Source organism: Archocentrus centrarchus, chromosome 20, assembly GCF_007364275.1.
Source record: "Archocentrus centrarchus isolate MPI-CPG fArcCen1 chromosome 20, fArcCen1, whole genome shotgun sequence".
In the NCBI taxonomy this organism is placed as follows: domain Eukaryota; kingdom Metazoa; phylum Chordata; class Actinopteri; order Cichliformes; family Cichlidae; genus Archocentrus; species Archocentrus centrarchus.
Genome location: NC_044365.1, coordinates 17,870,929 through 18,015,107, shown reverse-complemented (window position 1 = coordinate 18,015,107; position 144,179 = coordinate 17,870,929). Strand labels below are relative to the sequence as shown.

The 144,179-nt window shown below is 39.4% G+C and overlaps 1 protein-coding gene across 2 annotated transcripts; it reads right to left on the bottom strand.

The window, feature by feature from the left end:
• Nucleotides 1-31,057: 31,057 nt before the first annotated feature.
• Nucleotides 31,058-135,530, bottom strand: LOC115799516 (cadherin-12-like). Of its 2 annotated transcripts, XM_030756730.1 has the most exons (12): nucleotides 135,033-135,530; nucleotides 103,404-103,812; nucleotides 87,234-87,528; nucleotides 82,992-83,111; nucleotides 80,179-80,346; nucleotides 77,494-77,681; nucleotides 58,626-58,879; nucleotides 51,401-51,537; nucleotides 47,921-48,042; nucleotides 38,983-39,100; nucleotides 36,456-36,707; nucleotides 31,058-32,388 (listed from the first exon to the last, which is right to left on the bottom strand). In XM_030756730.1, the coding sequence occupies exons 2-12, from the start codon at nucleotides 103,647-103,649 to the stop codon at nucleotides 31,877-31,879; spliced, it is 2,412 nt and encodes an 803-aa protein (XP_030612590.1). In that variant the 5' UTR covers nucleotides 103,650-103,812; nucleotides 135,033-135,530; the 3' UTR covers nucleotides 31,058-31,876. The 2 variants fall into 2 exon arrangements, with proteins under 2 accessions (XP_030612590.1, XP_030612591.1); XM_030756731.1 differs by lacking the exons at nucleotides 87,234-87,528; nucleotides 103,404-103,812; nucleotides 135,033-135,530 and adding an exon at nucleotides 86,842-86,846.
• Between the last annotated feature and the right edge of the window lie 8,649 nt (nucleotides 135,531-144,179).

Below are 144,179 nucleotides of genomic sequence, written 5' to 3'. Positions count from 1 at the left end.
CTAACAAGACAAACACTCCAAGGAATTAAATTTAAATAACTAAAGTCTACAAGAACAAAACTAGAACTAAGAACAGGGAACACTCAGCCCAAAAGTAATAGTCACAAAACTAAGATTCTAGAAAATAAACCAAAACAAGAAGCGGAAAATACAAAAACTCAAAGAACAGAATGAAATATAACACAAAGGACATGAGGAAGGCAAAAATAAAAAAGTAAAACTGCAAGCAAACAAATATAACAACAGTATTTCAAAAGCAAAAGAAATAAAACTCAAGCATGAATCAAACACAGGACAAAGTCCAACATTTCTAATAAACTCAAAAAAAATAAATAAATAAAAGAACAGTCAGAGACTCAGGAAATGACAAAGCCATGTTGCTTTCTTTTGCAATATTTATTTAGTGTACATATGGCAATATATACAATGGTTTACTCTGTTTAAATCCAGCTTGCCTTCCTGACTTTGATAGGAAAAGTAATAATAATTCGAAAGAGCCCTGCTCCCCTGCATTACAAGATTTTATAAAGACTGTTTATTTGTGGTTGTTTTTGAGTGCAGACAAATATGGGCCTTTCACATAGTTCATATAAAATAGTTATTTTTAGGATTTTTTTAGACTGTACAAAAAAAGCTAATGCTGAAAGTTTCACAGCAGATGTGGAAGTACAAACACTTTCTTACATACATACATACATTTACTTACTTAGCTCATTATGTAATCAGTTATATAGAGATCTGTTCAAACAGTATGAATAAAAACCCAACATGTTTGTTTAGTTGGAAGGCTTTTGGTTTTCACAGCTAATTATTGCAGCCTCACTCCCGGGTGTAGTTGGTCATGATAAAAAAAAAAAATATGAATAATAAATTAAGCAACATCGTACTGAGCTGAGTAACGTAAATGATCCTGAGATCTTTTCTACTTTCAGAAATAATCCCAACGTGAAAGGCAGCAGTTGAGCTACAGTAGTTAATCATCAATCAGCCCAAATGAAACTTGTAGGAGCACAATTAAGCACTGCCTTTGATAATTTAGCATTTGTGCTTTTTTATTTTGATGCAAGAATTACAGGAAGCGGCCACTGTGTCACCTCAGTAACAATTTATTTATTTATTTATTATTTTTGTATTCTATTGTTTGTGCACACTTGTGATATTTTATCTTTTTGTCTTTTTCATCCATCCTGTGTCCAGCAGAGAGAAAGGAGCTCTGATGCATCTGCCTGCATTCCCTGCCTTACAAACTGAACAAAGGTTTAGAAAGCTGCATTTAGCAGCTCACAAGAAGTTAGTAAATATCAATCAGGAACAAACTGATTTGTGTCTCTTTAATAATACATTAGTTAAAATAACTATAGCTTATGGGTTTTAAGGTGGTAGCAAAAAATGTTTTCACACAGTGATACATTTTAATTCAAGGCAAAGATTCTACTTTATTTTAGAAACATGATAAACTTGAGGGGTCTGGGCTGTTTCATCAAAACATGAAACCACCACAACATTTTGCTCATTTTTCTTACCACTCAAGTGTTGCATAAGCAGGACCCACTCAGGTCACCATGCTCCAGCCTCTGCAGCCGTCACACAGAGAGGCTGCTGCCCTTGGCTCACACCTCCATCAATAATTACTTGGCTTTAAAGCTTACTTTTGGAAAGCTGTGGTCTGTTGTTAATTTCCTTCTGCATGAGAAGCATGTCAGTGGGTACCCCATGGTGTAATTCACTGCAATAAGGTGATTTTCAGACTAAGACTAATATGGGGTTGGGCTGGGTGAAGGTTTAGGAGAGGACAGTGATGACACATCAGAAAATGGCTTTACAGTAAAGGCTATGTCAGCTCTATTTGCTTTCAATTAGCTTCCAAAACTTTTATTTGTATCGCTCACCAAGTTTGGATGTTAGGCACTCTGACTTGGAATGGAACTGCAATTTAAATAGCCACCAACAGGGAAGGATAAGAGCCTAGCTTTCAGAGATTGTCGGTTGAGTGAAGGGATCCCTTCTTGACGTCTATACTTTATTGAGGCTGAGCCTTGTAGTGTGGTAAGTGAATCTACTTTAGCACACTCACAACCAACAAAAAGAGAGTACTGAGAGTATCTCCACAGCGGATCATTGTTTTTGAGAAGAATACTGCTCCCTTGCCTGTCTTGTCACTGAAATAGGGCAGCATCAGCCTGAGATGCTTTGAACACTCTGACATGATTTCAGGAGGCATCTTAAGGGAACAGAAATATAAGAAATTATCTCTCAAAGGTGTCGGAACAAAGGCAAAAAGTTGAGGACTGTTGAAAGTTTATTGCTCTGGAGCCAGTGTATAACTATTTTCAGCTGCACAACAGCTCAAGCTTGTCAGTGGCTAACTGAGATATACAAACTTGCCCACAAGCATAAACACAATATGATCATCATTACAGACAGAAACTGCATCTCATCTCCACAGAGAAATATATTGATGGGTAACTATGGAAGTTATTGAATAACATTTTCTCAGATTCTTGCATCCCAGATATACAGTATTTTCTAAAGTAAAGCTTTGTAGACACATGTTGATTCTATTTTTTTCTTCTTCTTCTTTAACCAAAAATAAGAATCTCCACTTCTGAACAGGGTCCATTTTTGCATCATGCAACCTCACCTCCTCCTCTCTTCATTGGCATCATTCATAAATGCTACATATCTCAGGGCATAAAATGGACCAAAATTAATTTAATAGATGCAGCGGATGAAATGTAAAATGCATCTATTTTTTTTTACTAACCAAGAAAGTGCTGTTGTTTAGTTTCTGACTCTTATTTTTAATTTGTCATCTAATTTCTGCCTACAAATAATTTTCTGTATTTTGGAGTGTCTAATCAATAATAGAGTATGAATCATTTTTAATGATGTATTGATTTAAAAAAAATGCTGATCAATTCAGAGGTTTTGTCCAAATTTGTCCAAAGAGTGAGAGAGACACTGGGGAGCTTGTTTCACATGTCCAGCATTAAGTTAAAGTAACACTGGTTATGCCAGTGGAGCAGTACAGAACCACAGTTAATATTGTTCACTTCCACCAATGAATGGACATGTATGAGCATGTATGTATGCATGTATGACAGATATGATGGAAGATGCAGCTTGCCACCCGGCAAAGCAGGCAAGACAGTGGTGATCGGACCTGATAACGGTCAGATATAATACAATCATCCATCCATTCTCGTCCACAGCTCCACACAGAAAAGCCCCGGGTGGCCAGTAGGTTAGAACTTGAATTTAAAATCTTTCTTCGTACATACAAGGCGTTAAATAATCAGGCCACACCATATCTCAAAGACCTCATTGCACCGTCTCACCCCTGAACCAACCCTTAATTATGCTGCAATAGACCAAGGCTGCTGGGGGGGTTCCCACAAACCACTTTTTCACTCTGTGTGTTTATACCCCACTCTGCATTTAATCATGAGTTATTATTAATCTGTGGCTCTCTTCCACAGTTTGTCTTTTGTCCTGTCTCGCTCCCCTCAGCCCCAACCAGTCATGGCAGATGACTGCCCCTCCCTGAACCTGGTTCTGCTGGAGGTTTCTTCCTTTAAAAGGGAGCTTTTCCTTCCCACTGTTGCCAAATGCTTGCTCATAGGGGGTTGTTTTCACTTTTGGGTTTTCTCTGTAATTATTAGATGGTTTTTACTTTACAATATAAAGTGCCTTGAGATAACTGTTTGTTGAGATTTTGTCGCTATATAAATAAATAAATTGAATTGACCTTCTTGCTGTGAAGCGATGCTATTATCAATGCCTGAATGATGATGGTGCCCATGCCCAGTTTTGCATAAGGCCAAAATATAGCTGCGAACATGTCACTCCCAACTGATCACATAATGAAGCTGTTTTCAAATATGAGGAACAATTACAATACTTTTCAAACAGAACATGAGAGTTCAAGCCCTATCAGGGCCTCTGTCTTTTGCACTTTCATTAATGACTTTGCCTTTCTCTTGCTGTTCTGCCAGGTTTAGTTACTAAAATCTGTGCTTGGGTTTAGGAAACCAAAGCTAGGGGGTTGGGGAAAAATCATGGGTTGGGGAAAAATAAACCCTTTCCCTACAATAAACACACTTTAAATGGCAAACCTTTCCAAACTGCAAACAGACTTCACTGACATTTCCATTGGGAACATCAGTTCAGATTCATCATGTCTATTTCAGACATTGTGGTTTCCCATTGAACTGTTTCTGACTACTGTACGTACTGAAAAATCACACTAAAGAGTTATTCAGTGCATTACAACAACAACCCATTACAAGTGTGATGGGTCCTGACCAAGATGCCAGTGTGTGACAACTAAGTCATAAGAACAGGTTGTAGTAACTAGGTTCTTTCTTTGAAGAATTAAAAGCAAAAGGCAACTGCCACTCATCCACCCACAGTATCTGTGGCAACTATTACTGAAATCTGCATGTTTCATTGTGCCATATGCACCAGATTGACCTTTTTTATTCAAATATAGCAAGCACAGCAGAGCAAGGAGCAGAGCTCTGTAGTCTTGGGAATTTTCTTTTTTTTTTTTTTTACAAAAAGACTTTTCTGACTCACAGTTTTGGCCATCAGACATTTCTGACTCACAAAACTCCAACTGCAATATGACTAATATGAACTTGTTATAAATGTAGAGCAAACAGGTCTTAATGTGTTTCTTGGTACAGTAAAAGCTTCATTCTCAGTGGAATTTAAACCATGATTATAATCTGGGATGAGTTTCACTTCATTAGGCAAATAACCATCTGCTTATGAACACAGTGTATTCTAAGGATGGAGAACAAATCCTGTGAATGCTTTGTGGGGAATGCAAAGCAAACCATAGTGAATATAGCAGTTAAACTACCACTGGAAAAAAAAAGAGGTGTATAAAGTTGGAGACTGGCAGTCATGGATGACCACACTGATCTCCATATCTTCCAAACACAGCCTTGTTCTCTGGGGTCACCTTGTCTGACTGCTCTGCAAGGGGCTTCATGCATAATCCACCATTTACTCCCATGCTCTAAAAACACAGGGCTTATAGACACACAGAGCTCAAGTTATGCCAGCAAAGCTTATGTTCCTGTGTTGATCCACAACTAAAACACCCAGGTGGCAAGTTGAACACACGAGGAAAAGAAACAGATAAAGCTGGACTTACTTGTGTTCTTACAATAACATGATTTGCATGAAGCCATGGAGAAGAGAAAACTGAACAATGTGGATTATAATTTATTTACTTGCTGTTTTATAAAGTGGTTTTAGCATTAACCTACAGAAATCCTACCATCCTACCATGTTGTGCAAGTAAACCAGGGGCTTGAACAATTAGCTAGCCCCTAAGATTTTATCATTTAGTCAAAACAATGGATCAAAGTTCACATACTGCAGACTGGGAGGCCAATTACCACTGTAGTGGACAGGACAATCTAAGAGACAATTGGGAGACTTTTGAAAAACAGTAAGTTCCCTTATTCTTCACCAGTCCAGAATGGGGGGGGGACTTATTTCATAATCATAACTGTAAAGTTGAGAGTGAATGACAGCCACATAACAATCCCTTAGTGACCGTCATGATATTGAACCTGTTCTAGAATTTTCTCCAGGGCAAAGCAGCCCGATCCTGGTAGAGGCACCCCCATGGTGTTACAGACGACGCTAACGTTTATTAGCCACTTCCAGATACTTTAGAGAATATTAGGTAACTTATTTAAAAAAAAAAAAAAAAAAACCCATACCTACGTAATGGTTTGCAATACTGTAAGTTAAATCTAGTAATGGAGTAAAATTTAATGGTCTAATTTAAGTATTTTTTTCTTCATCCCTTTGTATTTCCAGTAAGGAGTTTGTAGTCATCTTCTATATGTCATCAAGTCAACACAGAGTTCTACAGAAATAAATACATATATGTTGGGCTAATGGTAAATAATGTTGAAACAAAATTATGGTTTAACTGAAGAAAGAAAAAGTAACAAAACTAAGTGAATGTAATTATTCTGTAATGAGTCTGAATGAAAGAAATGTAATGAAGAAGAAACTCAAACAGCCGGACTTCTTGGGTTAGAGTAAGATGGCGTGCGCTGTTGGGTTTTCTCTGTAATTAGATGGCTTTTACTTTACAACATAAAGCACCTTGAGATGAGTTTTTTGTGATTCAGTGCTATATAAATAACTTGAATTGAAATTGAATTGAACTTAGGACCTTCTTGCTGTAGAGCAGTGTTATCAATGCCTGAATGATGACAGTGCTCATGCCCACTTTTACATAAGGGTAAAATACAGCTGCCAACACGTCACTCCCAACTGATCACATAATAAAGATGCTTTGAAATATGAGGGACCATTACAATACCTTCCAACCAGAACATGAGAGTTCAAGCCCTATCAGGGCCTCTGTCTTTTGGACTTTCATGTTACTTTCATTTATGACTTTAGAGTAACATGGCATGCTTATGTGTTTTTGCTAATAGTTAATCAAGCATAATTTTAAATAAATATAATTGTAATCAAGTAAAAGTCTAATCAATATAATGAATGAGAAAGTATAATGTTAAGAATATGAGCTGTACTTGAACTGTGGTACTGTATGTATGACATAGAAAATGCAGATGACAAAGTCATGCCTTGTGTGTAAAAGTTTATGTGGGGAATCTCAGAGGAATATGAGGGGAGATGTGTGTTATACAAGAAATACCAAATGATGCTATAGGGAGGACAGTGCAGGTGTGTGCGAATGCATGTGGATGAGAGTCTGTGAATGGGAGAGTCCATCAATTTGGTGGGAAACTATTACATAGAATTACCATTATTACTACTTTCCCTATTTGGATTTTACCTAACTTGAGTTGCCAGTTATTCCATCCATGGCCAGAAGCCAATTATGTCATGGGCCCTGGTGTAACCTCTTCATTCTCAATTCATCTCAAGATCAGTATCAGAAATCAGCATTAGCATAGACAAATTAGGTTAACATAAATTTAAGTTGATTTTAATATGTGATTTTTATTATTTGGTTGCGTTGCCTCTGCAAAATTGCTTAAATAACTTATCCTGCATCTAAAAAATTAAACTGTGGACATTGCCTTTTTGACTCTGTGAAACAGTAAAGGAAATCTTGTGGAAAAGGATTATATCTTATGATATATATCGTAACACTCGGGCAGTAATCCCCAAACTGGGAGAGTAGCTCTAGCAGATTCCAGGAACAACATCCGAGACCTCTGTCCAGAAGAGCACAGTCCTGGGAAGATACTGCACAGGACCCTCAAGGTCCCAGGCCTCTGGTAGAGGACCAAAGTTTGGAAGACAAAGACTGCCCACAGAGTGAATTGGGGATTTTTTTTTTTTTCACAAAGTTTCCAGAAACCCATTTGTGAGGTCAGACACTATTGGATTGAGGTCAGGACTCTGTGCAGGCAAGTCAAGTTCTTCCACACCAAACTGGCTCAGCCATGTCTTTATGGACCTGCTTTGTGCACTGGTGTGCAGTCATGTTGGAACAGGAAGGGGCCATCCCCAAATTGTTCGCACAAAATTGGGAGCATGAAATTGTCCCAAATGTCTTGGTATGCTGAAGCATTAAGAGTTCCTTTCACTGGAACTAAGGGGCCGAGCCCAACTCCTGAAAAACACCCCCACACCACAACACCCCCTCCACCAAACTTTACACTTGGCACAATGCAGTCAGACAGGTACCGTTCTCCTGGCAACCGCCAAACCCAGACTCGTCCATCACATTGCCAAACAGAAAAGCATGATTTATCATTTCAGAGAACACATTTCCTCATCTCTAGAGTCCAGTGGAGGCACGCTTTACACTACTGCATCCAACGCTTTGTACTGTGATGTGATATTGAGCTAATCTGAAGGCCACATTGCTGTAGCAATTTTTTTTTTTTTCTTGCAGTTTTTTTTTTTTTTTTTTTTTTTTTTAAGTGGTCTTGAGCAATAGTGCTTCAGGTCTTTCAAAGTTTATCTCTGGATATTGGCTGCTTTTTCACTTATTTTCACTCCAGTCCTTGTACCTGACCATTTTGAGAGGATTTTTTTTGACTTACTTAAAAATGACTTATGAATCATTCAAGTTGTTTTTTTTTTTTTTTTTTTAAGGTTACCTAACTCAAGGGATGGACCGGTGTTATGTCTACACATAACACCATTTCAAATTGTATCTTTAGGCAGTTTTTTTTACTACCAGACTGTCCCAAAAACACGCAAAGTATAGAACAGTAAAATAGGATTTTGAGCCAACAAGGTGATTCTTAAAGTCCTCTTAGCCAGAACCTAATAGCTCTCGGTGGTGTCCTTTAAAACTTTGAAGAAACTGGAGAAGTGATGGACAAAAACACTATCTGCAGCAGATGAACAGAATTTGAAGATCAAGTCCTTGGGAAATAAGGGGGGAAAAAGCAAAGACCTGACACAGGATTTGAGAGATGCATCTGGTCTGTCATTTGATCCAACTACTGTTCACCAAAACCTTATTATAAATGAAGTAAGTTCTTTAGGAAGGACAACAACAAGAAGAGAACGACACAAGAACTGGACTAAAAATCAGTTGAAACAGATCTTATGGAGTGATGAAACACAGAAACACAGTGGAGGCTCTGCCATGGTTTGGAGCTGCATTTCAGCCAGTCGTGTTGGGTATTTGGTCAAAGCTAATTCAATTATGAACATAGGAAAGTACTGTCAGATTTTGATCCACCATGCAATACCATCTGGATTTATCTGATTGGCAACAGCTTCATTTTTCAGCATGCCAATGATCCTAAACACACTACCAATGGAGGAAAAGAATACCTGAATAGAAAAACACAGTGTAACACTATCAGTCCTGGAGTGGCCTCCACAGAGCCTCGACCTCATCATTATTGCAGCAGTGTGAGATCATCTTGACAGAACAGAATAAAAGCCAGAAAACATTCAAAGAAGAGTTTTGGGATGTTCTTCAAGAATTCCTGGAGAGCCATTCCTGAAGACTACTTACTACTACCTTTGCCTTATGTACTGTATTTCTATGTATTTGCACAGTTCAATAAATTCTGTCACCTTTTTTCCAGTTTTCCTTTAATCCGAATGTCAGTCGTTTGTTCCTATATGACCCATATGAGTGTTTCCAAAATGAAGCACCCCTGAGGGTGGCAGGCGACAATGGAACCTGCTATTGTGACATGGCTTAGAAACTACAGATCACTTTTTAAAATAACATCCTGCATATCATGGCAGTGTGTAAAATGTGTGTAAAATGGCTCAACTCATGAAATAAGTTTTGCACAGTTCAAAATAAGAATGATAAGGAGCATAAGAAGGACGCTGAAAATGATAACAGTTAAACAATGAGACAAATTCGAAACACGTATGACCAGTGCAGGGCTACACCAGCAGGTCCTCAACACTAAACCGTCATATCAGACAGTTGTTCCTAAGGTCTTTTATCACCTATCCGAGAGTTCTTGAAATGACATCTCTGCATGTATCCACTTTAAGTGATGGAGAAACTCGGTATTTGCAAGTAGGAGGACTGGGCAAACACTCTTGACTGTTGGCTAGGTTAGTAGAGTTCAAGCCTTGTCTGACACCAATATTAAGTTTCACTTTGACTCCGTTTTTACTCACATTTCCAAATAAGGCTTGGCCAGGATAACAAAACTGCTCGGTTAGGCACCAGAAAAGATCAGTGTGGGTTTAAATGGCACCCTTTTGACACGCACTTGCACAGGCAATGTTTTGATTTTTTTTTTTTTTTTTTGATGAGGATAGGCTCTTAAATATGCAATAACAGGGTGGGTCACACAATCACAAAAGATGGAAACAGAAACAAAACCGCAAACTCAGCAGTCGCAAACCTGGCACCATGGCACTGTCCCCATATTCATCTGCTTTTGCCCACAGTCAGTTGTCTAAAGTCGGTCAGTCTCCTGGTGAAATGAAAGATTCCAAGATCATACAGATAAGACATGCTTGTACTGAAACCCCGAAACACTAGGCGCTGTTTAAAATATTTTCCTGTCAGTGTTTGTAGACTTAAAATTGGCCACAGACCTAAGAGTCAAAAGTCATGATGTTTATCCATTCGTTCCTATTGATCAATTCCTCAAACAGCCTTCTGATATTCCAAGATGCCTTGGATGTTTTAGTGATAGAACGGATAGACCATGGGCATATTAATAATATAAAATATACTTAATAATAGAACTTGCATCTAAAGGGTGGCCAACAAGTTCACCACAACATATATGAAGTAAAAATGAGGGACTTCCAACGTTTTGATATGTTTTTTCTGGCAGAGTTCTTAGCAACTGTTCATCAACTCTGATTGAATTTCATCCTCAATAAATGCACGCAGACCACAGAGAATTGAATTATTTGATATCGCTGTGACATAATTGTGTCTGTCTAACTTCTGAAAACCCAGTTTTATCATCATTTATTTGGTTTAAAAAGTTTAAAAAGCTGCAAAAACATCAAAATGATTATTTTTAGAAGCGCTGTATGCTGTTATGGTTAGAAGTTTCCATACCCTGACCAAGAAAAGTGTTTTCAAAGCTCAGTCTCAGACTGATTCATCCATGTTCCAGCCATCAGTATAAGAGAATATGCACACCATTATCTTATTTACTGTGTTTTTACTTAGTATGACACTGTAGTGACATTCTGTCAGTCTTGCTCCCTTTGCACTGATAAGATCAACTTGCACTCAGCCTTTTCTTCTTTGCTGGGTTGTGCTCTGTCTTTACAGAGCACTGTTTTTTTCTATATATGAGATTGTAAAGGTTAGGAGATTTGGGGTGCCTGTGTGTTTTAAAGAATTATAAAATCCAGAATTAAATGAGACTAAGAGACTAATTGTAGCCCAATGTTCATCTCAGCTCACAATTCTTGCCACGACCACCTTTTCACTAAAGTCCTTCATAATTTAGAAAAATGTATGAAGGAAAATATGAGCAGATTAATGCTACAATACAGTCCTAAAAATCTGTAAAATATCTTCACTCAGTACCAATTCACAGTATCTTTACTTCTCTTCGTTCCCATAATTTATTGGCTAGTTCTCCTTCACTGATTTATTGAAGTTTTAACCTTGTTTGTTACCACTTTAAACTGTAGATTCCACTTCACCATTAAGAGAACTGCTTTATTTATGCTGCCTGTGGGGATGGATGATATTCCAGCCATAACTAAACTCCCCTTTTCCTCTTTGAAGTCGATATTCAGGGTCGACCAACTGTGCACAACAAATTTATGCATGGTTCATATTCATTTTTGCTTTGAAAGGCTCCCTGTTGTTCTTCTTCACATTAAAAAAAGGTGTTCTCTGCATATTTCCTCACTTTTTATTCCTTTCATTTACTGTAGAGGGATAAGGAAAGTAGTTCAATTTGTTGGTAATATTAACACATTTAAATTTAAACTTTTTTGTAATATTATAACTTTTATGTCCTCTGACAAACAGCTAGTGTTCCAAATGAAACTTGGATAAGTATTCGTTCCTACTAAGAAACAGGAACATGCCTTTTTTCCCTTTTTGAGGCGTAAATATTTTCAGGAAGTTTTTTTTTTTGGGGGAGGCTTGGAGAGCAATCTGTAACTTGAAGTAATAGTTTTCTGTAGGACTTCATCTCTCACACTGTTTTGGGGGAATTTTGTCCCACTCTTCTTTATAACATTGTTGCAGTTTTTGAGGTTTGTGGGCATTTGTTTATGCACAGGGTTTTTTTTTTTAAGGTCCTGCCACAGCCTTTCAATCAGGTTGAGGTCTGGACTTTGACTGGGCCATTGCAACACCTTGACTCTTTTCTTTTTCACCCATTCAGTTGTAGATTTCCTGCTGTGTTTTAATGTTGTGTTGCATGACCCAGTTTCTGCAAAGCTTTTGCTGTTGGACAGAAGGCCTCACATCTGACGCTACAATATTTGCATACACAGAGGAGTTCATGGTCGAATCAATGACTGCAAAGTGCCTGGGTCCTGTGGCTGCAAACTAAGCCTAAATCATCACCCCTCCACCAGTGTGCTGTTAGATGACATGACATATTTGTACTGATATGCTATATTTATTTTTTGACAAACATGGCACTGTGCATTATAGCCCAAAAATCTCCATTTTTACCTCATCTGTCCAAAAGACATTGTTTCAGAAAGGCCAGCGAGTCTCTTTCCAGAGAGTAAAGCCTTTTTTACACAATTGTACTGTTAACTTTAACATTTAACATGCTGACTGAGGCCTGTAGAGTCTAAGATGTTTCACTTGAGTTTTTTTGTAGTTTCTCTGAGCTTTACACGGTTTGGGAATGTAAACAAGCTGGTGTGGCCATTGGTGGTGGGAAGGTATCTCCCAAATGTGTTGTAATGTCCACTCCTGGGAACAATGTGGCATTGTGTTAACACACACCTGCATGTTCTAGACTAGCAGGTTCCTTTTATAGAAGTGGTTTTATAGAGGCTTTTATAGAGATGGTTAGTGTTTCACAGCATTACAGAGTCCCAGGAGAACTTCTTTCTTTTCTTTTTTTCACATGACTATATGCTTGAAATGTTCAGATTTGTACTGTCAGATCTGAACCTTGATGTAAATGTACAGTCAGCCAAACTATGATGAGTATTGTTTTCATAATGGCTACACTGCTCCAGTAATTTTGAATCATTTCATATCACAGAGGATGAATAATACAGTGTCCAGCACATCTCAGGAGGGCTCAGTGCTTGGCAGTTAATAGCAGTAAAACAGACAACTGAGCATATGCTACACTTTATACAATAAATACTCAGAAGGTAAAGACTACTGTTACAACTTAAATAATGCATAAATCTAGTTTTGTTTTTATTTATATGCAAGCCCTCTTTGGGCATGTGGTTGCAACCACAACTTCTGAGTAAATCACCCACTTAATGCAGCCTCATTTGGCACATGTACCCTGATATGAACCACATCCCTTTCAAACAGTAAGTATCACTGAGATTATAACTGTGTAACAAAATACTACCAACCATGATACTTTAAGATTTCATGCAGAATATCTCTTAAAGGTAGTTTACCTTGTACTTGACTTACAAGACTTAAATGATCTCTGGAATAACAACAGATCTTGCATAAACATTGGCTTTTTCATTCATATAGAGTAAGGCAGTTTGCACAGGATGCACTGGTGTGCTAACTTTGATTGCAGTCTTTGTAAAGCACCAAAAATGAGTTTCATCCGTTTTCCTAGACTGGTAATGAGAGTTTCATCATGCAGAACAGAATTACACTGCAAACATCTGCACTTACACCTGAATGAGGTGGCCAGTTTCGAGGTTACTCGATTCTTCCATTCTGTCTTTGCCAGGTTGGAGCTTACTCTAGTCTTCCATTCCCTCTCTTTCCCCCTGGCAGTTAGTTGGTAGTAGTAGTGTGCATCTCATCAGTGAACAAACCTGACATGGGTAATGAGTTTCTTCATTCCCCCTTGGCAAGTATCTATTTCAGCAATGAAGGTGCTTTTGGCAAAGTCAAACTCATGTCTCTTTGTGCTCTCTGTATCATTGTCTCCAAACAATTCAGCCAAACTAATTTTCAATTATCCCAACTTAAATAGAAATATAGAATACCCATACTAATAAATACCCATATAAAACCTGATAAATGTTTTTGCTTTATACTAAACATGGGAATTTGAGTGTTTTATGTGGACTTGTTTTTATTTTATTAGGACCAATCAGCATTAGAACACTAACACACAGGATATACAGTTTCCTCCTGCAAAGAAATACCTGTAATTGCTAACAAAATCGTATAAACTAGATGATGGACTATGATTATGTAAGATGCATACAGCTGCTATAGAGATTGAATGAATTAATAAAGAGAAGTAGCCTGGAAGACATCCACTCACAAGACTGAAAAGTCTGCATGGTGGTATTTTGTTGCAGTGAGTACAGAACGAAGCAATAAGAAACCTAAAGCTCAAATCTAACTACACCATGCCGCCCATCTCAAATGATCAAGGTCAAATAGGTATTACACCCAGAGAGATTTAAGGTAGAATCATATAAATCAAAATCTGCAACACTTTCGCCTCGAGACTACCGTATCTTAGTAGCAGACATACTTGAATGAGAATAAATGTTTAAGTTATCTTTCAGATCTATGTACAGATTTTCAAGTTACCTCACATGAATGAAAACATACCAGAGGATTCAAGGCAATGAAATCTGGCACAGTTTTAAAAGTTCATGGTCAGTTCAATTCAATTTTATTTATATAATGCCAAATCACAACAAACAGCATGAGATGAGATGATTTGAGCTTTGCGACACGGTGCGTTACTCTGCTGGAAACAGCCATCTGAAGATGGGTGCACTGTGGTCACAAAAGGGATGGACATGGTCAGCATCAATACTCAGGTAGGCTGCAGTGTTTAAATGATGCTCAACTCATACTAACGAGCCCAGTGTGTTACACCACCAATCTGAACCTCTGATCCATGTTTTCATCTTGTTTATGCCAAATATTCCAAATGGAGACTCATTTTTCCAATATGCTGTTGTCCAATTTTGAAGAGCTTGTATGAGTTTACTCTTTTTGACTTGTTGTCCATATTTATATTTTATGATAATATTGCATAGGTTTTTCTATCATATAATATGCAATTATGTGCACTTGCTTTATATGTAATATGCTTTGTGTCTGAAGAAGGGCAGCTGTGCCTGAAATGTCACGTTATGGTATTAAAAGTCAATCAGGAGCACCCAGTTCTTCACATTTTTGGATTATGCGTGTCTTTATCTCCATTTAGACCTGTATGAATTGTAGCCTCAGTTCCTGTTCTTAGTTGAATGGAGCGGCAGCCTGTGTGGTCTGAAGTGCTTCAAGGTCCTACCTGTTGTGTGTTTAGAGATGCTCTTCTGTATATCTCAGTCTAACAAGTGGTTAGATCAGGGTGTGTTGCCTTCCTATTAGCTTGAAGTATTTTGGCCATTCACCTCTGACCTCTGGTATCAGCGTGGTATTTTTCCCAGAGTACTGTACTGTACAGAGTACCTGAAAGTTGTTACTCTCAACATGTTTGGCACCAACAGCCATGTCACATTCAAAGTTACATAAATTAATATTCTTCCCCATTCTGATGCTCACTTTGAATATCAGCAGGTCATCTTGACCATGTCTGCATGCCTAAATGCACTGAGTTACTGCCATGTGATTGGCTGATTAGATATGTGTTACTGAGATGTTGAATGTGTACCTGACGAAGTGGCTGGTGAGTGTATGTGTGTAAATTCTTGCATTTTGTTGCCAATAAATGAACTAAACTAAATGATCTTTTTGAGTAAAATGTAAAACATTAAATTGTGAAAGTGAAAAAAAAGAAAAAAAAAAAGACATGCATTCACTCCACATACAGGCTGAATGATGAAAACATAATTACTATTATCAAGTTGTCTGAAAAACATTGACAGTGAATGTCATTTTTCCCAGCAGCCACTGCATAAAAGCAAACATGGCATGTCTTTGTGTGGTGGCTGGGAAAGGCAGCTATTAGCAAAATAATGAAACAAGGTAAATTAACATCACTTAGTTTCTTTTCATAGTTTTTATCATCATATATTTCAATAATTGTCAGAAAATTTCTCTCACAAGCAGGATTCAAAAGATTCAAAGTTTCTTACAGCACATACAGAGAGAGAGAGCACAAACACAGGCAGAGAAATATAATGGAAATAATCAAAATGAGTACAAACATATTCACAATTCATAGACACAGCAAACATCTAAAGATGCACAGAATTGTGAAATTTTTTAACTAAATTTCTTAAGTTACTTAAGGCCTTAGTCACGGAAATTACACAGAAGTTAAATTTATTTACTGGGTACATCCCTGTAAAATACATGTACTTACATGTAATAACAGGGTGCTCACGACCTTAGTCTTGGGTGGATGTGAAGTGTTAGCAGTTTTACATATAAATTACTAATTTTTCATACATTGTACTTACTAAGTGAAACTCTTGGTTTACATTTATATCTGACAAAAGTGGCAAACGTCAGAAGAAATATTGATCAAGGTACCACATGTATTTTCCTGTTGTCCTACTATCTCTCAAAAAGATACCTTCCCAATGCCCAGCTTGTTTACATTCCCAAACTACGTTTGCTTGAAGCTCTATACCAAACAGCACCTCATCCTAGCGTTGAACAGATGTAGCCAAGGTGTAATTTCACAGGGGTTATCAGTGTGACAGACATAATAATTTGGTTGTGCAGTGACCCCACTGGGTGTGGTGTGAAATCAGTAGATCAATGAAAGTATGCAAAGCAATGGTCATCACTGAGTTGAGCTCAATCTTCTTTCACTCTGCTACAGCAAATGTATCACACTTTTAAATATATGTTTTAACATTGACTCAGTCTGTCTCCATCATGTTTTATTTAGCAGCTGCGAGCCTGCTGTACCTACAGTACGTGTGAGGTGCATCGTAAATAAACTGTTATTTCACACTTCTTTTTGGGGGGAATTAAATCTGTCAGAGTTTATTTGTTGATTTAAATCCACATCAGATGGGAACTGTCAGACAAGATACGGTATATTTAACATGAAGAAAACTGTCAAAAGTGGGGGGAAATGTCTTATAAGAAGCTGGATAGCATGTTAAGATCTCGGCACAAACTAATGATGCAATTATGGCAAGGTAGTAGTTTTGGAATACAAACAGAATAAGTGTTACTAGATGATAATTTTGGTAAATGTACAAAAACTTCTCTCCTAAACAATGCACGAATCAGGAACAATCCAAATCATGGAAGACTGAAGAGAGGCCATTGAAAATAAGTGTCTCATGGCCACATGGCTTCAGGTACACAGTAACATAAGTGCACAGCAAACGGTAGTTTATTTTCTTTGGCAGAGTGGTAGTCAGAGATTATGAAAAAAAAATAGTTTCAGTAGAGGTACACTAAGTCTTCAAGCAATTTGTGAAGAGAGATTCTTCTGACTCTAGAGATTGATTATTTGTTCCATCACCAGGAAATAACAGGGAAAAAAATCATTTGGATTTAGATTCCCTGTCTTGCTAAGATGGCATTAGTAGTACTTGTTCATCTGTAGATTGTAATGAACCAGAAGTAATGTTTTTAGAAATGCAAATAACATTTTTACACCATCGGAAATATGTGTAATTTCAATGAGGTCTAGTGTTATTTTATTATTGGAGATTTGATGATTATTTTTAAATGTGAGCTCGATCTCCATAACCCCAAAAACAGGGTTCTAGCTAGTGGTTGATCTGGCTGAGGTCCTGTCGCACTGGGCTGAGAATTTCAACTGTTCGCTATTGCTGCAGTTGGCTAGTGGGCATGGCCATTAGCATTAGCATGTGGTCGTTCAGTAGATCCCTGAGGTATTCTGCCATTTTTAAACGCAGCTGTTGCAATTCACTTCTATTAAAAAAAAACTGGTACATCTGTCTGTTTCAAAACTGAAAGATAAATCTAAAAAATAAATATATATCTTCTCTGACATAGGTCAGTTTTTGATTAGTGATTAATTATGATCATGGTCAAAGAACACCAGTGCTGACTGAATTAGAAACAGGAAGTGAGCAGCGATGTCTGTTATTTATTTGGACAGCTCATTCTTATTCCAATCTCAGTATTCCCAGACAGTTTTAATAAAATAACAGACTTAGTGGATTGCACAGTTTTGACAGAGGTATGTGCTCTTGGAGTGCTTTCTAGTATTAATCAGTAATCTGTTTAATTTCACAGATCTCTGGTCAAATCTTTTCAAGGAGTCTGAGTCTTCCACACATTTACTATATCAGCAGTGCATAGAAGGAAGGCTTCAGGCAGGATGCTCTGCAAAATTCAATACATTTGGAGCTCTCACTGTCAGCAGACCCAGATCCAAACTGAATGTCATGGTAAAAAGGTGAAATACAGATTATTTGTACTTAAATACCGCAAGCACCTCTGTGGTTGAGGAAGACTTCAGAAGTGCATTTTAAATCATCTTGGCCCAGTTCCTTGGAAGCTCCATGAGCTGGAACTGTAGAGAAGAGACATGTCTACAAAGTTGGAATAAACAGCTTCGAGCATGCAAAATGCACACATCCCTACCATAATCCTGCACTTTATCAAGCCATGTCAGGTTTTTGCACAGGGAACCAACTTCAGTCCCTCCCTCTTGCAAAAGACACAAATAAAAATGTATTCATTTTCATCAACGTGATGCAAAAATTTAAGAAAAGGCTGACAGCAGACACAAATCTGTGAGCAATGTTCTTTTATTTGATACACATTACACGGTGACAGCTTTGTAGTAGTTGGCTTGGTAATAACATGCACATTTGGATCTCACCAGCCTAACCTGCTTTGTATTGGCTTTAAAAATAGCACACACTCCGGTCCCTCGGGGCAGATACCATGTAGAGAATGGTCTGTGTCTGTTGGTGTTAGTAACGCACACAAGCAGCCGACTAAATGAAAATGAGTTCGAGCAATGTGTACTCTACGTTCTAAATCTGAACAGAGCGCAGAGCATATGGCCCTTAAGTCATTCAGTGGTGAAATGAGAAGGTGCTTCTCTTTAGTTAATGAAGTAGCAAAGACAATGGGGATTGAAATACTGCTATTTAGGGATTCCTGGTTGTAACAATTGCATTCCTTGCCTCAATTATGTGAGAAAGTATTAAAACACTGTACTGACACAATAACCTTCCCTTTTAAATCGAAGTCTATTTAATTTTGAATTTCAGCTTGCTTTTGGATTTTTTTTTTTAAATAATGTCAAATGACACTCTTAAGTCCTTCCTGCTTGACCAAAGAAGGCCAAGGAAGACAGACGTTTGCAAGATGAGGTAAAAGGCATGTGTTACAGGCATAAGTGCTGACCTTTTTTAGATAGTGCTGTTCCATACTGACCTGCAGTAGACAGACACAGCCCTTTTTTTCCATTTAAACACTGTGTCATTGCCTTCATAGAGTGACTAAGGGCTAGGGTAAGATACAAGCTGGTGTGCTGAGTCATCATGGCATTTAATGTTTAATGCATTTGTTTCCATCCTTGTTGTTTATCACCAAGAGCAGTAATATCCAGGCCCTTCAGATATCCAGAGTAGTTGGCGAAGACTGAGGTGAAGATTAAAAATAGAAACAGAACAAACTTATACGTGTTGATTGTCAGATTACAGAAAAATCACTGAAAATAGCTTTACATATATTTGATTGATGTGAGAGTTGTGCGAGTGCGTTTCCATTTTATTCAGTTTGATTCTCCTTTAATTGATTTTATTTCCCTTGCCATTGTTCTAATATATTTTGGTGTCTCTGCAAAGCACTTCCATTTGCCTCTGTGCTTATTTTATTGTATTGGATGTGTGTTTATCTTAGTTTCAGTCTATTCATTTTCATTTCACACTAAGTAAGCAGCAGTGGGTTTACAGGGATGAAGCACAGTTTAGTACAAGTAATGCTATACTGCTCCATAAATACATCCCATCTAGCCATATTTAACTGCCCAGGTTAGAAACTGGATTATCAGAAGTTTTTAAGATTAAACTAGCCACATGACTAATTCTGAGTTTTTAGTATTCTTGACTTTGATGCGGTTATACTGCCTTTCTCGCAGAGTAGAAAATGTAACACAGAGAGGAAAAGGAGATTTAGTTTGACTTATTATGAATCACTCCACAAGTGGAGAACACTGACAAGCTGGCAAATAAAGACACTCCATACAACAAAAGAATTCAGATTATTTCACACATGGTTTTGAAATTTGTGGATGGGTTCAAAAAGTTACTTTGTGGCTTAGGTTTGTAATACCATCAAAGGAAAAAATAGTGTGTTTTTTTATATCCACTGGCTGACTCTTTCACCCAGTTCTTTTCAACCCTGTGTCTAGTGTAATAGCATAGATTGGAAGCCTCAAACACATCCCTAAGTTATTTCCAAGTAAATAATCTGTACATATGCCTAGATTTTATAGTGTCATTGGCCATTGATGTCATTTGTCTGTTATGATTCAAAGTAAAAAATAAGGGTAGTAAATGGGGTTTGATACCTATGTAGTGCAACACAATTAAACACTAACTGTGCCCGTTAGATAAGATCAAACCCTTCTGAGTGCAATTCTCTGGTGTCAAGTCAACAATAAGAAAGCATTCTGAACTTTTAAGGGATTAATTATCTTGCATGATTTTCAGTCAGTCAGTCAGTCAGAATACTTTATTGATCCCAAAGGGAAATTACTACTGTTACAGCTGCAACCGTTTCATTTAAACGAGTAACCCTAAAACACAATAACATACACTAAAGGCATAAAAGTATAAAGACTAAAGAGATATTTTGACTATATACACATCTAAATCTATACACATATGAGAATTGTGAGTGCAAAAATTTTTAAATAGGTGTCATTATATATATATGCACAGTCCTTTTTTGTACAATGTATAAGTGTATGTACAATGTACAATGTATATAGTGTATGTACAATGTATATGGAAATTTAAACAATTTTATGTACAATTGAATACTGATAAGTGAATGACACTGATGAACCACAATGTCACCTATTAAGGGAGGAGTTGTAGAGTCTGATGGCCACAGGTAGAAATGACCTCCTGTGGCGCTCTGTGGTGCATTTTGGTGGGATGAGTCTTGCACTGAATGTGCTCCTGTGTCCCATCACTGTGTTGTAGAGTGGGTGGGAGCCATTGTTCATAATGGCCTGCAGCTTAGACAGCATCCTCCTCTCCGACACTGCCATAAGCGAATCCAGCTCCACTCCCACCACATCACTGGCTTTGTGGATCAGTTTATTGAGTCTGTTGGCGTCTGCCGCCCTCAGTCTGCTGCCCCAGCATGCAACAGCATAGAGGATGGCACTCGCCACCACAGACTCATAGAAGATCCTGAGCATAGTCCGGCAGATGTTGAAGGACCTCAGGCGTCTCAGAAAATAGAGGCGACTTTGGCCCTTCCTGTATAGGGCATCAGTGTTCTTAGCCCAGTCCAGTTTGTTGTCAATGTGTACTCCCAGGTATTTGTAGTCCTCAACGGTGTCCACACTGACCCCTCCGATGGACATAGGGGCCACCGGTGCCTTGTCTTTCCTCAAGTCCACCACCAGTTCCTTTGTCTTTGTCACGTTGAGCTCTAGATGGTTCCGCTTGCACCATGTGACAAAGTCCTTCACTGTCCTCCTGTACTCATCCTCATCACCCCTGCTGATACATCCAACTATTGCAGAGTCATCAGAAAACTTTTGAAGATGGCAGGTCTCTGAGCAGTAGCTGAAGTCTGTGGTGTAGAGGGTGAAGAGGAAGGGAGAGAGGACAGTCCCTTGTGGGGCTCCAGTGTTGCTAACTACTCTGTCAGACACACAGTGCTGCAGCCGTACATACTGTGGTCTGCCAGTCAGGTAGTCAACAATCCAGGACACAAGGGGGACATCTACCTGCATCGCTGTCAACTTATCACCCAGAAGAGCAGGCTGAATGGTGTTGAATGCACTTGAGAAGTCAAAGAACATGACCCTCACAGTGCTGGCCGGCTTATCCAGGTGAGCGTTTTTCTATTTACCTTTGCTCAATTTGCAGTGCTTAGATGTACCCAATAAACTTGTAACTCTAGGTTAAACTGCCTATTTAAAATGTTTCTGTTTCATCATTAATCAATGTCTTAGTAATTGCATAACATTAAGTAAACATGTTCTTAGAGTACAATAATGACTGTTGTGTTTACCTATAGTCCTCTGTCTCAAGGTTAGCTGCAGCTGTCACTGCATAATTAATAGGGTTAACAAAAGTAAGTGGCCAAAGACATGCAGCTTTGCAGGCTAAGATCAGCAAGTTCCTGTAAAGCAAATCTGTCAGCTTAGAGAGAACTCAGCTACAGTGCTGACAGCTTTTTTGCCATATGCATATGGAAATGCACTCTCCAAAAACATCCTAGATGCAGAATAATACACAGTGACTGGTATTAATTAAAGCGCCCGCATCTATAATCCCTGAGGGGTTCTTTGGTAACTGAGGCACATTTCCACAGCAAACTGAAAAGTAATAACTGAGTACTCTTGGTGATGTGTGTTCATTTATTTCAGGCTAAGCAAATTGTTTAGTGCCTACAACAATAGGGGAGTTGATTTAAATGGTGTCTTGACAACTCGTTGTTGTTGAATCATGACAGCTACGCTTGCACAGGCTTGTATGACTAAGAAACTGAATGCTGCACAAACACCTTGGTTCAGAGCCAAACAATGGTCCAAATGCTTGGATGTCCTGTAAAATGTGATTTTTTTTTACATTCCAAAGTCACAGAGTTGTCATTCATTTATTGATAAGTGACTTATAAGGAAAAGGACATTATAATTTTATGGAGTCACTCGACTCATAGTGGAGTACTGGCAGTAAAAAAAAAAAAAAAGGAGATGAGCATGAACAATGGGACTGGACAGTGTTCTTCACTGGGGCACAGAAGGCTGAACCCAATCCAACATAAACAGTATCAATGCCATCACTTCTTTTTGCTTTGGCTGGCGGTAGTGGTTGCTTTCCCCTGAGCTATAGCATAGATTGCACCAGTTCTCTCATGTTTATGCTGGGGATGGCCTCCCCCTCATTCCCACACCCACCACTACCCAGTGTTACTGCTGATGTCTCTGTTTCGTCTGTGTACACAGCCTGTGCCACAAGACAGAGTGAGTCAGAAGCAGGGTTGGAAATGGTGTGTTTTGGGAACAGCCAGACACAGGGGAATGGGGTGTTTATTGATCACAATTGCTCACTGTATCAGCTCAAATACTGCTGTCACCAGACTGGCCCTTTGCATGGGGTTGTAGCTAAGATTCCTTTTCTTTATCAGTTTTTTTTGTTTTTGTATTTTTGTTCCCAGTTATCAATTCTCTTCCACTTATACCATTCAGGGCTGTAGTGGGGTTGGAGGCTCTCCCAGCTGTCACTGGACAAGTGGCAGGATACATCCTGGACAGGTCACCAGTCTGTCACAACACATAGAAACAGAAGAATTCACACCTATGGCCAATTTAGAATAATCAGCTAACCTAACAGCATGTCTGTTGAGTGCAGTTGGTGGCAGGAGCCCATGGATTGGAACCCAGGACTTTTTTCCTGTGATGCAACTGTGCTAACCGATGCACCACCATACTGCACCATGCCACAGTACATTCAATTCAATTTAATTTTATTTATACTGTATAGCACCAATGAGCAATCATTTGGCAACAGTGGGAAGGAAAAACTCTGCTGCGTCATCCGCTGCGACCGGTTGGGGCTGAGGGGAGAGAGACAGGACAAAAGACATTCTGTGGAAGAGAGACAGAGATTAATAATAACTAATGATTAAATGCAGAGTGGGGTAAAAATAGAGAGAAAAGAGGTGACTGAAAAGAAGCACTCAGTACATCATGGGAACCCCCAGCAGCCTAGGCCTATTGGAACATATCTAAGAGATGGTTCAGGGTCGCCTTATCCAGCCCTAACTATAAGCGTTATCAAAAATGAAAGTGTTAAGCCTAATCTTAAAAATAGATAGGGTCTCTGTGTCCTGCATCCAAGTTGGGAGCTGGTTCCACAGAAGAGGGGCCTGAAAGCTGAAGGCTCTGCCTCCCATTCTACTCTGAAGTATCCTAGGAACCACAAGTAAGGCAGCAGTCTGAGAGCGAAGTGCTCTGTTGGGGTGATATGGTACTATGAAGTCTTTAAGAAAAGATGGTGCCTGGCTATTCAAGACCTTGTATGTGAGAAGAAGAATTTAAAATTCTATTCTTTCTAGTTCCTGATAGTAATCTAGCTGCAGCATTTTGGATCAGCTGAAGGCTTTTCAGGCAGCTTTTACAGTAGGACAGCCTGGTAATAATGAATTGCAATAATCCAGCCTAGAAATAATAAATGCATGAAATGGCTTTTCAGCATCACTCTGAGAAAGGATGTTTCTAATTTTGGAAATATTGCAGAAATGCAAAACAGCAGTCTTACATATTTGTTTAATATCCTGCTCAAAAATGACTCCAAGATTTCTCACAGTGTTACTGGAGGTCAATGCAATGCCATCCAGAGTAAGGATCTGGTTTGACACCATGTTTCTAAGATTTGTGGGGCCGAGTACAATAACTTCCGTTTTATCTGAATTTAGAAGCAGGACATTAGAGGTCATCCAGGCCTTTATGTCTTTAAGACATTCCTGCAGTTTAAGTAACAGATGTGTGTCATCTGGCTTCATGGATACATAAAGCTGGGTATCATCTGCATAACAGTGAAAATGTATGCAATGCCTTCTCATAATACTGCCTACGTATTATTAGAAAGCATTGCAGTATTATGTATAGTGGAAATAAAATTGGTCCAAGCACAGAACCTTGTGGAACTCCATAATTATCTTCAGTGTGTGAAGAAGACTCCCCATTTACATGAACAAATTGGAGTCTTTTAGATAAATATGATTCAAACCACTGCAGCATAGTACCTTTATTACCTATAGCATGCTCTAATTCCTGTAATAAAATATTATAGGTCAATAGTATCAAAAGCTGCACTGAGGTCCAACAGGACAAGCACAGAGATGTGTCCACTGTCAGAGGGCATAAGAAGATCATTTGTAATGTAATGATTAATGTGTATCATGAATTCTGAAACCTGACTGAAATAAACTTTCCTCTGCAGATGATCAGTTAGCTGTTTTACAACTACTCTTTCAAGAATTTTTGAGATAAAAGGAAGGTTGGAGATTGGCCTATAATTAATTAAGACAGCTGGATCAAGTGATGGCTTTTTAGGTAATGGTTTAATTACTGCCATCTTAAAAGCCTGTGGTAGATAGCAACTAATAAAGAGAGCTTCAACCCTATGCAAGCGGTCAGGGTGCAGTTCATAATGCTTCAATCTTAAATATGATCAATCTAAGATTTCTTTTCATTTTTTATATTCCCAGTTAGTTTCTATAAAAATGACTCATAATTACAATTCTTCCCTTTCATTATCAGTTGATACAGTACAACAAAAGTACACAGCCTTGAGTCTCTGAGGCTGTACTTAATTATTATGCATATATGCTCAAACTAAAGCACTATAAGCTATAATTGTTCACCATGCAAAATTTATATAGTTTAGCCTATAGTGCTGCAAACATTTCCAATTAGCACTAAGCACAAAGTGCTGCTGACGGTGATGGGGACAGCATTACTTTTACAGGCGCATTAGAAAAAATTATTTATAATCATCCCACAGACATATCATTACTTACAGCTACTTTAAGTACAACTGATATTTATTTAGATGCTCTTGCTGATTGATCTTTGAGCTGACTTCAATAGTTACTTCCTCTAAACCATCAACATGTCTATTAGACCCCATTCCTACAAGACCGCTCAAAGACTTCCTACTATTAATTAATGCTTTGATCTCAAATATGATACATTTATCTTGTAAAACAACTAACTGATCATCTATGGAGGAATTTGAAGAACTGCAGTCAGTTTTCAGATTTCATCACGGTACTGTCATGTCCTGGGCCGTTTGCCCAGCGTTTTGTGTTTATAGTTTATTTCCTGAGTGTGTCCTCCCAGTGTGTTGTCTTGTTCCCAGTGTTGTGACTCGTCTGCGTGTTCCTTGGTTTATCACTTCCTGTTTTATTTTGTCAGTATGATTTCCCTGTGCTTCGTGTCTAGTTTTGCTTCCCCCCGTGTGATTAGTTTCATTTGCCTCACCTGTTGTTCCCTGCTGTTTCCTCTTGCCCTGATTACCCATTGTGTATTTTAGCCCTCAGTTTTCATTTGTTCTCTGTCGCGTCGTTGATGTTTTGTGCCCGCATGTTCCAGTGTTCCTTGTGTGTTCCCTTCGTCACCCCTCCGTTGGATTTTGGTGTTCATTCTCCTCCGAGCCTTAATAAACCTCCTTTAAGTTATGTTTACCTCTGGAGTCCTTCGTTTTTGCCCTTCCTCACCCGTTTCCTCCCCGGCCATGACAGGTACAGTAAATTAAGCACTAGTGAAGGTTCTGAATGATTGTATGACCTCTGACAGTGGACTCATCTTTATACTTATTCTGTTAGACCTCAGTGCAGCATACTATACAGTTGAACAGAATATTTTACTATAGAGATTAGTACATGCTGTAGGTATTAAAAGTCTATCTAATAGACTCCAGTTTGTTCATGTAAATGGGAAATCTTCATACACTAAAGTTGATTTATGGAGTTCCACAGGGTTCCATTCTAGGACTAATTGTATTACATATTACATATGTAATACATAATTACATGCTTCCTTTAGACAGTATTATTATAAGGCATATGTAACCTTTTACACAAGGCTAGGGGCCTATGTAGAAAGAGTTATAGACCAGCATCTAGGTTCACGAGCGGTTTTGTGAGCCCATGGATGATCTCTAATTTCCTGCTTCTAAATTCAGATAAAAATTAGGTTACTAGAAACATGGTGTCTAACCAGATGCATATTCTGGATGGCATTAAATTGGCCACAATTAACACTGTGAGGAATCAGTCTTTTTTGACCAGGGTATGTCTTTCATTGTGACAGTGGGAATGAAAAACTCCCTTTTAACAGGAAGAAACCTTTGGCAGAACCAGGTTCAGAAGGGTTGATCATCTGCCACAACAAGCTGGAGATGAGGGGAGGGAGACAGGTCAAAAGATAAACTGAGGAAGAGAGCCAGAGATTAATAAATGATAATTAAATACAGAGCAGTGTATAAACACATAGTAAGTGAAATGAGGTGAGTGAATAAGAAAACCTATTGCAGCATAACTAAGGGATGGTTCAGGGTCACCTGATCCAGCCCTTAATAATAAGCTTTTATCAAAAAGGAAAATTTTAAGCCTAATGCTAAAAGTAGAGAGGGTGTCTGTCTTCCAAAGGGTGTACAAGGCTAAGAGTCAGACTTTCACATGAATTAAAACTGTCTGGGTCTTGGGTTGATTAATAAACTGGAGTAGAGTGCTTACAGGATTCTTACAGTTAGTATGAATCGGGGGTGTTGATTCATTTAAACTAACATATTCATCCTGCTGTAACCAGGTTTCTTTAAGGCAGAATAAATCAATATGTTGATCAGTCATTAAATCATTAACTAACAGGGACTTAAAGTAGAGAGACCTAATGTTTAATAATCCACATTTAACTGTTTACTTGTTGGTGCGGTTGATGATGCTATATTGTTCTTTGTGAATTCTTATTCTTCAATGTGCTAAAAGATGAGAATTATTAACCCTCATACTACAGTCTGCAGTTTCTGTCTACACATAATTTACAGAATATTTTTGCACCACACTTGCAATGTTATAAATACTAATAATACAGATTTTATTGGTTCAAGAAGTAATTTTATGGTGCTACAAGAGATAGCACAAAATTAGCATGCCACATCATAGGCATAGTTAGAGTAAAATTCAGTAGTACATCTAAGCTCAGTTCTATAGCTGCCAGATGTCAAAAAGTACAAAGCAGAATTATTGTTGCCAACACTGTCAGTTACAGACAACTATCAGTATAAAGGACAGATAGGGTGCAGAAGTTAACTTATATCACTGCTGTTGCAATTGCTGCTGTCTGCAAGGATCATAGATTACCTAATGTCCATTTAAACACATTGCTACACATTTACTGAAGCTCTACCTTGGTGTACCTGTTGGATGTGACAAAGAGAGGCAGAAAATGGAATCACTTCTCATCCATTGGTAAAAGATCTACCTTGTAAGTCACCCCTTTGGCTTACATCCAGACCTTCCATTATGTTGTCACCAGACCATGGCAAGAAAGGACCAAGCCACTTTGTTCAGTTACTGAAGGAACAGACCATTCTAATACCCTACAGAAGCCTCTGTGTGACTTGTAATGCTTGCACTTGATTGGCTTTGCTCAGCATGGGAATGGTTGGCCAAATCCAGAAACAATGACTCTTAAATGTCTTTATTTATTTCAATCAAATGAACAGAATGGTGTCATCAGGTGCAGGAAGGTTGCGTTGTTTTGCTGATGAGTCCTAGAAAAGAGACACATAGTCATGGCTAAAAAAAAAAAAAAAAAAAAGTCTTTCAATTCCAAAGGTTTTACATATCAGGACATAACAAAAATGATCCGGTCCTTACCAGGTCTTAAAATTAGTTAAATACAACATCAGATGACCATCAACCCATGACTTATTACACTCTTATTATTTAACAGAAACTAAGCTCATAGACTGAAGCTGTGTGGGGTGAAAAACTAGTACTCTCCTTGAGTCAGTAACTAATAGAATCACCTTTAGTAGCAATAAATTTGTTTTCTGTATGACTTTATCACAGTCTCACACTGTTGTAGAGGAGTTTTGGCCCACTTTTCCTTACAACACTGCTTCAGTTCATTGAGGTTTGTAGGCATTTGGTCATGCACAACTCCCTTAAGATTTCATTTCAGTTAAGGTCTGAACTTTGACTGGGTCATTGCAACACCTTGATTCTTTTCTTTCTCAGCCATTCTACTGTAGATTTTGCTGCTGTGCTTGGGATCATTGTGCTGTTGCATGACCCAATTTCAGCCAAGCATTGGCTGTTACATATATGACATCAAATTTGTTTCTAATATACTTTGGTATAAACAAGAGTTCATGGTTGACTCAATGACTTCGAGGTGCCGAGGTCCTTTGGCTGTAAAACAAGCCCAAATCATCACTTCTTCTATGATGACAGTATGTGATGTTGTGCTGATATTCTGTGTTTGGCTTTTTACAAACATGGTGCTGTGCATTATGACAAAATATCTCCACTTTGGTCTTGTCTGTCCAAAGGACACAGTTACAGAAGTCTTATGGTATAATTTTGCAAACCTAAGCTGTGCTGCCATTCCCTTTTTAGAGAGGTTTTCTGCTGTAAACCTCTCAAAACAAGCCATATTTGTTCAGTTTATTTTCTAACTGTACTGCCATGAACTTGAATATTTACCATTCTGAGAGCTGTAGAGTCTGACATCATTACTCTTGTCAGTTTCTCTGAGCATTGCACGGTCTGACCTTGGGGTGAATTTGGTGGAACGTCCACTCTTGGGGGAGACTGGCAACTGTCTTAAATGTTTTCCATTTTCCACTTGTGAATAATCTTTCTCACTGTAGAATGATGGATTTTAAATTGTTTGGAAACAGCTTCATGACCCTTCTCAGACTGATGGGCAGCAGCAATTCCTTGCACACCTGAACGCTCCAAAATAGCAAATTGCCAAAACTTCTACTTTTATAGAGGCACTTACACTTGCTGATGATCAATTAAACAAGTGCATTTGATTAGCAGCACCTGGCTAATTCATGTTAAAGCAGTAAAGGTGTACTTAGTTTTTCCACACACTTCTGCATTTTGGCTTTATTTTTGTTACAGTAATCCCTCACTTATCGTAGGTGTTACATTCCAGGACGACCTGCGATACGTGAAAATCTGTGAAGTAGGGACACCATATTTATTTTAATACTTATACATTATTTTAGTAGTTATACACTATTTTAAGTTTTTATAAACCCTCCCCACACACTTATACACCAAATATATTACTGTACAACATGTACTACGCATGTGAGGAACAAGTACATGAACTGATAAATAAACTCTTAGAACTGAAAGAGGGTGTACTTTCTTTCCACAATGCCTACAGTATGTGTATGTTATTTAAACACCTAATAAGGTATTTTACAAGAAAAAATTGATCCAATTATATCTGAAACCCATGCAGATAGAGCATGGGAAAAGATCAATTTTGATACCAAAAATTATGAAGCTACAGCCAATCAACTACTCAATGCATGAATTGTTTTACCATTATGATCTATTAAAAAAAAAGCTGTTATCTTAAAAGTGAATTACACACAGAAACATTTGTATTTTTCCATTAATTTTAAATATATTTGAAAATTTCAGGAAATAGAGACAAAAGTATGGCAAATGGAAAGCTGTCATCAATTGTGTGCTTAACCATTAATCAAGCACTTGTCAACAAAAATGACAAAGTAATTTTCAAATAATTTCCCAATGAAACCAAAGTTTTTCCCAAAGAAAAAGTCAAATGAATGCCACAAGGAGGGCAGTACAAATGACAATATCAGGAGATTGAAATTTTTCAAGCTAGTAGTGCTTCATAATTATAATTAATTAAGAAACAAAACTAAAGAACAGCATAAAGAGATGTGCACATGGATTGTCACATGCAAATTACTCAATGAAACAAATACTTCTCTGTAGATAAATTTCATTTTGAAAATGTCATAAGAGCTGAGAAAGCAGCTTTATATCAAACATAGAATTATTTAATTTTGTTGAAATGGATGAACATTTTCATTCGTTCTCCTGGCATGATGCAATCCGGGCTTGATAATAGGGCATTCTGGGTGTTAATAAACTACTTTCTGATCAAGAAAACATTATGAAACTAAGTCAGTTTTAAGTTGAAACATAAAATTGTGCATCCATGTACCTTAAATTGGTGTCCATATATGTGTTCAATTCATTCTTAACACAGTGACAATATAAAAATACAGGTACTTAACACTGTTGCCACCTATTTATTTGTTATCATTGTATTTTGAAACTTCTGTTGTAGCTCCTTGTAAAGCGCCATCACAGTAATCCGGAGCCAGAACTGACCCTAATTAAACAAGAAGGCAAGGAGCTAATTTATCAGCTAATGCTAGCAAGCTTGGTTCGGTTAAACCTATATATTGTATAGGTGCAATACACACACACACACACACACAGACCCAGGTATCTGTGCTAATACCTGCTAATTAGTGCTACATAAGAGACAGATATACTGGAGCAAAACTGTAACAAAGACTTCTTGGATGGTCTGTTAGTATTATTACACAGTGAGCCATGCCATTCAAATATTTTCATTAAAATTATTTTAATGCACCCAAAAGTCATTTCCTGCATTTTTAAAACATTTTTTATTTAAAATACTGTTTTAAAATTCAACAATTTTCACTCAATGTACTGATCAACTGCTATGGTCCATTCATACTACTCATAGTTCATCATAAATCAGACAGTATAATTTTAACGAGTGATAAATAGTAATAAATAGATGGAGAGGATTCTGTCCAAGTGTGGTTTATTTAACAAAACAGTGCTTACATGACTCAACTGCAGTATTTAGCCCTAATTTTTCTTTCTTTTTTTTTTCCTTTTTTTTTTTTACAACTCTAGTACAAGTCTATTCACAGGACCCACTTAACAGAAACATACATTTTCATGTGGGCCTTGATTAATTACAAAATCCTCAAGTGTCTCCAAAAATAAAAATACAGATTGATGACTGAGAGATAAATAGATAAATACACAAAAAATCTAATCAAATTCAATCAGCCAATAAATAAATAGAACAATAAATAATATTCAAAACATCTTTGGCCAAACTTGGGCCACCTCATTGTCCCCACAGAGTTACCACAGGCCTTGCTAGATGCCTCTGCCAGTCAGAACACAGTGCTGACTGAATTTATGGATGGGGCTCAAAAGAACATAACTGGAGATGTGGCATGAAATAGCAAGTGAAAGAACAATTATATTGAGGCACTTTAAAGGATGTTCTAGGAAATCGCAACATTTCCGTGTGTATGCGTGTTCCCCAAGAGGAAATGAAACGTAAAAGAAACATTCGCCCGAAAGGAAATTAAATGGCTGCTTTGCTCATCTACTTATGTTATCATACGTTCTTTCATTTTTTTTTTTTTTTTTTTTAACCATTTTGGAACTGAGCATAGTAAAGCACCAATGAAATAGAAAACAGTGAGCTGAAAAAAAGAAAAAAAAAGAAAAGCAAACAGATGGGAAGAAAGTAATGATAAAATATTTGAGCCAACCAAAATAATGTTACATATTCGCTTTTTGAGTCTGTGAATAACATCAATGTGTGTTCTCTGTGGTTGCTGAGTTCGACTGAGTTTCTGACTGTTCCCCAAAAATCCCTGCCAGTGTCTTAAAGCGGGGCCCCCAGTCACTGAGGTAATCATAGTCTTCCTCGAGGTCTATTGGGACGGACTCAATGGAGCTTAGTGACTCGGCTACAGAGCCATCTCCTTCATAAGCATATGTAGCTAAAGAGTCGTAGGGTGGGGCCGAGTTGTCCGTGTCATGCTCTTTCAGACGCTGGTTGATGAAGTCTCGGATGTCTGCGCTGTCCTGGGAGACAGGTGGCTTGGGACCTCTTTTCATCTCAGGCTTGACATCCCTGCGAAACAGGTTCTCTTTGACAACCTTGGGATTGCGAAGTGTCCCCATGTCAAATGCGTGCGTGTCCTCTTCTCCCCCTCCTTCATCATCGTAGTGAATCACATTATCCCGGATGTCCTCCTTGGATGACATGAGGGTTTCCTTCTTCTTCTGCCGTCGTAATCCCACATAGAGGACCACAATAACTGAGGGAACAAATCAAGACATTTGCGCATTAGATTTCCTTTGAAAATTCAGATTATTCAACCCTTATTTGTGAGAAAAATAGATCCTATACAATTTACTGGACTGGATGGATAGAAGGGTATATACATATACACTATACATATACTGTACACAGTGTGGTTCAAAGTTGTTTTTTTTTTTTTGTATTTTGGTTTTAAAAAAACAAAGAGAACAGAAACAGAAAACTAATGAATCATCGTGCTAACATATGAAACAGAGATGGTGAGCATACTAGCAAAGAACACCCGTGTAGTCATTAGCTCCTCAAAGTGCATCTAGTATGACTCTAGACTCTTAACTCCCATTCAAATATAAGCTATACTGTATTTTATGCTACCCATGAACAAAAACAGGTACTAACATAGAGCACAGGAACAACAGCTGTAAGAATGGAGGGGGAAAAAAAATCCAGTCTCCCTGTTATCATCATCATCATCATTGTCATTTGTTGTCTAGACATCTGACCTACAAATCAATGCCTTCTTTTGCTTTGGTGTCTCTAAGAATAAGATGTCCTAACTGCAATACATACTTAAAAAAAGCTGCAAACATTGTTGGGAGTGAAAATGTACCACTGACAATATACCCAAAGCAACATTTTATTGTTTTTGCACACAAACCATCAGAGATCGCTCAAGGTGCTGCATATTTTAGACACTATAGTACAGCAATGTTATTTTCAGCACAGTAAATTTTCTACTCTCTCTTCACTCCTGTCAGTGCAATCTGTCTCTCTGTGTCTGTCTCCCCCTGTGTCCCCTTCTCAGCCTATTCATTGAAAACTGCAGTAAAATATGTTTTTTCCTATGGGTTTTTAATATACAGTTGAATCTAGAAGCAAGAGCAATGGGCAGGAAAAAGTGAAATCATTCAAATGAAAGATTCCAATAAATACATTCAGAATGAAAAAAGCCCTGACTAGGTCTCCTCTTTTCAACCTCTCTGTATCTTACTTCCTTTCTCCCTTCCCTTCACTCTCAAGTGATTTTTATCTACCTTTGAGTGGTGTGACAGCTCCCCCTAGTGGCACATTTGTAGACTTTAACAACAGACGGTTATTATGGTGCACACTGTTTGAACACATCTTGGGTGCAGCCAATCCACATCAGTTTGGGGAAAAATAGCAATGCAGATGAACGACTGCTTTGTTGAATTTTGCCTCATCATTTTTCCCTCACAGGACAAGTGGGTCATCCTTACAAATGCTACATAGAAACTAAGTGGCTCTATGGAAATGTTCTCAGTGGGAGTGCTGATTTTCTCTGCCTCTTTCCTTCTCAGGGACAGCATGACAGTTTGGCATCAGCCTTAGCCTTGGGGGTGGGTCGACTTGAAGCTTTGAAGACATTCATCTCAAATGAAGTGAGCACACCGACACAGCTCTACAGCACAGTGACGCAATCGGCTGTGTGCTTTTATGTTCAATCACATATAAAACAATGGCACTGAGGCTGATGTTTCACATGAATACATTCATGAGGGTAATGAAAAGGGATTAATGATTAGGCCTAGCTGGAATTTAACAGTGGATTCTTTGTGCATCATAAATTAGGAGGAAATTGAGAAAAGTAAATACAGCTAAATTCAAAGGTCATGGCTACCCTTGACTTCCAGTATAAAATGAGGTCTTCTTTAACAATCGACCATCCCGCATTTATAAGTCAGAAAATTATGCCATAAACCTACATTTACTTCCTCCCAGCTATGCAAATGAGTTCAGGAATTAATAGCAGAGAATTAAGAAGGAGTTTTACAACCATGACCTTGTGGGAAATGTAAAAGCTGTAGCTTCTGAAACAGCCACAGGGCAGCAAGATTGGATTTAGTTTATAGAGCCAAGTGACCCTCCCTCCAGTCTTTAACATCTCACTGAATGACAATATTCTTATGGGTATGATAATTAACTGCAGACACTCCTGGAGAGATGCCAGCCAAACTCTGATGGTCAACTCAGCCCGTTTGGGGACCCAGGTATTGCCAGACATTTGTGTGTGAATCTATTCTCACAGGAAAATGCTGGCTGGTATCACAAGCCAAGAATCAATTTAGTTCTTTGGCTAACTTCAGATCACAATTTGTGGTTAGATCTGTTAGATGACATTAAAGACTGGTGACATCGACAGTTTGAAAACAGCAGCTGCAGACAGAGGTTCATGGAAAAGAATTTCTAAATGAGCCATTGACACCAAGGGGTGCAGAACCCATGGAAATTAAGAAGAGGTCACAATTTGGCTACCAAAAACTCTGGAATTCCAAAATTTCTCCTCAACTTTAGAAACTGCAGTAAAAGAATAGCTGTAGAATGGAAATGTCAGTGGTTTGATATTTCATAAAATGTCAGTCCCTGCCCCCCTCACTCCACTCACCCCACTCACCCCCTTCTCCTCCCAATCCTCCTCAGAAGTTAGAAAAGATCAATATTCCTCCTGAAGTCTTTTTGTCCCTGTCAGATTGCCAGGTAAACACTGAAGTCTCCAGACTGTCACTGAAAGGGTCCAGCACCTTAACTCCAGTAAAACTGGACAGTGCATTTTTTTATACTTTCATACAACTTAAAGATCAAGTATGTAAAATCTCACCACTGACTGTCAGTGGATCACAGTCAGCGGAGTTCTGTTTTCTTACCCCTCCCAATTCAAGTGTGTAATCCTTGCTACGGTGGCCTCTGTAGGACAAATAACTCTGGCCACCATTCATCTGTGATGGGTGTAGGCTGTCATTATTCCAGGTGTCAACGCCTGTTTACGCTGATGTTGGGAAACTTGGTGAAAGGAGTCCGATACAAACCAATGAGTCAGTGGAGCTCACTTCTGTCCAATGATAGCGATACTGAGGTGAGTTTTTGTGGATATCCGGAAGAGTATCCTGTCAGTAAGCACTGTTCCTTTTGCCAATGTTGGCTGCTATTAGCCTCTGTTAGCTGCTGTTAGTCGGCATTAGTGAAACTTTCTTTGAATTGGATCTAACATTGTTGGACTTTGACTGTAAATGAGCTCTTATACGATGTGAGAATGTAATCAAACTGTTTATTAGAGGGAACATGTGATTTTTACAACTCTCCAGCCTAACATTAGCTGGCATAATGTCAGCTGTTGTTGTTGTTGTTTAGCCAGCTTGTTGTCAGCTGTCCAGAGATGGGAGGGTCACACGTTTAATCTGCTGGCAATAAGTAATTGTGACAATATCAGGAATAAATAAGCATGTTTATGCACATTTTTGTGTGTTAGAGTGTGACTTCAGTTCAACCGAAGAGACTTGAGATGAAGAGGGAGAGGGCACTTTATCCAAATGCTGGTCATGTTATCTCTTTCCTTCACATCTACAAGTTCTCTTCTCCTCTGCCTTTGGCGTACTACGTACATGGTCAGTCTCTAGCTACATACATAAAACAAGGCTGCTGGGGGGCTTCAGTCATGAGGTAGTAATCTCTGGCTCTCTTTCACAGTGTGTCTTTTGTCTTGTGTCCCTCCCCTCACCCCCAACTGGTTGTGGCAGATGACTGCCCCTCCCTAAGCCTGGTTCTGCAGGAGGTTTCTTCCTGCTAAAAGGGAGTTTTTTCCTTCCCACTGTCTTCAAGTTCTAGCTCATAGGGGGGTGTTTGATTGTTATGGTTGTCTCTGTATTATTGTTTATTCTTTACCTTACAAATATAAAGTGCCTTGAGGCAACTGGCACAATATAAATAAAATTGAATGGAACTGAAAGGAGTCTGAAAATAAGTGAGAAAGCAGTCAAACTTTGAAAGGCCTTCAGAAAGCCTGGAGAACTCTTACTCAAGAACGCATTAAAAAAAATGATAAAGTCTGACTTCTTGGAAGCACAATATAAAGAAATGAGGGGTGACTCAAGACTTCTGCGCAGTATTGCATACTTTGTATACAGAGCAACATTAGTAGTCCCTGAATCCTCCTGAAATCACAACGTATTTTATACAATTAAAAAGACTACTGAGTATAACTGCCATAAATATAGTCATATCACACACAGTTTGGAGGTTTTAAGTTTGAGAATGAATTCAGAATCTCACCGAGCAGGATGATGATACACAGAAGTATAGCAATCAGCGCTCCTGTGCTAAGACCCACAGGAAGAAAAATGGCCTCTGCACTGCAAGTTAGCAGTGACCCATCCGATTCACAGCCACACACACGGATGGTCAGCGTGCTTGTGCTGCTTCTGGGAGGGTAGCCATTATCTTCAATCACCACAGGGAGGAAGTAGATCTCCTGTAGACGCCGTCGGAAGCCGCTCCGCTTTGTCATGATTCCGGCTGTGTTATCTAGAAGGAAGACGAGAAAAGTTCATCAAATGCACAAAGATATTCAGTCATCGATTCTTTGAAAATATGTCTTGAATTTAGTCTTGGATTAAAGAGATATTTTATATATATATATATTTTTTTTTTTTAATGGAAAGGTCTGAAGTGATGCTGCATCTACTTATTCCTTGATCTGTGCAGGTTAGAAAGTTCTGACCAAAGTAAAAGAAAATATTCCTCCAAGTATAACCTCACATCAATCACACAATCCTCTGAGCTGAATTACAACTCTCGACATCCAAGTAGGAGAGACTAAATTTTTCCATGTCTGATAGCTCTTTATGTTTGATATCAGATCCTCTCAATTTGTTTCTCCGAGTGAGACGAGAAACTGCAGCATATCAAAGACCTGTCTTATCAAAGCTCTCACTATTTTACAAAACTTGTTTTAAAGTTGTTAGAGCCGGGCCACACCCAAAACATTGTCCCATGAAACACTGCACAGGGTTTTCTTTCTAACTGCACTCAGAAGTGTTTGTATCTTTTGTTTTACAGGTAGCAGCTAATTATATATATTATAAATAATGGAGGGTCCAGGCTGATTTGCTGACCTCTGTGAACACAAATGGGATTTGTGTGATACCAGGAATGACAAATGTAAACTTTTACTTGCGCAGTGAAGGTTCAAAATGTTTTAAATTGTGATAAAAAAAAAAACAAAAACATTCTGCTATTTTTGCACATAATATTATTATCAATTACTTTGTTAAAGTAATTGCCTCTATAGGCTGTTTATATAGTACCCGTTGCATTAAGACAAGTCTCATCATTTGAGACTTCTAATGATACAATTGTTGCTATTTTTATGAATGAATATACTTTTTATTGGACAAACATCGTGTTGACGTTAGTGGATAGGGAGGAAAAAAATTCTCTTTCAGAAAATGAAGAATTTTTAAAATTGATTAAAATATATAACATCTGACATTCCAGAATAAATATTTATCTATCAGGTGACTTGGTTTTGGAATGATTGATTCAGTTATTTCTGAGAAGATGTGAAAAATAGAAAACTAAGCATTTTTTTTTAAATTGTTAGTGGAGAAAACTAGTGGAGCATAGACTTATAATTAGAGAATAAAATTATGAAAAGTAACCAGTGGAAGCCAGACTGTTTTTGAGATAACTGCAAAAATTGTAAACATCGTGTTGACGGTGCCACCTCTGTGCACAGCACCTGACGATAGTGTGGGGACTGTATCATGAAGTCTCATGTTTTCAGGTCTTTTGGTTCTGACTTAAAAAAAAAAATAGCATGGATAAATAAATAAGAGGATGAAGAAAATAATCTGAATAATTACAGTAGTTAATGTGTCTGCTGCTTTGCTGTTTGCACTCCTAAAGACACACAAAGGGAACAACTTGGGATGACAGCTAAAGGTGTAAGAAATTCGAGTTGAATAGAGGTCGACAACGTATACAAGGGAGAGGGAACATGTCAGGTTAAACCTGCCTGCTTCTGTCTGCTACAGCTAGACTGTCTGACCCTGTCAAGCCAGGTTTGTTCCAGTGACGAAGCCTAGCACTTTTTCTTGACAGCTGGTCAGGCGTTTCAGCACACCTTGCATGTTGTGCACAACCGCGATTTTTGTTTGTGTGCTCTCTCCCTCTCTCTCTGAACCTGTCCGCAGAGCCTGTGGTGTTTGTATTTCCTGTCCCTACCTATCAGATCTCACTTTGTATCTGGAGAGTGTGCTTCTGAGGCTTCTGGCAGTCAGGAAACCGCAAGACACTGTGTCCAAAAGGTAAAAGTGGATCAGAGGTTCGGACCAGGGCTTGTCAGCAATGGTGAATGCATTCGTTTCCCTGGCCTCATCCTGCCATGTCCCACTTTTCACTTTTCATTACCCATCTTTCTGGTTAGACTTCAAAGGCTTTGACCAGTGCACACTGCAGAGCTTCATATGTGGCCTCATCATAATACAACGTCTGACTGTATGTGTTTAGGTTATTTTTAGCACTGAGGCATGTCACTCAAACCTTTCGAATGAAAACGTGATCCGGAGTCTTTTTTCCTGTGCTTTTGGGTTTATTTGCAGGCAGTGGCTGAAGGATAATATGTGAACGTACAACCCAAAATTATTTTTATACACCACTATCCCACTATATTATATTAGTATTATAATCACTTTCACTGTGTCTTTAGAATGCAGAGTTTGGTTTCAGTATTTCATAAGATGAAGCTACATAAACTGTTGTTAAAGCATGCCAGGTATGTCAAACAGAGAACGCATACTTCCAAAGTCCCGGATGGTGAAATTCTTGTTTTTTAGATCTTCCTTTGGCGATCTGAAGGAGAACTGTTGTCCAGCGCTCGGCAGGTCCTGGTCTTTTGCAGTGAAGGATTGTATCACCTGCGGAAAATAAAAAGAATGCCACAGTTTATTTATGAACTTTAAAGTCATTTGGCATTTATGTGTATTAAACTTTGGGTTTTAGTTCGAGGTATTCTTATTGCTTGTCTTGCCTTTTGAATAGTAGAAGACCGGCAAGCCATACATGCAGAAAATTGTCTGAATTTGCACAGTTTGAAGATGAAAATTATTCATCATCGACCAACGTCTAGTTGTTTTAAACTGCCCGTGAGTCAGACCTGTCAGTACTGAAACGAGCCACTGAATTGTTCTCCTGGTCCGTTTTTGAGCACTTGATTGAAAACGTGTTGAAATTGCTAGATCACCTCAACACATAGTGTGATGGATTAACTTCATTCAAAATTGCTGGAGCTTGTTAAGTGGTCATGGAGAGAGGCCAGCTATTTTATTGCATTTCTTTTAGAATAAATCTGCTATGAGCATAGAAAAATGCAGGGACAAGACACAGTTGGAGCAATCAAAACACGAACAGTTATGTGCTACTGTACCTCAGCAAACTGCATCCCTCACCGTACATGTAAAACAGAGGTTCCTAGAAGAACATCACCACAACCACGATCCCCTCTGTACTTCCCTGTTAGACATAGGCTACTGATTCAGCCACCTCTGTGCCAGGCTGCTGCCTGCTTTCTTTTGTTCCCCAAAAATGTCACATTTGTCTCTAACTGGCTATGCTGCCAACTCAGCTGTGCAATCAGGCTGCTCTTCTTCACTCACTTGGTTTAACCTGCAAGAGACCCAATACCTTGGTCGCGGACCCCCCGCCCCCCCCCGCAGGAGCCACAAATTAGCCCTCCTGCCCTGTTATATCACTCTGACTGTGTTGTGTCTCAGTTTTTCCCTTCTCTGTATTTAGATGAAATTCCCTCCAGGGGAGTAAACCTGACACTAGCTGTGATGAGTGCTCTGTTGTGCAGATGCCCAATTTGCACTACTGAACTCCTGCAACCAAGTTAGCTTTGTAAGGACATCAAGCTGCAAACAGACACATCTTGTTTTAATAAATATAAGCAATTTTGTCTAATGTCCATCAAAAGACCACAAAATCGTGTTTATCAGGGTGTCCCACAGGAAGATCACTTAGGTTATATCTTAATACAATTTCACCTACAAATTTGAGAAATGGCCTTTTGTTGAATACTATACTTTGCTCTCCAATGTTTTTTTCCCTCCATAATTCTAATAACTGTCTAAGGTCATATCTCCCCTTAAAATTACAGGACCTGTGGACAATCAATATTTTTAAAACTCTGTTTTTAGGTTGTTAGTAGGCATTTCCCAGTATAAAAGGAACATTGATTGCTGTAGGTGTACTGTGATTAGTGCCTGTAGCTCAGGAGGTAGAGCAGGTCACCTACTGTCAGCGGTTTGATTCCGGTTCGATTCCTGGCTGCATGCCAAAGTATCATTGGGCAAGATACTGAACCCCCAAATTGCTCTCTGATGCAAGCATCGGAGTATGAATGTGTGTGAATGTTAGACAGTAAGCACTTAGCTTAGTTATTCATGGAAGTGCTTGTATGAACGGGTAAATGTAAACGTGAGTAGAAAAGCGTTATATAAGAACTAGTCCATTTACCATTGGTCCAAACATAAGGGCATGTTGTGTCATGAGCTGCAGGATGCGGACGCCAAGACAAATTAAACAGCCAAAGGCAAGCCTTTTATTTTTGCTGATTTAGAGTCCACAGAGAAAATGGACTAGTTCTTATATAGCGCTTTTCTACTCAGTATGAGCACTCAAAGCGCTTATACAACACGTTTTACATTCACCCATGCACTCCCATTCATACAAGCACTTCCATGTTTTACTAAGCTAAGTGCTTTTAATTAGCTAACATTCACACACATTCATACTCCGACGGGACGGTCGGAGAGCAACTTGGGGTTAAGTATCTTGCCCAAGGATACATTGGCATGTAGCCCGGAGTAGCCAGGAATCGAACCACTGACCTTCCGATCAGTAGGTGACCTGCTCTACCTACTGAGCTACAGCCACCCCAATGCAAATGGAATCCAAAGCTGGTAGAGAACAAAGAGATTAAACAGCCACTGCAACAAAGAGGACTATTTATGCACATGGGGTGATCAGGGAAGTGGAATCAGCTGGAGAAATCTAGACACAGGTGTAGACAATCAAGACAATGAGCAGGAGAGGAAGTAAAAGACTTAATATAAAGTTTAACCCTTGTGAAACCAGGAAACGAAGCCAGAAAAATGTTAACTGCCTAAGTTAACAGACTCATTATTATCACAACTCTATAAATGGAGTGCTACTTATATACTGCCTTTCAATTTGAGCAAAACTCTTTCTACTACAAGTCTTATTCACCCAATCACACACACATGCATACACTACTTTTGTCTAACACATGCACACACACACATTCTTGCTGCCCAATGGATGCATCGGGGGCAACTCTGGTTTCAGAATCTCCCTCAAGTATACTTCAACACTTGGACTGGAGGAGTCGGGGATTAATCCACCAAGTACCTGATTGGTAGATGACTCTACCACCTTAGCCACAGCTTTGTGGGGGAATCTGATGGATTATGATAGAATATTTCATTAAATTACTGTTTAAACAGTTTTTGTCTACAGCCCAGGTGTAAAAGCCTAGGTGTAAAACTTTAGACCTTCCTACTCTTTGTTTAGAGGTCTGAGGGATCTTCCAGCAAAGGTACCTTACCTGTTTATCTATAATCTGGAACATAACTTACCCCAGAGCAGGTTAGGTTAAAGAAATATATACATACGTAAAATTAAAACAAAATCTAAATAATAAACAAGACCAAGTAACGCGCTACTTAGTAACGCGTTACTCTAAACTGACTACTTTTTCTTGGTAACGAGTAATCTAACGCGTTACTATTTGCAGTCCAGTAATCAGATTAAAATTACGTATCCAAGTCACTGTGCATTACTTTTTTGCATTTTCCTCAGTACAAAGATATATTTTTGCTTTCTTCTTGCATCTCGGGTAGTGACGTCTGGCAGATGCAACAGTTAAATCCCGTTTTCAGCATGAGGACAATAACAGCACAGCGACACAAACGTAAACAATGGAGGGAGGAGAGAGATGCGCGTTTTCCAGCTGAAATACAGACACTATAGTGAGTCTGTGTCAGCTAAAGATGACAACATCAAGGTTAGCTGTGCACTTTGTGCTGGCGACTAAGTGCTATCTAGCTTCAAAAACACTACGTCAGACATGAAGTAACATCTGGAGTCACGGCGCAGTCAAACTTACAGAGCGAGTCGCAACAGTGGCGAAGCAGAGCTGCGGCTAATGCAGGAGCCCCCCAGCACCCAAGTGGGGGAGAGCTGAAGAAGTTGAAAAGCCCTCTACTATAGTATGTAGTAGAGGCTGGTATTGTGCCAAAAAGTGATCGTCTGCCAAACAGCAATTTTCGGTATTTGCCAAAAAAAATAAATAAAAAAAAATAATTGCCTGTATTTAAACGGCTGTAAATGACTTGTTGACCTATAATCTGTGAAGTATATATCAAACACATCTCTCATGAATGATATCAGGTGATTCATGACCACTCAAACTGAGTGGTAGATGCTCCACTCAGTTTTTGGCAAAGTGATTTCTATATATTCGTTTTTTTTTTTTTCCAAGGTAAAAACTGTCTGACATTAAAAATATCTTTTTAAACAGAAATGTGGCTCAGAGGCTGCAGAAATCACAACAAATATAACATCACAGTTATATAAAGATATTTGAAGTGGCCAAGCCACTCATAAATCATGTTGACTGCACTCAGTTTAGCAATATAAGCAAAGACATTACACATAAAAGCACATAGAAACATCTGAATCACTTTATGACAGACGATCACTTTTGGCACAAGACCGGCAGCTGTTGAAAGTAACTAATAAAGTAACTAGTAATCTAACTTAGTTACTTCTAAAATTAAGTAATCAGTAAAGTAACTAAGTTACTTTTTAAAGGAGTAATCAGTAATCAGTAGTCGGACTACTTTTTCAAGGTAACTATACCATCACTGATCATGACACACTGACTGCAACTGGAAAAAAGAGGGAGGCCTTAATTTTAGCAAAACTTTAGCCATGTAAAGAGAAGCTCATAATGTTACCTTTAAAAAAAATGACCAAAAGATTGAAAAATGAACCAACAATTAAAACTTTTTCTGAGCTTATATCCATCATTATAAGAAAATTAAAAACTCTTCACAAGCAGCTCCACATAACTTGCTGCTGAGCATCCAACACACAGCAAAGCAATGCAAAAGACATGGAGAGAAAATAAAGAAGTTGAAACAGGATTGCAAGGAAATGTAAAATGTAAAAAGGTGACACTGCATTACCAGCCATTGGCCAGGCATTACATCATTTCAGATTTCACTATTAGAGGTGCAAATGCAAATAGGAGGGAAATAAAAAGGCTTCTAAGGCATGTCGTTCCCAGGAGACTTCTCTAGTGGGTACTTATCCCCAATGACGCCATATCCTTCCTCCTCCACAAGACCCTTTCACACATAGACACTGGTAAGGGGAACTATGTGAGAGTGCTGTTTGTAGATTACAGCTCAGCATTCAACACCATAGTTCCCTCCAGGCTGGTCTCTAAGCTGCTGGACCTGGGCCTGGGCCCATCCCTGTGCAGGTGGGTTCACAGCTTCCTGACCAGCAGACCACAGGTGGTACGAGTGGGTCACCTCACCTCATCCTCCCTCACCCTCAACACTGGATCCCCCCAAGGCTGTGTGCTCAGCCCTCTGCTGTACTCACTGTACACCCATGACTGCGAGGCCACGTCAGAGTCCAACGTCATCATCAAGTTTGCTGACGACACTGCTGTTGTGGGACTAATCTCTCACAATGAGGAGACAGCCTACAGGAGAGAGGTCTCCCGCCTGGAGAACTGGTGCCAGGAGAACCACCTCCTGCTCAACGTCAGCAAAACAAAGGAACTGATCGTGGACTTCAGCAGGAAGCAGCAGAGGGACTACCATCCACTTGTCATCAGTGGTGCTGAGGTGGAAAGAGTGGACACTTTCAAATACCTGGGAGTGACCATCTCACAGGACCTGTCCTGGACTCATCACATAAACATCACTGTGAAGAAGGCCAGACAGCGTCTCTACCTCCTCAGGCGGCTGAGAGACTTCAAGCTCCCACTCAAGGTGCTCAGGAACTTTTACACCTGCACCATCGAGAGCATCATGCGTGGGAGCATCACCACCTGGATGGGAAACTGCACCAAGCAGGACTTCATGGCCCTAAAAAGGGTGGTTCGTTCAGCTGAACGGACCATCAGAACCACCCTCCCCAACCTGCAGGACATTTACACCAAGCAGTGCAGGCTGAGGGCCATGAAGATCCTAAAACAGCCCAGCCACCCTGGACACTCTCTCTTCTCCCTGCTCCCATCAGGCCGGCGTTACCGCTGCCTGAGGATTAAGACTGAAAGGTTGAGGAAGAGTTTTTACCCACAAGCCATTTGTCTGCTCAACTCTGAGCCCTAACTGGACCATTATTGCACAATGTAAATATTATAATTTATATTGTATATAGAGTATAGTGTATAGTGTGAATTACTTTTTTTTATTTTTATTCTTCTTATTTATATGTGTGTGTATATATGGTTGCAGGTACACAATACATTTCACTGTGCATTGTACTGTGTATAACTGTGCATGTGACAAATAAACACTATCTTAAATCTTAAATCTTAAATCTTAAAGTAAATGATAAAAGAGGTTACAGACTTTTAGCAACAATTGAATTTTATAATGAATACAACCCCAGTATGAAATATTGCAAGTATACCTCCACCAGCTTCAGCTACATGGAATCTCACTCAAAATGTGTACTGTGTACTACAGTAAATCCGGGGACATGTCATACAATGGTAATTGACAGTTAGCTTCAGTGCTAAAACCTCGGTACCTGTTATCACAAATTCAAAAATATTTATTATATTTTCCATAACCAGAAAATTAATTAGAATCTGTAATGTGCAAATCCTCCTTATCTTGCACTCAAAAAATGCTTCCTACATCCTCTCGATCACAAGTGGAGCTGTTGCTGCAGTAACTGCTTATTACTGGGCACTATTATGGCTTCGAGTGCATTCTGCTTTTGCATTGAGCCACACTGCGACTTGAGCCAGATAAGAGTGCCAGCTAAATGCTGTAAATGTAAATGTAATTGTTCCAGCGAATCAATGTGATTCATTAGGCCCCTATTTTAATATAGCATTATAAAGAACAAAGCAAATATAACAGAAGGAACACACTGTAGCATCAGCTGCCCTAATATGTAACTCCACAGCAGGAAGTCATTTGTTTTATGTTCTCTTTATGGTTGCTTTTCTCATTTCACACTTGACCAGTTGACTCTGAGTACAGTAAATTATGGAATATGGAAACGACCTACTGTCTAACTTTGCCACAACACTGATCTTTTTTATGTGCTGAAGGTTTTAGGCCACTCTCCTCCTGCTCTTCCCACACACTGACAATGAAAACAATCAGCTGCTTTTCCTGCTTGGTTTCATCCTAGTTACCAATCATTCTGAATCAGAGGTTATGTGGCAGCACGAGACACTCTGAAACAAGCTGTTTTTGCATGTTTTTAGTAGTGTGTGTCGATAATCATAAAGGAGAACATATGACAGATTTTACAAGAGCAGCTCTGCAGTTCTTTTTTTTTTTTTTTTTTTTTTTTAAATCATCCAGCTGTGCAAAACACCTGGAGGGAACATGCTGAGGAAGAAAGTGCATGTTCCAGACTTGAGGAAAAAGACGCTTGAGAGGAAAAGAAGTGTCCAATTCACGGTTGCTGGAGCATTTCCAAGCTGTCATAGGGCAGGAGGCAGGGTATGCCCTGGGCAGGTCATCAGTTTATCACAGGGCTAAGACAGAGAGACAGACAACCTTTTACACCTACAGTTAATTTAGAGTCACCAACTAACCTAAAATGTGAATCTTTGGATCGTGAGAGGAAGCAACTTATGCAAACTGCACTGAAAGACTGGATTCTAACCCAGTGAGACAACAGTGCTAATCACAACATCACAATACCACCCATGGAGATATAATGTTGTGTTTCCAATAGGACACTCATTGCATGACCATGGTCTTGATTTTCCTTTAATTTGTTTACCTTCTGACATGTATAACGGGGTCTTAAAAAAATACCCCCAGCAAAAATAAAGAGCTGATTGTCTTGGTTAATGTGAGGCAGAATGAAACCGTTCAGAGCAGCCATGTAAGTGAATATACTGATCTGCTGATCCTTAAAGCTACGGGTGCAACCTGGGGAAAGGGAAACCAGGCAAATGCTTGAGGCGCCAGATAGCCACTCATATTTTTATAAACTCCCCATAAAAGGTCTATAAAATCCAGTGCTGCTGGCATCAAACCCACACACCTCAATATTCAGAATGTGAATGAAAATACTCAGATGTGTGTCTTTGATCATGTTTGATCACTCAGAATTGACCCAATATATTATTAGTCTGAATTCACTGCATTTTTATGGTGGGGCTGCCTTGTTACTCAGTGGGTTTCTTTGCTTAGGATTGGTTTAGAATCCCAAGTGTTTCTGCAAAAACTTAAAGAAATGTCTGATATCATATGCTCTTTATATATAAGAAGTTAAATTATCCACTTCATGTTCATTTTAAAAATGTACTTTATCTAAAACACACATAAACACGCACTGTGTATCTGCACCACTGTGCTCACATTATGCAGTGAAGTGTAATTAGCACACACGTCCACAACTGCCGTCCACTTAAATGTGATGTGACACAAACATGCTCACAGGTACACGTCTTTAACTCAGATTTAAGGTGAACAGTGAGAAGCTTTTTCCACGAGCAGATAAATGACAAAGCACCCTCCCAGTATCAAACACTGTGCATCATTCTGCACAGTGAAGCCATGAGCAAAACACACTTTTGAGTAGAGGTTAACTCCAAATAGGAAACCATTAAGGTTCAGTTTTGGAGAAAAAAGTCTTTTGTGTCTTGCAAGCAGGAAACATGACAAATTCACATGCCGAGGAAGATAGTGATGTCGTCAAATGAAGGGCACGGGCGTTTTGATTGCAACAGACCTGACGACCGGCAAAACATCGTTAATGTGATGAGGCGTCTACAGTGATTTGATAGACTGCCAAAGAAGCTGTTCGCTCACAACGCTAACTGCATATAGATGCTAGTTAATGGGCTAATTTACAGGCACAGGTGGTTTACAATGCACGCAGGCAAATTTTCCACAGCATCTCAAATATGTTATCGGAAATGTGCTCTAGGTTGCTGAAATACAAAGCACTGCTTTGCTTTATGAATGCTTCTCCTGCTGAATCCAACTCTGTGATTCAGTCAGTTCAAGATTTTGATTCATCCTCTGTGCAGAATTGTTCTCTTCAAAATCCCTTGAAATAAAAAAAAAAAAAAGATTTTATTTGAGTGACCTTGAGTAAGATGCAATAGCTGGTTAGGTATCAGTGTGAGAGCTAAATGTGTAGCATTCCCAAAAAGCAGAAACTTACCCTAAAAATTCAGCAATTGTTTCTGCCAGAGTGGAAACAGTGACACTTTGTCAGCATGAATATACACAAAAACATCCTTCATATTCAATTTGACACCTTCAGATAATTTTCAGTAAATGCAGTGAAGTGATACTCCCTCTGTGGGAGAACACATATTCTAATCAGCAGCTGCTGTCTCACTAAAAACTAACCAAGTTAACGAGCTCTGCTTAATTCCTCGAGCACCCGACAGACAAAGGCAGGGATGTGACCAGCTGTGAACATACCTGTCCCACTTTAGCATTTTCACACACAAAGGTCTCATAAGGACTGGCGAGCTCAGGGGGGAACTCGTTTATATCCAGCACTTGGACAGTGACGGCCACCCGACTGGTCAGAACTGGACTATCTGCAGAGAAAAGCAAAAATGGATTAGATGAGTACAGAAACAGAGATATTTGGGGAGTTTTGTTCACAGCACTGACATCATGTGGATACATTTAGTACTACCATCTTATGACAAGCCAAAGCTTGAAGGTTTACCACTGTTGAAGTAGGATGGTCAAGTGGTTAAAGAGGCTGAGTCTCCGTGCTTAGCCACAGTAAGTGGTCAAATTCTGGGAAGCCTCTTATGTGTGTGGAACATGGTGATGCATAAATGATGCTGTTTTACGATGCTTTTGACTGATGATGAGAAGGCAAATTAAATAAATGCAATGAGCTAAATTAATCCCATGTGCTGCTCTAAATAAAACACACCTCACATTATGGTATGCAGCTCTTTTGAGGGGGATATTTTTTTTTTTACAAGCATTTTTTTAAAGGTTCTGTTACAGGATTGAGCCATATGATGTGCATCCCATTTTAGTTATAGTGTGAAAGCCCCCTTGAGTGGGAACAGCTTGAATCCAGGGTTGTTTGTTACAATGTTTCCTCACAGAAGGGATACAACGGGGAAATGTTCTCTTTGTGTGGAAGCCCAGGTAAGGTAAACTTTATGGATTTGATGTGGGAATAGGCTTTGGTGCACACTGGGAGGCTTAGCGTGTGCTCGTTTGTGTGAGTGCCAGTCCATAGGTTGGTAGGTTTGTGTGTCGGTGGGTGGTTGAGAAAAATGCAAGGGCGGGGGGGGAGATCTGTACAGTCATCTCAAGGGGATTGGAGAAGCAGCCACGGCTCAGTTAGCAACCTGTCTCTGACCTTGATCAAAAAAGCAATCTTCCCAACAAGGTAAAAATGACACTGATCTTGGGATTTGCTGCTTTGCACTGACAACTACTAACACTGACACTCAGTTCGCAAGAAAAACCACTAAGCTTGTCTATCATCGAGGTCTGTCATAAAAAAAATTGGGACAACTTCAGATACTTCCAGATCAGCAAATTCTATATTTCCCTCTAAAGTTCAAGTGGTTTTGGATAGTTAAGTTTACACATTTCCTCTCATCTCATCTCAAAAACTAATTTCCATAACTGTTGTTATTATTATGAGTGATATCTCATTGAGCCCACTAGATGGAGCAATGGTACAGTGGTTTAAATCTGACTTCCATCAGCATTTTAGCCCAAACACATGCTCTATTTATTGACTGACTCCTGCATAACTGTAGAATGCTTGAGTGATTTGCCCCAAAGTTGCCCACCTTATACGGCTTTTCAAATGCACATTCCTTTTTTTATTTCTCATTTTAATTAAAAAACAACTTAATCTTTGCAAGCAATCAACCACAGATCTATAACATGCATGGCAGAACACTAATAAAAAAAATCCTTGTGGATATCAATCTCTTAAAAGTGCAACTGTAGCTAACATAAGTAAGCAAACTTCCAAGAAAAAAACTCTAACTGGGAGGCTAAATTCATTTGCCGTAATAAAAAAAAAGATAGTGAGTGTGCTTCCTAATTGCCCCGTGCCATGGTTATTATAGCATTTAATAGATCTTCTCCTTGCCTTAAAATTACTAATAAGTTTAAATGCCAAAACACAACCAGTTAATCTAGCCCTGGCTCTTATTTAGCATGCCTTCTGCTCAGCTCAGCGTCTCAGGAGAGCAGCACACGCTGCTCTCATTTTGCTGCATGGCTGCAGCGTCTGAAGATGACCAGACTGATCGGCAAGGTCTGCGAACTGAAGGCTCTCCAGCTCAGGTGTTGTGACCAGGTGTTTATCACCAGCGAAAGAAGGTATAAATGCCATCCAAGCAACTCTGTCGATACTGTTGGATGTTTACCACCAAGTAATTGTAACGGGAATAAAAGGTGTGGGTGGCTAAATGTTAAAAAGCATTAGCAGCAAGGACAAGCATTAGATACCGAGGCAGGTCGAATGCAGAGTTCTACAGTCATTTACTGTTTATTGAAAACTACTGCGCGATGTTAAATGGGGCTTAATCGAGACTGTAGGTACATCAGAACATGTGCATGACTTCTCTTCAACAACCGTATTATTTCTATGAGCATTTTTTTTTAGTATTTATTGTTGTTATTCATGGTTTAAGACCTGAATCACAGACAGCCGACATCCCAGTGGTGACAATAGAATCCAACACAGTGGAGTCATAACAGCCATCCAATACCCAGAACACAAAGTGCTGCCAAATCTAACTCAAGGTCAAATACAGATTTGAACTCAAGCTGGGACACAAACTCTGGGGTGCTGGTTTTATCTCTGTTCTTGCTGCACCAGTCCAACTATTATTTTTAAACACTGGCTCTGGAAGTTTTTTCTTTTTTTTTTTTTGTTTTGTTATTGTCAGTGAGTAACATTGACTGTAGATGAACACTGGTCCTATGAGAGGGGAGGGCAGAGGTCTGGATCAGAGCCTGACTTGTAGAGAGGTGATAAGAAAGGAGTGAAGCACAGGTGGGTACGGATAAAATGAGCACAGCAACTCCCGGATTCCTGCATCTAGCATTACACATGGAACATGCAACTGCCTCGCAAAACTTCCATCTCCCTCCTCCTCCTCCTCCTCCTCCTCATCTATGCTGTTTCCTCTCCGTCTACCTCATCCTGCAATTTCTTGGCACTTATGCACAAAAGCCACACAAAGAAAGGCGCACACACATTGAAAACAAAATTAGCATGTCACTTCCATGACCTTGAGGGGAAGTGACTAATATCAGTTTCCAAGGCGACAATGACTCAAGTTTTAACAGCCCATATTTCACAGTCTGTCCTAATGAATATACAGCATGTGTAATTTTGATTGAGCACCAGCCTGCCTCTGGGATAATGACTTTGACGGTTCTTAGCAGATTTGATGACTTGATGACGATGGATTTGCTTATTTATCCGGAAATTTGCTCCACTTCCTTCATAAAAACATAATTAGCTTGATGACATGTCTTAAAGCCACAGCTCCACATTAGCTCCATCTTTTTCTGAGCCTGGCTCACAACATGCTGCGATGCCACTGCGTCGGCAGGCTGTAAAACTGTGGAAGGTTCACACTTTATTGCGGTGTAAGTAAAAGTTGACTCTGGCAAGAAAAGCTTTCTTCCGATTGCCAGTGTCATCAAACGTGCTAAAAAAGGCAGTTAAAAATGAAAACGGAGTTAAGGCAAGTATGCTAGAGGAGACAATGTCCTGAAGACACATCCCTCCGGGAGAGCTTTCATAGTTTATAGATACCTATAAACCTTTCCAGCAATATGGGATTGAGTATTGACTTGAGTCAAAGTGCATTAAATCCTTCACACAGATTAAGGTGGGGGGCGGACAATGACACCTGCATGTATCATACCTGATCTCATTGGCATACTTACTGAGTTTGGTTGCTACGATTGAGATATTGTGTTGGGCGATGCTTTCTCTGTCAAGAAGTTCGTTTGTGGAAATCGTTCCCTCCACTGGATCGATGTCAAAGTAGCTGTCCAAGTCCGTCTTCCAGTCAATGGAATACCTGAAAGAAAATGTTAGTTTAAAGCTGTCCATTTTCAGCATAAACCAGAGAATTAAACCACAGTGATTTTCCTTCTGGCCTCATGTATATGAGTTAGGTGTAATGTAATGTTGGCATAGCCTTCATTACTCATTTTGAATGGTCATTTCCAGGAAATGTGCTGAGGATTGCATATACATTCCAATCTAGTAATGGGGCACACGTTCTGTGGCCATGCTGAGCTAACGGTTTTCTTGGGAACATAAATGAATTTTCAGCACAGTTGAAATCTCTCACGCCCAATGAGCAACAAAGGTCTAAAGTGTTGGTTCGGTGTCTGAGAACAGAAGGAGTGATGTCCTCTCTGAGAAATGTATCTTTGGTGTTACTGTGTTGCTCTGAATGTAAACTATGAAACCCAAAAGAGATCTGAGAGCAGACCGCATGCCAGTGACAGCGCCATTCATCACTCCATGCTATTTGATCTTAAAAGGCTATTTTTCATTAATAATTTTGTGATCGTTAGTGGCGTTCCAGCAGGAGTAAATTGGTTGTCTTTTTTCATTCTCAGTCACAATTAGGTCAGTTGAGGAATTGGGAATCCGGTGCCTTGCGCATAGGCACTTCCACAGGGCTGATGCTTAATTTTTCATGGGACTGAGTCCAGATTCACCACATAAAGAAAAGCCTCCCTTTGCCACCATTCTGTTATTATTATTATTTTTTCCTTCCCATGACAAACTATTTGATCTTAAAAGGCTATTTCTCATGAATATTTATTATGCTTGTTTTCTGCACTCCAGAGCCTCAAACTGGACTTGACTCAGTCATCAAGAGAAACAGGCCCGGCTTACATTAACACCCTCAAGTCTTTTACTGTAATCAGGAGGATAACAAAACCACTTGAGTAATATTTTTTATGAGCTCAGGTTCCATTAAATTTTCAGCTTAGCTTTGGGTCAGTCCACATCTTCTCTTTAACTCTGTGTTGCGTGCAGCCTTGAAGTGAACATGACTGTGTCAAAATAGTTTAGTGTGAGTTCCTTTGATAAATATTACAGCCAAACTCCTGTCAAAAGTTCAAAAGATCAATAGATGCAATTTTACCTCAGGGCAAAACATTTTTTTTTTTTTTTTTGGGGGGGGGGGGGGGGGGGTATTATTGTAGCCAACCTGTTGGTGAAGCATATGTTTTGCTTTCACTGTGGCCCGTGTGGTTGCCATTAGAAGATATCACAGGTTCAATGAGAACCAGCATCAGAATTCGATTCAACATCACAACAAACTTATCAGCTCACTCAGTCTCTCAAAGTGCATTACAAAGATGAAAAAGCATACATTTTGTATTCATGTGAGACCGAGAGATTAGGGCAATTACAACTAAAGCTATTTTTTTCAGGCTTTGTGTTATCTTTATAGAATAGTGCTCATCAACAGGAATAAGAAATCACAGATGTAAAGACTCTATTTAAGATCAACTGACAGCGCTGACAGCTGTAGATATGAAAATTAATTACGGTGTTATCGCCTGCTTTGAATCGTGATGATGTTAATTCCCTTCAGTTCACATTGCCCACAATGCACAAGGTGATTTTAAGAGAAAAAAGAAGGCATGTGTCAGTTTATTTTCTACAGTCATTGGTTTTTAGAGTTTATGGTTTTGCTGCAGTAGCATTTTAAAGTCCATGACCAATGTGGCTCTTCAAAGTCTTGTGATCTGTGTTATTGCCATTTTTAGGCCTTTCCATCTTTAAGTTTTGAAAACTAACTCGAGCTGCATAGAATCAGCCAACAATGCAGTATTCATGATGTCCTTTTGTTTCTGCGGCTAGATGGCTCTACACTATACTGATAAATACCAGAATTGGTTGAGTCTAAAGTCTAAAAGCATAATTCCCTATGCATGATGGGTCACTGGGTCCATTGTTTTGAAGTGAAGAAAGCACAGCTCTCTAAAGACACACAAATGAACAATGTCAGCTGTGGTACTGATGCATATTTAAAGTGCTGGAGACAAAGTGGAGATCCACAGAATAGAGGGTATTAGTTTTTTTTTTTTTTTTTGTACAAATCTTTGCTTCTTCTCTTCTTTTGTTTTCTCTAGAATAAAATATTCATAATATATATATATATATATATATATATATATATATATATATATATATATATATAAAAACTGTCTATGCAACATGTATTTTTTTTTTTTTTGGCCATTTTTGCGTAACACTGGTAATTCATCTTTGAAATCCATTACTATAAAGCAATCCACCTGAATAAAAGTAGCTAATATGTTTTAAAAAGTGAAAAAGGTCCTCATACATTTTTTAAGAATGCACTCTTTTGTCTTTGCAAAGGACAGTCTATTGTTATCCACCACTGAGGTTTTATGGTAGAAAATGGGGCAGCATGTGTGAGTGTGCATTCTGTGTGTGGGTGTTGGTGTGTGCGGGCGTGTGTACGTCCGTGTCTGTGCAGTAGCAGGCGCATATCAAGCAGAGAGTTTGAGAAAGAAAAGGAATGTCTTGCCTTGATTGTAAATCAGAAGTTGAGTGAGGCATGTCAGATCTATAAAAGTGAGCAGTGATATTATAATGTCTCACCTGATAATTACCAAGGAGAGAGCAGCAGTGTCTTATAAAGGACCCTTCAGGTTTCATAAACTAGGTGGTTGATTTCAGAGTTCAACGAAAAACTATTAAAGAGGAAATTAAAACCTGCATAATTAATTTTGATAATATAAATTATAACAGCAAAGGGAAAAGGATTTCCATGAATTTTCAGTCCCCTTGGAACACTTTCTTGGATCTATTTCTACTGAACGATATTTCATAAAAAAAAATACTTTATGGGCCAAACAGAAGCTCTTTTTTTTCTTATCTAAGCCAATTCAAACCACTTACAGTTACTGTGTGACAGATAAAGATTGCGGGACAAAATAAAAGTTGGAGCAGTTTCTTTTGTGCAGGTTGATCCATCTAATAATTGCTATGACAGCTGGACAATGGACCTCTTCCAATCCGCAATCACTGTTCTGACAGTTCCAGCCTATCACTGTACAAAACCAAATAATTAACATTACACAGAAAAGTGAAAGTTACTGTGGATAAGTAAATGGTAAATGGACTAGTTCTTATATAGTGCTTTTCTACTTGAACTGAGCACTCAAAGTAGAAAGCCAACATCCACACCAGGAAGCACCTGGTAGCTCAGTGCAATAACATCAATAGAAGACAACTATTATTGAAGCTGGAGATTCAGAGGCTACACCACAGTGGGAACAATAGTAAGCAGTGTGGATATAATGAGCTAACCTTGGTAGAAGAGGGGAGTTTAACTGAACTAGATGATGCCCAACCACCTGCATCTACTGAACTGAGGATGAAGATTGTGGCCAAACTCAAGGCAGCCACCTGACTGAGAGCACAGCTCCCCTTGGCTCACTGAGTTGCTCGCAGATGTGAGCACTGCTCTACACACCATCCCCACAACTATTATCAATGAAACCAGTGAGCTCATGTATGCCATTGCCACAGTCATCCTAGAAGCACTTGGATATACGATCAAGGATGCAAGTAGAGGAACATCACACAGGCAGACATGTCAGATGCTGGTGCATCTGACATGAACCCTGCCTACAGGCTGAAGAAGCTAACAGTACTCCATGATCACCCAGCAGCACAAATAAGGGGGCTACTAACAGCAGGTACTCATCCAGACTGGCTAACATAGGGCAGAACAATCCTGATCATGAAGGATTCCGACAGGGGTACGACATCATCAAACTACCGGTCGATTACCTGCCACACCACAACATGGAAGCTCCTCTCAGTCATTGTAGCAACCAAGCTGAGTATGCACATGAGTTAATATATGAGCACACTTCAGAAAGGCATTGGAAATAACTCCAGAGGACCAAAGCAATACCTCCTGGTTGATGGAGCTTTACACTAGGACTCTGAGACTAGGCAGACTAGAGCACTGCCTGACTACAAAGAAGCCTACAACTCAGTGCCTCATATATGGATACTGGAGTGCTTGGCACTGTACAAGGCTAATAGCCCATTAATAACATTAATCAGGAACTCATCGGGACTGTGAAAGACAACACTAGAGGCCAACTCCAAGGCCATCACACAAGTTACCATCAAGTGGAGAATATCCCAAGGTGATGCACTGTCTCCATTGCTGTGCTGTATAGGCCTAACCCCCCTAAGCCAGCTCATCACTAAGAGTGGATGTGGATATAAATTCAGGAGTGGAGTGACCTTCAGCCACCTCCTGCACATGGATGATATCAAGCCGCATGCCAGGAGTGAGGCATCAACTCACTGATCCACCTCATAGTAAGTGTCAGAGCCACAATCCAGGATGAAACACAGAGCATCTGCATCCCACAGGCAGCTGAAGACAGGTGCTGATGAAAAACTATCATGGATGACCAAGGCCCTGTTTGTGATGTACCATCAACAGACAGAGAAAGAGGCTGACATCAGGAAATCCTACCAGTGGCTAGAAAAGGCTAGCTTAAAGGACAGCACAAAGCCACTGATAATGGCAGCAAAAGAGCAGGCCCTAAGCACCAGATCCATAGAGCTCAGAGTCTACCACAGCCAAGAGGACCCAAGTTGCAGACTGTGCAAAGGTACCCCAGAGACTATCGAGCACATAGAAGCAAGATGTGCGATGCAAGCTGGGACCATGTACACTAAGAGGCACAGACAAGTGGCTGGGATAGTGTACAGGAACATCTGTGCTGCATATAGACTACAAGTCACAAAGTGCCAATGGGAGACACCACCAATTATGGTTGAGAACAACATGGCTAAGGTCCTGTGGGACTTCAAGATCCAGGTGTGAAAGGTAAAGTTCAAAGTGGTCCCACTAGAAATGGGAGCGTTAGGAGCTGTAACCCTGACACAGCAGATTCCAGGCACAACATCAGAGGTCTCTGTCCAGACGAGCGCAGTCATAGGAACAGCTAAGATACTGTGCAGAAACCTCAAACTCTCAGGCCTCTGGTAGAGGGTCCAAACATGAAGAACACATCCATACCAACCCCCAGGGGGTCAGAAGGAGATCTGTTTTAAATATTATTTATTTATTTATTTATTAATTCTCAAATTGTCTGCCTTTACTATCATGGTTAAATATATTCCTGCTGCTTTATTCCTATAGAATATCTGTAAACTAAACCAAACATAAGTATTAATAAACTTCAGATATCTCTAATGTCTATGAATTTGAAAGTTAGTAATTTCAGTTTAATTTGATAAGTCATTCCAAACTTATTCTTATTTTGAAAGTACATGTCATGTTTCAGTATGCACAGTGAGAACACTAGCAAAGTTTGAATATTGTTTTTATATTGTATAATGTCACCAGCAAATGCTGACCAGCTAACAGATGATGCTAGCAGGATTTTACATGACAGTGTCAAATGTTCTACATAGATTGATTAGGCTTCAGACTGATGAGTAAACCTGGCAAAACTCCCAAGATTACAGCTATGATGACACTGATGAATGGAGACTGGAGACACTGATGAATGGAGATCTAAAACCTTCAATCACCAGCTGCAGAATCACAGTACTTACTTACCCTCCTTAACACTCTTATTCTCAAGAGAATAGCAAGAGCAATTTGGCTCAATAGCTTGAGCTCTTGAAGATGGATGGGCATTCATATCCTGCCATACTTTACTCAAGTATTTAGTCCAAATTACAGTCTGAATAATGTAAACCAATGTGTTTCTTTTAATGGCAAGAATTTCTGGATTTTGGGAAACACTGTAATGTAGCTGTTGTGTTAAGCTTCTACAAAACAGCATAAGAATGACACTATTAAACAACCAAATTTAGTATAAAATTAGTTAATTTTAAACTTTGTTATTAATAAAATTGATTAATGGATCATAACCAGTCCAACTTGTAACCTATTTGGGGAATAAATGATTAGACTGATTAATTATTATGAGGGGGAAAAAATAGGTGTAGTTTGACTCTGGACATCCCTGAAGAAAAAAAAAAAAGGCTCTCACCCTATGGCATCAGGGATAGGCTCCAGCCCCCCTGTGACCTTCAACTGGATAAACAGAAAAAAAAAAAAGATGGATGGATGAATCTTTAGGCACTTTGATACTAGCCTGTCACAAAAACACTTCTACTTCTACAGAAAATTCCAAAATTAAAAAAAGTGTGACCAGACTGGTGTGTGAGGAAACTGGAGAAGTGGTAGGGTGGCTGTCAAGACTCCATTATTAAAGAAGGGAAACAGGGAGAGGAGGCTGAGGTATGACAAATTACACAAGAACTTGACAATCAGTGGTAACAGGTCTTACGGAGTCATGAAAATCCAAATTTCGTTCAAACTGCCATTAGAATATGCCTGTTGGAGTCAGGAGAGAGGTACAACAGCCATCTGTAAAGCACAGTGGAGGCTCTGTTATGGTTTGAGGCTGCATTTCAGCCGGTGATGTTGGAGATCTTGTCCAAATTGATGGAATTATGAATACAGAAAAGTACTGTCAGGTTTTCATCCACCATCTGGAAAGCATCTGACTGGCAATGGCTTCGTTTATTTTAGGAAGATATATGTAATAATCCAAACATGTTGCCAATGCAGTAAAAGCATACCTGAGTAGAAAAACATGGCTGCCATAGGGCAAGAGGTGGGGTACACCCTGGACAGGTCATCAACCTGTTCCAGGGCCAATACATAGAGATACCGCCATTCATACTCACATTTATAGCCAATTTATTGGCTGACTGTGGGAGGAAACCTTAGTAACCAGAATGAGAACACACACACACACACACACACACACACACACACACACACACACACACAAAGGTCCTAGCCAGATTCAAACCCAGGACCTTCTTGCTCTAAGGCACCAGCACTAACCACCATGTCACTGTGCTGCCCATTTCCACTGTGTATGAAATATCTGTGACAGTTTAACTTGAGAGAAAACTGAGACTGGATTTCCCTTTGATAAATCAGATCACTTTCCCCACCACTGAGATATAATTGATATAACTGAATTGTGATTAAACACCATGTGCTGAACTGTATGTTTAAAAAAAATCTACTGAAGAGATTAACTTTACCTGACTGGACTGCTGCTGGCATCCAAATCCTGTGCAGTCACTGCTCCGATGATGGTCCCCACAGGTGTGTCCTCATACACATCCATCACATAGGAGGGCTTATTGAAGACCGGAGGCTCATCCACATCCAAAACGTTAATCTTCACTGTTGCTGTGTCTTTGAAGGCCCCAGAGCTCTGAAATCTAGGATCCATGTGCGCGTTGGAAGCATCTACCTTAAAGGTATATGCCTTCTTGGTTTCATAGTCCAGAGGCTGGAAAAAAGGAAGAAAAAAAAGTTATTTTTACCTCCAGCTTGTTTACAAATCATAATTGTGTCATGTGTTAGCACTTCTGTTCTAATGCACTTTTGGAGTTGTATTCATCGTGTATGTGCTAAGAGCTCTTGAGGAAAATGCTGCAACTCAATATAAGCATTGGTGTTGACAGCAGTTTCCTCTCAGTTCATTTTTGTTATATTATCATTTTCAAGCATGAGTAACTGCTATCAAATGTCAACATCAGCCTTCACATATTCAATAAAAATCAGCACTGGTGTGATTTCCTGTGTTTATGCAGTCGGGCAAAACACATTCAAATAGTTTTGTTCACACCTGCCTGCAAAGGAAAGCTGAAAAAAGTAAACGGGTGTGAAAGAAGCAACAGTGACATGACGTGAACGATAATAATTGTGTGTGTGCTTGTTGTTTACATGACAGGTCAATTGGCAGTTAATAGAGTGGCACCAGTTTCATGAGAAACATATTGCAGGTCCTGCCCAGGTCAATGCCCCCCCCCCCCTCAGTGTGAGAAAGTCAAGCTGCACTTATTTAGTTCAGCAGGACTTCACCCCACATACAAGAGTTCTCAAACAACAGCTTTAGAGTTCATATGTTCTTCCTCCTTGAGCTCCTGACATATCAGCTCAGGGTCAATTAGTCAAAAGCGAGGGGTGGAATCAGCATCCTCGGCATGTCTGCGAATGAGGTGTACACATCCGACAGCAATGACACCCGTGTTCGTGCTTCTGCCTGTCTCCTGCCCTCTCATGTGTGACCAACCCTACTTGGCAAGCTTGCAGTCGGTCACGCTCTACTGGCCGGGAGTCACATGAGAGACATTCCTTTCTGTGTATTTCAAATTGACTAACATGTAACCACTATGCTATGCTATCTCCCTGCCTCAGGACTTTGGCTCCTCTGGCCTGCTGTTTCAGAAGACACCAAGTGAAAACAGCTGGTAATAGCGCTACAAAATGTGCTTATGTGAAGAGACAGAGGCTGTGAAAGAGTAGGTACACTGGAGGATGCCTAAAATGAAGGATTTTTTTTTTTTTTTTTGCCATGCAGAATAAATATGACTAAATCATCTGTCCAAATTAAATGCACATGAATTAGCGATGTAATTAGAGTCCAACCACTAGAAATAATCAGAGGCTGTGCAGTCATGATTTCACAGTGATAACAGATGCTTCTCAAGCCCTCTGTCTCTCCTCCGTCTCCACGGCTTCACAGTCTTGCAGTTACAGCAGGTGTCCGTAAAAAGAAAAAAAAAAGAGAGAGAGAGAGAGCGCTATGTGAAGGCAAGCCAATCTGAAAGCAATCATTGACCATCAACCACCATGATTGGTTTGATTACAGTGCACCAGATGCAACTGGCAAGGCACAGCTATAAGATTCTTTAACAGGAAATACACTCTGTCCCTTTCAATCACTCTCAAGAGGTGACAACACCGAGGGAAGACCGAGCTCCCTGAAGCAACAGTCTGGTGTAAAAACTGAATTAATTGCAGGTGTCAGTCAAATACTGATCGCCGCAATCAAATGAAAAGAGTTTCCCTGAAGTTACACTGACACCTGCAAAGTAGTTCTAAAATGTACAACAGTCAGTATTTACTGAGCTTCCTGCTGCGAATTCCTGGAAACCAGCATCAAAAGGAATTCACTCTGCTTTGTTTCTGAAAAAAGTAAGTTTCAGAGCCTAAAATAAGTGCATCAATAATATATTTAAAAAGCTCTCATTACCTGGATTTATTTGATTCAAACCCAGCATAAACAAAGCAAAAAGAATAACATACTAATAATAGGCCCTCCAGCATAGTACATCATATTGTGTCTGGACCAGCCATGCGCAGTTCAGCTGTAATATTTGCACAGGTGGAGGGGGAGGAGGGAAGGCGATGGTGGGGAGGTGGACAGCAGGAGGTGTACACCCGGCCTCATTAGCCAGAATCTCACTGGGGATACGGAGAAGCTCTCTCTCCATCTCAACATGCTGCATCACCACAATTAGGATACAGGCCCAAAATCTCACCCTTTATAACTGTCTAATTTTCATGTAATCCTCAGCTATCTGAGGACAGTCTTGTGGGATGCGATGGGGGAAAGGCTTCTTTCACACACCGACTTTGCCACAGTTTTGACACAAATCTCCTAGCAAGCACAGCTGGTGTCTTAGAGCTCCAGCTGACAAATGACTTTGCATAAATAAAGCCCGAAAACAGTTGAGCATGAGCAATGCTATTTAATTGCATGTGGATTGAGGAATTTTAAATGTGACTGTTTTAATAAGGCACTCTTAAGCTGCAGCAATACTCAAACTTGTGTTCAGCTTTGTTGGACTCGCTCTCAAAAAGTTACCTTGCTATAACTCAAAATTGCTGGCCGGCTTATTCATCATCACAAGCCAACACATCTGCATATTTTGTCAAATCTGAGTTATGATTCATACACTCTTGTTCCTTTTTTTTTTTTTTCCTCAACTTCTCTGCTTCTGAAGTTACTTTTACTCTGCATTTGTATATTTGCAAGTGTTACTATACTGTTTAACGTGTTACTATGAGGTGTTATCAGATCTGTGCAAATCAGAGACCTCATATTCACAACAGCTTTGTTTGTGACAATAATTCTTACTTATCCAGATGCCCCGGGTACTTTGCAGACAAATTGGCATGATGCATATCTTTGAAAGAGGGTTTGTTTTCTTAATTTGGAGACACTCACCTCTTTAGTTGATATAGCAAATATGGCAACTAGAGGGTGTGCTAAACGACATACAAAATATGCCTGCACTGAATCATTTTGTGGGACATTTATCACTTTCCTAACGTTTTGCTCATTATAAAACCTAATTTAGTTCTTCTGACATGTTTATTCAGTGTGTAATGATTTTTCAGAGTGGAGGACCAAAATAAAATACACAGGAGACGAGGAAAATAATCAAAAAAATCCAAATCTTTTAATACCTTCCTTATCATATTATTTTAAGCTTATCAAACACAGCCAATAATATTTGATCACACAAAGAGCCCTCCAGAATATTTTCTTTTACAGTATCAAAATAAAGAACAGAGCTTTCAAATTCTACACTAGCACTTGAAAGCAAAAACACAGATTGTCAGAATAGCTAAGACAAAAAAAAAAAAAAAAAACAATCAGCAAAAGCTAATTTAGCCAAACTCATACAGCGATCATACGCCAATACAAAGAACGAGCTGGCCCCAACAGAGCTGGATAAAACAGGAAATGACTTGAACAATAAACAGAACAAACACCATGGTGCAATTTAGCACACACCAGTGTTTTATTTCATCAGGATTGAAAGATTTTAATGGCGGGGCAAAGTGCAGTTCATTTCCTCAAGAAATAGAAGCAGGAGCTTAAACAATGAATGGACAGACCATCAAGCAAATTCCACAGATTGATTTACACATTCTGGTTTGAGTGCAAACAGTAATGCTCAGAGCTTCACGGCCTTTTGAATGTGTGTGAGACACATGATGGTCCAAGTATGTCTGGGATAGCTGTGGTTAAATTGGAATAAAATGGGACCAGGAGGGGGTAATGAGAAACTCTGAGTTAATGAGAAGACGTGCTAATGTGTCAACGCTTGACTTGGGGAGAATCAAATCAGATCTGCAGGCCATGGGGGAAATTTCCCAAGAAGGAAAAACGGCCATTCATTCCCTGCCTGTGTGTATCATTTTAGGTTCTTTTTTTTTTTTTTTCTCCTTCGAAGATGACCTACTTATGAAGCCAGCCCTGTATTACTAAGTATTACCCGTATCCACACATGCATATTGTCCAAAAAACAAGTTGCATACTGTTCAATTACATGTTTAAAGCCTCTCATTATTGGTTCAGTTGTTATGCACCTTTTTATGGGCGACTGCAGACACAACAAGGAAGTGTATCAACGGTGGAATTTGTAAGGAGGACAGACCAAGTTCCTCTCATGTCAGTGCTGCTGCTCTTCAACATCACAACAGAACACACTTGAAATTCTAGACATGGCGCAGTGCCCTTTGATATGTAAATGTGCACCTTCATTGCACTGGCAGTGATACTGAATGAAGGAACTTTTTTTTTCCGCCCCTTTCTTTCCAATTGAACCTGTTATGTTCCAAGGGAATTTGTTAATTCACAGCAGGGGACTAATCACAGCATCATAGTCTCACAGGTACAGTATTATCCTTCACATGCATTAAAAAGTCCTTACATCAACAGATTCCCCATGTGTGAATGCAGAACAATGGATGAGCTCACTGATGAGTTATACTGAGATATTATAAGGGCAAGTCCAAAAAAAAAAAAAAAAACAAAGTAATCTGCATCTCACTTGGCACTTATTTCTGCTTCTCATCCCTCCTTTGCAGATTTCTCTCTTAGCAGTGTGAAGTGTTAGTTGCAGCTATTTTTTTATTGGGGGGGGTTGTTTTTTTAGCATGGTGGTTATTTTGGGGATGTGAGAGGCAGGATGATATACATATTTAATAAGCTCACAGTTTGTTTGTGTGTTCAGTTCAGAGTTCAATACCCTTCTCCAGCTTCAGCTATGCTCACCCACTAACGGGGGTGGGGGTGTTGAATCTAGTCTTTCCAACTGAAGAATCATTATCACACTACGGCGAGCCATTAGCAGGCTGATTTCATTTGTTTGTGCTGAATGCCTGTATTACCTGAAGAGGGCTGAAGATTAAATAGGTGAAAAAAGTCAGCAGTGTTGGTTAATCTGTGATATGCAGAGTGGCTTTAAATCCGTTTAACCACAGTATTATATATTTACAATACCGCTTATGACTCACTAACCCCTCCAACCCCCACGAGAGCAAATTAAAGTTAAGCCAAACATGCCCAGAATATTACACATTTCTAATTCTAGCAGTTGTGTGAGCCAACATGTTTCTCTGAATAGCAACATCACGTGCTGTCTGGATGCTTATTTCTTATGAGATCAATACTTTCTCATCCTACATGACAGCCAGTCCAATAAGCTAAACACAGTATTTGCTGTATGCGTTGTCACTTCAGCTTCCACTGAGATTCTGGTATAAGCAGTTGTGAGTCATGGTTTGATGCTGGTTTGGTGTGGCTGTCTAGAATGAATGACACCTTCATAAAGTCACTGCAGTCAGTGACTGACAGTTCAGCGAAATTCGGCCATGCAGAAGAATACTTAAGCCCTCAAGCCACAAATGTGCTATCAGCAGTCAACTGACCACAGAGCACAAAAGAGCTTATCATCAGTGGAGAAAAGCTTACATGCCCCAGAGAGCCATTTCATGTCCCCGTGAATACCAGGGGGTCCTAACACTGCGGAGAGGAGATGCTCACTTTATTGTGCTGCCATCAGTCACATCGGTTTGTGTCCTTGGCTGCCTCAAAGTATCTCCATCCCCCCAGTGCTCACAACAGTGGAGTGCCATGTGAGAGCCTTGCCAGCAGCACTGTCCACACTGCAGTTGAGTAGAGTGACTGTGAAAGACTAGCGCTGCCACTCTTAATAGGACAGGGTTAGCCATGAGATGAGCCCCGAGACACTAGTTTAATCTATAACACCCACGCCTCCCCAGGCCACCGGAGAGAGAAGGCACTTCATCGACTTCTAGCACCACCTCAGCCACCTCTTTGTCACTCTCTCTCCTCTTTTTCCTCTTGTCGTACTCGCTCACTCACACACGGCACATGCAAACACAGGCATGCACACACATTGCTCCCTGCTTGGTGTCTCAGTAAGGTGTTATTCATGTCTTGGACACCTGAATCTCACGCTGTTCTGACATATTGTTTCCTGCTTCCCTCCATCTCCAGACTCCTTTCACACCAGGCCTAAAATAACTCATTTCACCACCCACTGGAACATTCGGCACTTTAATCAATAGATTAGTTTCAACTCCTGTCTTTGAGCAGGACTCTGTAGTATCGTGCCACTCTATGGTCTCTTGGAGACAACTATTTTTTTAGTTTTAAACAGTCAGATGCTGTGATTACCCCATGCAAATATAGAGATTATACACATTGTATTTTTCAAACTGTTTTACAGCATGAGAACATGCCATTTCAAGATCTATGAATGTGCCCTTGTGTAAGCAGTAAATTACCTTACAGAGACTGCTTTGTTCTTTAGCATTCAGCTAATATACTTCACCATTTCCAGTCCTTCAAGCTAGCAGTTTTTTTCATTGCATTTGTCATTTGACCTTTTTTTAAACTAGTATCTCAGCAAGATTGAAAGTCGCTAACAGCATTCATCCCCTGAAATGATTACTGTTCAAACACCACAGTAATGACATGTCTGATAGAGAAATTAGACTGCAGTCACTTTATGGCTTTAGTAAAATTAAGTCCTTAATTGATGGCAGGAAGGCTGGAAAAAAAGCTCCTTGGGAAGTCTAAATATGGACATTTTGAGCTAAGGCAGTCCAGGCAATCAGATGAATTTGTTTTTCTCACTATTGGTGGCAAACTCTTTTCTTAAATGCCATGCAACACTATAACATTAATCACTTGAACATGCTGTTCTTTGGGAGTAGAAAAAAAAAAGTCACTTTATGCAAGCTAGATGACTCATTTGCTCACTTTGAGTGCTGCTTTAATAGTACAAAATCTTGCAAGAAATTTTTTGCATTTACCTTTAAATACATTAAATCATCAAGCTTGCCTTGTGTGTTAAGCATAGAGTTTATACACAAGAGTGACATAGCCTTGGGTCTGAAATGTGAAGCCAATGTGCACAAGCGCTTTAAATCTGGACAGCAGGGGGCAACAATTCTGGAAGTCTATGTGAAAATGGTCCTTCTGCTAGCTTGAAGCATTATCTCAGTGATAACTCAGGTCAGGTTTTTTTTTTAACATGATGCTTGCTTTATAAATGATGTTTCTATATAGTGTCTATGTAGTACTTAAGATTATGGTTATTTTTCTGCTGCATGCAATGTACCAGGTCACAAAACCTACAAAACCAAGCACCAGTAGGCGAACATTTTTTATGTACGCCGCTTACACTCACCAGACAATTATTAGTCCCAGATTTAACCCATTTTTGCCTTTAATTCTTAATTCTTTGTGGCATAAATTTAACAAGGTGTTGGAAATATTCGTCAGAGATTTTACTCTTTATTGACATGAAAGGATCATGCAGCTGCGGCTGCACATTTGTCAGTTCCACAAAGGTGCTCTGAGATCTGGTGAGTGTGAAGGCCAGTGAATTTACTGTCATGTTCAAGAAACCAGTCTGAGAGGATTTGAGCTTAGTAACATCCTGCTGGAAGCACCTATCAGAAGATGTAGACTGCAGTCATAAAGGGATGAACGTAGTCAGTAACAATATTCAGGTAGGCTGTGGTGTTTAAAGGATGCTGAATTGATACTAAGGGGTCTAAAGTGTGCAAAAAAAAAATTCTACCTACAACATTATATGCACACACACATCCACACACTCATATATACCAGCCTGAATGACTGATACAAGGCAATTTTCAATCTCCATGTTGTTTACGCCAAATTCTGACCCTTCCATCAGAATGACTCTGCAACATTTTTCTAGTCTTCTGTATTGTCCAATTTTGGTGAGTCATGACAATTGTAGCCTCAGTTTCCTGTTCTTAATTGATTGGAGTCGCACCTGGTGTGGTCTTCTGCTGCTGCAATGCATCTCTTTCACAGTTCAGAGATGCTCTTCTGAATACTTTGGTTAGAACAAGGCATTTTTACCTAGAAAACTATTTTCTCTCTTTCAGACCCGTCTCTGTAAATCCTGGAGATGGTCTGTGGGAAAATCTCAGTTGATCATCAGTTTCTGAAATACTCAAATCACCCTGTCTGATACCATACCACAGTCAACATCATTTAAATCCCCTTTCTGCCTCATTCCGATGCTCAGCTTGAACTTCAGCAGGTCATCTTGACCATGTCAACACGCCTAAATGCACTGAATTGCGGCCACCTAATTGTCTGATTAAATATTTGCATTAACAGTCAGTTGAATACATGCAACTGCTAGGTTTTAAGGCATTTTTCTGTCTCTGTCCTTGGTCCTGAAATACTCAGTATCAGTGAACAAATGTGTCATTGCTCACTGTGCCAGAAATGAGACCTTATAACCATGTCATCTCTTTTATATAAAGCACTAAACTGACATTACTGACAAGTGTACTACTGTTATTTCTGCATCCATATATCTGACACAGTGGATCATAGGATTGTAGAATATGCCAAGGTGCCATGGATGCTATACTTTCTTTTTTTTTTATTTGAAAATTGGCATTCTTAAGTTGAAAACTTACAAATAGCAGGCAGGATAAAATTATCTGGGAGCAGGTTAGACATAGCTTACTTTCTCTGTATTTACTAGACAACAGCTCTAATAACACTGGTCAACAACAAATTTGTTGTCTGCGTTTTTTCAGCTGATTTAGGACAAATCTGATGCGCTGAATCCAAAAATCACATTGGTTTTGCTCAATCAGGTCAAGTTTTTGAGCTATGGCCACATGTCGTTTTTTACGTTTTTGTTCACATGTACGCATGTGTGGAGCATTTTAGAAGAAGTTGGTGGGGTAAAATGCGATGTCGAATAATTGTTTTGATTGGAAATGATTATTTTAATGACAAGAAGTATTCAGGTCCGATAGTTCTGGGTGATTATGTCGAAAAGGGATCAGTTTGAAGTCATAAAACCTTGAAGTCTTCCAAAAATTGGTGCGGCAAAGCATAAAGTTGGTGGATCAAAACTAAAGTTAATGGGGCAGCTGCCCCACGAAGTGTATAGGAAAGTTTGCCTCTGTACCCATCGCTCACTCGACTACACTGAAGGAGAAGTTTGAAGCGGTGAAGTATGTGCTGGAGAAAATTGGTTATGATCAGCATAAGTGGTTTATTTGTGTTGACCTGAAGATGGTGAACTTTTTGTTGGGACAACAGTCTGGCTTCACCAAGTACCCATGTTTTCTGTGCATGTGGGATAGTAGGGACCGTGCTCAGCATTACACAAAGAAGGACTGGCCTGTGCGGGAGGAATTGGTGCCTTGCAAAGAAAGGAACGTCATCAACGACCCTCTGGTGGACAGAGACAGAATACTCTTCCCACCGCTGCACATCAAGCTCGTCTTAATGAAGAAGTTCACCAAGGCTCTGGACAAGGATGGTGACTGTTTCACTTACTTGTGCCAGGCTTTTCCAGGATTGACCATGGAGAAGTTGAAAGCTGGCATCTTTGATGGTCCTCAGATCCGTGAGCTCATCAGAGATCCAGAGTTCGAAAACTCAATGAACGAAGTGGAACTGGAAGCGTGGAAGGCATTTGTTCTGGTAGTGAAGAACTTTCTTGGCAACAATAACTATGCCAGAAACTATGCAGAACTTGTCAACAACATGCTGACTGCTTTCAGAAACCTAGACTGCAACATGAGCGTCAAGATGCACTACCTATTTTCACATATGGACCGGTTTCCTGAGAACCTGGGTTCAATGAGTGACGAGCAGGGAAAGAGATTCCATCAGGACATGAAAGAGATGGAGACCAGGTATCAGGGTCACTGGGACGCAGTCATGATGGCTGACTACTGTTGGACTCTGAAGAGAGACCTCCCTGCCGCTGGGCATTCCAGGAGTTTGAAGAAACGGAGGTTCAAGCCCTGAAGTTTGAACAATGGTGGAGCAACATGCAATTTACGTGTACTTACCTTTATCATTGCCCACCATTCAGTTTACAGTAATCGATGTTTCTATCAGGTAATCAATATATGTTGTTTTATCTTAAAAACATATTTAGGATGATATGTGTTGACAAAAATCAGCTGATAATGCCACAAAAATGTAATCGATTTTGTCACAAGATCTGATTTTTTTTCAAATCAACTTAGCACAAAAACCTAACCCGATGGAGAAAAACAGATGCCATTTCCTAATTCAGCAGTGTGAAAATACACTAAATCAGTTGTAGAAATCTAGACAACATTCAAAAAGTAAAAAAATTGTTGCCCAGTGTAATCTACCAACACTGCATACTAACAACATACTAACAATAATCTAACAATCCCAACTAACCATTCTGAAATACATGGCAACCAATTTTAAAAAGACAACATGATTAAAGTTTGGTAGGACAAATCTTTATGCAATATACCTTTCATTGATCCATCCACAACCACATGCTGGGAGAGATTCAGTGCAAAGGTTTTGGCCTTGCCACTGAAGGTAATTGAGGTTCAGCATCTTGTATCCCATTATTACCAGACCTGCTCCACTTTCTGAATAATGGCCATACCATGAACATATGGAAAAGCATAGCAACCATGCCAATCAAAAAAGCTACCAGCCATGGCACCCCAGTAACAAAATATCATCACCTCAGGAATCCTGTAACACCTTAGCCATATACCAAGGAACCAACCAGAACTGATTTAGTCCAAAGATTTCCATCTAAAGTAATTAATATTTGTTGGTATGGCTCTGTTTTTGGACTTCATTGCCCTCTAATGCATATTCATTGCAAATAGAGAGCAGCAGCAAGACCAAAACAAAAACACAGCAGTTGCAGCATTATTTATTAAAACGCGTAAAAGGAGAAGGTAGGGTACAGGTGGGTTGCAAATTGGCTTGGAGGCCGAATAGCAAATGGAGGCAGCATAAAGTAACATGTAACAGAAATGCTGGCTGAGCTTGACTGCAAACTTTTCTTTATATATTCTATAAATATGTTCTTTTATCACCTCAAATGTCTCTATAAATACTGGCAGTTAAGCTATATATACAGCAGTTTGCAGGTGAAGTCGCCTGTACTTCTCTAACAATGGCTTTTGGACCCCTGTCACTCTCTATGGTAATGGATTTGGAAGTGGTGCCAGAGGTGTGCAGCAAATGCTCTTTATTCAATGCACTGTGGCCGCTGGGGGCATTCAGTTTTTACAGTGAAGAGATAGCCCTGCGTTAAAATAGATTCCCTGAATGTGAGCCAGCAAATATTATGCCACACAAGCTGTCATTAAACAATCCTGTTCCTTCAGGGCTAGCACATTTCAATTACACATATCTGCCATCTTTTCTTCTCCCAAGAGATGGCAAATAAACAGGCACATGGACAAACAGCATTTAATCTGACTGAAAACTATATTAGCACCATAACCCAAGGTTATCATGCCACATCTCTCAATATGTGGGAGTGCTTTTTTTCTCCATATGTATAGCCCTATTGGAACACTCTGCATGTTTTTCCATGTACAGTATGTCCCTCTGTATGCACACGTTTGTCTGCATGTCTCCCTGGGAATTCATTGGTGGCTTTACCTATTGTCTCCCATAATCTTATGTTTTGCAGATGGGATGTACAAACTCCCACTACGCCTCTGTGCCTCTTTTCACCTCTCCCCCTGTATTGGTAGACTGGGAAACAGATGATCATCCTTTGAACTCAGCACTCAGCCTGATCCTCTTATCATAACCAACCTTCCTGAGTCTTTAATTTGGGGTCTGCCAAACTCTGCTCTGTGCACAATGTGGCTCTCGTCTCTACCCCACTGTGTTTTTTTTGTTTGTTTGTTTGTTTTGTTTTTTTGCATGTGTGTGTGTGTGTGTGTGTGTGTGGGGGGGGGGGGGGGGGGGGGGGGGTATGAGAGGGAGGGAAGTCCAAAAAGATAGAAAGTGACAGAGAGGGGGTGAGAGGGATAGAATGAGGGGTGATGTGTGCACATTTGCACACCTGTCTCCGGGGATAGACTTCCAACCTGAAATAAGACAAGTCTGTAGGTGGGTCAGTATTCTGGGAACACAGTGAACAACTCATAAAGGCTTCATCTCTGACTACCTACTCCCCACACCTTTCCGAGGCTATGCTCATTCTTTCTCTTCTCTCTTTCTCACTCCTGCTAATATCATAATCCCACATGGGAAGGAGCATGTGTTGTTTGACAAATTACACTGTGGGGGGCCTGGTCAGTTAGAGGGGCTCAGAATGTCTCCCTTCAATGTTGGCTTTGTGCAGAAGCCTGCTACTGTAGGGGATACACCACAATGCTGCATTGTTGTTATGGCAGCATATCAAACACGGGAAGTAAAACAATAGCAGGAAAGATGCATCCCGGCCATCCATCGAGGATATACCTGACGTAAACAAATAACTGTCTTCATTTACATTATAATTCCTTCCTATCTCATTCTGTTTTTCCATTACTGTCAATGAGAAGGTCACAATACAATGATCTACAGCTATGACTATATCCACTATTCACTTTCAGTGTGCAGACGTGCACGTGTGATCTACACACACACTGGTTTGCACATGTTCATGCACACATGTGCAGAGCATACTGAGGGAGATCTTACACTAAGCAGTGAATCAATTACTCACTCAGCTGCATATTTTAGGAGGATCAAAGGATCACACACCTTTGTGTAGTTGTGTGCTGGGGCATGTACTAAAAATGTACCAGTTAACGAATACCTTAGTCTGATAGATCAGAAAAACAAATGCAGCTTTGCATTCCCCCAAAGAAAATTTTAGACACTTACATCAGAAATACCCTGAAAGGCACAAAATACAGAGAATTGGCTGCACTTTTTTTTTTCCTGTTACTTCTGCAATCAGATGAAATGTATACTCAAATGAGACGAGAGACAAAAACAGATTTGCCGTAACTTCTTAATGTTGCTTTGTTAGCAAAGGAAGCGAGTTTTAATGTGAAACCCACCTTTTGAACTTCTAGAAGTGAATTTGCCCTGAAGGAAGGCTGTTTTTTGCTCATGATAACAGAGACAACCAACAATCTAGTCACCAAGTGATTCAAAAAATTTAATAAAATTATATATCTTCTACTGGCAAATAATTAGGGATACTATGGAAAACATTATAACTTATCTGTTGCATCAGTTTCAAAATATTTGAATGTATGTTTTCAATAAAAATATGTTAAGCATACATCTGAACATTTCTTACACAACACATTTGCTGCCATTTATATTGTCTTCTTTTCCACAATGCTGACATTTAGTGCCTTTTCCACAAGCTTGCCTTTACAGTTTTTTTTTTTTCTTGCTTTCTCTGGAATCTCAGTACCACTGACAACAAATGCCATTTAAAGTCACCACAGGGGTCTGCTGCATCCTGCTAAAGTGAAATGCACATCAGAATATGGAAGTATCAGTGTAGCAATAGGCTTGTGTGAGCAAGTAAGCCTGTGAGTGCAACACAACAGCAGCTTGAAAGCTGATATTTGTGCATGTTTCCTCGTGTGTGATAAAAAGAGAGAGGGGGAGAAACTTTTTATGAGTACATCTGTGTAGTTTATAGTGTGGGTAATGTTAACTTTAACACCTTCCTATTATTTGCTTCTTTACTGTTACATGGCACTTTCAGAGACAGTGAGCCAAACATTTGCCAGCTGTTCCAGCGATACTGGCATGATGGCAGAATTATGGAAGAGCGAGCATTTCTGCTATTCGGTTATGGCTCCAAATGGCAATAAAAGGTAAGCTTGTGAACTACTGAAAACAACATATTGCACAGTATTAGTTGGGCCTGTAAGGTCTGATGCTTTCACAAAACAAACAGATTGGGGAGACAAACAGATCAGTGTCAGGAGGCCCACATTCTTCTGTACACAGCGTTTTGACTCTGGCCAAATGCAGGCAAGGAATCAGTCCAATGGTAATTATATTCATACAAAATTCTATTAATGTACTTTTTGTTGATGCATGTCATCACTGTGAAAGAAGGTGTACTTTTTGTGAGTTGGCCTCTGAAACCTTAATGAGACTACAGTGAGACTCTTTTATTCTCTGCCCATGCAGCACTCAGAAATGTACACCCACTGCAATTGACTTGAATAGAAATAATATAATCCTTTTGCTTTCTACAGTTGGACCTGTGGGTGGAAGAGTGATATTATTTCTATTTAGTGCCTTTAAACATGAAAAGTCTTCAAGTCTTTAACTACATATAACCCAAAGAAAGGGTCATGACAGAGCAGAGCACATACACAAATGAGGAAATACTTTAAATGCGGACATTTTGACTTGATAAACCAGAGCGATATTGCTACTTTATCAAAGATGAAATCGAGACTAGTGAAGAAGTTTATGGAGAATCTATCTATCTGGAGGAGATTCCAGGAGACAGGAAGTTACTCTAGGAGAGCTGGACAGAGCTGTGAAAGGTTCTAAACCCATCATCAGGATCAGTATCTGGTCCTCTGTGCGAGGAGGAGCAGGATGAGCACTGCCAGAGCTCCAAAATGACCTCCAGCGGCCACTGGTGTGAATGTCTCTGACGAAACAATCAGAAACAGACTTCATGAGGGTGGCCTGAGGGCCCAATATCCTCAATATCCATGGAGCCCCATTGGCATGTTGCCATAAAATACCAGAGTTGGCAGGTCCACCAGGACCCACTCTCAGACCCTACACTGGTGCAGTGGGTCCTGGGTTCCTCCTGGTGCGTGACAATGCCTGGCCTCATGTGGCGAGTATGCTGGCAGTTCCTGTAGGACTGATACCACTGACTGGGCCCCACGCTCACCTGACCTAAATCCAATAGAATACCTCCGGGACATTATGTTTCAGTCCATCCAATGCTGCTATGTTGCATCTCAGACTTTCCAGGAGCTCAGTGATGCCCTGGTCCATATCTGGGAGGAGATCGCCCAGGACACCATCCACCGTGTCATTAGGAGCATGCCCCGACATTGTCAAGTATGCATATAAGCTCATGGGGGCCATACAAACTACTGAGAACCACTTTGAGTTGCTGCAGTGAAATTTCAGCAAAATTACCTGTTGCATCATTTTTTTTTCACTGTTATTTTAAAAGTGTCTTTATATTGAGCTCTTTGTAGGTTGATAAATGTAATTTCCATGAAATGCTAGCATCCTTTGATTCCAAACACATTAACCAGACTATATCAGTATAGATATACAGCAGGATTTTTTTTTCACATTGAGATCTTATGTGTTTTCAAAGTGTTCCTTTAAGATAGATATATAGATAGATAGATCAAAATGCACTAAAAAAGTGTTTCAATGGCCCAGTCAAACTCTAGACCTGAACCTGATTGAATTGTTGCCGTGGGACCTGAAGAGAGCTGTGCATAAATGAATGCCCACAAATCTCAATGAACTGTAGCAACATTGTACAGAAGAGTGGTCCAAAATTCCTCCACAATGTTGTGAGAGTCTGATAAAGTCATACAGAAAATGATTACTTCAAGTTATTGCTGCTAAAAGTGGTTCTACAATCTACTGAATCACGAAGTGCACTCAGGCATTAAAGTAGGCCAGAATGATCCTGAACAGCATCCCGGCATCTTGACTTAATGAAGATTTAAATCTGATAGGTAGGTTAATGCACATATTGAATGAGTTCATTTTTCGTGTCCTGCAGCCTGACGTTGCGTCCAGTGATGGCGTAGAGATACTTGCTCACTAACAGGAAAATAACGGCCCGCTCACGCCCCTTTTTTCTTCTCATCCCGGTAATGTGTTCATGGTGCAGATGTAAATACAGTTGGTCATGCTACTTCAGCATCTAGCTGATGCCACAGAAGAGGAGTGAGCATAAAATGGGTAAAGCTTTTTGAAGTGCCAGGTAACTTCAAATGCAACTTTTTAAGCAGCTCAAAATATCATCAAACACAAACTGTTTCTGTGCAGTTTGTCACAAAATGTCTATGCAAGCTAAAGGCACAGGTGCTGTATTTCCCAAGAAAAAAAACCACACATTATATGTGACACTATCTGAGATGGAGGAAGATGTAAGAAAGACAAGACTGGAGAGGAATATGAGAGATTATCTTCAAAGGTAAGGCCAGCTCAGCATCAGAAATCTGATAAACTTAAAATTTAAGGCTTAGATGATTCGTTTGAGTTTTTCAATCACACATTGGATCTATTCATCATGTGTTGCTGAATTATGTGTTGCAAAACAGTGAAGTATACAAACTTTGTGTTATTCAGAGGTTGCATGAAAATACTTAATACCAAAACCCACTTTAACCTCTGGGTGTACAGTTTTTCACATACTGTTTATTCATTTTGGCTTAGTTTGTGATATAAAGAATGACACAGTAGCTCATGTCATGTCATGTTATTTGTATGAGGATCTGTTTAAATAATTTCAGAACCTGTTAAGGACCTGGCGTTTTATATACATGGTAGCGGGCAAAAGTCTTGAGTCACCCCTTATTTCTTCCTGCAATTTTTTTTTAAGTGGTCTTGAGGAATAGTTCTCCATGCTTTCTGAAGGGCTTTCAAAGTGTTTTCTTTGGACATCGGCTGCTTTTTCACTCAGTTTCAGTCCAGTTCTTGTACCTGACCATTTTCAGTGGAATTACTTAAGCAACTTAAATCTGGCCTATAAACCGTTCACATAAAAAAAAAAAAAAAACACTTACTGTGACTCAAGCGATGAACCAGTGTTGTATCTACACATACAAACAACTTAAAAAAATAACCTATTTTATAAATTGCATCTTCAGGAACTTTGTTACTAGCAGCCTGTCAGAAAAACATATTTGTTCCCATTCGCTTAGTTGAATCTACAAAAAATGTCACAGACAACACAGTTTGACAGGCATAAAATAGTATTTTTGCACCAACAAGCTGATTCCCAAAGAGCAGTGTGTCCTTAAAAAATGAGGAAACTGGAAGGAAGAGAACAAAAAAAGAAGTGGCAAACATACAAAAACTATCTACAGCAGACAACGTCTGAAAGTCATGTCCTTAAGAAATAGGAAAAAAACACAGCAAAGACTTGCAACATGACCTGGGAGATGCATCTGACTTTTCAGTTGATCTATCTACTGTTCACTGAAGCCTCATCAGAGATGGTCTCAGTGGAAGGATGGCTGTCAAGAAGTCATTCTTAAGGAAGGGAAACAGGGAGAAAAGTCTGAGGTATGTCAGATTACACAAAAACAGGACTGAAAATCTGCTGTAACAGGTCTTACAGAGTCAAGAATACACATTCGAAATTTTTGGTTCAAATCACTGTACAGAGGGCATCAGGAGACACCTACGATAGTGTCCACAGCCATCTGTAAACCATGGCAAAGGCTCTGTGATGGTTTGGGGCTGCAAATCAGCCAGTAGTGTTGGGGATCCTGTCAAAAGTGGTGGAATTATGAACATAGAAAAGTACCATCAGATTTTGATCCGCCATGGAATACAATCTGGAAAGCATCTGATTGGCAACAGATTCTTTTTTTTTTTTTTTTTTTTTTAGCATGGCAATGCTCCCAAACACACAGTCAGTGCAGTTAAAGCATGCCTGGATAGAAAAACACACAGTGGAGCACTATCAGTGATGGATTGGCCTCCACAGAACCTCAACATTATTGAAGCAGTTGTTGCCAAAGAATGGAACAAGAGGCAGCCAACATCCAAAGAAGAGCTTTGAATGTCTACTTCTTAAAGAAATTGCAAGAAAGGTTGCCTAAGGCCATTCAGGCTGTGTTGGAGAATAATACCTAATATTGATTTTCAAGCACATTAGAATTGCACAAACTCAGTTTTTTTCCCTTATATCCTGTATTTCCATATATGTATGCACATTTCAATGAATCACTGCATCGATTCCCCTTTGTCCTAGCAAACTATACAGAAATGAGGACTGGCTGAAGACTTTTGCACAGCACTCTATATACATATTAAAATTTAATAATGGATTGCATCATCAGTCTTAATATAGTTTAGCTTTTAGCAGATTAGAAGCGATTGCACTGGATGGACCATTCTTTTCTCTCTCTCTCTCTAATTTCAGTAGCTGTAATGGCCTTTTTTTCACCTCTTGCAGTTAAATGCCCCCCACAAAAAAATGTGATGACAGATCTCAGTGGGTTTATCCTAGGAGTAATACATTTCACTAATATCACTATGTGCCACTTACCATTTTGTGAAGTGTTATCATGGCCACTTTAATGCTCTGTGCAGTGAAAGAAGTTGGTATTAAATGAGATACTTTTGCTCTGTGGTTCAAAACAGCCAGCAACCAAGACCTCTTGCTGCGGGTCACCATGCACTCGATGTATTAATCCATTTAGCAAAAAGAACATATGGCATACTCAATGAGCCCTGACGAGCTGACTGAATGCTTTATATAGCACAGGCGCTCAGAGAGAGTTATGCCATGTCTCTGAGCCGCGCTTTAAGGCGTGGACAGCAAGGGCTCAAACAGAGAGCAGCATCTCACAGCTGAGAGATCACAGGTGCAGCCCTTGCATCTGCCTGGTTTCCTGCCAGGACAGCATTATGCAGCATAACACAAAGAGGGACTACCTGCACACTAAGCAACACTTATTTTAATATTGCTGCTATAGCTTAAAAAATAGTACAAAAGAAACTTTTAGCAGAGTCAAAAATCACACTCACACCAAAGATAACATTTTAAAATAATGCGTGATGACAGGAAGTAAAGATGCTCAAATACTGCAAATAGTTCACCCACAGAGAGTGATCCAATTATTGCAAAATGTTTCCCTCCCCTTCCTTTTCCTGTCACATGTGATTGCTTCTGGAATCCTGATTGATACTCAGCTGCAATGTAACTCGACAGAGCATACCCATGTTAATGCCAACAAAAGCAAAATAGTTGACCATTATTTGAAAAATTTCAAAAGACCTACCTTTCTGAGAATGATGATCCCCTCTTGGTTGTGTTCATTGGTTGCGATATCAAACATGGCACCTCCATCACCTGGCACAATGGTGTAGTCTACTTCTGCATTTTTTCCAATGTCCATGTCATGGGCTTTGATTCTTCCTACAGGAGACCCCACTGCAGATGATTCAGGAACTCTTAGGTGAAAGAAACCTGCCAAAAAAATGTAAAAAAATCAGGCAGGTCTCAGGCTCATTTCTTATCATCGCTTGTTATCAGATGGAAATGCAGAGCTCCTTACATCCTCTGTCCTTTAAGTATTCTCTCCCCCACCCAAGGATGTCTTATCCACCCACAGGCAAAGCAGCTGATAGTCTCTGTGTCTGAAGTCAGGCCTGCAGCTATAGGCATGATATTATTCAATTTTGATGTGTTTGGACATCAAGGGTGCTCAGCTCCTTGAAATTGGTTGGCTCAACCTGTAAGACCAACAGACACAAGAGTCCAGGGGCTTTGATACTACCACTGGCAGAAATCTCTGCCGAGGATTTGGGAAGAAATCTATAAGCAAACAAACAGCAGGTTGATTGATTATCACTTACACCAGGTGGTGGATAAAAATGAATCTTGTTTTTTTTTTTTTTCTAAATTTCCCTACACTGTCTGAGAAGGCTATCAGTTTGAACTATCAGTTTCTGCTGCTGCCAGAGAAATGAAAACTTTACTGTTGCATTACAAATCTAGTGCCTACACTTAGTGACTTCAAGGATGCGGTGTGGGCGATTCAGTAGCACACTGAAAGTGTACTTGGAATGTCTAAGGGTAATTACACCGCCGACTCTGTCCTTGCAATCTATATAAGTTTAAGAAATGTCAGAATCATGCAATGTTAGAAGGCAGCACAATATTATTCATGATGGCTGCATTAGGGGAACACGGCAAGTGCTCCTAATCACAGTACAGCCGCCAAACCTGACCACCGCACCGGCTTCACTGCTCTGCCATTTTAATAAGCAAATTCCAAACATACTGAATCAATTCATTTTGAAAACCAGCCAAGACCAGTTCAAGAAATTTGTATTTACTTGGCCTTTATTTGACAAATAAAATCTAGCTTGAGCTTGAGCATTAGAGAGGATCGATAAAGAGGATAAAATGTGCAGGACAGGAATGTGTAATTGTGCTTCTGAGGATGGTGGATTTCAACTTTGTTGCTCAAAAATAAATATGCCGAACCAAAAACCATAATGCTCGTCTTTGCTCAAAGTATTTCATTTTTTTTCCCTCTTTTCTTATTAAAATCTTTAAAAATCAGTACAATACCTGAGACTGTGCAAGACCACAAGAAACTAGTAGTGTATATCTTAGGACTTATTTGTTATCCCTCAATTTTTACTATGGATCATAGCTTTTTCCTGCATGTTGAGCCAAGGATTGAGAGAGGAAAGCTGTGGCCTCTGTGTGAATCTGGGTGCTACTGTATGATTAAATATAATCAATAAATAATCAAATACTCTCAAGAACACGCGTTCATTTCAAAGTCCTTTTAGGTTCGTGTCCTTTCAAGGATAGAACAGGAACTTTTTGTTAACTCCAGCCTGAAAAAATGAGTTTTGAGTCATTAGAAGCTAACAAACAGCTGTTACACGGCACTGTCAGTGGGTTAACAAGCTTCTAGGATTTAATTCAGCTAAGCCAGATGCAGGTACCATACATTGCTATTAGAAGTGGCATCTGTTGGCTTTCCATCACAGAGGTTTAGAGGATTGACAGTTCCCAAACACATAATCTATAATAACAAGCAAGGAAAAGACAGATGTGTGGCGGATTCATACAGCAATATATTATTGAATCATCTAAAGAGTGCTTTCACACATGACCACCGCACATTATTCAAACCTGCAAGCTCTGTATGAATGGAAAAGAGAGGAAGACAAAGGCAGGATTTGGGACAGGGCAGACGAGCCACCATACTTGGCCCAAACCTCTGTGCTGTGACAGCATTATGGAAATATCATCTTTTTCTCGCTGCCAAAGGAGCTTGACCGCCTGACTGCATCTATTTACATTCAAAGAAGGCCATTCGGTGTCACCTCAAAATGCCCAAAGAGTCTGCATCAATACAGAGCAGTATTTGTGCTTTCCTGTCATACACTTGCTTGCTTGGAATAGAAAACATTGTGCAGAGTTTAATACTTATGCTTAGAATATGTAGAGAAGCTTTCACAGATCAATGATTTTTTACAGCAATGTGTTTTTTTTTTTTTTTCCCCTGCTTGGCTTCCTACATGACCTGGTGAACGGTACAATCGAATTAATCTGGTTTAGCAGCTTATATAAAATACTGAGAAAAATACCGAGTTTAAATACACTGACTCAATCCCTGATGCAGCGCCGACATGCTCAAATCTGATCCAAATATAGAAGGATGCCCCATGAGCGAAATAAAACCAACCCCGGTTTATTTGCCAGGAGTAGTAGCTGTAGATGTAATCATGCAAAATAAACAGGCCATTGCTTATGACAGTGCATAATGACAAATAATGAAAAGCAATTACAAAGAGTAGATATGATGAAAACCCCCTGCCCCGCTGTAATTGCACAGTGTTTATTTCATTATCAAAAAAATGTGTGAACCTGCATAAGGTCATCTCCATCATTATTGCGCTACACAGAAGCCAAGACATTATTTTCTGCAAAGTGCACTCACTTTTCGAGAACCTGGGTGGGTTGTCGTTGACATCACTGAGGGTGATGTTGATGGTGGTGGTCCCAGCCAGCCCCCCAAGCTGGCCCCCCATGTCCTTGGCCTGGATTAATACCTGGTACTGTTCCTTCACCTCTCTGTCCATATTGGGCAAGGCTGTCTTTATAACCCCTGGTGTAAGGCAAGATCGATGAGAAATACAGATAATAAAGAAGATATATTGCGGAGGAGGAAGAAGAGACAGTGAGAGACAGAGACAGTGAGATAGAGAGACAAAGGTAAAAAGAGTGGTAAACATAAAATCTCAGAAATACGTTTGATGCCAGATGCACAATTTACTTCAAAAAGCACAATATATATTTCCACCTAAGCAGCTGACTCCTCAGTAAGAAGCTGCACATGAGCTCTGACCAAGGCTGAAATAGAGGTCATCTCGCAAACTGAAAACACTTGACATTCAATAGGGAGCTCTGGTGAAGCCATATAATGATTCACTTGAGGATCAGAGACCCTGAGATCAGAGAGCGTTTGTACTGCAGATTAATAGCTAGGTCAGAGGGAGGTTGGCAGGCTAAAAAAGAGGCAAGCAGCATAGGTGGGTCCACACTTTCCCCTTTTCTCGTTCTCTTCAATATGGTGAGGATGTCCCATTTGATCCACAAACACGTGGGAACCCAAAATCAAAGACTATGGTTATTCTTTTAAACTTCTGTCATCTTTTTTTTTTTTTTTTGGACAGGGAAGAGTGTCTCTCCCTGTGACATGCATAGTGATTTATGTATATTGTTGTCCTCCTGCCTTTGCTCACCTTTTACCTCCCAGTGTTTGTTCCCCTTGTTTATGTGCGTTTGTAGATAGCTGCAGACCCAGCAGGGCAAACATTTGCTTTAACAGTTTGATTTTTTTTTCCAGCCTCAGTTTGAAATACAGTCACAGTAGGTGCTCTGTAAAGCTCTGGGATGAGCAGCATAATCAGCAACAGATTCCACCATATCTGGCTGTGTGATATGTATGAACCTATTTTCATATGCTTTGAACAGTTCCAGATAGTAAGCCAACAGCTGCCTACTACCAGCAAGTACTGGCAGTATGAAGGTACAGTATTTTATTTTATTTTTATTTATATTAGATTTAGAGCCGTCATCTGCCATGATCCCCCTGCTGCCACTCCACAACCTTTTTTAGTGCCATTTCTTTCATATGACACCAAAGCTCACATATAAATAAGATGGAAATAACCAACACTGTTAATGTCTCACCAGCAAATCTCACCAATTTCTGTGTCTTTTAGAGATCTCAGTGAAAAGCACCTCCTCTATGTATGCACAGCACTGGCTACCCAGTACCTATGCAGCAAAGATTCAATAAGAAAGCAAAGACATTCACCATATTCACAGCTACTCACAATGTTTTATCTAGCTATATTCTGAATATTCTGATAATATTCTTATAATAAAGGTGAAATTCTCATATTAGTGCAGTCTGACTTTAGTGTAGCATATCCTCTAATCTAGTTTTATACCTTCAAATAAATAATTCAGATTCTCATGTCCTATTGCTAATAGTGAAGGGCCCCCAGGGTCATTTCTGTTTTACTCTCCTGTTAAATTCTTACATGTGCCCGCACACGTGATACAAACCCAATTTTGAAAAAGCTGGGAAGTTGTGTAAAGTGTAAATTAAAATAGAATTCAATAACTTGCAAATCTCGCAAATCCATATTTTATTCACAGTGGGACGTAGAAAACACACTAAATGTTTAAACTGGGAAATTTTACTATTTCATGAAAAATCTTAGCTCATTTTGAATTTGATAGCAAGAACACATCACAAAAAAAGTTGGGACAGTGCCGTGTTTACCACTGTGCAGCCTCCCTTCTTCTTTTAACAACAGTCTGTAAACGTCTGAGAACTGAGGACACCAGCTTCCGGACTATTGGGAGAGAAATGTTGTCCTACTCTTGTCTGATATTGGATTCTAGCTGCTCAGCAGTCCTGGGTATTCTTTGCTATGTTTTTTGTTTCATGATACACCAAATGTTTTCAGCTGGTGCAAAGTCTGGACAAAGTCTGGACAGACTCGTCTGCTATGAATTCAGGTGTAATTGATGCAGTATGGGGTTTATATTTGTCTTGTTAAAATGCTCAAGGCCTTGCCTGAAAAAATGTCTCCTGGATGCGAGCATATGTTGCTCTAAAACTTGTATATATCTTTCAGCATTGATGCTGATTTTCTAGATTTGCAAGCTGCCAATTCCACTAATGCACCCTGACACCATTAGAGAGGCAGGCTTTTGAATTAGAATTCAGAAATTTTGATCTGTCTGACCACAGAACAGTTTCCCACTTTGCCTCAGTTCAGCCCAGAGAAGATGGTGATCTTTCTGAATCATGTTCACATATAGCTTCTTCTTGGCATGATAGAGCTTTAACCTGCATTTGCGGGTGGCACGGTGAACTGTGTTCATAAACAATGATTTTTAGAGGTGTTTCTGAGTTTGTGGAATGATTTCCATGACAGAATTCATTTTTAATGGAGTGTTGTCTGAAGGCCTGAGGATCACAGGCATACAATACAGATTTTTGATCTTATCACTTCCACACAGAGATTTCTCCAGATTCTCTGAACTTTTTGATGATACTACGTGCTACCATCAAATTCAAAATGACCTCAAATGTCTCAGATTAAATGTCTGTTTTGTTTTCTATTGTGAGTAAAATGTGGGTTTATGAGATTTGCGAATTTTATGCAGCCTTCCAGCTGTTTTGGGTTTATATCTATCAGTCAAAAGTGCAAAGAAACATAAGTACTTTACCTGTTTTGGGGTCAACAGAGAAATATGGTTGACCATGGAGGATGCTGTACACCACTCTGGCACTGTTTCCATAGGTAGGGTCGTCTGCATCTGTGGCTGTTACTTGCGTCACATATGTCCCTGTAGAAAGGAGTGAGAAGACATATTGACTTGATCTCATCGCTTTCTTCATTAGACCAAAATCCAAACTCTTTGAAGCTCATCAGTTTGCTAAACAATCTCACCTGACACTAATGAATGCTGAGTCTGTGCCGAGAAAGCCTCAGCGCAACATTCAAAGTGCAATGAGGAGTGCAGAGGAGAAATAATCTGCTGGGAAGTTGTTCAATTTTCCTGTTGTGCGTGTTGACTTGTGCATTTTTATCACTACAAAGTTGCTATTCTTGAACAATAAAGCAATAGTTTTATGTTTGTTAGTTTTTTTCTTAAAGCTCTTGTGTGATTATTCATTGAACAATGTGACCATTAAGAAAACAAAGGGGCATGGCAAGAATAATATTAAGATGGCAGTCTTTCAAACTCCTCCAGTAACAGGGACGGAATAATTGGCTTGGAATGGCTCATCCCTCTTAACCAGCTGGCAGTGAAGACATTATTTCACTAACACAGTCTTGATTACATGCATTTAAATTCTGCAGATTTAATCAAAAGTTTCCAGTGTGAGGAACCAATAAATGATGCCTCGACAGCGTGACTACTTGACAACTCCACAACACAAGTCTGGGGTTTCTTGTGCAGATGGGTTGATTGGTTGGGAAGTCTTGCAGACAGGCTGACATGGATGCTTCACTCGCAGGCAGTTCAGTGCAAATATGTCCATGTATCAACCCCATATCTACATCTGGATAGCTGTGCAAAATATAACTGAAGGATTTTTGGTATCCTTAGTGTGTTCAAGAGAGGCTGACCAGAGGGATGCTATTTACGTGGTTGCTTCAGCTTTCAGCTGCCTATAAAGAACTTGATGTATATTAAACATGCTTTTCAGTCTGAGGAGATGGTAACAACGGAATTAAACATTAGGTGTGAGGGATTAGTGTTTCAATCCTTCACATGTGCCTGATCAGACATACCTGAGAAGGACCGCATCATGTTACAACATGGGCGCACAATAGATGGGATAATTCATTTAACACCTTTTTCTGTTCATCCAAGGAAAAGAAGAGCTCAGATGCAGTGAGAGTTTGAAAGCCTTTAAGCACGTCAGACACCTACGCAGCAGGCACCAACCTAGGTGTGGGGCTATAAACAAGTCAAATAAAGTCTACTCATATTATTATTATGGAAATTCAAATGCATAAGTAGGAATGCGACGAAAGGAGTGACTTCAAAGGTCACAGCTGGTAAAGTTTTGTAAAAAGGAAATAGATTATATGTCTAACTTGAAATTAAATATTCCATTTATCTCAGTCTGTGTTCAACAAATTACAGTGATGTGTTTCTGCAGAATGCAGAGGAAGTCACTGTGCAATATGCAGCATGGACAGATATGAAGTGAAAAAGATAAGAATGAGTACAGTCAACACCAATCAAGAACTTTGGTGCATATACAGAACATGTATAACAACTAGAGATGTAGGTTTGTAGACAGGAAGTGCAATTAGCATAATTAATTAAGTCTAGAGCATTTAGTAAAAATTACAGTAGTGTGCAAAAGTCTGGACTCACTTCTTATTAGTTTATATTTTGCTAGGAAAATGGAAAATGCACTGATTTATTGAAACACGTGCAAACATACATGGAAATACAATATATAAGGCAGGAACAGATGTTAACAAGCTTAAAAGTCAACATTTTGTGTGACCACCTTTATTCTTCAACACAGCCTGAACTGTCTGAGGCAGCTTTCTTGTGATTTCTTTAAGGGGTCTTCAGGAATAGTTCTCCAGTTTTGCCTTGTTTCTGTTCTCAGTCAAGATGATCTCAATAATGTGGCGGTCCGGGCTCTGGTGGTCACCGTATGCTTTTCTATCCAGGTATGCTTTTACTGCATTGGCAGTGTGTTTGGGATTATTGTCAGGCTGAAAATGAAGTTGTTGCCAATCATATGCTTTCCAGATGGTATTTTATTGTGGAACAAAACCTGACCGTACTTTTAAGCATTTGTAATTCCATCAATTTTGACAAGATCCCCAACAACACTGGCAAAATGGAGCGCCAAATCATGACAGAGCCTCCACCATGTTGTACAGATGGCTGCAGACATTCACTGCTGTTCCTCTCTCATGACCTCCTCCGAAAATGCTGACAATGATTTTTGGATTCATCGCTCCATACAGTAAGACCTGTTGCCACAACAGTCTATTTTCAGTCCAGTTCTTGTGTAATTTGGGATACCTCAGAGTTCTCTCACAATTTACTTTCCTTAAGAATGGTTTCTTAACAGCCCCCCCCCCCCCCCCCCCCCCCCCCCCCCCCCCCCCCCCTTCCATTAAAGCCATTTCCCATGAGGCTTCAGTGAAGAGTGGATGGATCAACTGAAGGTCCAAATGCACCTCTCAGGTCATTGCTGGATAATTTACCGTTTCTTAAGGACAGGACTTTTAGATCCTGTTCATTAGTTGTAGACACAGTATACATATATTATATAGTCAACTAAAGAAATGGGAACAAATTATGCATTTCTCCAACAGGCTGCTAGTAACAAATTGCCTAAAGACACAATTTAAAATTGGCTCTTTGCTACATTTTCTGATACGTATAGACAAAGCGCTGAGCCTTAGAAGCAAAACATAAAGAGGTGAGAGGTGACTCAAGACTTTTGCACACTACTGTACAATCTTTTCCAGCAAATTTCTGACTCATTAACTTTTTCTAAACAATTCATGGCTAAGCTAATTGCCAACAAGGGATTATTACCATGAGGGCATATGGATTACTTGACTTTACCTACCATTACAGTGTTTATGCTCAGCATCTTTTAGCTTTTATTTTGCTCTGCTAACAAAGACAACAAGAGAGATGCAGCAGTTAATGAGCCCATTGATCACACAAGTCTTGCCGCTATAAATATTGATAATGACTTCATTTGGTTTAATGCTAATCCAATGGTTGCAGGTCAGTATGGGCACCCTTGTAGATTGTTGTTTACATGGGCTGCTGCGGCTGAATTCACTCAGCAAAGATGTTTCTGGTCATGTCTCTCTGTATAATTTGGTTTAATTTCAGTGGTTTCACCATTGCATTTTTAATGGAATCTGGTATAATAGTTTCAGCACCCAAAAGCACAATTAAACTTTGAAACTGATTTGATATAAAAAAGGATCTTGATTCCGTAATGTAGAGATGTAATACTTTTTTTGAAATGTTTTATTAGAATTATTTTTACACAAAATACTGCACAAATTTAGCCGTCTCCTAAAAAAAAGTAATCAGGCACATATTGGTAAAGCTTATAACCACTGCCATTATTAGTTAAATGGAGAGTTAAATTGACATTAAGTACATTTTACTCATGCTGACATGCCTGAGACCTTCCATTTATGGCAGGAAGCTAGTGTTACAAATGGGATAGTTGTAGATGATGGAAAGAGTAGTTTTGGCTCCTATTGTAGAATAATAGTCATAATATTAATCACCAATGTGCTTTTGGCCATTACTTTTTCTTTGAACCTCAGAAATCCAACTGCTAGTCATTTGTAAGCAATGCAGTTAATCAAATGTGTGGGTGGTGGTATATATATATATATATATATATATATATATATATATATATATATATATATATATATATATATATATATATATATATATATATATATATATTGGTACACTGTTTCCATGGTCACAACATATGTTTTCTTTTTGATAAACTTAAAAGTATTTTCCTTATTCTATAATAAACAGTTACCGTGCAGCTTGTGATTTGGGAGTGTTCACTGGGGCTCTGCTGTGTTGCTCCTGTTTTCCTACCAATGCTCTAGAGACTGCTGATTTTGGAGTTTGAGGGCTTCATTGCAATTCACATCAAGAAGAAGCTTTCTCCCTGTGAATTACCTTGATCTGTTTGCCCTGGGAATAACGATGAAAGACAAAGCTGTGAAATACACTAGGGGCACACCAGGAATAAATGGTCCTCTGAAATGTCAAAATCTGTTGGGGGAAGCAGTGTTACCCCTGTGGTTGTAAAGATGATGCTCCTCAAAGAGAACTTTGCGTGTTCCCAAAGCAGAGAAAAGAAAGTTTTCACTGTGGAGAACTGCAGTGCCCCCTCTGTATTTAAAACTGTGGATGGTTACTTACCTACTGGTGACATCTCAGGAACACTGGCTGTATATGGCCCCTCCAGGAACTTTGGCTCATTGTCGTTGATATCTTGGACCTTGATTACAAATTCTGATTCAGGTTCTAGGGGCCTATTGGTGTTGATGTCAACAGCCTGGGCGCGCAGGGTGTAGTAAGGCTTCTCCTCCCTATCAAGACTCCTTAAGGCGTGGATGTCCCCCGTTGTTTGGTCAATTGTGAAAATGGAGCCAGCCCCGTCTCCCGAGAGAGTGTACTTCACCGCACTGTCCCCCTTATCGAGGTCAGTGTGTAGCTGCAAGACAAAACAGGGGGAAAAAAAGACAGGTTGAGTGCAAACATTGGCACGGATAATGATTCATTGAAAGCGCTGGGGAAGGGCTGTCAAGGAAGACTATTTCACAAAGACAGCCAAGGAAACTGACTGCGCATCAAAGAGCAAATTCATTTCTCTGCACAGATCTGCAAAACACTAAGTCATGAGAAAAATAAAATGACTGCGCTTTCAGAACATTTCACAGATTAATGTGGCTAAATCTCTCATAAATAATGTATCATTTCAGTGCAATTACGCTGCAGTGATAACTCTTCAACATCGTGGATCAATTCCTGTTCATGCATGACACAAAAATCTTCTCATATAAGACGAGATTTTTTTTTTTCTCCAAGTGGCAAAGTTCAAACCCTAAATCCTTGAAGTAAATGCTTGTTTTCAACCTTCACCTTAGAAGTCTTATAACCAGAGGACTCAGCACAATTGCACAATATTACAACTCCAGCAAGAGAATCTCTTTGTGTATAGATCCAGAAGTGTGGCAGCTCTCTTTGTACATGGCAAACAAATTCTGGGCCGGTGTCTGAAAGCCTATTGACACAGTTATGTTTTTCTCACTGCAGCGCTCAGCCATACAATTCAAATCCTTTTGAATATTTAAAGGCTGCAATGCAATGTGATCATCACCATATATGATTATGGATTTTTGCCTGCTAGTCAAAGGTATGAGAATTCCATACCCTGCTAACTACTTGTTGCTTGGGGCAAAAACGATATTTTTTTTACTCTATCGAAAAATTCTCTAATTTGGAGATGACTGGATTGAGATGGTTACTTTTCTGGCTCCAATCACCCTCTTACATGGGTACTACCAAATGAATGCATCCACACTCTAACCCCCCCTTTGAATTAGCCTTTTTCTCCAGCCTGTAAATATTAAGCTTTTTGCACATAGATAATTTCCCAGTGAACCTCTATGGCAGTGCCAGGCATGGAGACAAGAGTAAACATGGGATGAGGCCATAAATTCTTTGTAGGTTATGGTTCAAAACAACCCAAGATACACAGACGCATGCACAAACACACTCGCTGTAATTTGTGATTCAGTGCAAATTCCCGAGCTCACACAAGCATAGCCTGGCATTATAATGTTAGCACTCGTGGTGCATTATTTATTCCTGCTGAAATGAATGAGATTTATATTTAGCACATGACCCCTCCTGGATGGCAACAAAACCACATAATACTGTCTGCAATGAGCAGAAAAATCTGAAAAGTAGAATATTATTATTATCTATATACATAAAATAAAAAGTATGAACTTACTCCACAAACTAGATCAAAACAGGGAAGATATGTATCCTTATTTAGTGATGTAAGGGTAATTAATTGTTCAGTTTAAGCATATTTAATTAGTTGTGGTCCATAATTTTAACCTATGATTAATAACTAGCATACATTGTAACATCTTAACAGTATAGATATCATGATGTAGATGTTTTGCAGACGGAACGTTGTTCTTCTAATGAAGAGGAGAAACTAGTGGATCAAGTCTCTGAGATATGGAAAGAATTCAATGCCTCATTGAAAGAAATGGATGCCATAACTTCCCTTCCATAAAGCATCAAATCTAAATAAAATGAAATGAAAACACATTGCAAGTGCTGACTATGAAATAACTGTGTCAGTGTTTGCAAGCGAAAACCTTTCCAGCCATGCTTGAATGCTCGCGCAGTTTCATTTATCCCGGAGGGTCTCTTAATTTTAATGATAATTAATTGTGATTTTTCATGTGTCTCAAATTAATATCGTAAAAGACTTTGGGGTATTTCTTCTTTTATTACTATCCGCCTACAGGGCAGCACTGTAAGTGTACAGAAAATCTTACTTTAAAAACTTAAAACATACAATGCATCTTAATTTCACACCCAACCCAATGTGAATGATGCGGGGCTGCAGGTTGGACCTTGTAGGGGAGGAACCTTGTTTTGGGAAATATAAGGTTTCCCTAATAATTTTCCCAGGAAGACAACAAAAACAACAACACCAAAACTGTAAAAATACGTCCAACAGCTTTAGTGATGAATTTTGAGACTGTCAAGTCTGCGTTTCTGTAGGTTAAATTTAAAAGTGCCAAAAAAAAAGAAGAAAAAACTGTCACTATGCTGCTAAATAGAGCAAGATAAACTCATTTTGGATAAAGAAAAAAAATAAGTTGGCTGCTGTATGACTTGAAATACAGCAGAACATATAAATGAGGGGAGGTGAGCTTCAGTGGAACATCTCCACATATTCCTCATGGCAGAATGGAAAGCACATTCCAGAGGACTGTAGATCGATGCCCAAGGAGTCTTCCTGGGTTGGATGAAAACACCATCTTAAAGCAAGGCCTGTGCCTACAAAAGGACCTGATTGTGTTACTTTTTCTCTGTTGCTGGGTAAGAGGTGACACTGTGTCATTTGTCAGTCGGAGGCTGGCTGCTGTTTTGCCTGTGTATGTGTGTGAGAGCAAGAGCTGGGTGATTTATAATACAGAGCAGTGTACTGACTACCAGTGGATGCCAATAATATCAAGATGAAGTTATTTCATCAAGTCCAAATTTTTATTTTATTATTTATTTATTTATTTTTTGCATTCGATTTCAAACATATTTAATAGATGGCATATATATTATTACTATTGTCCTGCTCATTGCCTCTGCGCAAGCATCCAGGCAGGCTCGAGCAGTATGTGTGTCAGTGTTTTGGCCCATCTGTTGGATATGTGTTGCTGCAGTGTTGGATATCTGATTGACATTTGTTTATTGCCAAGTGTCATCAGAGAAGTTGGGGAAGTAGTTTGAGCTGTTTTTTTAAAAAATCATTGTGAATCATAGCATGTCTCAAAAATGCGTGACTCAGTAATTATAAAGGAAGAAGACACAGCAGGGTTTTAGTTTCAGTGGGTGTGAAAAGTTGCCTTTAAATGTCTTTTATACTTGTATTCCGATTATTGATTTGTAAAATGTAGAATCCAAGTGGGAAACAGAATCTGTGGTAGCTTTGCTTTATCTGCTGCAGAGATGTACAAGCTTCTAATATGTTTTCTGTCTTTATAATGCATATTTTGATTGTCTTATCTCGGCCACTGTACTCGCCTGTGCGTTTCATCATTTAGTCGACCTGCTGTGGTGCTGCTGGCTGCGGTTCGTTGCTTTGTGTCTCTGCTGCAGCAGACTCTTGTAAAATCAGCTGGGCAGAGAGTCCCCTCTCTAATTAAACCATCTTCATCAGAAAACCTGGGCAGTACTTTCTGAGCTGTAATGATTATAACTATCTATCATTTTTTGATGGTCTGTGTAACAGAATGCAATGTCTGCAAGTTAAACTACAAATCAGTATTTACTGGCACAAGATCACATGGATTCAAGCCTTGAAACCCTTCAAAACAACAGAATCCAGACACCCTGGGGTATGTGTGGATTTTATGTATATATATATATATATATATATATATATATATATATATATATATATATATATATATATATAATATACACAAACAGGCTCTTAAGTGGAGAATTGCATTTTTTTGAGTCAAATGAAAGGCAGGTATTTCTTGTGGTTTTTCTGACTGACAACAGTATGGCTTAAAAGTGCTGTTGCCCTCAGGTGCTCCCCAGAAATCTGTGCTTCCGAGTTTGCCAGTCTTTAATAATACACTGTGTAGCAGTACCTGGTGTTTTAGCCGGACAGTAACAGAGCTTGAAGAGAAAGACAAACGGTTTTGTGTAACTATGGTTCATTTAGCCTTCACGATTTTGCAATCTCATCAACATTCATAATTCATTCGCATAATCTATTAAATCTGTTGTACTGCAAGTGATTTGCAACTGTTGGAAGATACAATGCAGCCAGGGTTTGAATTGTATATTTCATAATTGGGGGGGGGGGGGGGGGGGGGGATCTTCACTTAAATGCTTTCCATATATATATATATATATTCTGAAGCAGCTTATCTGAAACTTGTCATAGAGTGGTGCTTCACAATTTATACCGTAAGTGTTACCAGTCTGTGCCATGGTCCCAGTGTTTTGTGTTTTGGTTCTTAAGCTCTGTTATCATTGATATTCCCTATGGGTTTTGAGTCTCTGTTCATTATATGCTTTGAGTCCTGTTCTTAGTCATAGTTATTGCTATTTTTCCTGTTTCCTTTGCTCTCCTTGTTTCCCCGCGTCCCTGTGTTCTGTTCCTTCCTCATTTAGTTGTCACTTCCTGTTTTATTTTCCTAGCCTCCTGTTCCCTGTGTGTCATGTTGAGTTTCACTTCCTGTGTTTCATCAGTGTGATTCTCTCCACCTGTTCTCTCCAGCTGTCTCCTGTTGGCCCTCGTCATTTCCTGTGTATATATTGTCTGCATTTCCCTTTGTTCTCTGTTGTGTGTTGCTGTGTGGTTCCTCCTCATAGTTGTTGAGTCTGCATATTGGCGGTCTATTCTGCCTGCCACACAGCATTTCATGAGTCTGATGAGTAATATAATTAACCTTAGCTTAACTGAGGCTGTCAAGTTTTTTTCTGTCCAATATTTGTTGTTTCTGAGTGGTTTCCTCATCAGTTGATATAGATTTGTCTTAGCTGGAGGTGCATGTTTGAATGCCTTCAATTTCACATGCTTAAGGTAGTGAGGCTTCTGAAATAGGCGGGACAGTCGCGTTTCACTGCTGCGAACGTTGGGCTGAACATTATAAGAAATGAGGGCATTTGTATGTGAACTTTTCCTGCCTTTTAAGTAATGTTTTTTCAAGCATTTGTTAAGTTCTCTGGAATACCCACACATTTTAGTTTGAAGCAAAAAGGGCACTCCATTTCCATGTGACACACCTGTGGGATCACATTATCATTTAGTTGTAAAAGGTCTCTTGCTAGTCAAACACATATGGGGGTGCACACAGCACAGACACCTGTGTTCAGTCTTGTGCGCTGCAGGTTATTTGCAGAAAACAATGTAAATATGACAATGTCCTTTTTAAAGGTTTTTTGGTTACATATGATTAGAAATTGTGATTGTAATATATTACACACTTTCTGTGCCACACTCCCAGTGAACAAAATAAGGAGCACTTTACACTGAAGTCTGTACTCTGTAGAGCTGAGTCAACATCTTCTTCACAGCACTGTCTCTTGCAGAGCACAATTTCAGATTGCTTAAGGCTCTTTAGGTGTTTGCAGTAGCTTCCGTGTACTACACTCTGTGATGTGATGGTGTTTAATTAATATACTGATTACTCAATAGGCTGTGCCATCATCAGTCAACACAGTATTACTCTCCACTGTGGGTATATTTATATGTTTATGTACTATTGAGTCAATAATCACTTTGTATTTAGGATTAAATGGTGAGTTCACATTTAATTGTCATTTAACTAAGAAGAAGAGAGGAAAAACAAAAAGCAAGCCTCTTCTGGGTATTGGCATGAAAAGAATATTTTTCATGTTTGTAGTTTATTCAATACAAGTACCCAGGAGAGGAACCTGCAGATTGATTCAGAGCTGCACAAATGGAGATGAAAAAGAAATGCAAATGAAAAATGAACAGGCACATTGCCTCATTAATTATAAGTGAAACTTGACTGGTATTAATTAAAAATTCCATTGCACTAACAATGCTAATCAATTATGTAAAAAAAAAAAAAAAATCTATTAATAAGAAGGCAGACAAATGCTTTGTTTAATCTATAAAACACCCACAAGACAAGAGGCAGGATCATATTCATAACCTTCTTAACAATATGGCAAATTTTATTTATTTTTAAACTAAAGGCAGGGGAACTCCTTCCATTGTTGTAATACTGTTTCCAATTTCTAACACGTGACCAAAACAGTTCCAGCTCTCAATAATGACATGATTTGAATTCTGCACACATTAAGTAAATCAGCATGTGCAGAGTGAGTGAACGAGAGCCGGCTTGGGGTGATATCCTTCCCCTCCATTTTTCCTGTTAAGCACAATTAGTTAAATTCTCTGCTCAGGATATCAGGTGACGCGGCAGCTATAAAAGGAAACAGCTCGTGTGCGGAGCTGAAATGAGATTCCTGTTGCCATCTGAGCTCACACTGTCACTGCACCTACGTTTCAATTGTTTACATACATTTTTTTTTTCATTTTTTTTCAATTTAGTGTTCCCACTTTGTCAAACACGTGTTTCAGTGTTTCAGTTCAAGTTTCGTTGGGTTTACTTTTATAAGGAAAAAATAAGATTTAAGGTTAAACTTTTCATTTCCAGAGTGTTGAGGAAATGATGGATAGCCAGTGCATCAGTGATGTGAAAAAAAATAAGGCCTCTATTAATCATCAGTGCAAAATACTAATATTGACTCAGGCTATTCACCTCCTAGCAGAAATGATGGGAAATGGTAGCTCATCTCACTGGCTGTGAAATAGTCACATATTTGGATTTTTGCTTTACAGGAAATTTTTTTTTGACTGTGCAAGAGGTCGGTGTTCCCTTCTCCTTTTAGGATTTGCAGTGCATGGTTCCTCATTGGCGATGCAGTAAAAGCCCGCATATTGATTAATTTGAGTGATTTCAGAGAACGGAACCAACCTCTGTAGAAAATGCTGTAATTGGATTTCTGCAACCAGGATTATGTGGAGCTCCTCTAAGGAATGCATATCACAGCCACAACCTTTTGCTGATAGCAAGCCAACGTTGTTCCTTGAATGGTCCAACAATCCCGCACCAGCGACTGCATTTACAAAATTGTAAACAAGTCTGAAAAGAGTTTGAACATGCTTTCTCTTCTTGTCTTTAAATGCAATTAAATGTCACTGGATTATTCACATTTCATGGTGTACAAGCTAAACATGCCTCCTGACTGCTATCACAAAGCTGTTCTTTGCATATTTATTATACTTTATAAATAAATTGATTCTAATCCATATTTAATGGCGGATTATGCTTTGAGCAAGACCGGGGCATATACTATATGTCACTTGTCAGACTTCATATTGTGTGCTGTTAATGAAAGTAAATGATCTCACTGCTCTTATGCACCCCTGTCCTACTGCTGACCTGTACTCATTATACGCTCTGAAACCACCAATCAGTCCAACAACCATTCAACCACTGTGTCCCGGCAGCTCAGCAGTATGATGACAGTATGGCAGTATGTTGGCATGTGGGTATGTTGTTGGTGGCATCGAGTTTGTGTATTGCCAGGCCAAATCATGACTGCTGGTTGCATGGTAAGTTTTTGCAGCTGATGGAAGGAAAACACTATGCCAGATCCCGCAAGCTTATTATAGTTGATCGATATTGGCCTGCGAGCTATTTCTTTGCTGCTGACAGCTCAGAGTTGCTCGTCTGGGTTGTGTCATACCTCAGTCAGGTAACAGGTGTGAAGAGTTACAAGAAAAAATTGCATAAGATATTCATACAGGAAGCTATACTTGTAGATGCACAATCACAGAAAACACGTGTGAAGAAGGGAGAGAATGAGAACAAGAGACAATAACAGAGTGACAGATACAGCTGTAGGTGTGCAGGAGAAGCAGTCAAGACTGAGGAAACTGCTCTTACCATTTCTAAATGGGTCAATTGTAAATTGCTTTTGATGTAAATGCTTCCTAGACCAAGAATCTGAGGAACGCAGGCTAAAATTTCCAGAATCTGGTTTAATGTGATGTGATCTTTTGCATCATGCAGTACTGGTTTTTTTCCTTTTCTTTTTAGAAATATCACATTGATATGCAAGCTTCTATTGAATCTAGAGAACAGGGTTAAGGCCTTATTCCCTTTTCTCATATCACACCTGATTAAACAATATATTGATATTGATATGACATGCACAGTGCAATTTTCTACCTACAATCACAACAATACTGCCCATCAGTGACATGGTAAACATCGAAAATGTGGACTATGGTTTAAAGTGATACTGATTGGGGCATTACTGCACCATTTGGATATATGGCCCAAGCAATTCAGGGGAAAAAGCCCATTACCCATGAGGACAAAATATGTGAAATATATATTACTTTGGCAGGACAGATGAATGGCATCATTAGCTTTTATTTCAGCTGTTCTTTTCAGAAATTCCGGCAGCATTCATCACCAACGTACATCACAATTGTAAATGCTCTCAACCTCTTAATATGTTCTAACGAGCTGCTGAATCACCGGCACACTCCATGCATAATCTTCAGGAGAGCAATCCTTTCAAATTACGTTGAATGTGACAGTGAATTAAAAAGGTGACACAATTAGGTGAATTCAGACTTGTGTATTAGCATCTTATAGGGGCGTATTTCAGTCTACACATTAATTACGTTTTTCAAGTGTAAACTAAAGTGTAATATAATCCAATGTTACTGCAGAATTGTGGTGCACTGGACGTGCTTTATGGAAGTTATGCACAAGCCAACAGGAATATTGTTTTGAGCATTGCTTTGACTCTGCAGACTGTAGCCTTACTTAACTGTTGGTCACTGGGTTTATATCTGCATAGCTCAGTGCAAACCAATCACATTAAAAAGGCTGTGATTTTTGGAGTTGAAGTTAATTAGCTGCTGGCAAATCCCATGAAATATTTCACAGCAGTGGCTGTCATCATCAAATGATGTAAACAGGTTTGCTGCTTTTATATGGATGTCTTCAAGTTTTAGCTTTACAGCTTAATTCCACAGCATTTAAACCAAAACTGTACTTAACAATGTGGAACATACTATCACCCTTAAGGCTTGTAATTTTCATACGGTCAGCTGACGGTATCGCTCTCTTTGTTGGGCCTGGTGCATAAGTCTTGTTGAAAAGCTTTTTATGTCCTTCTTATAGGTCCTCATTGAAAGATTAAATTGCAGGCTTCACATCAGTAATAAATCTCACCCAGGTGCGGGGTGGTACTGGGCGGAATGAGCCATCAATAAAAAGAAGGATGGTCATTCCTTGTCAGGCAGGAAACAAGGGAATAAACAAGTTGTGGGAGAAACCAGGCTGTGCTTTCTAAAAAAAAAAAAAAAAAAAAAAAAAAAAAAGTTTATTGACTTACATGTAAATAAGTGACCTTTTGTCTGCAAGTGTGACAAAGGGGCCATTGGAGCATGCCACCTCTGCATGCACTGTGTTGAAGTTACACTTTTCCTTCCTTTGTACAGGTCATAAGCCTGGCTCTTTAAATTGATAGGCATTCCATTCTCTTTAACCTTCAGTGCACGTGCAGTTACGGGTTAAATGATTGCTTTCTGAGTGCAATGGGCACAGTGGAGCTGTAGATTTTCTTTTTTTTTTTTAATTGAAAGCAATTCCCTGTCTACTTTTTCTTGCCAAGTGTATAATTTGTTGAGTATCCCTTGAGAGAGTCATTGGCAACACGTTGCATTGTTGTCATTTTCTCATGACTTGCATAAAGAGAAATCAGTGGAGCCCTGATCATGGTTATTTTATTTTAAATTCAGGCCAGCACTGGTTTTCAGTTTCAGTACAACTGTTTAATTATGTCCTAGAATGAATACATGGTAGGATTGGAGTAGGAGGGGGAAAAAAAAGCTTCCATGTGACTCTGCCATGAATTTGATACCGTCATTTTACAGTGCACGTTTTGCACTGATGAAAAGAGCTGATAAATCTAGAGGCACAAGAAGTTTCTTATCTGGGACCAGTCCTCAGTTGCAATTCCTAGTTACTATTGGACTGAAATTATATCTGAAACAATGCTAAAACACTAGTCTGGACATTTCTAAACACTAAAGAAAAAAGTTCCCACTTATTATCAACAAATCCTTAGCACTTCTGCTTTTTAGGAATCTCTCATCCTCTCTGTATCTGATCCACAAGGTTTGTTCTTTTTACTGATAAATTGAAGCCAATATCAGCATGAGCAGAATAGCGAAGATATCAAGAAAAGACCACATTTATGTTAACATTATAATTTTTATGGTAGCATATTCTCTTGAGCATATCTACAATTCTGTTAGCCGTATTGCCCAGGTGTACGTATACTGTGATATGATGTGATTGTGAGGATTTATACTGCATTGTGTACGCAAAATTGGAGCATCCAGTTAGAAAATCCAAGCAGTCTGGTTGGCAAACCTAAGAGATATGTTGGGTTTTGATTACACTGCCACTCTTAAGTATTAAGTGACCATTGTCATTCAACAGACAAGTGCTTTTTAAGTGGATTCTGAATTGCTATATTATTGTAATTCTCGGGGAATTGCGTACAACAGCAATCTATAGCCATTATGTTTAAATGGAGGGTGCCATGTCACAAAAAAATCTGGAAAATAGCTACTCATCTCACTGGTGAGTTTAGTCGAGAGTGAGAGGAACCAGCTTGACTTTATACGCAGCCACACCATTAATAGTATTTTTTTTTTCGTCAGATAATCATTACGTGGCGCACGAAAGGCCTCAGCATTATCTTATTGAGGCTGCAGAGGGTTGTTACATTAACCCTCCCAAGCCCTCTGGGTTTCGTTGCTAAACAGCAATAATGATGTTGTCAACATGAGGTTCTTAAAAGTTTCTACACGTACATCCTTGAATTGAGTGCAGGGTTGGCTGGTGTTAGGATTTTATTGATATCCATATTGAAAGTGGTGTAGTTTATTGGTATTAAATGCATTCTTAAAGAAATTTGATCTTAATGTTGGAGATTTCAAATTTAGAACGTATCCAGTGCACATGTATTGTTGCATTTGATGCCGATCATGGCTTTTTATTAGTTCTGGTTGACTGATAAGGAGAAAGAATAAAAATTAGTTAAGTAGTAGTTTGTTCTTTTATTATTTAGCAAAATCTATTAATTTCTTATTTGTTACATAGTTGGCACGTTGATGTGTTAACAGCACTGAAACGATACTGTATTTACATAAGTTTCAAAACATCACACATTTGCAGTGTGCACCAAACATTTCAGAGCAGATGTATCAAGTTGACAGCAAGAAGATGAAGCGAGCACCACAGCTGGTGCTGGAACTTTCCCTCTATGTTAGTGACAAGCAGGGCTGCAACAATTCGAGTAACTCAAATAACTCGATTATTTTTTAAAAAATCCTCGATTTTTTTTTTTTTTTTTTTTTCTCCTTTGATGCTGATCACAAATCTGTAGTGATCAGTTGTCACTGTGTAACTAGTTTAATGTGGACTGTAGAGCAAAGAGGTGCAGACGTTACCAAGACGTTGAGCTCAGGTGGAGGTGGAATGTTTTTCCTAGTGTGTGAAATAGCAGTGCTTCTTACTGTAATCACCATGAAAACCTTTACTGTGAAAAAAGCCGGTGGGAGTCTGTAATCAAACCACCTGTTCAACAAGCTCCAACGTGAAGAAAAGCGATCGTTGCAGCTGCTCCCAAACACTGCTGTTTGTTTTACGCCGCAAAAAAAATGTACAGTGAAGCTACCGAAGTTAAACTAAAAGGGTACGTTTGCAGATGAACTCTTAACTTGGTCTATTGCAGTGATACCTGCAACAAGCAGGGGTGAATCTAAAGAAGGGCAATGGGGTGTACCAGACCATAATTATTTCAAGGCTTTAGTAACATTATTTTGCAGATTTAGTTAATATAAAATATAATATACACATGCACAAAAACATACACATGAACACACACACACTCCTACTAATGTAAGATATTTCTCAATTAATTCATGGAGTAATTGATAGAATACTCAATTACTAAAATACCTCCTGATACCTCCGGCCCTGGTGATAAGCTCTACCTGCTGGTGCAATTTTCAGTAGCTGTCTCAGTGAACATATTATTGCTGTAATGTTTTACTTTTAAATTCAAGAAAGTGCTGATGTAGTCTCATTAGTAGATGATTAACTGGGTAACAATTTAAGGTGAATAAACATTCAAGAAGTGAAAAAGTGATCTTGTATATGAAGTGTTGTAAGTGATAAAATGGCTGTTTTTAAACTGTAGAAGAAGACAGTTAAAAAATGTGTTTTCTTTTTTTTATGTTCATTGTTAGTGGCATTTGAGCTTGTGAGTTTCTCAACGTTGCTGTTAAGAAACACTTTTAATGTGAGCAACAGCCTCACAATAAAAGTGAAAAATAAGCATGAAATGTTAATGTGGTTTAAATCCTTTAAAATATCCGGGGTAGACTGCCTTTGCTTTATTTACACTACAAATCAAATGGGTTATTAACACCTCCATTTTGCTATTTCAAAGGTAAACATGATTCACTCTGAGTGCATCTTTAACAGAAGTATGTTAGTAATTGACTGTGACTGTATGTGGAAAAGTTTAAAAAAGAAAAGCAGGAACATTTGTTAATACAAGCATTCAGGACCAGCAGCAGTACTAAAGACCTTGCTGAATCCTGTGACGACCTTACTTACACCTCTGGGAGCAATGAGGCTAATTAAGTAAGGAGTGGAAGGTGTACCCCCAGTAGTGACTGTAGCATTTCTAACATTCCCCTCACGTTTTAGTGTCTCCTACCTTTACGTTCCTGAGCATGTAGCTGTCACTGCAGGAATGTATAAACTCGCCTCTAAATATTCAGATGTGTGGTGTGTGCATAAAAATGTGTAAATATATGACTGCAGTTCTTTTTTTGACACAGTTACACTGTGTGTATTTTTAATTGCAGTGGCATGCAATAAAGGGTATATAAGCCAGAATGCAGATTAATTTTCTTTGTTTATTTTGTGCTCATCTGATAATACCAGAAGAAGCGAAAATGCAGACATGGCGTATCTTTCTGCTCGTGCTGCAGAAGAAGAGAAATGTTGCTTTGCTTGCACTCATTATTCCAAAATAGATCAGGCAGCATTTGATGTTCTTTTGGGGTTTTTTTTTTTTTTTTGGTTTTTCCCCCTCTTGCCCTTTACTGTCTAGTCTCACAAATCTACATAAGTCTGCCACCCAGAACTTTATTTTTAGCATCGTATCATTTTTACTCTAAAAGACCTTCTCAACAGTAACACAAGTTAAACCTTATGTAAGCCACTAAGAGAGCCCTAAGGTAAATTTAATTAAATCAAGCAAAATAAAACTGGACCATGAATCATCTTTTTATATGTCCCTTTTATCGGGTAATAGTATAGAGACACCAGATTGGGTTTGTTGAATGAGGCGATGGATTTGGCACTGGGAAATTTAAAAAAAAAGAGGATTTGTTTACCATTAGTCAAATATTCATAGAGGCTGGAGAGTCTGAGACACTCAAAATGATTTGCTTACTAATGTCTGTCAGATGCTCTGAAACATGGAAGTGGTCAAACCAGGGAGCATTGCATGGTTATGTTTATGATGGCTGTGTTGCAGGTCGATGTGGGTTTGGTGAAGTCTAAGACTGAGGTGACAGTTTGACGAACAGTAAAGCAGATGCAAGCACAACTAAATGTTATCCCGCTGTGTTTTAACGTCTTCCTTCTCCACAAACAGCTGGTGTACTCAGGAAGGTGCTGGTTAATAGGCAAACTTACTGATCCGTAACACGAGTACTTCGTGTGCTCCATCAGCTGTGGTTGTCCCCTCTCCTACTCCAGTGCTTGTCTTGCATTCTGCGCCGTCAGAACAACTGACTGAATTACGCCCTGTTTGTAATGTGACTCATGTTTTTATTGGCTAGCACTAATTAGTAGTGATTTGGCTGTCAAAATTACAGTTGCCAGTGATGCATTTAATGCTCTTGAAATAGATTTTGATTATTGCTAACAGGGTCGCAATTTGTTAGTGTTTGCCATTTGTCTCGCACAGACGTGGATGCAGCTCGTTCTCCTCCTGCTGTCAGAAGTAACCTTTCCTTAGCTTCCTCTGTGCGTTACAGTCACATCATGCCACCCAAACTTCAGAAGAAAAGATCGTTTGTGCTTCTTCATTGCTTTGTAAAGCACAGACTGCTAGCTTTAAAAACAAGGGACACCATGCTTAATTCAGGTGCAGCATGTACATTTGCTTTGTACAGAGAACTGCTTCAGGATGCAAGTGCACCTCGTAAACACAGAGATCTATACTTGAATGGCCACAAATATTAGTCCATTGTTGATAAATTTGTTATAACTTTGTTCTTTCACTTCAGCAGTTTAATAATCACAGACTACAGCAGCGTTTGCAGTATTCACAACTGAGTCCCGAGTTCTTTTCTAGGTCCCATTCTCCTGTTCGCCTTCCTCACATTTTCCCAACTGCAGCTATCTAATAAAGTCAAAATGATAGTAATAATAAAAATACAAGAAAAGTAATACATAGTAAAATGCTGAGTAACATGCACACGCCCATGTCTCTCACTCACATACATTATTTGAACACTAAGTGTGCTTTTGGATAAACGAGTCACATGTATACTACCGATGCATAATGCTTTCTATATTACTTGGCTTATGCTTTAAAAAGCACCTCCAGCTGCCTTCCTATACTTTATCTCTTGGGTTCTGCAGTCTCTCTTTAGAGGCTGTTGTTAGATAATTACTATTCAGTAGGTCCAGAAGGGTACTTCTGCTACACAGGATAAAGCAAAAGTGTCTTGAGCCACTATACATCCAGTTGACTGCAGGTCACTGGATGGAAATCATGAGTACACTCTAGACTGAAAACATTAGCACATTAGGTATTGATGTAATATAGAACAAGCATTCATTGTGAATTTATGGTCAATTATAGTCCATTAATGTGCCCTGTAAACAAAGCTGCTTCTTAAGGCCTTTGTTGTGGTGCTTGAACTCTTTCACCTACATCTTTATCTTTTAGTATCCTCTCTGTTTGGACATTTGTCACGTTACAGTTCAATATGATATCACAGGTGTGTGTGTAAATGGCACACCACTCCAGGATTTCCCGTGTCATTTAACAGTGTACAATAAAAAGGTTAAGATTCAAAGCGAAATCCTCTCCCTTAAGATGTTCCAGACGAAGGTCCAAGGATCTCTGAATGCTTTTCATATGTTGAAGAATCAGTCAATTATTTTGAAGCAGCACAGCCGGCCAGGATTAAGTGACTTAGGAGTGCAGCAGACAGCTGCTTCCCTCTCCTTGCTTTTAGCCTCAGAGACTTCCACAAACAGCCTGGCTTGTCAGGGCTGATTGCAGTGGCACTGGGGCAGATAAGTCAGTCTTACTATTATCCTATGTAAGCTTCGTGTGCCAAATTACAACTTTAGCCTTAAACCCCCACAGAGTTTGCTTACGAATGTCTTAAGCCAGAACAGTGAATAAGAAATCCTGCACTAAAACGGGGGGGGGGGGAGAAAGGGCCGAGGTTTAAGGTGACACAAAAAGAAGCGAGTCTGACGGGATGTGTGCGTATCTCCGTCTGGTTTCGGTTCAGGCTGTTGGGTCTCTGTTGTCTTTTTATTGCTGTCAGCATCTTCCGTGGCTCATAACTATGATGCTCTGACAGCTTTACAAGGACCGTAATTTAAATTTATTTCTGCCATGCCATCAAACCTTTCACCACTTCAATGTCATGTGTGCCTTTCTGGTCTAACCTAGAAATCTTGTGGCGCAGCTCCATTAACAGGTATGGATACCCCCCCCCCCCTTGCCCACTCCTGACTCTGGTTACATTATAAAACACTAACAAGCAGAACGAGTTTTACAAGCCTTACGAGCATTATTAGATTAAAGAGGTGAAGTTCCAGGGGCTAAATGAAAATGGGAAACTTGCAGCAATAGCCTTCACATGCATATGCACATGATATTTATACACTTATTTAAAATATGTGTATGAATAATCAATAATTAATTGCAGTATCAAGGAATAAAATATTTCCCAAGTGAAACCAGGATAGTTTTATAGTTACTCTACACTAGAGTTCTTTTCTGTTCCCTTCCTCCTATTTTATCTTCCTCATGTTCTATCGCTCCCTCCATTTACCCCCAATTCAATTTTTCCCAAGCTCCTTACTATGTGATTTATGACTTCTGCTGCACCATAAATAACTGTAAAAAAAGGCTTTTTACCTTCCCCACATACTGTGGATCTGACCCCATGTACTCCTCCAGCACAAAGAACTGGTTCCACACCCAGCCCCTTTTGACCCGCTGAAATCCAGCTGCCCCATTCCTCATCGGGCCCACCGAGCTCCTGGCGTGCTCCCTCCCCGTCCTGCTCCGTCCCAGTGCTGGTGAAGGTGGACGTAAAGAAGAGACTGAACCCTCGTCGACAAGAATCCACAGGAACAGCAGCAGGCAGTTCCTTGTTAGCATTGGCGATCTGTGCGGTTCAGGTCCCCGAGTTAAAGTCCAGTGACGAGAACTGAGCCACAGTGAATCAGTTTGCGATGGCGTGGAGGGAAGATGGGTGAGGCGTGAGACTGCAGCTCTCCTGGGTCTGTCAGGATCCCACTTACAGATTTGTGGAGCGCATCACCTGAGAGAAAGAAAACAAATGACTGATTAAAAAGATCTCTTTAGCTGGTTTCCTATTACATGCATTACCTATTCCTGCATACCTGCACCAAATTTGAATAATACAGCATTTTTTATTCTGGTTAGAGAGAGTCCAGGCATGTCTTACAGCACCTGATAGTCATAGGCAGATATGAGGCGCTGTTATCCTGCTGTTCAGAAATGTCAATGAACTGGTAGTACACTGTAGCCTTTAACCCCCCCCCCCCCCCCCCCCCCCAACACACACCCCTCCCTGCTTTACTTTGCAACTGCACAGTGATAAATGATACTACTTAGATTCTCAAGCATAAAAATAATTGTAATTATTTGCCTGGTGATATATTACCGCTGCAGCAGACGGCTCTTATTGATGCATGCACTAATTATCTAGACTACTCCTCTCTTTACTGAAAACTGAGACTTTATTCTTGTTGTCAAACCACCATGTGTGCCACTGCGCCGTGGACCTGTCACTGTCACCGCACTTCCATGATTTCCCATAGAGGTTGAAAGTTATGTATTATTCAATGACGCTTTAATGAGAGGTTGCTGATGAGCTTCATGTTTTGCCTCACAAACCTCGTCTTAGTATGAAACCTGCTGAAGCCCTGAAGTTGAACCCTTTACTGGGAAAAAAAAAAAAAAACCTGACAACTGTTACAAGCAGCCATCTGAAAATAAAACATGATACATTGGCAGTTCATATATCAAATTGACATGAAATGTCAGCATGTGCTCAGTGATTTCTTTCGGATACGTTTCTTTCTTTCAGACATCACTCTCGTGTGGAGCACATTTTTTGAACTAGTGGCCACAAGAGATTGAGCCTCTTGCTGCGGTATGTCATTTGACAGACGTGTATTCTACAAAAGTGGCACCTCATGCAGATGATATTCATTATATATTACTGCTCACAGATACATGATGTTAGATTTCATTTGAATTTATTTCCAAGAGCTTTTGTTAACCTAAATTTCAGACATGAGACCTAAGAATGGCCAGAACGCAGCCTCTGACTTTGTTGTCGTATCAGGTCATTTGATCAGATTTTGCATTAATGAGTGAAATGAGATTGTAGTTAAAAAAAAAAAGAGTATTTCTTCTACTTCAGTAAAATCACTGGTCGGGTATGAAATAATGGTTGGGGTTTGGTTGATTCGAACAAAAACACACAATCCTGTCCACTGTTGTTGCTCATGGTATACTTGCAGATATTTCACAATAAAAAAAAGATACTGTTGAGAAATGAGGAGAAAAAGAAATTCTGGGCTTGTGATAGGAAGCATATGAACATGATGATTTTTTTTTAATGTTTTTTTTTTCAGAAAGTTTACATATTCTTTGCTAATTTTATGTTTTATACCTTATAATTTTAGCAAATCTGTGATTATAACGGGCAGGTCCCTTGAATGGATTTGCCACTCTGACTTAGCAGAGTAACAATTTCTTTATCCTCACGGTGGCACTTGTCAAAGTAATTAGAGTATGAACAAAACTAGGCTGCATAGTCAAAACAAGGAATTTATGATTAGGAATGGGAGACATTGAAGGAAAATAAAATCGGAAAGCAGATTATTTGAGTTGATTATTTAAATATTTATGTCAATGAAAACATGCAGACTGGCACCAGTCGATTATTGTAACATATATATTAGCCTATTGCAGGCTTACTGTGTGTGTGTGTGATTCTGGTGTTAATCGTGGGTAAAACTGTTACAATAAAGTACATTGCTAATCTCCCTCTCTCAAAAATAAGTTACTGCTTCCCGCAGTGTTAAGAGCACAATCTGGTGACTTTAACAGGCCAAACTGGTGTGTAACAAGACCTAATGCTGATCCATGGCCACTCGTATTGATTAAACAGAGGAAACTAGAAATAACAGCCTGCCTCTAATTCAAACCAGCATCAAATAAAACCTTTCTTGTTGCGGTTCAGGTAAATAATGGGCCTGTCGTATTTGCAGAAATATGGCATGCAGATTTTAGATGATTTTGAAACCACTTCACATGTTTAATAGTTCTTCTGATCACTCAGCTCTAAAAAAAAAAAATCACATGGTATACTTTAGAGTAGTGGCCTAATACAGTTTATCCACCATTCTTGAATAAACAAATGGGAATGGAAAATAAAATCTGTCATTTTGTGTGTGTGTTTAAGTGTTTCATTGTTTTCTGTGCATAGACAGTTTAAAATGTATTTATCTGTAATTAAGGCTGTCAGGTGAGTTCTTTGCTATTATTTATAAAAGGACTGAAATGGTATTGTGTTTGAAGAGTCATTCATTACACTGTTGCATAGAAGAGAATGAAATATTACACAAGCAGCCTAATTTGTTAAGCTCATTCATTATTGAGTAAATGAGTGCTGTATCGAGTATTGCTGTTCACACCTTGTTTACAATCTTGACTACCATATCAACACTCGAGCATTCAACTCTGGCCTTGTTACGAGACACTTAATTGTGCTGAAAACAAAAGAAGGCAACCATAAATGGTTGGAATGAAGAATGGAGCTAATGGTTTCCACACCTGGTTTATTATTCCTCTCTCCCCCCTAATGCACTTATAAGCTGTACAGTAATGGAAGACAGCGTGCCTCTAATTTCATAACTGGAGCCCTCATTGACATCATTGTCTTTGATTAATTATACTGACTTGGAACATCGGCTTCAGAGGAAGATTACTTCAGCAAGGTTATGCGGTGCAACCGGATCCATTTATTCTCTCTGTCATGACAGTATCTTAAAAGTCAAAACTGATCTGCAAAGTTCTTTGTGCAAAATTGGCAGGAACTGCCTTGACATGGGTCAAACATGCCTCTCCCGCAGGTCACTCCTCATTTAGCATCGACATAATGGAAAATGACTGTTCCCATAATTCCTGCAAAATCACGATCCTCTGCCACTGTACGGTCCTGGGAGGGCTTGATGCATATTTTATGAGATAAGTTAATTAGCATATGTCTGGCTTCGGTTGTGAGCCTTGACCCAGGTGTCTACTTCAGATAACACAACGCAGTAGGCTGACAGTGTTCTCACACATCACCTTCAATAATCAAACAACATATGGCTGGCCGATCTGCTGGTGCAGATTACCACCCACGAGAAACTCCCACAGAAAGTTATTAGTCGTCAAGGCTGCTATAAACATGACAAACAAATAAGTAGGCATTGACTTTTGGAAAAAGGGAGGAATGAGTCATCTGGATCAAGTTGTTGTTTTGCAAATACATTAATGTCCTGGTAGACAAGTGGGCAGAGATGTTTGTTTTCATCCTTCTTTAAAAAGCTGCAGTGTTTTGCAGTGGGAACCAACAGAGAGAGACGTCTAAATTTTACTCGTATTAATAAGGTTAGGAATTTGGCTACTTCTGATTCAGAGAGGAACACTGGTCGTGATTTCATATTTTAATTAGAAGCTAGAGCTGGGTGGAATATCAAAAATATCACTCTGGTTGACACTGTTTCAGAAGATAAGAAAATACAGATAATAAGAAAAGATAAGAAAACACTTTTCTGTGTTTTTAAACCAACCATATTTCAACTATAATGCACAGTTCAAGGGTCCAAAGTTCCTAAAGCTGTAAGGAAGACCTCATGTTTGTCTTATAGCTGGTAACTATTGATGATCACTGAAAATTGGATGATTAGGGGCAACTTAATTACACTCATATGGCTGCAGCTTTGCACTGGTTACTTCTTATTTGATGGAAAAGAGAGGTGCTCACGTCCTGCAGCAGCAGCCCAGCACACCTACGACACATACTGTACAGACCATCTTCTGGAAGAGGAAGACTCGGTCAGTAACACGACAAGCCTGCACACAATGCACAACTTTTTACATTGCACAATTATTTTTTGTTAATTCATCTTTATTAATGTAGAAGCTTTTTTTATATTTAGACACAGTACTGTGCATTTGGTACTGAAATAACTACTACTGCAATATGACATTTGAAGGTTTTTGTACTGCATGCTGTTATTTTTCTCAGACATACCAATATGAGAGTTTTTCCCAATCTTAATAAAAGCACTTAGATTTCCCGAATGTACAACTACAATAATTGGATTTCACTAACCTTGTATAAATGTTGACAGTCACCTGCATCAGGTTATCAGCTTATATCAAGATGATTATTCCATTAATCACAAACTTACAGCATGCACAAATTGCTGTACACAGAAGCAGCAAGTAGTGTATCTTAAGCAGAACAATACAGGAATGTAATACATAATATATTATCTTAGTTTTTTTTTTTTTTTTTTTTATAAACCTTGTCAAACATTTTGCATTTAAAAGCGTGTGGTTGAGTTAATGGATATAAGGTCATAGACTGTGATGGGCAAATGTTTTGCCAGTCCATAAATGACCTGAGCCCTTATCTGTTAGTGCTACAGTTTATACTTTACAAATTGAATTCTCTGCATAGGAATAATGAATCATTCTTGGCAACAGGGGTGCAAGAGCATCTCAGAAAACCTTTCAAAGTCTGCTCCGAACACATCCTGGACTGGCTTCCTGTAGGTCTGCAAAAATCCAAGACTTCCTCAAAAGATTCTTGTGGAAAGTCAAGCAAACCAAAACAAGTAAACACATTTTTTTCCCCCATGTTTACTCCTGTAGGGAACGTTCTGAACAGAACTGAAAATCCTTTTTTAAACACTGAGTTTTAGACCACATTTACAATTCATGTTGAATTGCCTTGTCTGATCCCCTTTTACCTGCAGTGCTAATAAGTCTGTGACTTCTTGCAGAGAATTTCAAGGGTTACATTCAAGTAATATGCTGTCAGTTTGTTTTATTTATTCATATGGAGTTTGAGAATCAGATTTTTGTTTTATAAACCTGGTCTACATTCTCTAGTTCTTCTAATTCAGTGCACCAAACATAACCTTTATAAATGCTGTGCCATAGGAAATGATTTGTCCTTTTAATCTAGATGTTTCAGCAGTGTTGACTCACTCACCTCTGCATTATTGTTAGACTTAATTCCCTGAGACCACCTACATATAAATCTGGATAAGCATTAGTCTGCTTCAGTCTGCACTTATCCTGGACCAACTATCAGCTGGTCATATTAAAAGATTGTGTCTGTATGTGCATTAAAGGATCTGTAGTATACTAGAACACAGTAGTATTGTTTCCAAATTGTAAGAAGAGAGGACTTCTCTCAGTACTCTCACTGCAGTTTTCAAGGCAAAAACCTCAACTAAAGAACATCTCTGACTGAGGAGGAAATATTTGCACTAAAGCTGAGAGCATGTGAGAAAAAGTGCTAGGGAATTAACTGGAAAGAATTTTTTTTTTTTTTTTTGTAGAGCTCAGGCAGAAGACCGTAATATCATTGAAACCCTTCGGGAAAAGAGTGGGAGGAGAGAGGTGTAGGTGGAGGCAATGTAATGAAAATGGGAGTAACAACACAGCTGGCCAGTCAAGGTAAATTATCGAGGAACACCTCATGCGTAGGTTATTGCACAACCAAAGTAATGAATAGTGAATAAAACGGCTCTGTTAGTTACTCAGAGAAATTTACTTATTTACCATGCAGTTGCTTTGTCCTAGAACACAGTGCTTTATTCATGTGTGGAATAACAAGGCTGATCTTGGGAATAGAAACATTATTCGCTTGCATTCATCGGAGGGTTTCAGCATCTAAGGTCTGTACACAAAGGTGCAAACAGCACAAAATGTTGTTCCCTGACCAGTGAGGCCATTATTATGATGTGATAAGTCATCTTTCTTACTTTAACATGTGTTACTTCTGGGGAAATTTAAAATTTTGTGGAGATGAAATACTGTGTGCATAACAGGGATATGATTTTTTATTTTCCCAAAGGTACCCCGTGGCATTCTATCTGCAGCACAGCCACGTTCCCATCCATCAAAGTTTCAGTCCTTAAAAAAAGGTTTTGTACATATTTTGCTTACAATCAAAAAACCATATTGAAAAGTTATCTCAAAAGTTTGGCACTTTCACACTAGCCCTGTAGCAAAGTATTTCTCCTGCTTGTGTGCGCCCTTTGTATGTATCTTATTTGGCTTTTGACAACTGGAACAGCACTTTAAAAAAAACCTCCTCACCAACAAATAGATTCAGCCCACAAATAACCCCATTGATTTAAAAGAGATGATACCACTGTAAATGCCACTGCACATTTTTAACCTGTTAAATTGGACTCTTGAAGAATACCTCTATCCTTCGAGTTTATTAGAATTCCAAGACAGTAGGCCGGAACACATTCTTTTAATAGTGACAAATGGCAACTATGCTTGTTGCCAAGACTATTTCTGTGATGAATGTGCTTTGATGTTTGCTAAAGTGCTACGTCGGCAAAACCATGAAGTCGACTCTGGTCTTGGTAGCTCCTGGAAGAATATTTTTCCTGCCTTCCTCGTTTTAAATATATAAGCATGATGTGCCACAACAAGGATGGAGAGTCCAGCTGGCTAAAATAAAACCTTTTGAAAGTCGTACTCTACTGCGTCTTCTTCATTTGCGTGCCAGCAGGTAAATGACAGGTAAAAATAAAGTTGAAGATCATAGAGAGCTTCTCAGAGCTGCTGCCAGTAATTATTTTAAAAGCTTCTTCTGTAAGTAACTTTGTCATCTTGTCAAATTACTGTTGCCAGCTGGTGTCTGAGATCCTCCACGCTGAGACTATTGTGCAACACTGAGCATTTCTGAGGGTCCAACAGAGTGAGACGTCTTTCCAGCAGGTCAATTTATATCAACTTCAAGAGATGCATTCACCCACTGAAACATTTATTCATATCAATAATTTAATCCCATCACCTTAATAGTTTGGAACAAGGGCCTTCACTATTTGGATGAAGTAGTTTGAGTACCAACAAAATAAACAGCTGTTATTTCAGTGTGTCTGTTACATTATTATCCAATATCAGACTAGGAGTCAGCAGATTGGCATTTTTAAAGGGCTTGGAATATTAATCTAGGCATGTGTAGTGATTGCCAAAATGCTGAGTCTTGTAATAAAAGCACACAAAACAATCTTAGGTGTGAAACCCCTGATGTGAAATGTCTGTCACCCCACAAAGTGTCGATTCTTCCCTTTGTTAAATGCCTTGAATTAAAGCTGGCTGCACTTCAGTCACATCTTGATTATTTGTTGTGCACACAGAGAGGAAAAGCTAAATTGTGTCATTTCTCAAATATCTATGGACCCAAATATATATTTTTAAAATGCACTTAATATAGCTGTTTGCTCAGGCCTCATAATTTTTTATGTCTGTGCTTATAGGGTTTTTTCTTTTTTTTTTTTACACCCAGGCACACCAAAGAATCACAGCAACAACTATATTTCCCTATATCCTGATAAACCAGTGCTCAGCTATCTTTTATCACTCTTTTGACATCTGAGGTTTTGACAGATACAAATATTCAGAGTCAGGAGACATGCCTGATCTTATTCTGGAGCTGTGAAAGACAAGCAGCTACTAAGATGAAATGAAACAGTCCTGTTGCCCCAAGGCAGCCATGGAGCACCAATGGTGCACAGGCAACTGTCGTGATCCAGGCAGACAGTTCTCAGACATGCCAGACAACAACAACATTTTTGACCCTGTGACTTCTGCTGCTTGAAAACAGCACTTAATGAAGAATTCCCACTTCTGTCTTGTGAAATTTGGTATCGTTTAGCCTCATTCTAGGTTGTTTAAACTCATATAATAGAGAATCTATTTACAGTAAGCAGATAGGTACTCCGTGTCTTGCTGCAGAGTAGATGTCTGCCTGTCAGAAGCAGAACTGCAGCAGTGTCCTCTGAATTTAAACTGGATGCATTCTGTGACAGTACCTCTGTGTGGTCCGCTGTCTGTTAGAAGTATTCACAGCTCAATACATGATTATTGTGTTTATGCCAAAAGAAAATGACTTCCAGAAACATATCCAGGTTTGGTGTTTCCCCTGGGATTTCTTCTTTTTTTTTTTTTTCAGCAGCGATGCTGCTGAGTCCATGTCCATTAAAGTGCAGGACAGGACCTCTATTCACACGGCAGAGGAGCAGCTTAAAACACAGTTTGAATCGTTAGGGTGATTTATGTCTGCCTTGGAGATGTTGAGACTTGAAGGAGCTCTATAGAGAATACATTTTGCACCAGTTTAGCCCCAAGTTTATACGTAGCAATAAAAAACTCTCCCTGACCTTTTGACTCAGGCTGACGCACCAGCACACGGCCTGCGTCAGACTTGACCAGCCAGATACGATAAGCAGCTGTTAAATTGTGCGTGCATGTGTTTGCGGCTATGTGGCAGAGTCCTCTTTTGTTTCACACTGATCCCAGTTAGCTGCTTGCAATGTAGAAACCACAATTTGTGTTGATTACATTCCATTGTGGGTATTGATGAACCATGAAATTTCAGCAGCACTGCTCATAATTCAGTAACGGCTGTGCACTGGTGAATGCATATCGGGGATACCATGGTGTCGATTACAAATGAAACAACTAAAGATTTATGCTAAAACGTGTCCAGAGCTGTGCATACCTGATACTTACTAATGTCAAAATTCTTTAAAATTCTATTGGCTGCAGGCCTGGAGTGTTCATGCAATCCTTGATTACCTTAGCTTGCATGATTTTCCATTGTACTGCCGTTTAAGAAAAGCAGGTTAGATTACAGACTCAAACATTGTTTCTGCAGTTCAGTTTTTTAGGAACTCTTCATATCACTGAGTACTTTGTGAGATAGTAAATCACCTTGAATATAATCCAGTGATAATGAAAAATAAATTAGCTATGTGTCCTACTGAACGAAGGTTGCCTCTGTGTTAGAAACTGAACTTTTCCCCCCTGAAGATATGGAAGGCTTAGCTGTAGAGACAAAACTGGCCCGAGGCAATAAAAAAAAGCTCCACACTGACTCAGCTCTCCCCAGCGTGAACACGTCTGGATCCCCTGCCAACAAAATCTATGATGCAACAGATATCGCTCAAATGAAAGGTTATGATTAAAAAGGGAAAAAAAAAATGTATAAAACTTCAGACAGGCACCTCGGATCGGAATTCTGTATTTTCTTTCTACAATTTAGATGCTATGGATAATCTGTGACATGCTGCACACATACAGAAAAGAAAGACTAGCCCTAAAGGTGGAACAGCTCGAAAGTGAATCCTGGTTCATGCTGTTTTAGTCAAAGCTACTGCTGTTCTCTGATCTGAACTCAATGAATGTACATTAAAATAAAAGGTGTGACTGTGAAGACCTGTCAGTGCTCAGCTTGAGTACAGACCCACAAGCCAAATTGGCAGTAGGTGGAATCTTGCTACTACAGTGTGCGCAGTGGAAGCTCAGATAGTGCTTCGGCTCCTGCTGCTTCAGTTCAAGCTAAGGTATAATAAAAAAAAAAAAAAAAAAAAAAGGCTGAATTTTGAACCCTGTTGCTGCCTTCCAGTGTGTGCCATTAAATTCTGCTGAAGGCAGCGTCAACTATTGGCAGACAAGGTTATAGAAGGCAAGTCAGATTATAACAAGACAGATAGCACCAGGGAAGTGGCCAAGCACCAGTTCTCTTCCAGGTGAGAGAGGAAAATTAAGTCTCGACTTTCACAAACCCGTATGTAATCAGATCACGTGAGAAGAAAAATAAAACAAACGCTGTCACGAAGAACTTTATCTTACATTATTTTCTATTTCTGCTTCCAGAAACTGCACTGCAGGTGTGCATCGATCTCCTGTAGTCCCACGATGTACGAGATTTATGTTGAAAGATTAACAACACAGTCAGCTGATGTGAATGTACAGTCCTGAAACTCATTTGATGGTTTGAGTGAAGTGTATGAATTTCTCTTTTTGCCTCACAGAGCCCAAAGGACAGGTAGACACAAGAAATCCACCACGCAAACATATTTTTAATCAGCTAAAATAATAGATTACCTTCTTTGTGTAGTTTTTATTATATTACTCTATACTGTAGGTATATAGAGTAATATAATAACTTTTCAACAGAGCAAGCATTATTGTATATTGATAATTGAATTGATAAAACCTAAGAATAGATTATTTTTGGATGCATTTTATTGTATTTATGCATGATTTCTTATGTATGGTATACACTGCACTGGTATACACATTTACCTGCTAGTCTGGCAGTTTTCATAGAGTCACCTTCCAAATTGGAAATCTTTTAGTGAGACAGCAAATACAGCACATTAAAGTCAGTCATGGGATAAACTCCTTAATGACACTGAAGAACAGCCATTTAGCATCACTTTGGTGTTACTTTTGGTCTGTTAAGCATTATTTAGTTGTTTGTTGACTTGAATTACCCACCTGGGGGTACTTTGCTCCCCGTGTAAGCTGAGTGGAGTTTTAAGGGATTTTAAGGGATTCTGTGTATAGACTCTGTGACCCCTGTAGACGACAACTATCTTTTCATTAAATACTGATTCGGCGACATGTAAAGAGAGTGACTTAACCAGTAGAAGTTGTGTCGAGTTCTCAAAACGTTGACCATAAAATATTCATTTTTTTAATAAAATGTCGTTCTGACTGCTTAACTGATTGTGGATTAGTTATTTCAAGATGCTTTCTGTACTGTGGATTCACACCTTTAACTGGTGGCACAGCCAGACAACCATTCTTCACATTTTACTGTTTATAATTCATTTAAATATCCAAATATTTGAAGGCTCATCTGAGCAGTCACTATGCCAGACTCCTGAGCATCTCAGCTGTTGCTCCATGTTGGCTTCTGCAGGTTGCGCTACCTTAAAGCCCAGATTTAGCCAACTTAGTGATGATTATTGAGTACTGTGTAGCTGAGCCAGCACAGTTAATTACCGTTGCCTTCATCAGATTATCCAAACGAGCTTTTGTCAGTATTTGGTGTCGTTGTGGGTAGGTGTGTGTGGTGAGTGGATACACTTTAAGGCCTGTTGTCGTTTTAGTGACCTTCATCAGCCATTTGCATATCTGAAACTTAAAAAAAAAAGTGATGTACTGCAAGTTGGCCTCTTTAATCACAACTGAACAGCTTTTGCCTATTATAGTTGTTGTCTTCTTCTAATTACCCTGATCTAATAAGTGAATTTGCTTGCTGTGACAGACACATATCCCAAACTGTTATGACTGTCATTATCCGGCCGCGGCATTTTTCAGCCAACGCACTTCCCATTTTTGCTTAATTAGACATTGCTAAATGTTAACAGATAAAGCTTGGGCGAGCAAGTCAGCCTGCGTTCAGATTTACACCCGAGCAGAGCAGATGGCAATAAATTAGAAATGAGAGAGCGAGAGGGAGAGAGAAATGAGCCTAAACAGTCTCTGAAATCCTGTTTGATGGCAGCAGAGAAACAAGCAGCCAGCGCTCACTTTTTGTGGTATTTTTGAAGGCGTTTGTGTCGATTCTAATCAACAGTTTTTGGAGCTGATATTAGGAACAGTTCCGCCTCATCCCACCCTCCCGCCTGCTGTTTGTTTTGTTTTTCATGATATTGCGGTTATGTACTTAAAAGCATAGCTATTATGGAGGCCCGCTTTAATGTTGCATCTTATAGTCAACATTCACATCAAAAGCGTTTTACCTAATAAGTGTCTTCACATCAACCGCAGCCTCTCTGTTGTGCTCAGCGTGTTGTTGCAGTGGATGGATCATATTTCTCACAGAGGGAGAAAAGTGTGTGTGGGGAAAAAAAAAAAAAAAGCCCATACTAAATAAAACTTTTAAGTAGTTACAAATATGTAATTCTGAACATCGTCACACGCTGACTCTTCCACCTTCTGCAGTCGGCTGAATGCTAATGGTATCTGACACTACAGCGCAACATCTGCTGCGCAACAAGCAAGTCTTGGACAGAAATGAAAAACTCCCAACTTCTGTTTGTCACACAGAGTTAATAATTCAGTCGCTGTAGAGTAACAGTTGGCCTGTTGCCACGCTGAGCTACAAAATAAACTTCTCGCAACTTGAGGAGTAAGTATAGAATAAGTTCTCTCTGAATAAATTTCCTCCAACTTGTGCTCACTTGTTTCCTTCCTTTTGTTTACATTTTCCCTTCCACAGTAATGACTCCAGTCAACGGGGGAATTCTCACCCAAAGAACGCCTTATTATTTGATTATTTGAGACAGCTCTAAAACGTGTGTATGTGTAGCGGCTTGGCGATGCTTAATTAAGTGGCTCTGATGCTGCAGAGCCGTCACTTTTGCAATTGGAGGATGGGGGGGCTGAAAACAAATTAAGCCCTTTTTGGTATGCACTATTGACAAACAATGTGGTGCTCATGAATATGAAAATCAGCACTCGCTGTAGTGTGTGGCAAATATCTGAATTCCTCATGCCTTTAAGTTTTACTTTACAATTATATAGTTATTTATGCATTGTTTTGGAGATTATGCGTCGAAGAAATAACTCATCTTCGGCTTTTACTGCTTTGCATGAGCATTTGTCCATTTTAAAAAGTACACATGGCAAAAATAAGCATAAACTTCACATAAGCTTTAGCATACTCCACTTGATAGGATCAACAACGGTAGTGACGAGCGATTTGGCTCATCTCCATAAAACTACTGCCACGTTTTCCACATGGTGGTGAGTATGGCTTGGCTTTTATTGTTTAACCATGATGAATTGATTATGAGGATCCCATTATACATCTTTTCATACAGTTTGCCACAAGTATTTAACTTTACAATTTTATTCAAAATACAACCACATTAGTCTCTTTTTCAGAACAAGATTCATCGCTGTGGTTTTTCTATTACCACAGTAATCTAAATGCAAATTTTAACTGCCCCTTTTTCCACCAGAATGATGCTTCTGGCACAGTATGTGCACTAGAATTGAGATGTGTGCCCCCACCCCCACCCCACCCCTTCCTCTTCTACCTTTTGTTACATGTAAATTTTACTTTCAGTGAATAGAGACAGCTTATCAGGCTGACATACTGTAAAAGACGTCACTAAGTGAACCGAAATAAAGCCTGTTGGTGAAATGCTCACATATTTGGCCGGGTCCTGGACATGGGTATGTGCAAGGATGCCTAAACAGTGGGATAAAAATTATACTAAATACTGAATATTATACTAAAACTAAACGATTACAGGGTGAAGTTGGTAAGTGAGTAATGGATTCATGATGGTTGTCTTTGGTGATGCAGATAATTGGAATCTAATCAAATTATGGGTTTTACGAACTGGGACATTTACATAAAATATGCACTCCTTAGAGGATATGCTGCATTTATCATTTAGACTTAGATGGAAGCTGGAGTTTTTCCCACTTTGATAGCACATGGAATGAGGAAACACACACACACACACACACACACACACACACACAGTGTGGTGCCACAGACATCCTGGATACACTGATATAGATTGGTGGTAGTGAAAAGCTTCATCATTCCTGCCTTACTCCTTTTGCCGTCATCAATTTTCCCTGCATGGATATGGTCCTGAGTGACACCAGTGGAGCTGCTTTCTCCTATCTCCCCTCTTCTGCACCACTGTAAATACTTTCAGAACGTAGGAGCTGAACGTGCCTGTCCTTGTGAAACTTTAAACCCACATGTTTGTGGTCTGATACCAGTAGTCTGCCTCTGCACGCTGCTACTTTAGCCTTGCCGCTCAGTTGTACTCTATGGACAGGGATATGCGTGGCCTTTTCCTATCATTTTCCTTTCATTAGAAGACACATTGTTCATTTCTTCACTCAATTCCTGTCTGAGTTTATCTGAAATGAGACACATCTGCCTCTCACAGTTCAAAATTACAAAACTATTCTGCAGCTCTGAAAATCCTGTAGAAGCCCTTCTGTTTACTTTTCTTTGTCAGATCATTCTAGCAGGGTTTCTCCTGCATACAAAAAGAAAAGTTTATGTATTCAGGAAAAAAAAAAAAAGAGAGAGAAGTTTCTGCCAAAAGAGAGCCGCACTCTTTTTGGTCGAACCTGGAAGAAAAACATAAAAATTAAATAAAAGATTTACACTTTCTGGGTAATGAAATCCCACAGTCTTCTCCTCCCCTGGTGCAGATTTAAAGGCTTAGGATGTTTAAATGAGACAGGGAATTTTATCCTCTTGACAATCATTTCCTGTTAACAAGCAGGGTTTCAGAAAATTGTGAGTTCAGTGGAATCTTTTTCTTTCTTTTTTTTTTTTTGGTTTTGTTGTGAAATTCTAAACAGTTTTAATCTCCTCAAGGCTGTCAAAAATGGAAAATTTCCAATACAGCACGACAATTTCCCTGAGAAAACAAAAATGAGAATCAAAGACCAGCATAATGCTGACACTGTGGGTGCCATCAGTGCTGGTTGAAGTACCTGTTAAGAGGCTGGTGAGTGCAAGAAGGCTCTCCAGATGAGGCTAATTATACATTTTTACAGTCTCTGCTGATAAATTGTGCTGTCTGCTCATTGTTGTTGTTGTTGTTCGAATGTAAAGGGGATTCAATGTTTCAGTTAACATGTTAACAAGTCAAAACAGCTTAGAAAGAAGCACATGGATCATGGGTCAGATAAATGCACAGCAACGAGAAGCACTGTGAGATAATTAATGTGCACCCACTCCTACGCTGGTGGAAGTGGAAATGAATATTAAAAAAATATGTTTTTATAATCAAATTAGAGAGGGACTGTAATGAGTGACAGTGAACTTTGCGTATTATGCAACTGCATTTTTTACATTTGATAATGTGTGACCTCCCTTCTTACTCATTTTCGCAGTCATGGAAAACATGTAACAACCAAAAACAACCACAACACTTTAGCTAAAGTCCATAAGCCTGGCTACTGCTAAAACTTCACTCACATCCAGTCTCAATGCAGTGTAAGTAATTTCACTGCTTTATGTGACTACCAGTTTTTTTGTTTGTTTTTTCTATCAAAGTATCATTATGGATAGAATCAAAGCCACACAGCTTGTATTGTTCTGGGTGTATTTAAATATGCACATAACAATAAAAAAAGTTCTGTCCTCAATACAGCAAGATTGCTAAAAGCAGCACACTGGCATTGAGGACATCTTATAATGACCATCAAATGCCGGCACTGACTTCTTCCTTGAATTCAACTCTGTATGAAACTTCTTGGGTTACGTGAACACCGCTTAAAAGTTAGTAATTAGAACGCATCATGAGAAAATGGTATCACAGAGAAAGGTTTGCTTAATTATTTATGGGCTCAAATGGATTCAGTGGTCTATAGCACATGGATAAACACCAACATAGGGTCACATATACATGTATGACTGTCCATACTACTACAGAAATTCTCATCAACTCTAAAGAAAACCCAGTTGAATATTTAAGTAGAAAACATTTTTTCACTCACATACTCCGTCCAACCAATGTGAAATACCATTTTCTATCAAATATTATTTATTTAAGATATGACCTTTGTTACAACAAAGAGTAATGAAAATGATGTACCAACTAAAAGAGCACAGGAGCACACGTGCAAAGTCTTTTCACATTTTGACAGATTTAAATATAAAGCAAATCCGCAGGTATTGCTATTGTTGGCCTACATCTGTCGAAACAAGTGATAACGAAGATGCAGTGTGACTACAGGGAGTCCGCTACAGTTCTGGCACGCTGAGCGGCGCATTAACATTTAGATTTATTATGCAGAATTGTTGTGTACATAGGTTCAGTGTGTCTCTTAATCACCCTGTGTGAGAGAAGGACTAAACTATTGATTGGTGCTTCACGGATCGAACGCTTGACATTTTATTTTGGGACTATCAGGACAACCTCCAAGATAAGGAGGAGAGAAGTGATCCTGACCGCACATCCCCATGCAAATGTTCTGAGGTGGTTGCTGTCATTTGAGATGAATGTGGATGAGCACCTATTCTTTTTGGAGTCATCACATTGGAGCTGTGATCACAAGCCAGAGGTGGAGGATACTGTGTGTAGTTTTCAAGCTGTAAAGTTCACACTATACCTGCGATTTCCTGCCCTGTTTGACCCTAATTACTTGAAGCATTGCCTAAAACATGAAAAGAAAAAGGTTCTTTAAAGCAGGGGATGTACACCACATCTGCTCCTTGGGTAGGAAAACTCTGGCATTATGAGCATTAATGAACTGTTAGATTAAAATCATCATCAAAGGCCAATTTCACATTGAGAGCCGGCTGTTTTTATGTAGCTCACCCCTAGTGACCAGTGAACAGTGAATTTCTGTACCCATCCCTGACAGTAAATGCAGCCTGAAACTTGTTATTTATATTATTTATGTTAGCTTTGTAAGTCAAGGGTTTACTTTTGGAATAACAATTTCTGTTGTATGAGCGATCTGAGTTTTGAACAGTCAGACTGCTGCATGCATACATACTAGGAGTCTGATTTGTTGCCCCCTTCATGAACAGTATCTGTTGTGTATTTTTATTTTTTTTAACTGCATGGTAATCAGCCCTGCTTTACTTACTTTTCATAACCTTTTCACTTTCTTTGTTGTCTCCCTCTGCCTGCCACATTGTCAGAAGAGCTGCCTGCAATATTACAGCAGACTCGTGCATGCCACACAGTTGGTGACATCGACTTAGGTCTGTTTGTTTACGGCTTTTGTGCAACTGTTATTGTGAAATCCTGGTCTTAGTGTTGTGCACTAGAATACATGTAAGACAAGTGGAAGAAGAGAGAAAGCTGGTTTAATTTAGACAGCTCTCAGTTAGCCTCTTTCGCACAAGTGTAGACAGCAAAACTAATTTAAATAAGCCTTTATCTTTTTCGGAGTCATTAACTGCTGAAAAGCGCAGATAAAACGTGAAAAAAATCTGATTTACATTGATTTACTAGATATCTGTTCTTGCTCATATAGATGCATTATAGATGTAAACTCTTTGACAGAAATAAAGGCAAAAATACAGAAATGGAAGCTTGTTCAAAAATATCATGTAAGTAATACAGGCTCATTTCTCCTATACTGGAGTTATGTCCTTGAAATAACACCTTTTGACAAAGCACTCTGGACCTAATTTCATTAACCGGTGTGTTTTGCCAAGTCAGTGAACCTAAAATGATGCAGTTGAACCCTCTAGTCTCCAGTATCTGTCAAAGGGGGCAGGTGTGGGAGTGAATCAACCTTAGACCAGGTTACCGTTCTGTGGCCTCCAGTCAGCCTCCACTCCTCCTCAGCTCATTCTATTTTATCCTCAGTTTTAATGGATCTTTTATTTCCTCTCACATGGTGCACATTTTCTGCTCAACCATGCTGCAAAATAAAACTAGAATGGAAGAGACAAAAGCAAATATTTTTGTCATGGTGTTCTGGGTTATTAGATACAGTCACATTAAGCTGAGTCTCATTATTAGGGTAAAGATAATCACAAAGAACATTTGGGTTGGAAGTTGCTAATATATAGTTATGATCATGACATTGGTTTGTGCTAATGGGTGTTTATATATATATATATATATATATCCCTGAATCTGCTGGCGCCTCTCACCCAGTTTGGGGGGTCATTGCTCCGAGTGTTCCGATTACTATTGCTAGTGTATTGCTACATCTATCACTACGGCCTTCTTCCTCTGGTTGTTTACCATTACTATGTCCGGTCGGTTAGCTATCATCAGTTTGTCTGCATCTGGAAGTCCCACAGCATCTAAGCTCGGTCATTCTCAACCACCCATGGGGTCGTATCCCATTTTGACCTTGGGACGTCAAGGACAGATGTTTCTGTATGCTATACCAGCCACTTGGTTATGGCATTGCATGTATGCCCTGCCTTCTAGCATCCTGCACCCTACTGTTATGTGCTGGATAGTCTCAGGGGCAATGATGACCAGCAGGGCACAGGCGTTGATTGCCTGATTCTTGTTCTTCAAATTCAGCTGATTGCTCAGGACCTGCCTTACTCTCTGTAGATACTTGGCAAATGCAGCTTTCCTAGTGGCCATTCCGTAGTCAGTATCTGTCTTGTTAATGATCTGGCTGAGGGGGTTCAGGCCTATACAGCCCTATGTAGGGACAGAGCATCTCCTTGGTAAATCCTACACTTGATGGTGACTTGTGCAACTGGCTTGAAGTTGGCTTCTGGTTTTGTTCTCCACATTCTCATTGTGTTCCTGATGAAGACTCTTAAGATCCAGTTGATCTTGTTTAGTTCTAGGCATTCCAAGATGCATGTGTGAGGCATTGAGTCATACACTTTCTTGTAGTCAATCCAGGTGCTGCAGCCTGGTCTTAAGGTCTTGAGTGCCTGCTCTTTGTACCAGTATCTGGTGTTTTGCTCCTCTGGTGTTACCGCCAATTCCTTTCTGGGCCCCACCCATGTATTGACCCATGTGCCTGTTCATTTTAGCCACTCTGATGCCTGACAGGTGCTTCCATGTTGCCCCGAGGCAGGTTATTCACCGGGAGTTGGATCCCTTCTAGAGATCCTTGGCTGGCCTTCGGTCAGCCATTCCAAGTGCATCTTAGACTTTAGCAGCTGGTTCATTTGTGCTGCCAGGAGCTCATGAAGTGCAGTTAGCTTCCTTAGCCAGTAGGTGTGGATCATGTCAGGGCCTGGTGATGTCCAATTTGTCATATTTGAGACTCTTTCTTGGATGTCTGCTAGTATGATGTTCACTAGATCTGGTTCAGGGAGGTAACTGTGGTGTGTGTGTGTGTGTGTGTGTGTGTGTATGTATGTATGTATGTATGTATGTATATATATATATATATATATATATATATATATATATATATATATATATATATATATATATATATACACACACATACATACATGAAACTTTGTGACTGAATGCAGAGTTCTCACTGCTAACACAAACTGACACAGAAGTACCAAGCAGTAAACATTTCTTTGAAGCTTTTCATTGACTTGTAAGCATTAGAAACCCAGTGGCCCAATCACATCATCCCAAACTAATGGTCCATTATGCACATTTCACACACTTGAAATTTGGTGTAATAATTATCTAATTAATTAATGAAGATCAAAGAAATGCAAGTAAAAGAGAATGAGTTCAGGGTTTTGCCTCAGGCGGCCCTCGGTGACCACACGATGTGATATAAATGATACGCTTCACGGAATCTCATCTTCCTCCCCTTTAGCAATTTGCACTGCAAGCTATTGATGTTTGCAGCATTGCACCTTGTACTGCAGGGTGATATTACTCTGCTGGCAAAAAGGTCCACTTTAACCTGTAATCCCTTTTTGTGCAAATAGGAGAGGGAACACTTTGAGAGTCAGTGACTTTGAGGTGGCTGTTTGGTGGGATTATCTTTTTGAAACTGTTGTGATCTCATTTATTTGGCATTTCCCTTGCCTGCTGTCATCTGTCACTGATTACTGAAAACAATACAAGGCACAAAGCTGACAGAGAGCATTAGGACAGGCGAGGATGACATGCTTTCAGTTAAAACAGAGGTGTTTGTTTGTTTTTGTATACGCAGCACACTAAGTCTGCACTTGTCTGAAATTGAAAACAGATTCTATAAGTAAATAAAAAAGCTGCAGCATGCATCTTTATTTGTCTGATAATCTGCTCCTTTGAGAGTTTTCTCTGCACAGTTTGATTTCCACATCTCTCCCCCTTTCCTGAAATTCCTTTTCAGGCTGTCAAGTTCTCATCTCAAAGCACAGATAATGTAATGGACCCTCAACTTAGCTTGACTATAACAGTAGAGTGGTCTGACCTCATAGGCATTCAGAAAGCTATAAGCCCCATTGTTTTTCAGCACTTAATTAAAGTGACATGAGCCCTATTCCCACAGTGTTTAATCAAAGCATTCTTGAACGTATGACAGTCTTTATTCCACTGAAGTGGACTACTACAGCTCCTCAGTTTCAATGCAGATGAGGCTTGAAAGGTAGCAGTAATATGTCTTACCAGTAAACTGATACATACATAGGACTGCACAGGGACTAAACAAAAATATAAATTTCAGTCAATCTGAGTGCACGCTATTAAAAATGATTTGCCACCGAGATCCAGTTTGTAGTGTTTATTGATTAATATTTAAGAATTCTGAATGCTGTCAAAGAGGCCCCATCAGCATTTGTAATCAAGCATCACAGTTCAGCATTATTAGCCTCAAACAGTGCTGGCATAATCGCTCAGCCAGGTAATATTAAAAGGTGGGCTCTTTCAGGGCCTCAAGTGACATAACTGCCTTAATCAAACAGTTATCATGCAAGAGGCCAGGGGGAGAGGGAATAATGAGAAAGCAATATCCTAGATTAAGAATTAGTCTTTTCTGTAATGGCCCTGTCTCACTGGGTCAATGGTGCATAATGGTATGGCATACAAAGCTGGAGAAGAAGATTTGAGGTTGCTGCAGAAGAGTTTCATGACTCACAGTGATGGGAAGAGAATATGACTACTTTTCCCCTCCTAAGTGGAAAAAATAAGGAGTGCAGGAATCAGGGTTTTCCTGCTCATAAATACAGCAGTTAGCTTTGCCCGATAGTCTGCCTCTCACTTTGGTTCCTCCGTTTTTGGAAGCATAGTGTGTCCTTGCCTTTGTATGTGTGTGTGTTTGCTGCATTGTTGAATTAAGAAGATACTAATTGCCAATAGGTACTTCTGTATTTAACAACCACAATATTGACTGCATAATAATTGCAGAAGTGCATGTATTGACTTTTTTTTAAAAACTGAAATATCTGTGCGCTGGTTGGATTTTCTAAAGGACTCTTTCAGTATTTAAAATGGTATAATGTCTTTTGTCTGTTAAGCAACAGCACCGGCCCTAAAAGTCCCACTGGGAGGAACTTTCTCACTCACTCTCCTTGTATTGTACTTTCTTCTTTGCAAGCTGTATTGAAATATTGAAAAGATGGTGTGTAATGCTGACAATAACTATAAAAGGTTTATATAACTTCACACATCACATTTTATCTCCTCTACATTTTTCTGTTCCAGTTAGCAAGTAAACTTCCTTTAAAAAAAAAAGGAGAAAACCTTTGCCAGAAAATACAGACTGTTCATCCATCATTCAGTGAGCTGAAGTGAATATAAAACTATTCTCTACATAGTTGTTTCAAAGCAGTTTCTTACTGTAAGCTGTAAATATGCTCAGGTATGCTGTTATGCAACAGGAAGCAGATATTTTGACTCTTTACAGGCTGTTGGCTGCAGTACCCTAAACCTCTACCTCTACATATTTGTAAATATGAATTTGTAGATAAGCTCTAATGTTTAAATGTTTATGATTATTATTATTATAACACTTAGCTGATTTCACTGATTCAGCATGAACAGCTCTTTTCTTATTTGGGTATTAATGACTAGAAATTACATTCATAAAATTCTTTTTAAAAAACCAAAACAGTATAAGTGGGGAAAATGAATCGTGTGTGTGTGTGTGTGTGTGTGTGTGTGTGCGCACGTGTGTGTGTGTGTGTTTTATAAGAAAATTAAGTTTTGATGAGCAGCTACTGTGAGGCATCATCTGTATAATCTGACAGCACTATGCAGCTCCTTTATTCCAGCTGCTTCAACCATCAAATCATTATTTTCCCACAGTAACTGTTAATTATGTAATCCCTGTTCATATGATAAGACGTCAGCCATGTGTTTCCCGAGTCACATGTACCAGTTATTTGCTTATTTTATTTATTTTTCACAGTTACTGTGCGTAACATGTAGAGACATGATAATCACTCACAAACATCTGCAGAATGTTTTAATTATGTTTCTCTGAGGTGGAAAGTAGAGTGATGTGAATGGATTCAGTTTTCTTACGCAATGTAAAATTGCTGTTGCACCAGCAGTTTATGCACGCGCTACATGGAATTTTATTTTCTTTGACTAAAATCCACGTTTCTTTATCTTGAGGTTTGTGACTGTAACCATGATCACAAACCTTGTCGTATTAGCTTTAACTCAAAATATCAGCGCACCGCCCACCCCTGCATATTTGTACTGTGTGTAATGTGACTGCTTTGTTGAATACGAGTAAATGTGCCACATGACAAAATACATTAGTAGTCAGATAAAATTAATGGTAATACGTGTGTGGATCTGCAAGTGGATTTTAATGTGTGATGTTCCAAAAAGACAAAGGGGCATGGACCACCAGGATGTTAACAGGAATGCTGGATATGGAAATTGTAAGAAAGGGTATACATTCATTTTTTTTAAACACCAGAACTTTTCAGGAAAAATCTTGATGCAAATGTAAGAAGCCTCATAGATACACTGTGTCGAGTATGAGATAACTGTTAAAAGCACACACTAGTTCTCTTGAGTCATGGCGCTAACATAAGCTGTTGCTTTTTTTTTTTTTTGTTCCTTGGGAGCAAGTGCATGTGAGCATTGCCATCACTTGAATATTGGCAGCAGCAGCTAACGACACTGCCAGAGAACAAAAATTCAGTTAAAATCTTCACTGTCAAATTAGAGCATATTTCAGATGAGTTAAAACATTTTATTCAAGCCTTCAGATGTTTATGTTGATTCAGTCCATTTCTTTAACCACTTTCCCAACTCTGTGAGCCTGGAGCGTATAACCTGTCCCAGCTGACGAATGGTAAAAGGTGTGCTACACCTTGGAGGGTTTGCCAGTCCATCACAGGCCTAACACAGAGAGACAGACAATGACCAGTTAACCTGACAAACATGTCTTTGGGCTGAGTGAGGAAAGTGGATCACCCAGAGGAGACCCGCGTAGGAAGGAGAACAGGCAGAAAGCCCCAGGTTAAAACCTAGGACCTTTTTTTACTTTGAGGCCACAGTGCTAACAGATAGCTCTATATAAAGAAAATATAGCCTTGCCTGGTGCTTTGTTGTCCTGGTTGCTGTAGTTACTGGTGCAGTGCATGCAGTTTTAATAAAGAATATACACTTCGCTTGAAAAATGTATGAAGGGAGATTTTTGGGGATTTTTTTTTTTTTTTTTTTGTTGTCACATTGGACACTTTCTGAATTATATTTTATAAATGCCATGTACCTTCTATTTCTGCAGGTTATTTGATCAAACACATAGCCAATTTTAAGTTACTAAAACATAACCAGAGTGATTTATGGCTCTATATAACAAAGATGATAGATCTGTCAGTCTAGTGGATTGGGTAGACTATCAGAAATGGGGTTCACAGAGGCCTTGCTTGCAGAAGGGTGACTGAGCACATTCTTGTTTATCTTCTATACAATGAAGTGTTGCTCATCAGGAAAACTCGGCAGGCTAGGCCACAGCTGTCAAAGACAGAGCCCCCGAGCCTTTGGGGGGGTTTTTGTTTTGAATTTTGCTCCGTGTGACTCATTGTTCTCCTCGGGAGAAGAAAAGTACAGCAGAACCTGTGAAAGTTTAGGGCACCTCCACTTTAAAGGCAGTTAAAATTGAAAAAGCCAGCCAAGCTATTTAAGCCACTACCGCTCAAATCCTACTTCGATAACACTCGCATAAAGATTCAGGTGATTATCTGGGTCAATTCACAAGCCTGCAGTTTTATTTGCTTCAGACAAAGCAGCATTGAACCATATAATAATGTTGTCGCTACAGTGCAAGTACATTTTGCATGCAAAGCTTTGTGTGTTTGTTCACACAGCACCGTTGTGATATTGTAGACAACATGGTTTGCATGGGCTTGACACTAGTTTGGCCAGCCTGTCGCACTGACAAAAGCATTCGATTGCCAAAATTCACACTCGGTATTCATTCATCTTCAAGTACTGCTCTTTCCCTTAAGCACACATGAGGCATTTTTCCATCTCCAATAGTACTTTTTTGTAGCCTTTGTGTGATGTGTAATATTTCAGTAGTGCTTTTTATTTATTTCCTTTTTTTTTTTTTTTTTTCACTCAACGCACTTTCAGAAAACTAGATCCTGCAAAGACAAACTGTCATGTTTCACTGTGTTGAATGGCTTATTTGCAGATGAAACGCTGTCACATAAACCTGTCAGATTCTTTTGGCATACTGTATTGATTGTACAGAAGGACTTTCCATGCTAATCTCAAGTATTCCAATCAGCACTTTTGAAGTAGGTCACCTCAGTGTGACACAGCTATTAACTTCCAGCTTTAGCATGAAATTACTTTGAAAGCTTTTCATATTTAAAAGCAGCTCATGCTTCTTGTTAACATTTTTTAAGTTCTGAATATAATTCTTGAAAACTTTCACTGCTGTGTTTTTGATTTTAATTGTTTTGCTCGCGTTTGGTCCTCAAACCTTAAAGTTATTAGAGATTTTTGGTTTTAATAGCTGATGAGCATAGTGATATTAAAAGTTTAGAAATGCTGCAGGACTTCATCACAGCTATGAAACCGGTGGCCTCTATTTACAGGTAAACACAATACATTAACCCCCCAAATCTTCATCCCTCACGTCCTCTCCCCGCATACACTGTGTCCTATTCATCACAGGTGCTGCACACACTAAAGAAAAGTACCATCATGCTGACCTTGAGGAAGTCTCGCTCATAAGAAGACTAACCCAGGCCAAGATCTAGGGTCTGTCAGGATGATTTCTTATTCTATTTAATGGAAGAAGTGCAACGCTTTATCACTCCCCAGGTTCATGGTGTATATAAGGCATAAGAGCCAAACCTGTATGAAATGGTAAGCTGCTAAGTCAAAAACCCTGTACACAAAAAAAAGATGTCCTTAAGAGTCTCAGTGATTTAAGTGCATGAGGAGTGAATGAGTAATTTTATGTTGGATTGGAGCTCTTCTGAACAGTAAACTGAATTAAAGCAGACGACAGCATTTGTGTGTCTCAGTGACATTTTTCACGGAGGCATTTATTGGAAGATAAGCATGAAAGAATACAACAGGAATTGTTTCTTTGTCCTCGCGGTCGCATCAGAGACGACACTTCAGAGTCTTAATTGTTTTGCAGCAGGACTTGCGTTGCAGTGCTGTCAGCTATTTAATGTGAATGTTTACTTTTTGTCTGTGGCTCCTTCTAAATCTTAATTCATTAAAGATGGTCTAAAATGCATATTTTGTGCTCCCATTAAAAAAAACACACACAGTTGTGCTTTTAATTAATGAGTAAAAAGTACAACGCTACAAAGTTTCACGGTGTGTTTCTGTAGGCACAGAGTGGATCCTCCATATCAGCGGTGGGGGACGGGACAAACAGCCTGACCCTGGAATATACCAAGACTGTGATAATATGAATGACTGATAATACGTGGACAAGTGCAAGTGAGTTTTGTGGTTAGCTCCCATATCAAAGAGCAGCCTGCTGCTGTGCTAGCTCAGCCTCTGTTCTACTTCAGTAAGTTATGATGTAATTTTCTTCTCTACCACAATAATGATAAGAGGAGGAGATACCAGCAGGAGCAACTTCCATGGGTAATTTTTTCAAATCACCTTGAACACCTACACCGGCCGTTTTATACACGCGGGGTTGAAATTACACCTCAGACATTATAAATCAAACGACTGTGTATATATACTCTTTTTAGTTCTTTCAGTTTGTGGCTCACCTGTAGTTGTAGTTGAGCAGAGGCTTCCTTGTTTCCAGAAAACTTTATACAGTATTCACCACAGCGCCTGAGACTTATGAAACATGAATTGAGTGTAAGATACCGTGAAAGTATTGCTGGACAAATGGGAAAAGAAATAAAACACTTCTGCTTCACCAGTTGCATTACAGAAGTCTACATGCCGGAGTTAGCTTGCTCTAGCGCTGTAAGCAAAGAGTACTGGGTACTTCATAGAAAAGTAGTGTCTGCTGCACAGATATTATCATTTAAGGAGTGTGTTTTATTTTAATGAAATAAAGTTTTCATGAATGAAAGTGACAATTTTATGTGGCATGGAACAGAAGACTGAATTCATTGAATAAAAGGGAAACAGTGCTGCTCATATATGCTAGCCAACAACACAATCACCTTAAATAAAAATAAAGGGTGCATTTAGCATTAATACGATTGGACTTCTATACAAGTTGTGACATAGCTGCAACGGTTAGGAACTTATCTATGCCATGATATTCTTATTTATCAATAAAAAAAAAAAAAAATACAAAAGATAAAATGTTAGTGCCCCGCAGCTGCCAAACTTGGGTGGTAGTCTGTGAACTCCCCATCATTTTGAAATATATGCAGATCAAAACTCATCATTCTGGCTTCGTAGTTTTCAGTTTTAGTGCAGTGGTATAGTATAATAAGTATAGCGTTTTCCACTGCTTTGGGTGCACCACCAGACCTTGTTATTTCTCTTCACATCCTTTTGCAGCCTGGTTGGTAATGGTTGCAGATGGCTAGAAGGTCCCTCGGCTTGCTCGCCTTGTCTCTTATGCTTTCATTGCCTCAGCTTTAAGCGCTCCAGCTTGGGTGATTATTGAAGCTAAGGCCAATGGCTTGAATTGGCTTGGGATCATGGCCCTCTAAAACACTAATGCCTGCTGCAGGATGTTCTGTGGGGGGGTGGGATGGGGGGTGGTCCTCCACTTTGTAAGAGCCCTCTATTGCATGTGCCTTGCAATTTTGGGTCATGTTTTATTTTTTCTTCTGGCCCGAGGATGTCACTGTATTTGTATCTCGGTGGTCATCTTATCACCACCGATGGATTAACTGATGGATTGCCAATTTAGAAACTCAAATGAAAATAAACTCGCAATAATTTTATTGACCCCTTAAAGCCACGGGGCCGCAGTCTTCTGCAAGATTTCATCAGTTCACCAGAACAGAGTATTCCAATATCTGCCTTATTCTTTCCTGCAAGACTTCCATAGCCCTGTTCAGCTCCTATAATGAAAGACCCCCCCAGCACCCTCTCTAAAAATCATTACAATCTCCCTCTACCTCTAGGGTCAGTAAACTAATAGTCATTCACCTGTGTGACAGGAAATCTTTCCCACGTCCCCCCCCCCCGGGGCGGGCGAGGTTGTGTTTAAGGTTATAGAGTCAAGTCCAGCCACAGATGACTGTTTATTGTTTGGACGACTCCTGGTGATTAAATGTTTGTCAGATTGAAAGCATTTCATCACAAATGCAAAGGATGCAGATTGCATATATAACCTGCTAACTGTCAGTCTGAATGAAACAGGAAAACACTGAAACCTGTTATTCAGTGCTCTTCAAAAATGGAGACACAACAAAGAGCAACTTTATAAATGGTAGTGTAAAAGCATTGGCACAGAAACACACTCCTTCCTGCACTTGTACTTGTGCCTGTGCATGGCCTCTGGTGATTTTTATAACCACAACTGTTTCTGCCCACTGTTGGCTGAGAATCTGTGGTGGATTTCTCAAAGGGATGGCACAAATGCATTCAAAGACACAAAGGCTCAAGGGCCCCTTCGGGATATTTTAAGATTTTGCTCTGCAATGTTAAACACATTTATGAAAGAAAATTAAGTAATCAAACAAAAGGAGAGACAATGACGTGGCCTCGCTTTCCTTGAAATGTCTTCAAAGGGAATGCTTAAAAATTGAAGGCATTTAAGTGAAACTCTTAAAGGATGAGAAAGAGCAGCTTAATAATGTCAATGAAGAAGAGAAAAAAAAAACTGTTGTCATTTTCCTTGATGCTTCCAACTGTGGCCATTCTAAGATAAGCCACAGCAGTGCTCAGATATGAGTAATAATCAATGTTGAAACTCTGCACAGTTGAGTCTCAGAGGACCTGCCTCACCTTTTATCTCACACAGAACACCACACTGAGCTCACTGTTTTGTATTTTTCATAGGGCAAAACAGTTGTGTCCTCTATAAATTGTATCGTCAGGTAACTGCATCCTTCCTACTTCTATTTTTCACCATTGCTTCAGACAACTGGCGTATACCACTGGGAAGGCTATATTCGTTTTCCTTCCAGAAAGAGAGAAAAAAAGATGTATAAAAGAAGAAACGCCAGCATCAGACGGCGGCAGAAACTGTGAGGTTTTACCTCTGCTGGGTATTAGTACCACAGAGAGGAAGAAACGACATGTCTCAAAAACTGACAAACGAGCAGAGACAAATCTATATAAATAATTACTAAGTAGAGTGAAGAGGACTTGCCCATCATTCAGAGCAGAAGCCTGCGCAATATCTGCTAGAGACTGAGAGTCATCCATCACTGCAAGACTTTAATTTGAGATGTTTAGGACTCTTGCTGATGAGAGCAAGGGAGATCCTGGTCTTAGAGGTCTGCAGGCTTCTTAGCTGAGAGTAGCTTGCGGGGGTGCTGCCTTACACAAAGCACATTTATGCAAGTACAATACAGACTGCAGACAGAACAACCAAATCCACTGTCTGATTAGCATTCAGATGCTTCAATCGATGGAGGCAAGTTTCTGACAGATAGCTTATTACATCTTAGGGTGCTATAGAAATGAACAGAGACACACTTTAGTCGTCACACACACACACACGGACACACCTCATTTAGAGTGGAATGATGTCAAAATGAGTCCACTGAGTGAGGGCGGAGATTGAAGAGCCCAAGGTAAAGAGAGTCTGGGGACTTCAAATAATCTCAAGTATTGATTCCATTTAAGCCCAAGGCTCTTGATGGACACTTACTTCAAAATGCAGTGATAGGTGGCATATCTGTATGACTGATCACTGTAGTTCTGCTTACGGTAAAGGCTGCAGACTCACCATAAATAACAGCTCAGCCCTAATCAAACAGAGCGGTGGATCCTAACGTATGATGACAGCTTTGTGGACCTAATGCTGTAATTTACCACAAAGCACTCAGCCTTGCCATTAAATTTACATGGACACAGTGCAGAGAAAGGCATAAGGAGCTGCTTGACTTTACATCCTCCTGGACTCGTGGTTTCGTGCAGACAGCTGACAAATTAAAGGAAAAACTTGAATGACTGACCCCCTGGAGTGAGTGGTTAGAGGTATTTTGCTGGCAGGTTTTGGGTCCACTTTATCCTCTTAGAGTTAGCAAATCAATACAAAGTTGTTCTGAGTGGTCACCTTTATCCTGTAATGAAACACTTCTGCCCTGATGGAAGCAGTCCCTTTCAGGATGGAGATGCTCTTATTCAGAGAGCATGAGGAGTCAGTAAATGGTTCGGGTCTTCAGTCGCATACTGTCCGTCTAGTAGTCACTAGATCTCAATACCACAGAATACCTGAGGAATACTGTGGTCTTTACTACCATCACCAAAACACCAAATGAAGGAATTTATCTTGAAGATTGGTGTTCCATCCCTTCACTAGAGTTCCAGACACTTGGAGAATGAGAAACAAGTCATACTGAGGTTTACTCTGTCGCTTTATTTTTTTTTCCTTTAATTTGTCACCCATCTATGTATTGCTTTGGACATTCCAGATTTCTTTGGGCCTACATTTACATTTACAACACATAGAACAAGGTGATCATATCTTCTTTTTTTTTTTTTTCTCTCTCTTATTGGTTCATAGTGTCCTGAGCTAAATTAATTCTAAATCTGAAGAAGTAATCAAACATAATTGCTGGTTGTTGTGATTAAAAGAGCCAGTTAAAAAACAGAACATGCTCATCATAATTGTGTTGGTCACTGAGACGCGATGAAATCCATGTAAACAGAAGACAGTGCAGTGCGTGAAACAAGGTGATCTGAAATCTGAAAGCACGCCGCCAGTTGCAGACAAATTTCACTTAACTAGTGCAGCGCTGAAAATATAAAACAAGATCTAAAAATCCAACATGATTTTATTCTAAAGGGTTTTCTATACTGTAGGTTGACTGTCATCAAACAAGCACTTCCTTCCACCACACTATGTCACCAGATGGGTAAAATAATTGTCCTAATATGCACCTGAGTCAGCTAATATCACTGTCATCACTTAATATACCATAAGTATACTGCGTGCCTCTTCATTTATCCCCTCTAATGCAGTTATAATACCTGAGTGGTTGGTGGCTGCATGCCCTGAATGCTCATTTTCTGCACAGTAGCCTCTGTGTACTCAGAGGGTCCAGCTCCTCTTTTCCTCTGGAAGTGGACTCCTTGGAGCGTAATTTGATTATTCCAAAGCAGGTGTTTTCAGCTGAATGCTGATAAGAAGACTCAGCTCCTCTGACACTAAAGTGAGTTACATTAGATGTGCTTAAAGTAGGGGAAGGCAAGAGACTTTTTTTAAATCTAATCTGTAAGTAAAGATGGGATTGACTTTGAAAAGCTGTGCTTGAATTCACAGGGTACGACTTTAGACTGGAATGCTACACACGTACAGAGATTCGGAAGTTGGTGATCCTAATTATTGATGGTGAAATAATAATGATGCACACTGCTATAAAAGTCCAATAAGTCCATTGTGTGTGTCTCTGTCCAGTGCATGATCTTTTCTGAGATGCAAATTTGATGCAATTACAACTCGCAGTGGGATTACTGGTATAAAGATCAGATGTATATGTTTAATGCAAATGTCTCGGCATTGCTGAAGGGTGCATCTCCGTATTTCGTGCCCTTATATTTCCTTTCTAGCTCATCCAAATAAGCATCTGTTATGTGAAATGGGGGCAAGTTGCATCTGTGATCCCATGTTTCTCAGCAAATCTGATTCTGCCAAGCCTGTCTGATATCCTCTTAGATTGTTCTCCCTAATCCCTTTCCACACCACAAGAATGGCCTTACCAACTAATAATATTGCAGATATACACTATTCAAACAAAAAGATTAATCCCCAGCCTGTGATTGAGCCATCAGACCCTGCGCAATCTCAACTAAAACATTACATTACTACTACTTTGAGGCTGTAATGGACTATAATTCCTATAATTTAGTCAGTCATAGATTTTCAAAAGAAGAATACGTGTTCATTTTTTTTTCTTTTTTGTATTTTGGAGACATAAGCAAAACTTGCCAAAGGCACTTGACACACCGTGGTGTGTTAATCAGTGTTGAGCACCCTCCAACACAGAGAGTTGAAAAACTCCGCAGCCTTTTGTGTGTGGAGGAGCTGAAATAACTGAGACCTACAAACGGGGTCAGCACATTCAGAGTGAAGTGTTTCCTGACGTGTCTAATTGACACTCAGTGATTTCTCATTTAATTCTTGGGAGCCGTACCAAGAACGCAAGAGGCAGGCAACTGAATGTCTGCCGTCCTCAGACTTAAACAGCATTACAACATTGTCAAGGGCACAGCTGATCCAAATTCCATCCCACTTAACCAGCTGTTAGAAAGAAGAGTCTCAACTGTGTCCATCAACAAAATCATGACAGTGACTTCATCGAATAAAGCTCCTTCTATCCTGTGAAGCTCTGTCAACAAGCTATAAAATGTGTCTTAACTAAACCAAGAAGCTGCGGAGTTGCTGGAAATCAGTTTAATCTATATGAAGGTGAAAACTAGGAGGTGAAATGCATAGAGGCAGAGGAAGAATCTCTCGAGGAGAAGATGCACTTACCTTTAGTGGTAACTTTAGACCAGAGTCGTAGCCAGTTTAATCCAAATTTTCACTGAATCAAACTGTCCTCCCACCTTTACGCAAGAGCAAGCTCTATCCTTCTCCTCCTTTTAGTTCCCTCTCTCACCCTGCTTTCCTCCTTGGTGCCTTTCTTTCATTATCCCGCTCTCTGTGTACACTTTGAGCCCACGCTGGATCAGAGCAGATGCTTATGAGTGTATGCACTACGCGAGGTACTGAGACAGCAGCTTTGGAATAGCTGGAGAATTACACAGTAGCCGTAGCAAAGCCGAGTGTGTCCGTACGGTTACAGAGTGACGACTGAGGGAGGGCGAGCGAGTCAGTGAGCAGTGAAGTGCGAGAAGAAGCTTGTGCGTGTGTGTGTGTGTGTGTTTGCATGTATCAGAGAGTGAGTGAGAGTGAGAGAGGAAGAGTGTGTGTGGAGGAGAGAGACAGTGAGACCGTTTGTGAGTGCTGCTGGCTTAGTGGCGAGCAACGGTCGTGATTGCACTGGAGTAAGACGGTAGAGCAACACCACCCTCCCCCTCTCAAAAAAAAAAAAAAGCCTTACCCTCCCCATCAGGTCCCCCGAGTACCGGGGATCTTTATTATCAAGCAGATTAGAGCCAACTAATAAGCACCCCACCCCCAAACCCCCCAACGACACACGCACACACAAAGGCAGTGATGTGTGCTGTGGTCCCCGGGGACATTCTAATCAGAGAGACAGTTGGAGATGCTTCTTTTGTCCAGAGCTCATGTGGTTGTTGAGCCTTTAAGGTTCAACTGAAATTAGACGACTTGTTCCTGTTTGCAGCCAGGAGTGAGTTAATCTTTACTTGGAAAAGACGATTCATGTGGATGTGTCCGGTACTGATCTGTGAAGTTGTTGGGACTGTTGGCCATAGCTGTGAAGGGTAAAGCACTGGGTGGGGCCATTATCCTCGATTGACTGACAGCTGAGCCAGCCAGATGGAGGTGCGGTGTCAACAAACTTATCCTGTTTGCTGTGACTCACAAGCTAAAGTTGAAACTTGCAAAATCACCAAACTGCAGTGTTTAAAGAGGGCAAGAGAACCACCAGAGAGGGTTTCTTTAATATTAATATTATTATTATTTTTTAATCTTATTTTTTGCGCTTCTAACTTGAAGGGAAAACGCACAAGAGAGGATGATTTAGCTGTCTGCAAATTCAAATTCTATTATTTCTTTATTACTTCTTCATTATTCCGTTTACTTTTAAAGCTGGATTTTATGTGGAAAAACGGTTTGTTTGTTTATTTGTTTCTTATCAGCAGGCAGATAAGAAACAAACATTTCAAAATTGGGAAATATTGGAGTGAAAATGGCAAATATTCGATGACATAACAATGAAAACCACAAAACAAAAATAATGAACAAAAAGGACTCCTAGGCTCTGTTAACTAATTTTTTTTTTAGCCCTGTTTAAGCACCATTTACTGCTCGATCTTGCTGCGGGGGCTCCTTAAAGGGGCTCCTATTCAGTCATGTATATAATTTACTGGTAGCACGAAATGGCTGGGCTAGAGTTTTAGAGACTCTGACAGATACTGATCATATATGACTAGTGAACAGAATTCCCTGGAGACCTGGCCTTGTATAGTTGAAGAACACCTTTGTGGAAGTTTCCATTTTCATGTCTCAAATATTTTTGAGCTAGTAAGCTAACCAAGAGCTTGGACTGGGTTAGCTAGTAAGTTTAAAACAGAAATGATCCCCAATAGATGTATATGGTGTTTTCTATTTTATTTTATTTCATCCTTCTTCTCTGTACTTGAGCTGCTGTAATATGCAAATTTTGCCGTTGTGGGATCATTAAAGTTTTATCATATCTTATTTTGTATTTATTTTGTTTTTGAATGTGTTCTTATATGGTAGACTCTCTAATAACATTAGTGACTGCTTTTCCGCTATGGATGCATTTGCTTTGAGGTCAGGTTTGCATAGATGCACAGCCTAATATTTCATGTTTCCCAGCTTATGGACACATTGGACGCACTGCAGCACAAAATCGAATGTTTTGTTGCCATGCTACTGCACGGCTAGGTGCTAATTTTTGTTTTTTTTTTAAATTGTAATTCATTTGATGAATAAGAATTTATACTAATGCTATTTTTTGACTGGCCACTGTTTGTGCAACTTCTTTTCTCCATGTGGAGTCAATGTCCTCTGGAAACTCTACTGTTAGAAAAGCACAGTTGGTTCTTTCTTTAGATGAATGGATGGACTATTATTTATTTTATTTTATTTTATTTTATTTTTTTGGTGGTGGTGGTGGTCTAAGCCAAATCCCATTTTTGATTTGGCTTAGCTCTGAAGCATAACTGAGGTTGAATGGCTAATGTAAGATTATACTACGCAGCAACACAGATTTGTGCATCTTCAGGGGTAGATTGTGAAATGGGTTGTGAAATGTGTCTTTACTTGGATGCCAGCTATAAAAAAAAAATGTAATAAAGTACGTCGGTACAGGGAATGGCCTGGAGTGGAGATAAGGTGAGGGAATCCAGTTGGAAAAAGAGGCATCAGCTGGTTACTGCTAATAGCCATAACCTCTCAAAGAGAAAAAGCTAATAAAGAAACCCAACCTCTCCCGCTTCTATTCCCAACAGATATCACCAAAGAAAAAGAATTGCATCATCTAAACATCAGAACTTCACGCATGTCTCTGAAGTATGGCAGTTGTCACTGACGGTGACCTAAATTCTCTCATTTCCATGTGTGCATGATTTTAGTGCACTGCTACTTGCCTTTCTTGGCCATGCAGAGCACAGATGTCATCTCGCCTCTCTCTGGCATATTGACGAGCAACCGCTCACTTTAACCTTTAAAGTTAGACCGAGATATTGTGGGAGAATCAAAGGTGACACACATCACTCTATGGAAAAAGGTTATTGAGGCATTAGCATTTAGTCCTCTCAGTATTTCATTCTGACTGTCTTTAAGTTGGACAGGACTCATAGTAAAACTATATTTCCCTTTCTATTTCATTTCATTACATTAGATTTGGGTTGCAACCTTTAAAAATCTGAGCTTTTAATTTCAGTAAAGCAAAGATTGTTCAGGATGTACAAATAACTTGTCTGAAAATAAAGTGCTAACATACCCATTAATGTACTCATGGGTACAGGACATAACTCAGCTTTAATGCTTTCCCATATAATGTGTCACCTGTCTATAGTTTAGTGTTATATTAGAACAAGTAATTGCCTTCAAAGTGCAAAATAGAACATCAGATCAAGACTCCCCTGTTAAATGTAATTAGTCATCCCATTTCATTTCATTGTCTTTATATAACAATAGATGGAACTATCAAACTAGGAAGAAGAAAGTAAAAATAATTATAAATGAGAACAAATAGTCTTTGTCCACTCCATGGAGGCAGTAATATAAAATAATATGATGAAAAGGAAGTCTCAGTGACAGAAAAAATAGTTTTTTGTCTTTCTAAAAGGCTAAAGGCTGCATTTGAATATAGTTATGCAGTATTTTATGCACTCAGCACTCCTGGCTGACAACCCTGCTCCCAGATCAACTCTGTCCAGATGGCATGGCATGGCCCTAGAGGACTCCATTTTTAATCCTCTTGGCACAGGCTTTGCAAAGCAAGAGGCTGAACGGATGCTCGGAGTCAGGCGTCAATCAGGGCATTTCAGATTGCTGCATGGGACACAAAATTGTCCCACGCTAGCATGGATACAGGACGAAGAAAGAGGAAAAATCCAAATGGTGTCTTTTTAAAAAAAAATAAAAAACTTCAAGCTATTTTAATTGAAGGTCATTCTTATTGGCTGTTCATTTGATATAATTAGATGAATAAGGTTAAGGTTTCAAAAAATTTATGCTGTAAATACAGAAGCTGTTGGTCTAAAACACTTTTGTTAAAGAAATTGTAAAGTGAGAAAAGCTACTGACAAAAATGTATCCATTAAATTAAATTTACTGGAAATGCAGTTCAAAGTACTAAAATGGCAATTACATATAACAAAGATGGGCAAAAAGCCTGATTTTATTTCCACTGAAAGATCCACCTGAATTGGAAAACATTCACAGAATTTACTTTTTGAAGTTTGGTTCCTTTGTCGCACAAAATTGGGGGACCAAAACCACAGATGTACCCCTGTGGTTCCAACATTTGTAAAGCTTCTAAAATTGGCAAAAAGTGAGCTACTCCATAAACATGCAGTTTGGAGGTCAGAAATTGATAACCTCGATGACATATTAATTTAGCATTCATAAATATTAAAAGATGATGTAGTAATCACTGAAAATTAAGTGGATGACATTTATTTATTAACTCTTTTTGGCCAACAGAGGAGTGCGCCAGCTAATTTTTCATATTATATTATATTATTTTCATTTAAATATTCACATATCAACATTGGAACCTATAAACAAAGGCACTGTTATGCAGGACAATATAAAGATAAGTAAATCGTCAGTAAACTTTCAGTTTGTTTTTAGTAGCAATTTGACCACATTTAATATCATTCATTTCTGTTCATTTGTACTGTATTTTCCTGGAGCATGACTAGGATGTAGAGGGTCGCATAGAGAGGGATTTGTTGCAGGACAACAAGGACCCAGGTGTAGTTGTTATTAGAGGCTAAGCTAATGGAAACACCAGTCTGCCTCTTGCCGGATCATGAAGCCGAAGAAGGGGCGAGCCTGTCCTGAGGGAGGTCTGGCCCAGAAGTGGGCATCTGGAGCCTCGGTCTGCCTCCTCCACTCTGACTCACTGCGTTTACTAGCAGGAGAGACACAGGCATTATCCTGTACACAACACACCATATCTGTAGATGAGGATTTCTGTAGCACATCAATACAACTGAACCTAAATAACCTGGTTGTGTACAGGCAGGATATTTGATCTAGTTTGCATCTTTTTCTCACAGGATGTGACATAGCTGCTATAATTGCACAGCTGTACCCTTTCTGACAAAGAAGCAGCGGTTAGATGGTTCAAGATGTATCGCAGTACAAAGCTGTTTATGATAGTGGCACATTACACCTCCTAATATAGGTTTTATTAAATAGTAATAAAAAAATACCTCGACAAGGCAGTCTTCATTCCGGTGAACCAAGCTGGAAGCTAGTAACTACATTCAGGGTTTTTTTTTTCTTCATCTCTTTGCCTTTGGAGTTGCATTTGGTTTTGAGATCTCATCCACATCCACAGTGTTAAATCACAGCGGAATAATCTTTCATTAAGTCTGTTCATATAAAACAGCCTCTCCATAATCAAGACCAGAAGCAAAGTGAGGGGAGTTTTTAAGGAAAACTCAAATACTGAATACTGATCACAGTACCAATGCTGCATTGATCTGACTGGAGAGCTAATTAAAAGAGCCATGTGTTTCAGAGAGTTGCTTGAACAGAGCAAGGCAGACACCAAGTCTGACAATGCCCCTGCAATACAGGTTGCCATTAACAACAATCAGTGCAGCCACTAGGAATGAGGCATCTAATCAGTTTCTCAAAGCTCTAATGCCAACTTAATGAAAGAGATTAAAAACGCTTATTTGAGAGGGGCCGGCACGTGTTTCGCTGATGTTTTTCTTCCTCTAGAAGAAGATAAAAGGTAATAATACAAGACAAATTATTATGGACCAGGATTTAACACACTAGAAATGGAGCTCATTTTCTTACAAAGAAAGTACCAGTTGTACAGGAGAAAAACCGACATAAATTTTGATCTGGAGTCACATCAGGTTTTGTCTGCAAAACACGGAGATCACAGAAATTGCCCTGAAAATAAAATAGGGTCACATTTTACTAGGTAGGAGTGAAAAGTGTCTGAAAGTTTGGGTGATTTGACAATTTGATCAGCAATCTTGGCAAGTAATCAGCTCTGGTAGACACAAGCCCACTCCTGTCAGTGCCACAGGCTGCTGCAGAATGAGCCCATATTACTTGTCTGCTGCAAAAGCTGCGGGATGTGTTGTCAGGCAAGCGTTTGGCAAAGATTTGAACTAAGAGTGGGAAGGAAGGAACACATTAAATACTGTGGAGAGATGAGGCGGGCAGTATATAGGCTCCAGCCTGCAGAGGTGGAGGTATATTGAGCGAGTGAACGAGGATGATTTGAACAGCCGGGAGGGCTGTGGCGCAGAAAGCGCCTCAACTCACTGCAGGCTCTGAATTGTGCTCTGCAGCGACAGTATATTATGTTTCCATGCTGTCCACCTGAATGCAGCCCACAGCCTCACGCTTAAGCCTATTGAGAGTATTTAAGTATTTCTCCCAGGCTACATAATTATTCTTCAAGCCTGGTGCTGTGAACAGAAATTGGTGCTGCCTTAACATTTGAAAGGAAGTTGTATATTTAAATATTGCTCAGTAAACTTGTGCTGTGATGTCATGTTTTGCATTTGTAAGGTCTCAGTGCTGCGTAGATGACACAGTTCCTCTGATGTGGTCTGTATGGCTGGCCACTCTGCTGCAATGGGGAAAAGTACTGAGGTCTGTCCTATTAATGGTCACATGCCAACTTGGATGTTATGATGAAAACGAGAGACATGTAATCTCTGAGGGAAGAATGGTGCCAGGGAAACGGCTTTCCTGGATTTTAGATCCCTTCATCCCGGCTCTCTTCCACTGCTGTCACAGTTATTATTCTCTGAATTCCCGCTGTGCGGCCAATCAACAGATGTGTTTAAACTGAATTTGTCGTCCCTCCCAACAAGCCCCTTTCCCCCCTTAACTGGCGATATTGTATTGTCTAAGAGAACACGGCTAATTCACTGTGATTGCCAAAGTGTTGTAAATTGCAAATGAGGTTTGCGTGCATTTAACACTTAGAAATAAATTGACCTTCATCTAAAACATCATGTGGAGGAGTTTGCTCTAGGCTATTTCAAACTGGTGTTGTTAGAAGATAAATTAAAGGTAGCACATTAAGTGTGAGCATTGTTTTCAGTTGCAAGTTTAATGTTACAATTATATTCAAATAATAAAAATGCTATTTTTGCATTCCACTGTGCTCGCTCGGCTGTGGATGATTGTAATGTTGCAAAGTTAGTTATATTTAAAACATTGTCAACATGTTCTGGCTTTGGGTGTTCTAGTGGAGAAATGTAGTGTATATGATTGTAGAGATGATTCATAAAACCTATGCTAACTGAGTATTTATATGTAATGGTACCAATCTGTATGTAGCAAACATAATTGAGGGGCAATGCACAAACTGGTGAAAGTTTGTAGCATATAGTTTGCTGTGTCAGGTGTGCGACAGGACAAATGTTAAAGCAAATGATTTGAAATTCAGCTTGTCAGGTTATCAAACCATGTGTAACCACAAACGAAATCAAGAAAATCCGTATTTATGTATTTCTTCAGAATTAGCCAGAGAACATGTTATTCGCGTGCCATTTCATCTACAACTGCTAGAGGTTGCTTAATTTTATTTTAAAATGTAGGTACAGTATTGGTCATAAAACATGCCTGCAAAACCGACCTATAAGGTCATTTTTTTAAAAGGAGAACAGGCTCTGCATTTAAATTATAAGCACAAACTAATCAAATATTGTCACCCTCCTAAAATAATGGTCCAAGTCATTTTTGCACAAAAATGTAATTTTTGCCTAAATCATTAAATTTTCAATATCGTTGGTTCATTTGTTTGTGTTTTCTGAAAAACCTGAAAAAAAAAGACTTAGGCCATTATTTCAGGAGGGTGATGATATTTGTGATGTAGTTGATTTTCCTCTGTTATGACTGAAATTATTGGATCTCGCATAGGAAACATTGGTGCAGAAAGAGAGGGAAGATATGCAGCAAAGTTTCCAAAATGATCTACAACGAAGATGTTACAGCTGCCTCTTAGTCTAATAGGCCATCAGTGTGCCACTTATTAGTTCATTACAGAAAAAAAAAAAAAAAAGAAACAGAAAATAATGAGCCCTGCATATGATTCTTGAATAGCTTGGATATAATGAACATACAAGGTAGCTGTGCATCAGGTACCATACCATACCCTAATTTGTTACTGAAGATGATGATTCCAGCAATTCTGTTGCAAAATTGGGTCAATAAATTGCTGTCAGTCTAATTCACCTGGCACTGTGTCATTAAAGCCAGAATGATTCTGTTACAGCTCTGCTGCATCCACCATTCTTGGCAAAGTGAGGCTTAAATTAATATTTAGTTGGACCGGTTTGGCTGAACGCACACAAACACACACATACACAGGGCAGATAAAGACAGCGGGACACAGATTACTTAAAAATTATGGCGCAAATACAAGCAAATGACTTCCTTCACCTTCTCCTTCAGGAACTGTTTTCGCCATGAATAATAAGGGACCCTAAAATTCAAGGAATAAATACATAAACTTCATAAACTTGTATCACCTGCTGTATTTCATTAGTATAACTCATAAACACACCAGATTGTGTGCAGCTAGTTATTTTAGCGACTGAATCTGCCAGCTGTTGTTGTGCTTTATACTGAGCCGCTTCTTGTGACCATAAAACTCTGTTTGAAATGTCTCAGAACAGATTGTTCTTTGATAAATTTGATAAATAACATGAAATCACATAGTCTGCTTTAAACCGTGTCCTTTGGCTGATTGGAAACTAGAGCTACAGTTTATCAGAGGTTAGCAGGTGTGGTAAATTAAAAGAAGGGATATTCCTTGGTTATATAATTTATATAAGAAAAATATGGGGGTGGGTGGGGGACTTACAAATGGAGTGGGTGCTTGCTATAAATGCCCCTACGTTTCTTTCTGTAATCTCTACCGGAGGCTACTGGGACTTGCTGTTGCTTCTGAATGTGTAAGCTAATAGTGGAATATCATTTGATACAGTCCTTGGCTAAATCATAGTTCATAGTGCTTTTCTTCTCTGATGCACGTTTGTGCGTCATAGCGAGAAAGAGACAAGCTTTGGATAGTGGAATCAGGCCCTTTCAGGCAATGCAGTATGTGATCTCCTTACATGGAAGGGCATTTTTAATTTTCTCTTTGTACCAAAGGAAATCAAGTTTTTAGATGTTCTGTTTTTCATGTGTCATTGGAAGCGGAAATCACAAGGTAGTCTTCACCAGCGTCAACAGGCGTGTACATGACAAATAATGCTCTTCCTGCCTGAATACTATTAGTGACTGGGAGATTTTAATCTGCAT

Bases quoted from the DNA above. Each gene is read 5' to 3' on its own strand.
- LOC115799516 (XM_030756730.1), bottom strand. From the start codon at position 103,649: ATGCTAACAAGGAACTGCCTGCTGCTGTTCCTGTGGATTCTTGTCGAC. The intron at 87,529-103,403 runs GTAAAAAGCCTT...TTTGTCTTGCAG, and splicing joins ATCCACAGTATGTGGGGAAG to CTACACACTGACCTCGATAA. The intron at 51,538-58,625 runs GTAAAGTTAATC...ATTTTCTTTCAG, and splicing joins GCCAGCAGCAGTCCAGTCAG to GTATTCCATTGACTGGAAGA.